Source organism: Pristiophorus japonicus, chromosome 8 (genome assembly GCF_044704955.1).
Source record: "Pristiophorus japonicus isolate sPriJap1 chromosome 8, sPriJap1.hap1, whole genome shotgun sequence".
Classification (NCBI taxonomy): domain Eukaryota; kingdom Metazoa; phylum Chordata; class Chondrichthyes; family Pristiophoridae; genus Pristiophorus; species Pristiophorus japonicus.
The window spans coordinates 109,702,607-109,846,785 of record NC_091984.1 but is presented as its reverse complement, the minus strand read 5'-3'; the positions used below and the strand labels follow the sequence as shown (position 1 = coordinate 109,846,785).

General features: G+C 43.0%; 1 long non-coding RNA gene across 3 annotated transcripts; it reads right to left on the bottom strand.

Annotated features, from left to right (window-relative positions):
* Nucleotides 1-69,029: 69,029 nt before the first annotated feature.
* Nucleotides 69,030-134,788, bottom strand: LOC139268145 (uncharacterized). Of its 3 annotated transcripts, none has more exons than XR_011593975.1 (5): nucleotides 134,585-134,788; nucleotides 120,659-120,748; nucleotides 93,527-93,637; nucleotides 77,351-77,506; nucleotides 69,030-69,460 (listed from the first exon to the last, which is right to left on the bottom strand). It is a non-coding gene; the product is annotated as an uncharacterized lncRNA (long non-coding RNA). The 3 variants fall into 3 exon arrangements; XR_011593974.1 differs by lacking the exon at nucleotides 69,030-69,460 and adding an exon at nucleotides 70,539-70,689; XR_011593976.1 differs by lacking the exon at nucleotides 69,030-69,460 and adding an exon at nucleotides 72,993-73,106.
* Nucleotides 134,789-144,179: the final 9,391 nt, after the last annotated feature.

Genomic DNA, 144,179 nt, shown 5'->3' with positions numbered 1-144,179 from the left:
GTAGCAGGGAGGTTATGCTTGAGCTGTATAAAACATTAGTTAGACCACAGCAAGAGTACTGCATGCAGTTCTGATCACCACATTACAGAAACAATGTGATTGCACTAGAGAACATATGAACATAAGAAAATAAGAAATAGGAACAGGAGTAGTCCATACAGCCTCTCGAGCCTGCTCCACCATTCAATAAGATCATGGCTGATCTGATCATGAACTCAGCTCCACTTCCCTGCCCGCTCCCCATAACCCTTTATTCCCTTATCGTTCAAAAATCTGTCTATCTCCGCCTTACATATATTCAATGACCCAACCTCCACAGCTCTCTGGGGCAGAGAATTTCACAGATTTACAACCCTCAGAGAAAATAAATTCCTCCTCATCTCAGTTTTAAATGGGCAGACCCTTATTCTGAGACTATGCCCCCAAGTTTTAGTTTTCCCTATGAATGGAAATATCCTCTCTGCACCCACCTTGTAAAGGCCCCTCATTATCTTATATGTTATCTTAGAGGGAACAGAGGAGATTTACAAGAATGTTGCCACGACTGGAGAATTTTAGCTATGAGGAAAGATTGGATCGGCTGTGTTTGTTTTCTTTGGAACAGAGGAGGCTGAGGGGAGACCTTATTGTAGTGTATAAAATTGAGGGGCCGAGATAAAGTGGATAGAATGATTCTATTTCCCTCAGCAGAGGGTCAACAACCAGGGGGCATAGATTTAAAGTGATTGATAGGAGGTTTAGAGGGGATTTGTGGGGAATTTCTTTCACCTAGAGGATGGTGAGGGTCTGGAACTCACTGCCTGAAAGGGTGGTAGAGGCAGAAACCCTCACCACATTTAAAAAGTATCTCGATATGCACTTTAAGTGCCGTAACCTATAAGGCTACAGACCAAGAGCTGGAAAGTGGGATTAGGCTAGATCGCTCTTTGTCAGCCAGCGCGGACACGATTGGCCGAAATGGCCTCCTTCCATGAAGTAAATTTCTATGATTCTATAATAACTAGGGGGCATAGTCTCAGGATAAGGAGTCGGCCATTTAAGAATAAGATGAGGAAGGATTTCTTCACTTAGAGGGTTGTGAATTTTTGGAATTGTCCAGCTTAGCTGTGGATGCTAAGTCGTTGAGTACATTCAAGGCTGAGATCGATAGATTTTTGGACTCGAGGAGAATCAAGGAATATGGGGATTGGGCAGGAAAGTGGAGTTAAGGTCGAAGATCAGCCATGATCTTATTGAATGGCTCGAAGGGCCACATGGCCTACTCCTATTCCTAATCCTTATGTTCTTAATATCAGGGGCAAATACATTGTGCAAGTCAGAAAATACCAATAATGTGGTCCTTGCCAGGTTGTCCATGCAGCACTCCAAGCTCATGAGAACAAACACTTACAGTGCAATTAGTAGGGAAGGTAGCCTATGTGTCACTCAGATGCTGTCAGAGGCTTCTCTTGAAATGAGCCATTCCTTGTCCTTGTGTTTTGTGCAGGTTTGCTCATTAAACATAAAAGTGGTGTTGATAAAGAATAGCTGATTGCCACCTCACAGCGCATTATTCATTTGAATGTGTGAGTATTGTTTCTATTTCTTTATGCTGAAGAAATGCGAGTTTTAAAGCATCTTCTCTACATAAAGAGAGAAATTGATATGGAGCCTGTTAGAGCTGTCCGAACACCTTTGAAATTCTCCTCCCTGAACAAATCAACTGCAGCCTTCTCCTATGCCATTGCCTAGTTGTGCTATGGTTTTGCCTTTAGATGGTGATTCACAAGTGATAATTATGGCATAGGGAAGTATGTTAGTATGTCCTTACTATACAGTATAAATGCACACGAGGTCCACACTTGAGAGAAGGTCACTCTGTGACCAGCAACCTTTATTAGCCAGCACTGAAGTAATGAAGGTGGGTGGAGCTTCCCCTTTTATACCTGAAAGTCCAGGTTAGGAGTGTCTCCCACAAGTTCACCACCTAGTGGTCAATGTTCTCAGTGTACAAATTAGGTCAGTTTATACATGGGTTACAATGACTATTAAATACAGGACATCACCTCCCTCCCAAAGTCTTATTGGGATCATATAGAAACATAGAAAATAGGTGCAGGAGTAGGCCATCCGGCTCTTCGAGCCTGCACCACCATTCAATAAGATCATGGCTGATCATTCCTTCAGTACCCCGTTCCTGCTTTCTCGCCATACCCCATGATCCCCCTAGTAGTAAGGACTACATCTAACTCCCTCTTGAATATATCCAATGAACTGGCATCAACAACTCTCTGCGGTAGGGAATTTCACAGGTTAACAACTCTCTGAGTGAAGAAGTTCCTCCTCATCTCAGTCCTAAATGGCTTACCCGTTATCCATAGACTATGTCCTCTGGTTCTGGACTTCCCCAAAATCGGGATCATTCTTCCTGCATCTAACCTGTCCAGTCCCGTCAGAATTTTATATGTTTCTATGAGATCCCCTCTCATCCTTCTAAACTCCAGTGAATACAGGCCCAGTCGATCCAGTCTCTCCTTATATGTCAGTCCAGCCATCCCGGGAATCAGTCTGGTGAACCTTCGCTGCACTCTCTCAATAGCAAGAACGTCCTTCCTCAGATTAGGAGACCAAATCTTAACACAATATTCCAGGTGGGCCTCACCAAGGCCCTGTATAACTGCAGTAAGACTTCCCTGCTCCTATACTCAAATCCCCTTGCTATGAAGGCCAACATACCATTTGCCTTCTTCACCGCCTGCTGTACCTGCATGCCAACCTTCAATGGCTGATGAACCATGACACCCAGGTCTCGCTGCACCTCCCCTTTTCCTAATCTGCCGCCATTCAGATAATATTATGCCTTCATGTTTTTGCCCCCAAAGTGGATAACCTCACATTTATCCACATTATACTGCATCTGCCATGCATTTGCCCACTCGCCTAACCTGTCCAAATCACCCTGCAGCCTCTTAGCGTCCTCCTCACAGCTCACACCGCCACCCAGTTTAGTGTCATCTGCAAACTTGGAGATATTATACTCAATTCCATCATCTAAATCATTAATATATATTGTAAAGAGCTGGGGTCCCAGCACTGAGCCCTGCGGCACTCCACTAGTCACTGCCTGCCATTCTGAAAAGGACCCGTTAGTCCCGACTCTCTGCTTCCTGTCTGCCAACTAGTTTTCTATCCACATCAGTACATTACCCCCAATACCATGTGCTTTGATTTTGCACACCAATCTCTTGTGTGGGACCTTGTCAAAAGCCTTTTGAAAGTCCAAATACACCACATCCACTGATTCTCCCCTGTCCACTCTACTGGTTACATCCTCAAAAAATTCCAGAAGATTTGTCAAGTATGCTTTCCCCTTCACAAATCCATGCTGACTTGGACCAATCCTGTCACTGCTTTCCAAATGTGCTGCTATTTCATCCTTAATGATTGATTCCAACATTTTCCCCACTACTGATGTCAGGCTAACTGGTCTATAATCACCTGTTTTCTCTCTCCCTCCTTTTTTAAAAAGTGGTGTTAGATTAGCAACCCTCCAGTCCATAGGAACTGATCCAGAGTCGATAGACTGTTGGAAAATTATCACTAATGCATCCACTATTTCTAGGGCCACTTCCTTAAGTACTCTGGGACGTAGACTATCAGGCCCTGAGGATTTATCGGCCTTCGATCCCGTCAATTTCCCGAACACAATTTCCCGCCTAACAAGGATATCCTTCAGTTCCTCCTTCTCACTAGACCTTCAGACCTCTAGTACATCCGGAAGGTTATTTGTGTCTTCCTTTGTGAAGACAGAACCAAAGTACTTGTTCAATTGGTCTGCCATTTCTTTGTTCCCCATTATAAATTCACCCGAATCTGACTGCAAGGGATCTACATTTGTCTTCACTAATCTTTTTCTCTTCGCATATCTATAGAAGCTTTTGCAGTCATTTTTTATGTTTCCGGCAAGCATCCTCTCGTACTCTATTTTCCCCCTCTTAATTAAACCCTTTGTCCTCCTCTGCTGTATTCTAAATTTCTCCCAGTCCTCCGGCTTGCTACTTTTTCTGGCTAATTTGTATGCCTCTTCCTTGGATTTAACACTATCCTTAATTTCCCTTGTTAGCCACGGTTGAGCCACCTTCCCCGTTTTATTTTTACTCCGGACAGGGATGTACAATTGTTGAAGTTCGTCCATATGATCTTTAAATGTTTGCCATTGCCTATCCACTGTCAACCCTTTAAGTATCATTTGCCAGTCTAATCTAGCCAATTCGCGCCTCATACCTTCAAAGTTACCTTTCCTTAAGTTCAGGACCCTAGTTTCTGAACTAACTTTGTCACTCTCCATCTTAATAAAGAATTCTACCATATTATGGTCACTCTTCCCCAAGGGGCCTCGCACAACAAGATTGCTAATTAGTCCCTTCTCATTACACATCACCCAGTCTAGGATGGCCAGCTCTCTGGTTGGTTCCTCGACATATTGGTCTAGAAAATCATCCCTAATACACTCCAGGAAATCCTCCTCCACCGCATTGCTACCTGTTAGGTTAGCTCAATCAATATGTAGATTAAAGTCAGCCATAATAACTGCTGTACCTTTATTGCACACATCCCTTATTTCTTGTTTGATGCTGTCCCCAACCTCACTACTACTATTTGGTGGCCTGTACACAACTCCCACTAGCGTTTTCTGCCCTTTGGTATTCCGTAGCTCTACCCATACTGATTCCACATCATCCAAGCTAATGTCCTTCCTTACAATTGCATTAATTTCCTCTTTAACCAGCAACGCCTCCTTTTCCTTTCTGTCTATCCTTCCTAAATGTTGAATACCCTTGGATGTTGAGTTGAGTTCCCAGCCTTGGTCACTCTGAAGCCATGGCTCCGTGATGCCAATCACATCGTATCCGTTAACTGCTATCTGCGCAGTTAATTTGTCCACCTTATTCCGAATACTCCTCGCATTGAGGCACAGAGCCTTCAGGCTTGTCTTTTTATCACACTTTGACCCTTTAGAATTCTGCTGTGAAGTGGCCCTTTTGTTTTTTGCCTTCGGTTTCTCTGCCCTCCACTTTTACTATTCTCCTTTCTATCTTTTGCTTCTGTCTCCATTTTATTCCCCTCCGTCTCCCTGCATAGGTTCCCATCCCCCTGCCATATTAGTTTAACTCCTCCCAAACAGCACTAGCAAACACTCCCCCTAGGACATTGGTTCCGGTGCTGCCCAGGTGCAGACCGTCCGGTTTGTATTGGACCCACCTCCCCCAGAACTGGTTCCAATGTCCCAGGAATTTGAATCCCTCCCTTCTGCACCACTGCTCAAGCCATGTATTCATCTGAGCTATCCTGCGATTCCTACTCTGATTAGCACGTGGCACTGGTAGCAATCCTGAGATTACTACTTTTGAGGTCCTACTTTTTAATTTAAATCTGAGCTCCCTAAATTCATCTCGTAGGACCTCATCCCATGTTTTACCTATGTCGTTGGTACCTATATGCAGCATGACAACTGGCTGTTCACCCTCCCTTTTCAGAATGTCCTGCACCCGCTCCAAGACATCCTTGACCCTTGCACCAGGGAGGCAACATACCATGGAGACTTGGTTGAGGCCGCAGAAACGCCTATCTATTCCCCTTACAATTGAATCCCCTATCACTATTGCTCTCCCACTCTTTTTCCTGCCTTCCTGTGCAGCAGAGCCAGCCATGGTGCCATGAACCTGGCTGCTGCTGCTCTCCCCTGATGAGTCAGCCCCCTCAACAGTACCCAAAGCGGTGTATCTGTTTTGCAGGGGGATGACCGCAGGGGATCTCTGCACTACCTTCCTTGCACTGCTCCTCCTGTTGGTCTTCCATTCCCTATCTGGCTGTGGACCCTTTGCCTGCGGTAAGACCAACTCACTAAATGTGCTATTCACATCATTCTCAGCATCGTGCATGCTCCAGAGTGAATCCACCCGCAGCTCCAGTTCCGCAACGTGGTCCGGCAGGAGCTGGAGGTGGATACACTTCCCGCACACGTAGTCGTCAGGGACACCGGAGGCATCCCTGACTTCCCACATAGTACAGGAGGAGCATAACACATGTCCCAGCTGTCCAGCCATGATTTAACCCCTAGATAGACTTAATTTGGCAACAGCAATGCTAAAGGTTACTTACTGATAAAGAAAAAAGAAAAGCTACTTACCAATCACTAGCCAATCACTTACTCCCTTTGCTGTGATGTCACCTTTCAATTTCTTTCTACTTTTTTTTTGCCCTCCCTGCTGCAGCTGCACCAACTGCTTCTCCGACGCTGCTGCTGGGCCTTTTTATAGGCCTCTGACGCTGCCCCGGACTCCCGCCTCCTCGGCTGACTCTCGATGCTGCTGCTGAGCCTCTTTATAGGCCTCGGACTCCCGCTTCCTCGACAGGTTAAGTCTCTCTGGTGGTTTACGCTCCCTTGTAGAGCGCCTGAGTTGGGTCTCCAGTTGTTGGGCACTGGTCTGAATGTCTGCTGTTTGCGGTGCCTCAGGCCTGTCCGGACTGCTCACAGTGACTGGGCTCTCCCCTGCTTGGTTTCGGTGTTCAGTCACCTGTGGAGAAGTGAACTCTACATTGTGTTCTTCCTCTGCTTCTTCTATGGGGTAGCTGAACCTCCTTTTTGTTTGAGCCACGTGTTTGCGGCAGATTTGTCCATTGGTCAGTTTAACTACCAGAATCCTATTCCCCTCTTTGGCAATCACAGTATCAGCGAGCCATTTAGGTCCTGCAGCGTAGTTGAGGACAAAGACAGCGTCATTGACATCAATACACCGCGCCCTCGCATTCCCATCATGGTAGTCACATTGTGACTGGCGCCTGCTCTCGAGAATTTCTTTCATGATGGGGTGTATAAGGGATAACCTGGTTTTGAGCGTCCTTTTCATTAACAGCTCTGCGGGTGGAACCTCTGTGAGCGAGTGTGGTCGGGATCTATTGGCCAACAAAAGGCGTGATAAGTGGCTTTGTAGAGAACCCCCTTGGATTCTGAGCATCCCCTGTTTGATTATCTGCACTGCTCGTTCCGCCTGGCCGTTTGAGGCCGGTTTGAACGGTGCCGTTCTGACATGGTTGATACCATTTCCTGCCATGAAGTCCTGAAATTCAATGCTTGTAAAGCATGGGCCATTGTCACTGAACAAGACATCCGGTAGACCATGGGCGGCAAACATTGCCCGTAGACTTTGTACCGTGGCAGAGGATGTGCTTGAATTGAAAATGTCACACTCGATCCATTTGGAGTAGGCGTCTACTACAACCAAAAACATTTTTCCCATGAAAGGACCTGTGTAGTCCACATGGATGCGTGAGCAGGACCAGGGGCGAAGTGGGGCTTCCCTGCGAACACAAAGTTCCAGGTCTGCATCTATCCCTAGCCATCAAACGTATGACCTGGCAATTGCCTTCATCATGACAATGCCCGGGTGCTCATTGTGGTGTTCTCTGATGAACATCTCTCTGCCCATCTGAGGCATGACTACTCAGTTTCCCCATAGTAGGCAATCGGCCTGAATCGAGAATTCATCCTTGCGCCTGTGAAATGGTTTGAATTCCTCAGGTCATGCCCTGTACGTGGCTTCCCAGTCCCCATTCAGGACACATTTCTTGACTAAAGACAGTAGCGGGTCTCTATTTGTCCAGATTTTAATCTGACGGGCTGTCACGGGTGAGTCTTTGCTTTCGAAAGCTTCAACAGCCATGAACATCTCAGCAGCATGCTCGGTTGCCCCCTCAGTGGTGGCTAGTAGGAACCTGCTGAGTGCATCGGCGCAGTTTTCAATGCCCGGTCTGTGCCGAATTGTATAGTCATAGGCGGCTAACGTGAGTGCCCACCTCTGTATGCGGGCCGATGCATTTGCATTTATGGCCTTGTTGTCAGCCAAGAGAGACGTTAAGGGTTTGTGATCTGTCTCCAGCTCAAATTTCCTGCCAAACAGGTACTGGTGCATTTTTTTTTACAGCATATACACATGCTAGCACTTCCTTTTCTACCATCCCGTAGCCCCGTTCTGCCTGGGACAGACTTCTGGAGGCATAAGCTACCGGCTATAACTGACCCTTGGCATTAACATGCTGCAACACACACCCGACCTCATAGAATGACGTGTTGCACGTTAAAACGAGTTTCTTACATGGGTCATATAGCGTTAACAGATTGTTGGAGCATAACAAATTTCGTGTTCCATCAAAAGCCCTTTCCTGGCAGCCCCCCAGACCCATTTGCGACCTTTGCGTAGGAGCATGTGTAGTGTGCTCAATTTGGGAAGAAAGTTACCAAAGTAGTTCAGGAGCCCCAGGAACGAACGCAGCTCTGTCGTGTTACGTGGTCTGGGTGCTCTCTGGATCGCTTCTGTTTTGGACGCAGTAGGTCTGATCCCGTCTGCTGCTACCCACATCCCCAGGAATTCTACCTCTGGAGCTAGGAAGACAAACTTCGCCTTTTTCAGTCGCAGACCTACCCGGTCCAGTCTGCGTAGCACCTCCTCCAGGTTGTGGAGGTGTTCTTCAGTATCACAACCTGTGATGAGGATGTCATCTTGAAAAACCACTGTCCTTGGAATCGACTTGTGAAGACTTTCCATATTTCGTTGAAAGATCGTGGCGGCCGAGCGAATCCCAAATGGACATCTGTTGTACTCAAACAACCCTTTGTGTGTCGTGATGGTGGTCAGCTTCTTCGACTCACTCGCCAGCTCCTGGGTCATGTAAGCTGAGGTCAGGTCCAATTTTGAAAAAAGTTTGCCACTGGATAGCGTCGCAAAGAGGTCCTCCGCTCTTGGTAGCGGGTACTTGTCTTGGAGTGACAACCGATTGATAGTAGCCTTGTAATCACCACATATCCTGACCGACCCACCCGCCTTGAGCACTGGCACAATCGGGCTCGCCCAGTCACTGAATTCGACTGGCGAGATGATGCCTTCCCTCAGCAGGCGGTCCAATTCGCCTTCTATCTTTTCCCGCATCACTTACGGCACCGCTCTGGCCTTGTGGTGTACTGGCCTGCCGTCCGGGTTTATGTGAATCACTACCTTGGTCCCCATGAAAGTGCCAATGCCGGTTTGGAATCGTGAGTCAAATTTGTCCAGGACCTGTGAGCATGATATTCGCTCCACAGAAGAAATTGCATTGACATCGCCCCATTTCCAGTTCATGACAGCAAGCCAACTCCTCCCCAGCAGTGCGGGACTGTTCCCCAGGACAAACCAGAGTGGCAACCTGTTCTCCGAATCTTTGTGGGTCACGACTACCGTGGCGCTGCCTAGCACCGGAATGATCTCCTTTGAATATGTCCGTAGCAGTGTGTCGATCGGCAACAATTTTGGCCTCCTGGCCTTGGACACCCACAACTTGTCGAACTGTTTGATACTCATCAGGGACTGGCTGGCCCCTATGTCTAGCTCCATTGATACTGGGATGCCATTGAGGAGCACTTTCATCATTATCGGTGGCGTCCTAGTGCTTGAACTGTATATGTGCTCCACATGAACTCGCTGAACTTCAGCTTGCAGCGATTTCCCCCGGTGTCCATTTGGCCTCGTAGGGCTTACATCGGGCCTGTCCTCCTCGTACATCAACTTGGCTGCAGGCTTTCTGTACATACACGCCAAGTGACCGCTGATGTTGCAGTTTCTACAGGTATATTACTGATACCTGCAAGCTCTGGCTGTATGTTTGCCTCCACACCTCCAACATGAGCCATTGTTGGAAACAATAGGTCCATTGCCAGTCGATCATCTCTGACTGTCTCTGAAACTGTCCTTAAGCGCAGCATTGACAGGTGTTGATGGCCCCATTACTGGCCTCATTGTCCCTTGCAATGGCATGAATCGCTGTTCAGCTAGCCATTGTCTCTGTTGAATTCTCCCATTGGGTTCGACTACATGCTCGGGCATGTCCAATTGCCCCTGTCTGCCTGGAGAACTGTGTGCCGCATTAACAATGTTGACTCCCTGTCCATTTGCTGCATTTAAACCAAGATTTCTGTCAAACATCATTCTGGTCTCTTCCTCCCCTGAGATAAATGTCTGGGCCATCAAAGCCACCGTTTCCAGGGTCAAGTCTTTGGACTCAATAAGTTTCCTGAAAACCCCAGCATGCCCGATGCCCTCAATAAAAAAGTCTCACAGCATTTCCGCTCTGCATGCATCTGGGAACTTACATAGGCTCACCAGTCGCCGGAGGTCTGCCACGAAGTCTGGAACGCTTTGCCCTTCTCGCCGGAGGTGCGTGTGGAACCAGTTCTGGGGGAGGTGGGACCAGTACAAACCGGACGGTCTGCACCTGGGCAGGACCGGAACCAATGTCCTAGGGGGAGTGTTTGCTAGTGCTGTTGGGGAGGAGTTAAACTAATATGGCAGGGGGATGGGAACCAATGCAGGGAGACAGAGGGAAACAAAAAGGAGGCAAAAGCAAAAGACAGAAAGGAGATGAGGAAAAGTGAATGGCAGAGAAACCCAAGGCAAAGAACAAAAAGGGCCACTATACAGCAAAATTCTAAAAGGACAAAGGGTGTTAAAAAAACAAGCCTGAAGGCTTTGTGTCTTAATACAAGGAGTATCCGCAATAAGGTGGATGAATTAACTGTGCAAATAGATGTTAACAAATATGATGTGATTGGGATTACGGAGACGTGGCTCCAGGATGATCAGGGCTGGGAACTCAACATCCAGGGGTATTCAACATTCAGGAAGGATAGAATAAAAGGAAAAGGAGGTGGGGTAGCATTGCTGGTTAAAGAGGAGATTAATGCAATAGTTAGGAAGGACATTAACTTGGATGATGTGGAATCTCTATGGGTAGAGCTGCAGAACACCAAAGGGCAAAAAACGTTAGTGGGAGTTGTGTACAGACCTCCAAACAGTAGTAGTGATGTTGGGGAGGGCATCAAACAGGAAATTAGGGGTGCATGCAATAAGGGTGCAGCAGTTATAATGGGTGACTTTAATATGCACATAGATTGGGCTAGCCAAACTGGAAGCAATACGGTGGAGAAGGATTTCCTGGAGTGCATAAGGGATGGTTTTCCAGACCAATATGTCGAGGAACCAACTAGGGGGAGGCCATCTTAGACTGGGTGTTGTGTAATGAGAGAGGATTAATTAGCAATCTCGTTGTGCGGGGCCCCTTGGGGAAGAGTGACCATAATATGGTGGAATTCTGCATTAGGATGGAGAATGAAACAGTTAATTCAGAGACCATGGTCCAGAACTTAAAGAAGGGTAACTTTGAAGGTTTGAGGCGTGAATTGGCTAGGATAGATTGGCGAATGATACTTAAGGGGTTGACTGTGGATGGGCAAGAGCAGACATTTAGAGACCGCATGGATGAACTACAACAATTGTACATTCCTGTCTGGTGTAAAAATAAAAAAGGGAAGGTGGCTCAACCGTGGCTATCAAGGGAAATCAGGGATAATATTAAAGCCAAGGAAGTGGCATACAAATTGGCCAGAAATAGCAGCAAACCCGGGGACTGGGAGAAAGTTAGAACTCAGCAGAGGGGGACAAAGGGTTTGATTAGGATAGGGAAAATGGAGTACGAGAAGAAGCTTGCAGGAAACATTAAGACGGATTGCAAAAGTTTGCATAGATATGTAAAGAGAAAAAGGTTAGTAAAGACAAACGTAGGTCCCCTGCAGTCAGAATCAGGGGAAGTCATAACGGGGAACAAAGAAATGGCGGACCAATTGAACAAGTACTTTGGTTCGGTATTCACTAAGGAGGACACTAACAACCTTCCGGATATAAAAGGGGTCAGAAGGTCTAGTAAGGAGGAGGAACTGAGGGAAATCCTTATTAATCGGGAAATTGTGTTGGGGAAATTGATGGGATTGAAGGCCGATAAATCCCCAGGGCCTGATGGACTGCATCCCAGAGTACTTAAGGAGGTGGCCTTGGAAATAGCGGATGCATTGACAGTCATTTTCCAACATTCCATTGACTCTGGATCAGTTCCTATCGAGTGGAGGGTAGCCAATGTAACCCCACTTTTTAAAAAAAGGAGGGAGAGAGAAAACAGGGAATTATAGACCGGTCAGCCTGACCTCAGTAGTGGGTAAAATGATGGAATCAATTATTAAGGATGTCATAGCAGCACATTTGGAAAGAGGTGACATGATAGGTCCAAGTCAGCATGGATTTGTGAAAGGGAAATCATGCTTGACAAATCTTCTGGAATTTTTTTGAGGATGTTTCCAGGAGAGTGGACAAGGGAGAACCAGTTGATGTGGTATATTTGGACTTTCAGAAGGCTTTCGACAAGGTCCCACACAAGAGATTAATGTGCAAAGTTAAAGCACATGGCATTGGGAGTAGTGTGCTGACATGGATTGAGAACTGGTTGTCAGACAGGAAGCAAAGAGTAGGAGTAAATGGGTACTTTTCAGAATGGCAGGCGGTGACTAGTGGGGTACCGCAAGGTTCTGTGCTGGGGCCCCAGCTGTTTACACTGTACATTAATGATTTAGACGAGGGGATTAAATGTAGTATCTCCAAATTTGCGGATGACACTAAGTTGGGTGGCAGTGTGAGCTGCGAGGAGGATGCTATGAGGCTGCAGAGCGACTTGGATAGGTTAGGTGAGTGGACAAATGCATGGCAGATGAAGTATAATGTGGATAAATGTGACGTTATCCACTTTGGTGGTAAAAACAGAGAGACAGACTATTATCTGAATGGTGACAGATTAGGAAAAGGGGAGGTGCAACGAGACCTGGGTGTCATGGTACGTCAGTCATTGAAGGTTGGCATGCAGGTACTGCAGGCGGTTAAGAAAGCAAATGGCACGTTGGCCTTCATAGCGAGGGGATTTGAGTACAGGGGCAGGGAGGTGTTACTACAGTTGTACAGGGCCTTGGTGAGGCCACACCTGGAGTATTGTGTACAGTTTTGGTCTCCTAACCTGAAGAAGGACATTCTTGCTATTGAGGGAGTGCAGCGAAGGTTCACCAGACTGATTCCCGAGATGGCGGGACTGACCTATCAAGAAAGACTGGATCAACTGGGCTTGTATTCACTAGAGTTCAGAAGAATGAGAGGGGACCTCATAGAAACGTTTAAAATTCTGATGGGTTTAGACAGGTTAGATGCAGGAAGAATGCTCCCAATGTTGGGGAAGTCCAGAACCAGGGGTCACAGTCTCAGGGTAAGGGGTAAGCCATTTAGGACCGAGATGAGGAGAAACTTCTTCACCCAGAGAGTGGTGAACCTGTGGAATTCTCTACCACAGAAAGTTGTTGAGGCCAATTCACTAAATATATTCAAAAAGGAGTTAGATGTAGTCCTTACTACTAGGGGGATCATGGGGTATGGCGAGAAAGCAGGAATGTGGTACTGAAGTTGCATGTTCAGCCATGAACTCATTGAATGGCGGTGCAGGCTAGAAGGGCCGAATGGCCTACTCCTGCACCTATTTTCTATGTTTCTATGTTTCTATGTATACCTGAAAGTCCAGGTTAGGAGTGTCTCCCACAAGTTCACCACCTAGTGGTCAATGTTCTCACAGTGTACAACTTAGGTCAGTTTATACATGGGTTACAATGACAGTTAAATACATGACATATGTAGTGCTTTTAATACTTTTAAAGCCAGGCACAATTAGTTAATGGTCACTCACTGTTGTCTATCAGTCAATGGGCTCAATTTTCCAGGGTCATTTGCGCCTTTTTTTTGGCGCTCGCTGTTTTTTCTGGTGTAATTATTTAATTCAAAGTTTCCCCCTGGAATCTGCACCGCGTAATTGCTTTAGTTATGATTTATCTACATTAGGTTTTTTTTAACTTCAGAATCAGCCCCACGTCCGAACACAGGGGCTCGGGGCTCGGTTGGAAAAAAAGCCTGGTGGGGGGCGGGGGAGATGAAGGTGGCGATCAGAAGGCTTCTGCACTAGGTACCAGACTGCAATGAGTTTTGGGGAGGGGGGGAGAAGGGGAGAAGTCACAAGATTGCAATGAGTTTGGGGGAGGGGGGGAGAAGGGGAGAAGTCACAAGGCTGCAATTAGTTCGGGGGTGGGGGGGTGAGGAGAGGGAAGAGAAGTCACAAGACCTGGGTGTGGTCCATCCATACAGACCTTGGGGAAAGAGAACAAAGAACCTGTCCTATTTGCCTTCCAGCCTTTTTGAGCTTCTTGCAAAGGTAAAGTATACTGACAATGCTATACCTTGTGTGAGCCTTCTGCATGATGGTGCTACGTAGGAGACAAGTGATTCGACGTCATCGCATGAGGAACATCAGAACTCATACGGTGCTGGGCAGGAGGCCTTACCCACGTCGGGTATATCGAGACAGGTGTTTGTACTTGCACCTGAGTGATGCAGACTGTGTCAGAAGGCTGCGTTTCTGCAAAGAAATTGTAACTGAGATCATTGAGTTGGTGAAAGCAGACCTGCAACGTAGAAGCATCAGGAGGACTATTGCTTTGTCAGTTGAAGTGAAGGTTACAGCTGCACTTTCATTCTATGCCTCCAGATCGTTTCAAACTACAACTGGGGATGTGTACGCCATCTCTCAACATGCAACACATGAGAGGGGGCCCAGTAGTCGGAGAAGCAGTGTAGGTTGGAGCGGAGCAGGTCGGGAGCAGCGAGGCCCATAAAAGGAGGTCCAACCGTCGGAGGAGCCAGCGAGTGCGGGGATAGAAGGTAAACAAAGAAGTAAAAAGAAATCGAGTGTGACGCCATAGCCAAGCGGGTAAGTGGATCGATGAGTATTTAATCGTTTTCTTTTTCTCTTCTTATCAGTAAGAAACCTTTGATATGGTTACCAATTAGGTTAATTTAAGGGTTAAATCATGGCAGGAGAGCCCAGACCCATGTCATGCTTCCAGTGTCCCTGACAACTACATGTGCAGGAAGTATATCCAGCTGCAGCTCCTGACAGACCGCATTGTGGCATTGGAGCTGCGGATGGATTCTCTGTGGAGCATCCGCTATGCTGAGGATGTCGTGAATAGCACGTTTAGTGAGTTGGTCACACACAGGTAAAGGATACACAGCCAGATAGGGAATGGGTGAACATCAGGCAGAGCAGTGGAAGGAAGGTAGTGCAGGGGTCACCTGCAGTCATCTCCCTCCAAAACAGATACACCACCTTGGGTACTATTGGGGGAGTTGGCTCATCAGGGGAAGGCACCAGCAGCTAAGTCCATGGTACCAGGGGTGCTTCTGCTGCACAGGAGGGCAGAAAAAGAGTGGGAGAGCTGTAGTGATAGGGGATTCTATTGTAAGGGGAATAGATAGGCGTTTCTGCGGCCACAAATGAGACTCCAGGATGGTATGTAGCCTCCCTGGTGCAAGGGTCAAGGATGTCTCGGAGCAACTGCAGGGCATTCTGGAGGGAGAGGGTGAACAGCCAGCTGTTGTGGTACATATAGGTACCAACAATATAGGTAAAAAATGGGATGAGGTCCTACAAGCTGAATTTAGAGAGCTCGGAGTTAAATTAAAAATTAGGACCTCAAAGGTAGTAATCTCAGGATTGCTACCAGTGCCACGTACTAGTCAGAGTAGGGGGTACAGAGTACAGGGCCTTAGTGAGGCCTCATCTGGAATATTGTGTTCAGTTTTGGTCTCCTAGTCTGAGGAAGGACGTTCTTGCTATTGAGGGAGTGCAGTGAAGGTTCACCAGATTGATTCCAGGGATGGCTGGGCTGTCATATGAGGAGAGACTGGATCAACTGGGCCTTTATTCACTGGAGTTTAGAAGGATGAGAGGGGATCTCATAGAAACATATAAGATTCTGACGGGACTGGACAGGTTAGAGGCGGGAAGAATGTTTCCGATGTTGGAGAAGTCCAGAACCAGGGGACATAGTCTTAGGATAAGGGGTAGGCCATTTAGGACTAAGATGAGGAGAAACTTCTTCACTCAGAGAGTTGTTAACCTGTGGAATTCCCTGTCACAGAGAGTTGTTGATGCCAGTTCACTAGATATATTCAAGAGGGAGTTAGATATGGCTCTTACGGTTAAGGGGATCAAGGGGTATGGAGAGAAAGCAGGAAAGGGGTACTGAAGGAATGATCAGCCATGATCTTATTGAATGGCGGTGCAGGCTAGAAGGGCCGAATGGCCTACTCCTGCACCTATTTTTCTATGTTTCTATGTTTCTATGAATTGCAGGATAGCTCAGATGAATACGTGGCTTGATGAATGGTGCAAGGGGGAGGGATTCAAATTCCTGGATCTTTGGAACTGGTTCTGGGGGAGGTGGGACCAGTACAAACCAGATGATCTGCACCTGGGCAGAACCGGAATCGATGTCCTAGGCAGAGTGTTTGCTAGTGCTGTTGGGGAGGGTTTAAACTAAAATAGCAGGGGGATGGGAATCTGTGCAGGGAGGCAGAGGGAAGTAAAAAGGAGGCAGAAGCAAAAGGTAGAAAGGAGAAAAGCAAGAGTGGAGGGCAGAGAAACCAAGGGCAAAAATCAAAAAGGGCCACATTACAACATAATTCTAAAAGGACAAAGAGTTTTAAAAAAACAAGCCTGAAGGCTCTGAGTCTCAAGGCAAGGAGCATTCGTAATAAGGTAGATGAATTGACTGCGCAGATAGCTGTTAACGGATATAATGTAATTGAGATTATGGAGACATGGCTCCAGGGTGACCAAGGCTGGGAACTCAATATCCAGGGGTATTCAATATTCAGGAAGGACAGACAGGAAGGAAAAGGAGGTGGGGTAGCATTACTGGTTAAAGAGGAGATTAACGCAATAGTAAGGAAGGACATTAGCGTGGATGATGTGCAATCTATATGGGTCGAGCTGCGAAACACCAAAGGGCATAAAACGTTAGTGGGAGTTGTGTATAGACCATCAAACAATAGTAGGGAGGTTGGGGATAGCATCATTCAGGAAATTAGGGACGTGTGCAATAAGGGTACAGCAGTTATCATGAGTGACTTTAATCTACATATTGATTGGGCTAACCAAACTGGTAGCAATCCTGTGGAGGAGGATTTCCTGGAGTGTATAAGGGATGGTTTTTTAGACCAATATGTCGAGGAACCAACTAGAGAGCAAGCCATCCTAGACTGGGTCTTGTGTAATGAGAGAGAATTAATCAGCAATCTGGTCATGCGGGGCCCCTTGGGGAAGAGTGACCATAATATGGTTGAATTCTTCATTAAGGTGAAAAGTGACACAGTTAATTCAGGGACTAGGGTCCTGAACTTAAAGAAAGGAAACTTCAACGGTATGAGACGTGAATTGGCTAGGATAAACTGGAGAATGATACTTAAAGGGTTGACGGTGGATAGACAATGGCAGACATTTAAAGATCACATGGATGAACTCAACAATTGTACATACCTGTCTGGCATAAAAATAAAAAAGGGAAGGTGGCTCAACCGTGGCTAACAAGGGAATTTAGGGAAAATGTTAAATCCAAGGAAGAGGAATATAAATTGGCCAGAAAAAGCAGCAAACCTAAGGACTGGGAGAAATTTAGAATTCAGCAGAGGAGGACTAAGGGTTTAATTAGGAGGAGGAAAATAGAGTATGAAAGTAAGCTTGCAGGGAATATAAAAACTGACTGCAGAAGCTTCTATAGATATGTGTAGAGAAAAAGATTCGTGAAGACTAATGTAGGTCCTTGCAGTCAGAATCAGGTGAATTCATAATGGGGAACAAGGAAATGGCAGACCAATTGAACAAGTACTTTGGTTCTGTCTTCACTAAGGAAAACACGAATAACCTCCCGAAAATACTAGGGGACCGAGGGTCTAGTGAGAAGGGGGAACTGAGCGAAATCCTTATTAGTCATGAAATGGTGTTAGGAAAATTGAAGGGACTGAAGGCCGATAAATCCCCAGAGCCTGATAGTCTGTATCCCAGAGTACTTAAGGAAGTGGCCCTAGAAATAGTAGATGCATTGGTGGTCATTTTCCAACATTCCATGGACTCTGGATCAGTTCCTATGGATTGGAGGGTAGCTAATGTAACACCACTTTTTTAAAAAAGGAGGGAGAGAGAAAACGGGTAATTATAGACCGGTTAGCCTGACATCAGTAGTGGGGAAAATGCTGGAATCAGTTATTAAAGATGTAATAGCAGCGCATTTGGAAAGCAGTGACAGGATCTGTCCAAGTCAGCATGAATTTAGGAAAGGAAAATCATGCTTGACAAATCTTCTAGAGTTTTTTGAGGATGAAACTAGTAGAATGGATAAGGGAGAACCAGTGGATGTGGTGTATTTGGACTTTCAAAAGGCTTTTGACAAGGTCCCACACAAGAGATTAGTGTGCAAAATTAAGGCACGTGGTATTGGGGGTAATGTATTGACATGGATAGAGAACTGGTTGGCAGACAGGAAGCAAAGAGTGGGAATAAACAGGTCCTTTTCAGAATGGCAGGCAGTGACTAGTGTGGCGCCGCAGGGTTCATTGCTGGGACCCCAGCTATTTACAATATACATTAATGATTTAGACGAAGGAATTGAACGTAATATCTCCAAGTTTGCAGATGACACTAAGCTGGGTGGCAGTGCGAGCTGCGAGGAGGATGCTAGGAGGCTGCAGGGGGACTTGGACAGGCTAGGTGAATGGGCAAATGCATGGCAGTTGCAGTATAATATGGATAAGTGTGAGGTTATCCACTTTGGTGGCAAAAACACAAAGGCAGACTATTATCTGAATGGTGACAGATTAGTAAAAGGGGAGGTGCAACGAGACCTGGGTGTCATGGTACATCAGTCATTGAAGGTAGGCATGCAGGTACAGCAGGCAGTAAAGAAAGCAAATGGAATGCTGGCCTTCATAGCGAGAGGATTTGAGTATAGGAGCAGGGAGGTCTTGCTGCAGTTGTACAGGGCCTTGGTGAGACCACACCTTGAGTACGGTGTGCAGTTTTGGTCACCTAATGTGAGGAAGGACATTCTTGCTATTGAGGGAGTGCAGCGAAGGTTCACCAGACTGATTCCCGGGATGGCAGGACTGACATATGAAGAAAGACTGGATTGACTAGGCTTATATTCACTGGAATTTAGAAGAATGAGAGGGGATCTCATAGAAACATATTAAATTCTGACGGGATTGGACAGGTTTGATGCAGGAAGAGTGTTCCCAATGTTGGAGAAGTCCAGAACCAGGTGTCGCAGTCTAAGGATAAGGGGTAAACCATTTAGGATCGAGATGAGCAGAAACTTCTTCACTCAGAGAATTGTGAACCTGTGGAATTCTCTATCACAGAAAGTTGTTGAGGCCAGTTCGTTAGATATATTCGAAAGCGAGTTAGATGCGGCCCTTACAGCTAAAGGGATCAAGGGGTATGGAGAGAGAGCAGGAATGGAGTACTGAAGTTGCATGATCAGCCATGATCATATTGAATGGTGGTGCAGGCTCGAAGGGCTGAATGGCCAATTCCTGCACTTATTTTCTATGTTTCTATGTAAGAATTAGCCCTTTCCTGCCCAGCAGGAAGCTATGATGCAATTTTGAGTTTTAATATTCAATAGTCCAATTTTTACCGTTGGGGGCGGGAGGAACGGATCCTACACATCTTGTAGGTTTTATTTATGTGTTTTGATGGAGTTTGCGATGCACATTTAAATTGCCTTTGCCCTGACCTCAGGCTGTCTTGTTAAAATTGAAGAGTTAATCTGAAGCCATCAGACAGACAGGCCAGAGAGAGACTGCAAAAATGGTCTGCAACAAATCAGCAAGTAAAGGTTAATATGCAGGGTGTGGTGCCTGATTCTGTTTACATTACAATTTAGTGTCGCTGACTTGACTGTGTTATTTCCTAGCTTCTGCAGAGGAAGTCATCATTAATGTAAATCTACAGTGTGTCATTGCAACTCTTCACTTTATCCATTTGTTGTTTAATAACTTTACTTTCAGTTTTTAGCTAGTGAAGTGTTTGTCCTGCCAGCTAAAAGATGATTTGAGATTACACAATAGAACTTGTCGTCAAAACAAAGTGAAAGAGAATTTGCTGCTAGCCCCCTGTGCTTGCTAAAAAGTGACCTAGATATTGGGCAGCCAAAGGCACACTCCAGGCAATGAATAAGGACTTGTTTACACTCTCATTCTCAGATACTGCAGCTGAGAAAAATATCTAGGGGCCGAAATTGGCCACCGCTGAAAACGGGGCACACCTCCTGTTTTCAATGTGTGCCTGGCCACTCCATGGCTTGGTACGGCTTAACAGTCGACATTCAGCACTTCGGGGATTTTTTCCATGCGAGGCGGAAGTGGCATCATCATGGGGGCGGAGCTGGGGGCAGGGCGGAGTGGCCGTCAATAGCGGGGCGGAAGTGGGGATGGGGCGGAGCAACCGAGACTGTCAGTCAGCATCGCGCTGGCATGTCATAACGTCTCTTCCCTTCCGTTAAAGGGGAGAGCCGCTGCGAACTCTGCAGCCACTTTAGTGGCAAACACTGGGCCAGCAGGGAGGGTTTCGGCCGGGCCAGTGGCCTGGCACCTAAGAGGGGATGCCCGCGGCCATAATTGTCAGACCGACCTGGCAGTCAGCCGGCAAAAAAAATAACATGGCGGTCGCGGCAGTGCGCCCTCCCTTTTAAGGGCCGCCATGACGCAGAGAGTGTACCAACAACAAAAGCTTTCGGGGGCACCGATTGGACACGGAGCAATACCAGGAAAAGGGAAATTTCGCGAGGGGGTTCCCACCAGTTGGTAAGGGGTCAGTACATGCACGCCGCAGCGGGAAAACGGGCGGAGCGGTCCCGGGCACCGTTCCAAAACTCACGAAAGGCAATTTTCAAAATGGCGGCCTCTCTGCGGTGAATAGGTGGCCATTCCGCCACGCCCGATGGCTGCAGCTTTCAGGCGGCCAGAGACCTTATCGGAAGGGGCAATTTCGGCCCCTAGCTAGAGTCAAGACCCAAAAATGTAATGGCCGTCTCTAAGAACTTTGTGAATTTGGACAGCATATTGCTTGCAAAAACAAAAATAACTTTATGGCCTTTATGCCTCTCAGGTGAACATTGATAGCACCCATTGATATTTTCCCTGCATGGATCTTTGACGAGCTTATGTTTATGCCTTGGATGATGTCACTCCATCGTATGAAGATCAAGATTATATTAGCTATCCATCACTCCTTGAGTTCACCCTCTGTGTGGTTAAGCTAATATTAATTGCACCCTCATCTTATTTCTTTATATGTTTCCTTAAGATTTTATGGAGCACTTCATCATCACTGACTCTAGTACCCTGTAGATATTTATCACCTTTGAGTTTCTTCTCAGCAAATGCTTTAGTGATCTTTACTTGTGTTGTGGCTATCTTAGTCAGTTTCACTGGACGTACAGTTTGGCCTAAAGCATAACTTGAGGACATGCTGTCATTCCTGACTGTTCTATCCCCTTGTTCAATAATGCCTGTGTCCAACAATATATGTGCACATTGGCCAGTGGTGCTTTTGGCTATTCTTTGATACCTAATTACTTTCTTTTGACATAGAATAACATAGAAATTAAATAGAAACAGGCTGTTTGGCCCAAACCAGTCTTTGCTGCTGGTTATCCCCCACAGGACCAGGAATCCTAGTTTTCTTTTCGCTGAATCACAATCGAGTATTGACTGTGAGATTACTGTGAAGATCGAAATGTAATTTATGTCTTGATTCTGGACCTTACATTACACCTTATTCGTATGCTTACATCACAAAATATATTATTTTTAACTAAAAACTTCAATTACAGTAAATGAGATAGCAGACCGAATAAGTCAAACTCAGAAACATATCAAACCAAATCAGCCAAACTGAAACACATCGGTTTATCTCCGTCAACCGTGAACAATGGAACTTGAAGCAGAAAACTGTGTGGGCAGCAGTGGAACGTGGTTTCCCCCTCGTGGGTCAGTAACATTTATTGAAGGTCAAAAGTCATGAATTACTAAAGTGCGGTTTCTACAAAAGCCATTTCAATGAGAAGGTAGTTGAACATGCCTCTCTTCAGAGGTTTCGGTTTTAAAGTCAACGTTTAATTTACAAGGGACAAAAGTTGGGTGATCTTTCACTTGGAAGAAAGACTTTACGACCATTCTCTCAAGGGCAGTAAAAGAAATTAGCTCGTACCACAAATGGAGGGTGAAATTGATAGTATTTTAAATAACTAATTTGATGCATTTAATTCAAAAATCAATAACGAGAAAAATAATGGCTTAGTAAATTGTCAGGAGCAGCATTGGAACTGAAAGGGTATTTATAATCAAATGTTCTAACAGTGCAATACAAGAGTTGCCATTTCTAGCAGTTATTTAATATACTTAAATTCTATTTTTTATATTCCTTTTGCAACCCAGTTAATTCCCTGCCTCTCCTGCAAGTGCTGGTGCATGCTGGGGGATACACTCGCTGGAACCTTGCCCAAGTGGCTAATCTTCACGTGCAAATTAAGAGAGTGGGTTTCAGCTGGTATTTGAATTCCAATGCTCCAACCATTAGTCCCATGTACAGTGTTAACTATTTCTTCCTTGCAAGCAAAGAAAGCCATGTTTGTACACCACCAAGCCTGATGATGTCCTCAGGTCATGTGGTGATTCTGCCCAGATTGTTGGCTGTTTGTGAACAAAGGTGAACAGGAACTGAACAGCAGCAGCACAGGATAAAGACTAGGGGCTGGATTTTCGACTCAGTTGCATCTCAATTTGCACTCCGGAGGGACGGTAAATGGTGTTTCTAGGCGTAACACCGGGTGTCCAGCTTTTACTGCCCGGTCGGCAAATTCAGCTCATGGTTTGCGGTGTAAAAACTTACTGTCCCGCCTTCTAGTTTCACTGAGATCATGACGTCAATTCCGTGCAACGCTCCGTGACCACCCCGGATGCAAAATTCAGCCCTAATGCCTCGTTTAATGCCCGCCCCAAGAAATTTCTGAAAAAGCAGGCATTCCCAGGGTGCAGCAGGCGGTATTGACAGCGTATTTAAATCGAGGGATGAGGCTCCTACATCGCAAATCACATTGATTGCTACAGTTGCGCACATCACACTGCGTGAAACTCCGTCTTGCAAACAGCACTTTTATCTGCCATTAAAACTTCTGTGAGCGAATTTAATAGGAGCATTACTAGTTCGACAGCATATCATGCTCCATGCTATTGCCAGGCAGTGTCAAGCTAGAAGGAGGGCTCTTGGCCATGTCGGCCCACGGATGAGGAGATGCCAAACACATCTGGGGAGGAGGACTTAACCCCTATGGGTTTACAGGTACCAACACTCAGACCTCCAGCTCTCTGAGGAGCAGTGTGTCAGAAGATTGCGCTTCCGATAGGAAGTGTTGACAGAGGTATGCCATCTTCTACAGGCAGACCAATGCCTGAGTCGCTCTGGAGGCAGTCTTCAACACTCTCCTCAACAGGTATCCGAGTTCATTGTGGTGTGCTGCATGTTGCACAACTTGGCCACCATGACGGGGCCAGGCATTGCCAGTAGGGATTGCATGCCCACCTCAGGAGGAGCAGGACAATGAAGGGGAGCCTAGCGAGGCCCCCATTGAATTGCCACACCATCCACGGGGGAGGCAGCGTGGAGATGCAACCAGACCAAGAGTCACATGTCACCAGCTCATAAGGGACCGGTTTTCCTAAATGGAGGAAACTGAAGGATGGAGCTAAAACTGTACTCGCTATGTGCCCCCATAAAGGCACATCTTCGGTGAACATTGGCATGATGCACAAGACACCATTGGCAAAGGATGAATCATAAATTTTACTGCACCAAAGTAATAAACACTGCCCTCAATAAAATAAAACCATACAATAGACAACGTTATGTTCCAGGGCACTGAGCAGAAGTTCCTTAAATCAAACAAACTTTTTTACCACAATTTTTGGTTGGGCACAAAAACTTCATTGTGTAATGCCTGATTTTGCACCCCTGATCATGGAACCTCAATTTTTGCCGAATTTTGCAGATGAGGACGCAAACCTTTTCCAGGCGGTATCAGTGCCGCCATTACCGCCCCGAAATCTCAAAAGCTAACAATCCAGTCCTTGGATTCAAGTGAGTCCATTTATAGAGCTTACAATACTAGAAAGTTGAAAGAAGATTGAATTTATTCAGCAAAATACATACATTAACTATATTTAGCATTATTTCAAACATGCACAGTTATTCAGTCTGCATGAATTTATAGACAACAAATTCTTAAGGGAGTTAAACTAATGCAAAATTGAATTTGGGGGAAAATCTCAACAATATTTTTTATTATGCATCCCTTCATGGGTTTTCTGAATTAGTGTGTCAAGACCACATTATTCGATGTAGGTTTGGGTATGTTGTCTATAAATCGAGGGACTTTGAGTCCTCCATTAAAACCAGAGCATGTAAAGCTGTGATTAAAGGGGCTTTGCATTCAATTGCTTTCTAATGGTGTGTTCAAGATTGGCACAAATCATTGATTGTTGGAAGAGCATTTCATAAAATATAACCTCGTGTTTTTGTCTATTATAGGGGTAGTTTTGATGCATTAAATATTACATTAAATTAGCTGCAACTACTTCATAGTTGAAAAAGAGTCAGAATACTGTGTGAAAATAATTTGTTGTGTATGTAGGCATCTTTGGTAATGACTCCATGAGGCAGGGTATGGTACTTAAACTGTGTAGACTGTAGTCCTTTATTTGCAGCTCCTCGAGTGAGGACATCAAGCTGTGAGCTTCCTTTTATACTGGGTTATCTGCAGTGTGCAGGTAACCCTTAGGTCTCCAGCAGCAGCACCCTCTGGTGTACAGGTAAGGTGTGTACAGTGTAAAGGTACATTCAGTGTTACGGACATCCAACAACAATACAAGCATGCATAAAAAACATAATTAATGCTATAAAATATCTAAGTGTGAAATGATGTCAATTAGAGTGGGTGAATTCAATGTCAAATCAGGTGCAGAAAGAGAAATAAAGAGAGGGATCAAAAGATTGGATTAAGAGAGAGAGAAAAAAAGAATGAGGAGAGGCAATATAAACTAAATGGTACAATTTTAAATGGAGTGCAAGAACAGAGAGACCTGGGAGTTCACATATACAAAAGCATACAGGATCCTGGGCTTTATAAATAGAGGCATAGAGTACAAAAGCAAGGAAGTTATGCTGAAACTTTATAAATCACTGGTTAGACCTCAGCTGGTGTATTATGTCCAATTCTGGGCAACACACTTCAGGAAGGATGTTAAGGCCTTGGAGAGGTTGCAGAGGAGATTTACTAGAATCGTACCAGGAATGAGGGACTTCAGTTAGGTGGAGAGACTCAAGAAGCTGGGATTGTTCCCCTTAGAACAGAAAAGCTTAAGGGGAGATTTAATAAAGGTGTTCAAAATTATGAGGGGTTTTGTTAAAGTAAATAAGGAGAAACTGTTTCCACTGGCAGGAGAGTCGGTAACCAAAGGACACAGACTTAGAATAATTGGCAAAAGAACTAAAAGGGAAAAGAGGAGAATTTATTTTTTAACGCATCGAGTGAGGAATGCACTGCCTGAAAGTGTGGTGAATACTGATTACAGATTCAGTGGTATCTTTCAAAAGGGAATTGGACATATACTTGAAAATTTAAAAAAATTATAGGGTTTTGAAGAAAGAAACATAGAAACATAGAAAATAGGTGCAGTAGTAGGCCATTCGGCCCTTCGACCCTGCACCACCATTCAATATGACCATGGCTGATCATACACTTCAGTACCCCGTTCCTGCTTTCTCTTGATTCCTTTAGCCGTAAGGGCCACATCTAACTCCCTTTTGAATATATCCAATGAACTGGAAAGAGCAGGGGAATGGGACTAATTGGGTAGCTCTTTTCAAGAAGATGCTGAGAATGACATAAGTGGCACATGTAGTGAGTTGGTCTTACCGCATGAGAAGGATCCACAGCCAGCTAGGGAATGGAAGACCAGCAGGAAGAATAGTACAAAGAAGGTAGTGCAGGGGTCCCATCTGGTCATCCCCCTGCAAAACAGATACACTGTTTTGAGTGCTGTTGAGGGAGATGACTCATTAGGGGAGAGCAACAGCAGCCAAGTTCATGGCACCGTGGCTGGTTCTGTTGTACAGGAGGGCATAAAAAAGAGTGGGAGAGCAATAGTGATAGGGGATTCAATCATAAGGGGAATAGATAGGCGTTTCTGCGGCCGCAATCGAGACTCCAGAATGGTATGTTGCCTTCCTGGTGCAAGGGTCAAGGATGTCTCTGAGCAAGTGCAGGACATTCTGAAAAGGGAGGGAGAACAGCCAGTTGTCGTGGTGCACATTGGTACCAACGACATAGGTAAAAAAAGGGATAAGGTCCTACGAGACGAATTTAAGGAACTAGGAGTTAAATTAAAAAGTAGGACCTCAAAAGTAGTCATCTCGGGATTGCTACCAGTGCCACGTGCTAGTCAGAGTAGGAATCGCAGGATAGCACAGATGAATACGTGGCTTGAGCAGTGGTGCAGCAGGGAGGGAGTCAAATTCGTGGGGCATTGGAACAGGTTCTGGGGGAGGTGGAACCAGTACAAACCGGACGGTCTGCACTTGGGCAGGAACAGAACCAATGTCCGAGGGGGAGTGTTTGCTAGTGCTGTTGGTGAGGAGTTAAACTAATATGGCAGGGGGATGGGAACCAATACAGGGAGACAGAGGGAAACAAAAAGGAGACAAAAACAAAAGACAGAAAAGAGATGAGTAAAAGTGGAGGGCAGAGAAACCAAAGGCAAGAAACAAAAAGGGCCACTGAATATAAAAGGGCTGCAGGAGGGGTAAAAACTAAAAATCATGGTTTAAAAACTAGGATGAAAACACTCTACCTAAATGCTCGCAGCATTCGAAATGAGTTAACGGCACAAATCATTACAAATGGGTATGATTTGGTGGCCATTACAGAAACATGGTTGCAAGGTGGCCAAGACTGGGAATTAAACATACAGGGGTATTTGACGATTCAGAAAGATAGGCAAGAAGGGAAAGGAGGTGGGGTAGTTCTGTTAATAAAGGATGATATCAGGGCAGTTGTGAGGGATGATATTGGCTCCAATGAACAAAATGTTGAATCATTGTGGGTGGAGATTAGAGATAGTAAGGGGAAAAAGTCACTGGTTGGCATAGTTTATAGGCCCTCAAATAATAACTTCATGGTGGGCCGGGCAATAATCAAGGGAATAATGGAGGCATGTGAAAAAGGAACGGCAGTAGTTATGGGGGATTTTAACCTACATATCGATTGGTCAAATCAAATCGCAGGGGGTAGCCTGGAGGAGGAATTCATAGAATGCATACGGGATTGTTTCTTAGAACAGTATGTAACAGAGCCTACAAGGGAGCAAGCCATTTTGGATCTGGTCCTGTGTAACGAGATAGGAAAAATAAACGATCTCCTCGTAAAAGATCCTCTCGGAATGAGTGATCACAATATGGTTGAATTTGTAATACAGATTGAGGATGAGGAAGTTGTGTCAGAAACGAGCGTACTATGCTTAAACAAAGGGGACTACAGTGGGATGAGGGCAGAGTTGGCTAAAGTAGACTGGAAACAAGGACTAAACGGTGGCACAATTGAGGAACTTTTAAGGAGCTCTTTCATAATGCGCAACAAAAATATATTCCAGTGAAAAAGAAGGGCGGCAAGAGAAGAGATAACCAGCCATGGATAACCAAGGAAATAAAGGAAAGTATCAAATCAAAGACCAATGCGTATAAGGTGGCCAAGGTTAGTGGGAAACTAGAGGATTGGGAAAATTTTAAGCAACAGCAAAGAATGACTAAAAAAGCAATAAAAAAAGGGAAGATAGATTTCGAAGGTAAACTTGCGCAAAACATAAAAACAGATAGTAAAAGCTTTTACAGATATATAAAATGGAAAAGAGTGACTAAAGTAAATGTTGGTCCCTTAGAAGATGAAAAGGGGGATTTAATAATGGGAAATGTGGAAATGGCTGAGACCTTAAACAATTATTTTGCTTCCGTCTTCACAGTGGAAGACACAAAAACCATGCCAAAAATTGCTGGTCATAGGAATGTGGGAAGGGAGGACCTTGAGATGATCACTATCACTAGGGAGGTAGTGCTGGACAGACTAATGGGACTGAAGGTAGACAAGTCCCCTGGTCCTGATGAAATGCATCCCAGGGTATTAAAAGAGATGGCGGAAGTTATAGCAGATGCATTTGTTATAATCTACCAAAATTCTCTGGACTCTGGGGAGGTACCAGCGGATTGGAGGGCATCTAATGTAACACTTCTGTTTAAAAAAGGGGGCAGACAAAAGGCAGGTAACTATAGGCCAGTTAGTTTAACATCTGTAGTGGGGAAAATGCTTGAAACTATCATTACGGAAGAAATAGCGGGACATCTGGAGAGGAATAGTGCAATCAAGCAGATGCAGCATGGATTCATGAAAGGGAAATCATGTTTAACTAACTTACTGGAATTCTTTGAGGATATAATGAGCATGGTGGATTAAGATGTACCGATGGATGTGGTGTATTTAGATTTCCAAAAGGCATTCGATAAGGTGCCACACAAAAGGTTACTGCAGAAGATAAAGGTACGCGGAGTCAGAGGAAATGTATTAGCATGGATAGAGAATTGGCTGGCGAACAGAAAGCAGAGAGTCGGGATAAATGGGTCCTTTTCTGGTTGGAAATCAGTGGTTAGTGGTGTGCCACAGGGATCAGTACTGGGACCACAACTGTTTACAATATACATAGATGACCTAGAAGAGGGGACAGAGTGTAGTGCAACAAAATTTGCAGATGACACTAAGATTAGTGGGAAAGCGGGTTGTGTAGAGGACTCAGAGAGGCTGCAAGGAGATTTGGATAGGTTAAGCAAATGGGCTAAGGTTTGGCAGATGGAATACAATGTCGGAAAGTGTGAGGTCATCTACCTTGGGAAAAAAAACAGTAAAAGGGAATATTATTTGAATGGGGAGAAATTACAACATGCTGTGGTGCAGAGGGACCTGGGGGTCCTTGTGCATGAATCCCAAAAGGTTAGTTTGCAGGTGCAGCAGGTAATCAGGAAGGCGAATGGAATGTTGGCCTTCATTGCGAAAGGGATGGAGTACAAAAGCAGGGAGGTGTTGCTGCAACTGTATAAGGTATTGGTAAGGCCGCACCTGGAGTACTGCGTGCAGTTTTGGTCACCTTACTTAAGGAAGGATATACTAGCTTTGGAAGGGGTACAGAGACGATTCACTAGGCTGATTCGAGAAATGACGGGGTTACCTTATGATGATAGATTGAGTAGACTGGGTCTTTAGTCCTTAGAGTTCAGAAGGATGAGGGGTGATCTTATAGAAACATTTAAAATCATGAAAGGGATAGACAAGATAGAGGCAGAGAGGTTGTTTCCATTGGACTAGAACTAGGGGGCACAGCCTCAAAATACGGAGGAGCCAATTTAAAACCGAGTTGAGAAAGAATTTCTTCTCCAGAGGGTTTTGAATCTGTGGAATTCTCTGCCCAAGGAAGCAGTTGAGGCTGGCTCATTGAATGTTTTCAAGTCAAAGATAAATAGATTTTTAAGCAATAAGGGAATTAAGGGTTACGGGGAGAGGGCGGGTAAGTGGAGCTGAGTCCACGACCAGATCAGCCATGATCTTATTGAATGGCGGAGCAGGCTCGAAGGGCTAGATGGCCTACTCCTGTTCCTAATTCTTATGTTCTTATGTTCTAAGAACCGACACAGGCACGATGGGTCGAATGGCCTCCTTCTGTGCTGTACAATTCTTATGATTCTATAATACATTGACATGTGAAATAGATTTTCAAATGATTAATATGACTAACAAATGACTGGGGGCTTTAGTATAGATACAGACATGCATAGTGCATGGCAATGATGGTCGCACCACTGAAATGAGGCAGTTAAGGGCATATTTCCCTCTGTGTAAAATTCATAAAAATAGATGTGGGGAAGTAGTGGCACTGTGGCACCAGAAAGCAGGAACTGACTTTTATTTAATTTTTACCATTATGCAATGTTCTCTTTAATTTTTCGGGGGTATCAAAATACCATGCAACTGTGCTTTCTCCTATTTAAAAGCCGGTGAGCCAGCTGCAGAGCACTGTCCGTCCGGCCGGCCTCACAGCTCAAAGGGAACATTGCCGTCATGCATGTTAAAATTCTGACTATTTTTGTCGATTTATGGGTTTTGTTTCTGTGCTGCTGTTTATTAATTTAAAAGTAGGTTATTTCAAGAAATATACCAACCTCAAAATGACTTCTGTGCTGCCTGCTGGCAAACTGCTTTGCATAAATTATGTCTGAAAGAAAGCAGTCAAGCTTGTTGTTTTTCCAGATACATGCATCAATCAGTAATCACCAATCCCCACACCCTGGTGCTAGAAACCATCATAAGTGCATAACTGGCCTGTTGAGCAACAATAGGCCGTGATTTTCTATAGGCGTGAATTTAATGACGTCTGCAGTTAGTTAGACTTGTCCTTGTCCGTTTAGGTTTTTCAATTTTTTACATGGCACCTTGCTATAAGTGCGAATGGTGTGCCACCCTCCTGGGCATCTGGGACCTGTATGAACAGGGCAAGAAAGACTTGCATTTATATAGCACCGGACGTCTCAAAGCGCTTTACAGCCAATGAACTATGTATCTCCTTGCTTAATCCAATTAAAAATTGTGTGATTAACAGCGCAAGGACTGAGAAGGAAGAGTAAATTAGAGTGGGTGAATTCAGGTACAGTAAGAGAAATAGAGAGGGAAAGAAAGATTGGATTAAGAGAGAGAGAAAAGAGACAAAGGAAAAGTGAAACAATTTTTTAGTTTAAAATTTTAACATTCAAGAAATCATTTCGAACAACAATTAAAACCTGAAAGAATGAGATTCCATATTATAATTGTTAATTTTCAGTGTCAGAGGGGTGAACTGGCAGTTATTAATACTTGTCATGTCGTTTGAAGGGTACTTAGACTAAAATGAACAAAACTTAACTTTCTGTGGTGAGTTTAGTTTGTATCTACCACGCAGATACAACAACTTAATGCCATTCAGTGCATTTCAATGGTGAGGCAGACATCGAGACGCCATTTTCATGAAGCTAACGACGAGTGACTCATCTCAGGCGGCAACTTTTGGATTTCCGCTTTTAATCTTGCACCTGCTTCTCGCCTGATGTTGCTGTAGCATTTACGCATAAATAACGGCGAGCGCTAATAGTCTTGCTGTTATTTTGAGAGCAAATTATGGCCCAATATAATTGCATCAGGATCGTCCTTGCATAAGCAGCGCTTATTAGATATCCCGAGTATCCAGCCTGTTAAGAACTGTGAAGAATTGCCACAGTTTGAATATAGAGCGCAGCAGCAATGATGCTAAACTTTACTTCATTTAAAGAGGTGAAACTGAGATTCCCCAACAGTTAGGATTTCATGACCGTATACTGCTGTGAAATGTAGTGTCGTTCATTGGCTTTTGTGTGAGTTGCAGTGCCAGGTTATGCTCTGTAACTTAGCTGTTTTCAGTTTGTTTATGTGCAAATGATTGAGGTTCCTTTATTCCTGTGGAGTAACGAAAGAAAGCAAACCACGTCACCTAGATTAGAGCACTCAACATCCACAGCAAGATATGAGGAGTGACATTAATAACCAATCGGAATGTAATAGCCATCCCCGGGCTGGAGGCAATTAGTCAGATGCATCTGTGAGCAGTAAGTTCAGTTCCTTATGCCTGTTCTGGAAACCACATTTTGTGCACTTTTTTTATGATTGCATAATGATTTTTATTTTTGTAGAAGGAATTAAGCCTTCTTGACAGGCTCAAAACAGCAAATTACTGTTGGCGATAACAGCAAACCAATACTTCATATATTCGTTTGACATTCAGTAAGTCAAAATAAATCAGATAACACCATCTGTTGTTTTAACTATTGGAGTCAGATAATTTATTTTGACATTTAAAATATCTCTATCCCTTCCAGGAGATTTTTTTTTGGCTCGAGGACAGAATTACAGTAGACTCCAAACTAATAATGGAAAATCAGAACATTCTGGGGATATGTTCTAGGCTCCATTAGAAAATAAATGTTTCACCATCAACCCTCATGTTCTACTTCATATGTAGGAGAAATGCCCTTAGAATTGCTTTTAAACTGTCCTCACAATGGAGCGGGTGGATGGACTGAATGCTACAACAACAACAATAACTTGTATTTATATAACACCTTTAACGTAGCAAAATGTCTCAAGATGCATCACAGGAGCTTTATAGAACAAAATTTAACACCGAGTCACATAAGGAGATATCGGGGCAGATGAAGAGATAGGTTTTAAGGAGCGTCTTAAAGGAGGAAAGAGAGGCAGAGTTGCAGAGAGGTTTATGGAGGGAATTCCAGAGCTTTGGGCCTTGGCAGCTGAAAACACAGCCACTGATGGTGGAATGATTAAAATCGCAGATGCCAAAGAGGCCAGAATTAAAGGAGCGCAGATATCTCGGAGGATTGTGAGGCTGGAGGAAATTACAGAGATAGGGAGGAATGAGGCCATGGAGGGGTTTGAAAACAAGGATGAACATTTTTTAATCGAGTCGTTGCTTAACCGGGAGCCAATGCAGGTCAGCGAGCACAGGGGTGATGGGTGAGCGGGACTAATGCTCATTAAACCATGGAAGCCTAGACAAATAATACATTCCTTAGCAAGGTAGAAGACAGCCCATCAAAACCAGAGGCCTAGAGACAGCTCGTTGAGGTGGACGTAAATACGTCCTGCCTTACTTGATCCTGATGGATACTCCTTTCTTAGCACAGACCTGAGAAGCTGAGGAGTAAATGAATGATGGGCATGTCTAGGTGCCAGCACTTCATTGATTTAGAGGACATCAGGGTACCAACAGGACTGTGAAGTGATTGACACCAGAAGGGCTGAACTGTAACACATGAGTCACTCAGATTGGTCTTTAGAATTGAGGAGGTTTCTGATTCAGCAGGTTGTGTGTTCCAAGTCCCATTACAGATAATTGAGCAGATAATCCAGGCTGACATTCCAGTGCAGCACTGAAGGTGCTGTCTTTTGGATAAGACGTTAAGTTGAGGCCCCGTCTACCCTCTCAGGTAGATGTAAAAGATCCCATGGCACAATTTCGAAGAAGAGCAGAGGAGTACTCCCCAGTGTCCTGGCCAATATTTATCCCTCAACCAACATCACTAAAACAGATTATCTGGTCATTATCACATTGCTGTTTGTGGAAACTTGCAGTGCATAAATAGGCTACTTTGCTTCCCTAGATTGCAACACTGACTACACTCCAAAAGTACTTCATTGGCTGTAAAGTGCTTCGGGACATCCCGAGGTTGTGAAAGGCGCTATATAAATGCAAGTTCATTCTTTCTTCAGATGTTTAGTTCGTCAATGTGGGGTAAAATAAAGATTGAGGTGAAAATAGGCAGTCACACTGAAAGCAATCACACTTCTTTTACATTGGTACCATACAAAGAGTTTTCTCCTCTCCTCAACTGGAATTGCAACATGTTTCATATATGTTCTGATAGTCCATGCATCAGGGAAAAGAATGTTGAGATTCATCGCTATTGAGCTGTTGAATGTATTTTGATTTCATGCTATTAAAATCAAAGGCATCTGTGACACCTTGTCAATGTTAATTGATTATTTTGACAGCAAAGTAACATGCAGGCTTCATTTGATGTCATGATTCATTCAGCCATATTGCTGAAAGAGACATGCACAGGGTTTATAAAAAAGGCAGCGATATTTGTGTGTGTGTGGGGCCGGGGGCGGGGGGGTTGGGGCGTGAAGAGCAAAATAATTTTATTCTTTCTCATCAACTTGAGACGTATCCATGCTGGCGATCGAAGGGGTTAATTTTAACCCCCAAAAATGAGTAGGTTGGGGTTGGGTAATTTGTAAAATATTTTTAAGTCTCAAACTGGACTCCAATCCGCCTCCAATCTGCCCACTTCTGAGTTTAAATATTATAATGTGGCTGGCAGCCTCAGATTTAATCTGTTTTCCAGGTTTAACCCGTTGTCGGCTAGACTTGTTTCCCAGACTTCGGGAAACCTGGCAGCTTAAGGGAGGTCAGGACAGCTTCGTGAAAGAGGCAAGTGCCCTTACAGCACTGCTTATGTGCCATTCCCCTGACCGCCCCCCCCCCCCCCCCAAAGTTTACCTGCTTCCTTGGCATCGCCACTCCCCCACCCCCGCCCAATATCGGGGCTGAGATTTCAGTGTTATGTCCACATCAAGTACTTCCTAGTCTTACAGCACAGTTTGAATGCTGGGCAAAGCTCCTTCGACTCTTGCCCTAATGGTGCACCAACTCAAAAGTCAGAGGAATAGTCTGTACCGCACTCACATGACATTTCCATTTGTGATGTTGCCCCCTCCTTGTAACTTCCCTGAGGCGAATTGGCACCGGTTGCTGCTTTACTACACTCAGTAATACAAGGACAGATGTTGAACCAGATGTGAAATCCAATAATATGTTTCAATCCACTGGTGAAAATAGTTTGGGTTCAATTTGCATTGTTTTGGGGTTGCTACCACTTCCCTCTTTTAAAATGAAATGGTCGTACATATGTATTTAAAAAAAAGACAAGACTTTTTCAGTGGCTGGAGTCTCAGCAACAAAGGGGAAGTTTTAAAATGTGTTTTCTTTGTATTTTGGTTGAGGACGGATTCGCTTTTGAAGCTTGGTGGTTTGCTGTGGATATCGGCATTTACACTAAATAGCCAGGGCAGTGAGCTTTTGTGTGAACTCTGTTGGTGCAGTGGAGATGGAGGGACCAGCTCGTGTTCTTTGCTGATTTAATAGCAGGCATGCACATAACCACTGGAGAGTTCACTCAATCCTTGGTGCTCCATGAGGTCATCATCATCATCATAGGCAGTCCCTCGGAATCGAGGAAGACTTGCTTCCACTCTTAACATGAGTTCTTAGGTGGCTGTACAGTCCAATACGAGAACCACAGTCTCTGTCACAGGTGGGACAGATAGTCGTTGAGGGAAGGGGAGGCTGGGACTGGTTTGCCGCACGATCTTTCCAATGCCTGCGCTTGATTTCTGCATGCTCTTGGTGACGAGACTCGAGGAGCTCAGCCCTCTCCCGGAGGTACCGAGAGAGAGAATGTTAAATCCTGGGTGGGAAAACAGTCCGGCAAGTGGCCGGCCCATCCAGGAGCAGCAGCGGAAGGCCAGTCAATTTTAATCAGAAATCAATTTGCCTGGAGGGATCTCTCCTGCTGATCCTCAGCCCACTAGATTCAGCCTGTCGCAGCTTCCCCACTCAGACCATCATGGAAATGGCAATCGAGTCCTGATCTTCCTATTTAAAGAAGGATCCCACTGGCTTCAGGCAGGTGTCCTTGTTGCCTGCAATTTGGTGGGAGGCCTCCTGTCAGAGGGAGCTAAAATTACCCCCAATGTACTTCTGGCAGTCAAGGAAAGCTTATACACGTGAGTTGGGCTTTTGTACAGTGATTTTTGGCTTTGTGGATATCTAATGTTTAAAGGGCACGAATATGAGTCTGTTTTGTGTTAACCATGACACAAAATGTTCTGTGTAACAGCAGCCAAACCAGTATGAATTCAAGATTTGGCTTTGCATTAGAAACCACCTCTTAAGAGTTTGTCTTCTATCACTTCAGCTTCACCCTGGCTGCAGTATATAAAAGGAAGCATATTTTTTAATCTTCAAAGTTTAAAAGTTTTCAGGTGATCATTGAGATTGCCCTAAACATTTGAGTGTTAGTAATGAAATGAAGGGGTAGTTAATACATATTTCACTGGCATTCCAGTTAGTCATTTGGAAAGAAGGAACTTGCACTTATGTAACACCTTATCATGTTCTCGAGACATCCCAAAACACTTTATATCCAATGAATTACTATTGAAAGGCAACGATTGTTACATAGGTGAATTCAGCAGCCAATTTACGCACAAAATCCCACAAAGAAAAAATGAGATGACTGTACAGTTAGTTTGTTCATGGTGCTGTTGGTCAAGTGAGAAATGTTGGCCAGAGCATGAGAAGATCTCCTTGCTCCAATTCAAAAATTCAAATCATGCCATGGCAAACATTGGCATAACATCTCATCCAAAAGGCAGCATTTTCAACAATGCAACATTCCTTCAGAACATTCAAGGAGCTCTGCGCAGGAGTTGCTGTATGCATTTGCAGTACTCAGTTTTTCTCTTGCATCGTTTGGATGAGATGTTAAACCAATTGGACGTAATAGGTCCCATGGCACTATCTCAAAAGCAGACCAGGGCAGCTCTCCCTGGTGTCCTGGAGAGTATTTATCCTCCAATCAACATCACTAAAACAGATTATCTGGTCATTATTACATTGCTGTTTGCGTGACCTTGCTGTGTGCAAATTGGCTGCCACATTTCCCACATTACAATAGTGACTATACTTTAAAGTATAGCTGTAAAGCACTTTGGGGAAGTATTGCGGTTGTGAAAGGTGCTATATAAATGCAAGACTTTGTTTCTCTAATTTGAAAGTAGTACAGAGCCAGTGCTGCCACTCTCAATACAGTACTTGCAATACAACTGTAGCAATAAAATTTCTAAAGTCGAAGTCTGAACCTTCTCATCTATAGTTCAATATTAAGACTTGCATCCTCTGGGTTGAGACTGTCCATCCCATGTTGACTGAAATCTTCAACAGCAATCAGAGAGGTTTCATTGCACTGCCCAATTCACTTTAAAGGATGAGTAGAATTGGCACTTAAAATAAAATGGCCTGCATTTTCATTTTATTTGTGGAATTCATTGGTAAGTTTAAACTTTTTTTCTAATAGTTTTGTTTTAAAAGAGAGCAGGGCATGCTTGTAAAATGAAAGTGGTTCGGTTTTACTTTGCTCTGGATAATGGAGATCGGTATTAACTAGGACTTGGGGAAGGCACTGCTCATTGCATATATTTTAGTAAGTGCTGATTTGAAATGTGAATATATTGTTTGTTGTTGATGGCCTTAATGGTGTTAGCTGTGGCTCAGTGGTAACACTCTCGGTTTAAGAACATAAGAACATGAGAAATAGGAGCAGGTTTAGGCCATCTGGCCCCTCCAGCCTGCTTCCCCATTCAATAAGATCATGGCTGATCTGATCCTGGCCTCAACTCCACTTCCCTTCCTGCTTCCCATAATCCCTTGACTCCCTTCATTCAAAAATCTGTCTATCCCCACCTTAAATATATTCAATGACCCAGCCTCCACAGCTCTCTGGGGAAGAGAATTCTAAAGATTTACGACCCCCTGACAGAAGAAATTCCTCCTCATTTCCGGTTTTAAATGGGCGACCCCTTATTCTGAAATTATGCCCCCTAGTTCTAGATTCATCCCATGAGGGGCAACATCCTCTCTGCATCTACCCTGTCAAACCCCTTCAAAACCTTGTATGTTTCAATAAGATCCACTTTCATTCTTCTAAACTCCAATGAGTATAGGCCCAACCTGTTCAACCTTTCTTCATAAGGTAACCCCTTCATCTCAAGAATCAACCTAGTGAATGTTCTCTGAACTGCCTCCAATACAAGTATATCCTTTCTTAAATAAGGAGACCAAAGCTGTACACAATACTCCAGGTGTGGTCTCACCAATGCCCTGTAAAGTTGTAGCAGGACTTCCCTACTTTTATAATCTATCCCCCTTGCAATAAAGTCAACATTCCATTTGCCTTCCTTATTACTTACTGTACCTGCATGCTAACTTTTTGTGTTTCATGTACAAGGACCCCTGCATCCCGCTGTACCTCAGCATTTTGTAATCGCTCCCCATTTAAATAATTTGCTTTTTTATTTTGCCTAGCAAAGTGGATAACCTCACATTTTCCCACATTATACTCCATCTGCCAGATTTTTGCCCACTCACTTAGCCTATCTATATCCTTTTGTAGATTCTTTGCATTCTCCACACAATTTGCATTCCCACCTTTCTTTGTATCATCAGCAAATTTAGCTACATTACACTCGGTCGATTCATCCATGTCATTAATATAGATAGTAAATAGTTGAGGCCCCAGCACTGATCTCTGTGACATCCCACTAGTTACTGTTTGCCAACCGGAAAATGACCCATTTATCCCGACTCTCTGTTTTCTGTTAGTTAGCCAATCCTCTATCCATGCTAATATATTACTCCCAACCCCGTGAGCTCTTATCTTGTGCAGTAACCTTTTATGTGGCACCTTATCGAATGCCTTCTGGAAATCCAAATACACCACATCCATTGGTTCCCCTTTATCCACCCTGCTTGTTACATCCTCAAAGAAATCCAGCAAATTTGTCAAACGTGATTTCCCTTTCATAAAACCACGCTGACTCTGCTTGACGGTATTATGATTTTCTAAATGTCCTGCTACCACTTCCTTAATAATGGACTCCAGCATTTTCCCAAAGACAGATGTTAGGCTAACTGGTCTATAGTTGCCTGCTTTCTGTCGCCCTCCTTTCTTACATAGGGGCATTACATTTGCGGTTTTCCAGTCTATTGGGACCTTTTCAGAATCCAGGGAATTTTGGTAGATTATAATAATAACTTTTATTTATATAGCTCCTTTAACATAGTAAAATGTCCCAAGGCGCTTCACAGCAGTGTTACAAGACAAAACAGATAAATTTGACATCGAACCACAAAAGAAGAAATTGAGCAAATGACTAAAAGCTTGGTTAAAGAGGTAGGTTTTAAAGAGCGTCTGAAAAGAGGAAAGAGACAGAGGCCGAGAGGTTTATGGAGGGAGTTCCAGAGCTTAGGACTCAAACAGCTGAAGGCACGGCCACTGATGGTTGAGCAGTTATAATGAGGGATGTTCAAGAGGGCAGAATTTGAGGAGTGCAGACATTTTGTGGAGTTGTGAGGCTGAAAAGGATTACAGAGATAGGAAGGGGCAAGGCCATGGAGTGATTTGTAAACAAGGATGAGAATTTTGAAACTGAGCCATTATTTAACCGGGAGCCAATGTCGGTCAGAAAGCACAATGGTGACGGGTGATCATGACTTGGTGCGAGTTAGGATACGGGCTGCTGAGTTTTGGATGACCTCAAGTTTACGTAGTGTAGAATGTAGGAGGCCAGCCAGGAATAAGTTGGAGTAGTCAAGTCTAGAGATAACAAAGGCACGAATGAGGGTTTCAGCAGCAGAAGAGCTGAGACAGAGGTGGAGGTAGGCAATATTATGGAGGTGGAAAAAGGCAGTTTTAGTTATGCTGTGGATGTGTGGCTGGAAACTCATTTCAGGGTCAAATATGACACCTAGGTTGCGAATAGTCTTGTTCACCCTCAGATAGATGCTTGGGAGAGGGATGGAGTCAGTGATTAGGGAACGCTGGTTGTGGCAGGGACCAAAGATAATGGCTTCGGTCTTCCCAATATTTAATTGGAGAAAATTTCTGCTCATCCAGTACTGGATGTCGGACAAGCAGTCTGAAAATTTAGATACCAAGCAGGGGGTCAAGAGAAATGGTGGAGAGGTAGAGCAGGGTATCGTCAGCATACATGTGGAAACAGACTCTGTGTTTTCGGATGATATCGCCAAGGAGCAGCATATAGATGAGAAATAAGGGGGGGGGGCCAAGAATAGATCCTTGGAGGACACCAGAGGTAATGATGCGGGAGTGGGCAGAGAAGCCATTGCAGGAAATTTTCTGGCTACGATGAGATAGATAAGAATGGAGCCAGGTGAGTGCAGTCCCACCCAGCTGAACAATGGTTGAGAGGCGTTGGAGCAGGATGGAGTGGTCAACTGTGTCAAAGGCTGCAGACAGGTCCAGAAGGATGAGGAGGGATGGTTTACCTTTGTCACACTCTCAAAGGATGTCATTTGTGACTTTGATGAGAGCCGTTTTGGTACTGTGGCAGGGGCGAAAACCAAGGGATTCAAACATTGATTTTATGGAAAGATGGTCACGGATTTGGGAGGCAACAACAGGTTCAAATACTTTGGACAGGAAAGGGAGGTTGGAGATGGGGCAATAGCTAGCAAGCAAAGTGGGTCAAGGGTTGTTTTTTTGAGGAGAGGGGTGTTGACGGCAGATTTGAAGGAGAGGGGGACAGTACCTGAGGAGAGCGAACCGTTAACAATATCGGCTAACATGGGAGCCAAAAAAAGAAGTTGGGTGGTCAGCAGTTTAGTGGGCATAGGGTTAAGGGAGTGGGTCTCATGGACAAGATGAGCTTGGAGAGATCAAGAGCGGAGATCAAAGAGAAACTAGAGAAAGATGTGAGTTTAGGGCTAGGGCAGGTGGGAGCCTCAGCTGAAGTTTGGTCCTGTGGGCTGGGTCGCAAAGGCAGCTGATCGGATGGTCTCAATCTTTGAGACAAAGAAGTAAGATTAAGATTTTCAAAGACAAAGATTACAGCCAATGCGTCCACTATTTTTTCAGCCACTTCTTTTAAGACCCTAGGATTCAGCGGACTTGTCCACCTTTAGTCCCATTAGTTTGCCTAGTACTTTTTCTCTAGTGATAGTGATTGTTTTAAGCACCCCCTCTCAATAGCCCCTTGATTATCAATTATTGGGATGCTTTTAGTGTCTTCTACTATCAAGACCGATACAAAATATTTGTTCAAAGTCTGCCATTTCCCTGTTTCCCATTATTAATTCCCAAGTTTCATCCTCTAAGGGACCAACGTTTACTTTGGCTATTCTCTTCCTTTTTATATACCTGCAGAAGCTCTTACTGTCTGTTTTTATATTTCTTGCTAATTTACTCTCATAAACTATCTTCTCTTTCTTTATTATTTTTTTAGTCGTCCTTTGCTGCTTTCTAAAAAATTCCCAATCCTCTGGTCTTCCACTATTCTTCGCAACATTGTATGCCTTTGTTGTCAATTTGATACCATCCTTTACTTCCTTAGTTAGCCATGGATGGGTTCATCCTTCCCTTAGAGTCTTTCTTTCTCACTGGAATATATCTTTGTTGAGAGTTATGAAATAACTCCTTAAATATTTGCCACTGCTCATGTACCATCTTACCCTTTAATCTATTTTCCCAGTCCACTTTAGCCAACTCTGCCTTCATACCTTTGTAATTGCCTTTATTTAAGTTCAGGACACTAGTTTGAGACAAAGCTTTCTCATCCTCAAACTGAATTTGAAATTCTACTATGCTATGGTCACTCTTCCCAAGAGGATCCTTTACTATGAGATCATTAGTTAATTCAATCTCATTACACATTACCAGATCTAAAATAGTCTGCTCCCTGGTTGGTTCCACAACGTATTGTTCTAAGAAACAATCTCGAATACACTCTATGAACTCTTCCTCAAGGCTACCTTTTCCAATTTGATTTGTCCAATAAATATGAAGATTAAAATCACCCATGATTATTGCCTTGAGTCAGAATGTTGAGAGTCCATGTCTACTGCCAGGATGAGTACATAATCTAGGTTGACACTCCAGTACAGTACTGAGGGAGTCCTGCACTGTCGGAGGTGCCGTCTTTTAGATGAGACATTAAGCCGAGGTTCCCGTCTGCAATCTAAGGTGAATGTAAACGATCCCATGGCACTATTTTTCAGGAAAAGGTATCCTGTCAGTATGTTTAGTAGCACAACAATGCACATCATAATGTTACACCTGGTGAACGTATGAAGTGGTTTATGTGTTCGAGCGGTAGTTTGTGATCCTGCAGGATACAATGTTTGGGTCATTGAATAAACATTGAATAGTCAGAGTTTTATTTAATCAATGACTGTGGTTTAACTTCTCTATCGAGAAGCACGCTGGATGACTGATTTAAGACCAGTCCAAACACGACTAAATTTGAACATAAGTAATTGTAGTAGCGTTCTCTGCGAACGAATGGGGCCAATTGTTCTTCTGACACTGAGCTATAGGGCCTCTGGTCCAATGTTACCGAGCTGGTTGTGGTGGCGTTGATGGGGCAATCCTGGATATGAAACGAAATGCTGTAACCAGTGCTGGAATTTTGCTTTAATGGGGATTTTTCTTTCGCTGACTGTCCTGCTGCTAGAGTGCCTAGCATTGGCATCACTGTTAAGGGGTAGTGACTAATACCAACTTATTTTGTGCTGTCTCTATTTGGTGCGAAGTCTATTATGCAGTGCCATAGAATTCTGTCATCATACTTATTGTATATGTAGGCACTCTGTTAATGACTCTACATGGCAGGGGTATGGTACTTAAACTGTGAAGACTGTAGTTCTTTATTGCAGCTCCTAGAGTGAGGACACCAAGAGGTGAGCTCCATTTTATACTGGGTTACCTGCAGTGTGCAGGTAACCCTTAGCTCTTCAGCAGCAGCACCCTCTGGTGTACAGGTAAGCTGTGTACAGTGTAAGGATACATTCAGTGTTACAGTACACCATAACCATTGTAGGCATGCATACATAACAACACTCCTCCCTACGCATTTTTCAAGTCCTTATTGCCATGACTTGGGGAGGTGATCAGTAGTGGGCTGTGGGAGGTTGTGGTGAGGGTTGTGTGGGTGCCAGGTATGATCCCTGTGCTTGAGGCTGGCATACATTTCCCCCCCTTCACACACAGACCATGTGGGTGTCACTGTTGTGGGGTCCCTCAGTGGAGGAGCCAATGCAGTGGGTAGGGTACATACACTGTAGAGTGGGTAAGTGGTGGTGTGTGGTGCTGGGCAGGGCCACAGGACTGTGTGGGCTCCTTGTCCCCCATTGGTGATGAAAGTCAGGTCATCCCAGGGTCTGCCAGGAAAGCTGGGGGGTACTGGCCTCTCGCTCCTGGTGTTGGCCCTGGTGCCCAGGGAGTGTAAGGCTAATCTGGGGCAGGTTGCCAGTGGTGGTGGCTGAGTTGCCCATTGACCGCTGTCCCTGCAGTGGGTCTGCTCCTACTGGGTGTGTGTGAGCCCTTCCTGGGGCATCACATTTGTCCCAAAAGTCCAGGCTACATGGTCAGGTAGCCCACTGGACCTGGGGGTCTCCCATGGGGGATTCCTCTGGCATTTACATTGTCCCTGTAGAACCCTGGTGTCCTTTAACAGTTTACTTCCTGTATACATGACACATTGGTTCCAATCATACATAGTCAAATCTACACTGTCATCTCTCTTTACATTGTTACTTACAGCATTTACATCACTTTCTTGTATCTCAGTCTCTCCATACATGGTTACATTTGTCATTTTAAAATTTCTATCATCATCATTAAGTATTACAAACTTGTTCTTAACATCACTTACACAAGCATTCAGTTACTCCGACATCACAATTCAACGTTACATTATCATACCTGCATTCGCTAACTGCATTTTTAACTTTAAAGTCCTTGTCATCTTTAGAGTGAAACTGTCCCTTTAAATTCTTTGGGTTACTGGTCTCCTTTAAGGGGGCCTTCCAATCCAGTTCGCCGCTCGGTGCCACGTGTCGCTCCTCCAACGCTGCCCCTCGTGGTCTGGTCGCGGCCATTTTGATTTTAGGTTCTTCGCCTCGTGGTGCGGCCGCCATCTTCCCGCTCTCCTCCAGGTAGGCTGTGGTGATCTTTTCCTTCTCAGGTTCAGCCACAGACGTCGGGAATCCACTTTTTTCGATGATATTCTTCCCTTGGAGTCCTGCCACGGCCCGGAAGGTGGAGTCTGGACTTTCGGTTTTGGTAATCTCGCCACGCTGTTGTGAATCCGTCACCGTGCAGTTGAGCTGGATGGTAGGATTTCTAGGTACAGCGATGGATCCAAGTTCGGGACTGCATGGGATATCGATTGCTGGAGCTCGGAGGCCGTCGTCTCTTCGACCGACTTGGACCTGCTTCATCCAACTTCTTCCCAGCAGCGTTGAACCATCGCTGGCAATGATCCACAGGGTTCATCATGCCGCCCTGGGAGACCTGGACGTCCACGCTGCCATTAACTGAGATTTTGCCTTTGGTGTAGGTGAGCAGCTTCGCCTGGACAGAAGACAATTTTGGTCGTTTGGCAGGATTAATCCAAAGTTTTTCAACGGTCGTCTGGCTCATCAAAGACTAACTCGCCCCTGTGTCGATCTCTATCGAAACTGGAACTCCGTTGATGTCTACTTCCATCTTTTACGGGGAACTTTTGGTGGAGCAGGTATAAATTCCATACTCTTCTTCCAGGGGTTGAGCAGCTTCGTCTTCATCTGTGTCGGAGCCCCAGTGATCAGCCAACTCTTCAGCGACGCAGTGAGTAAAGCTTTTTCTGCACGTTCTCTGAAGGTGACCTTTCACATTGCAGCCTTTGCAGGTATAGTCTTTGTAACGGCACTGGTGGGCCCTGTGGTTTCCTCCACAGTACCAGCACGGGGCTAGCCGATGGCCCCATGTGGCAGACTCAGGGTTGTGGGACTCGGGGCAGCATTTCTGCCTTTAGAAGTCACCATTCGGTTCACTGCACTCGTCAATTTAGAGTCCTGAGTGTGGGTCATCATTCGTTTGGAGTTGCCGACCGAAATCATGTAGGTCTGGCTCACTTTAATTGCCTTCTGCAGGGTGACTGTGATGTCCGCAGAGAGCAGTTTGTGGAGGAGGCCCTCGTGGCCGATTCCGATAACAAATATGTCCCTTAGTGCTTCGTTAAGGTGGTCGTCAAGATCACACGGTGCAGCCAATCTTCTTAAATCTGCAACATACTTAGCAATTTCTTGGCCTTCGGGTCGCGGTGAGTGTAGAACCGGTGCCTGGCTGTGAGGATGCTTTCTTTGGGTTTTAGTTGCTCTTGTAGTCAGGTTACAAGTTCCCCATAGCTCTTGGTTGTTGTCTTCACTGGACCTAGCAAGTCCCTGACGAGGCCATGGATAGTGGGCCCACAACTATTAAGCAGGATGGCTCTGCGCTTGTTCGGTAGTGTGGCCGGTGTGTCCCCATCCAGATCGTTGGCTATGAAGAAGTGTTCTAACCTTTCCACGAAGGCGACCCAATCTTCCCCATTGGTGAATTGTTGAAAGTTGCTGAGATTCGACATGTTGTGCGTGTAGTTCTTGATCTCATCGGCAGTTATTGTATATGTAGGCACTCTGTTAATGACTCCACGAGGCAGGGTATGGTACTTAAACTGTGAAGATTGTAGTACTTTATTGAAGCTCCTAGAGTGAGGACACCAAGAGGTGAGCTCCCTTTTATACTGGGTTACCTGCAGTGTGCAGGTGACCCTTAGGTCTCCAGCAGCACAGGTAAGGTAAGGTATGTACAGGGTGAAGGTACATTCAGTGTTACAGTACATCATAACATTGTAGGCATGCATACATAGCAATACTTTTGACCTATTGTAAGACGCTAAACGGGCAAGTGCGCAATGTCACTTTGGATTATTTGATGTATTAATTTAGAATCTTGTCCTATGAGGGTGTATACCGCTATATTCTGTGCCCTTTCTGTCTTCTTTTGACCTTTTGACCTATTTTTCACCTGAACTTTGGTTAGCCTTTTGTTTATAATCACTTTCTTGGTTGAGTTAGATGATATCACCAATGGTGCTGAGGTTGTAACAAGGTCAAATGGACAAAAAGAGCTAATCGAATGTCGACAACTGATGTAAGTTATGCTGTTAATGGTTAACGAATGACAGCATTTAAGACCACTAGCCTGTGGACAAGGAAAGCGGATTCTGTCCATCGAGGCAATTGATTGTTTACTGGAGCTTGAAATCACAAGTTGGATAAATGGTGTATTTTTTTATGTTTTTGATAGTTTATAACTCGGGATTTTATAGCGGGCCTGTATCCCTTATATGTTTTTTAAAAAGAAAACTATACATTCAGCCGCGCAGCTCCCATTTTTCACGCGCTAACTAGCCTACTAAGCCCCCAATATGGCGGGCAGGAAGCCCACACACATTTTTGGCCAGAAGTACGCCATCTGCATTACTGAGATTTTTTTGAAAGGCATCCTTTACCAACACATGCAGCAGGTGTTGGGCCCTTTGCATATGTAAATAAGGGGCTAACTTCTATTCGAGGCCCCACTTCAAGATTGGTTTGCTCTGAGGAAACCAGTGCCAGGACAGGCTGCAATCAGGGAAACCAGATCTGGGGATCACCTACGACCAATAAGGTAAGCTTTTCACATTTATTTACCTGAATGTGGAGCTTGGAGGAGCAAGAGTGCTCCTCCCGACAGCACAATTGATGAAAGCTCACCGCCCCCTCTGAAACCCCCTCCCTCCAATTGCTGCTGATCCCGGCCCTTGAGCTCCGCTCCTATCCCGTTCGGACCCCAATCCCGGATCCGACCCTCAGACCCACTTACATGAGGGCCGTTGTGACAATAGCAGTGGCTCGATCTTGCACTCCTCTTAGCCAGCTGATTGTTGTGCCTAGCCGGCTCCATTATAATGAGGCCCGAGGGCCAATATTGGGGATCTCCCTGAGCCTCACCAGTCGAACACAGGGCATGAACCCTGTGCCTTCCACGCAGCTAAAAATGCACGTGCACTAGGCTTCAGTTTCCAAGGACAAGTATATTCTACCGAATTGTCCCATAATCATACATCTTTAAAAAAAAGACTTGAATTTATATAGTGCCTTTCATGACCACCAAACGTCTTAAAGCGCTTTACAGCCAATTAAGTATTTTGTGGACTGTAGTCACTGTTGTAATGTGGGAAACACGGCAACCAATTTGCGCTCAGCAAACTCCCACAAACAGCAATGTAATAATGACAAGATAATCTGATTTTTTGTTACGTTGATTGAGGGATAAATATTGGCCAGGACACCGGGGATAACTCCCCTGCACTTCTTTGAAATAGTGTCATGTGATCTTTTAAGTCCACTTGAGAGAGCAGACGGGGCCTCGGTTTAACGAGTTATCCGAAAGACGGCATCTCGGACAGTGCAGCACTCCCTCAGCACTGCACTGGAGTGTCAGCCTAAATTTTTTGTGCTCAAGTCCCTGGAGTGGGCCTTGAACCTGTCATGTATGCAAACTCTTTGTATTCACTATGTAACTATGTACGATGTACCACCTGAGGGCGCTGCTGTTGGAGGTCCCAGGTGTTACCTACCCAGGTGTGCAGGGGCATATAAAAGGTGGTCAGCCATGCTGCCCCTCACTTTACAGTCGTATTAAATGGACTGAAGTCACACAGCTTACTCACAGTACAAGGCCTCGTGGAGTTATTCAATGGTAATTGCAGACATAACAACTGGCGACGAGTTACAGATCACAAACTTTTACGCAGTCATGGCTGCCGTTGGTGTTTTAGAACAGTATGCAGAGGGTGAAGATTGGGAAGCCATTATCGAGTGGTTTGACCAGCACTTCATGGCCAACGACCTGGACAGTGAGGCACTGAAAGGAAAACGCAGGGCGATTCTTTTGACCATCTGCAGGTCCATGGTCTATGGCCTCATCAGAGATCTGCTTGCACCAGTGAAACCAATGGAGAAGTCATACGCAGAGCTGCACACGCTGATTCGGGAACACCTCAAACCAATGGATGGCATCACTTTGGTCAGATTAATGGTCAGGTATCACTTCTACACCTGGCCGCCTGGAGGGCCAGGACGTGGCGAAGTATGTTGCCAACTTAAGACGGCTCGTGGAACCGTCTTAATTCGCGGGGTTTTTGAATGATGCATTGCGAGACGCTTTTGTGATGGGCATAGGCCACGAGGATATCCTTCGCAAGCTACTGGCTGCCGAAACCTTTGACCTCAAGAAGGACATCACCATAAGCCAGGCATTCATGTCCTCGAGTCGCGATACCATACAGATGACTTCCGACCAGAATTGGAGCTCACTGGCAAGTACTATATGTAAAATAACGCTGATTGCAGCCAGAACTGTTGACCTAATAAGAACGGTGCAGAGCAGAGCCTACATACCTGCTGCTGCTAGGCCGCCAAGGGGTGTAAATGTGAAATCATTAATACAATGCTGGCATTGTGGGGGTAATCATGGGGCCCATCAATGTCAATTTAAAGACTATGTGTGCAAAAGCTGCAGAAAAAGGGGCCACTTCCAGCGAATGTGCAAACGTACTGAGACTCAGCATGTGGCAGTGGAGTCGGCAGAAGAGTTGTGATCCAGCATGGATCACAAAGGACAAGCTAGAGAGGCAACTCAGCCTGAGGGAGCAGTGTGCGGGGTGCACACTTTCTCCACAAAAAGTCCTCCCATGATGATAAAAGTCAAATGAAATGGCGTTCCTGTATCCATGGAACTGGACACGGAGGCGAGTCAGTCACTTATGAGCCAGAAGGCATTTGAAAGGCTGTGGGGCAACAACAAAGCACAAAACCCAAGCACAAAGCTGAGCCCGATTCAGATAAAGCTGCGCACTTACACCAAGGAACTGATACCAGTTATTGGCAGTGCGAATGTAAAAGTATCCTATGATGGAGTGGCACACTAGCTGCCACTGTGGATTGTACCAGGTGATGGGCCAACGCTGCTTGGCAGACGCTGGATGGGGAAGATTCGGTGGAACTGAGAAGATGTCAAAGTATTATCGTCAGTGGACAATGCTTCCTGTGCTCAAGTGCTGAGCAAGTTCCCATCTTTATTTGAACCAGGCATTGGCAACTTCACAGGCGCCAAAGTACAGATCCACTTGGACCCCGAGGCACAGCCCGTTCGTCACAAGGCTCGAGCAGTCCCCTACATGATGAGGGAGAAAGTGGAGATCGAATTGGACAGACTTCAATGTGAGGGAATCACATCGCCAGTCGAGTTCAACGAGTGGGCCAGCCCGATTGTTCCGATACTAAAGAGCGATGGCTCGGTCAGAATCTACGGTGACTACTAAGTAACAATCAACTGAGTCTCGTTACAGGACCAGTACCCACTACCCAAAGCCGATTACCTTTTTGCGACATTAGCAGGGGGAAAGGTGTTCACCAAGCTGGATTTAACCTCCGCTTACATGACCCAGGAGCTGGTTGAGTCGTCGAAAAAATGAACATGCATTAACATGCACAAAGGACTGTTTGTGAACCACAGGTGCCCGTTCGGGATTCGCTCAGCTGCAGCCATATTCCAAAGAAACATGAAGAGCCTGTTGAAATCGGTTCCATGCACCATTGTATTTCAGGACGACTTCCTCATCACGGGCCGTGACACCTCCAAACACCTGCACAACCTGGAAGAAGTTTTAAGTCGACTAAACAGAGTTGGACTCCAGTTGAAACGATCCAAATGTGTCTTTCTTACACCAGAGGTAGAATTCCTGGGGAGGAAGATTGCGGCAGACGGCATCAGACCCACAGACGTGAAGTTAGAGGCCATCAAGAATGTACCAACACCACGAAATGTGACGGAGCTGCGCTTGTTCCTGGGACTCCTCAACTATTTCGGTAATTTTCTTCCAGGGTTGAGCACCTTGCTGGAACAATTGCACAAGCTGTTGCACAAGGGAGACGACTGGGCTTGGGGTAAAAATCAAGAGGCCGCCTTTGAGAAGGCCAGAAACCTGCTGTGTTCGAATAAGTTGCTGGTGTTATATGACTCATGTAATTGTCTAGTTTTAGCAAGTGATGCGTCGTCGTACGGTGTCGGGTGGGTTTTGCAGCAAGCCAATGCAGTGGGCAAGCTCCAATTGGCTGCATATGCGTCCAGAAGCCTATCAAAGGCCGAAGGAGGCTACCAGCATGGTCGAAAATGAGGCTTTAACCTGTGTTTATGGGGTAAAAAGATGCACCAATATTTGTTCGGACTCAGGTTCGAGTTAGAGATGGAACACAAACCCCTAATCTCACTGTTTTCGGAAAGCAAAGGCATAAACACCAATGATTTGTCTCGAATCCAAAGATGGGCACTAATACTATCTGCCTACGACTATGTGATCCGCCACAGGCCAGGCACTGAAAACTGCGCCGATGCCCTCAGCCGATTACCGTTGCCCACCACCGGGGTGGAGACGGTGCAGCCCGCAGACCTGCTATTGGCCATGGATACCTTTGATAGCGAAAGCTCACTTTTAATGGCCCATGGGGAAATGTTGGAATCAATTATTAAAGATGATATAACAGAGCATTTGGAAAGTAGTGACAGGATCGGTCCAAGTCAGCATGGATTTATGAAAGGGAAATCGTGCTTGACAAATCTTCTAGAATTTTTTGAGGATGTAACTAAGGGAGAGGACAGGGGAGAACCAGTGGATGTGGTGTATTTGGACTTTCAAAAGGCTTTTGACAGGGTTCCACACAAGAGATTGGTGTGCAAAATTAAAGCACATGGTATTGGGAGTAATGTATTGACGTGGATAGAGAACTGGTTGGCAGTCAGGAAGCAGAGAGTCGGGGTAAACGGTTCTTTTTCAGAATGGCAGGCAGTGACTAGTGGGATGCCGCAGGGCTCAGTGCAGGGACGCCAGCTATTTACAATATATATCAATGATTTAGATGAAGGAATTGAGTGTAATATCTCCAAGTTTGCAGATGACACTAAGCTGGGTGGCGGTGTGAACTGCGAGGAGGACGCTAAGAAGCTGCAGGGTGACTTGGACAGGTTAGGTGAGTGGGCAAATGAATGGCAGATGCAGTATAATGTGGATAAATGTGAGGTTATCCACTTTGGTGGCAAAAACACGAAGGCAGAATATTATCTGAATGGCGGCAGATTAGGAAAAGGGGAGGTGCAACGAGACCTGGCTGTCATGGTACATCAGTCATTGAAAGTTGGCATGCAGGTACAGCAGGCGGTGAAGAAGGCAAATGGCATGTTGGCCTTCATAGCTAGGGGATTTGAGTATAGGAGCAGGGAGGCCTTACTGCAGTTGTACAGCGCCTTGGTGAGGCCTCACCTGGAATATTGTGTTCAGTTTTGGTCTCCTAATCTGAGGAAGGACATTCTTGCTATTGAGGGAGTGCAGCGAAGGTTCACCAGACTGATTCCAGGGATGGCAGGACTGACATATGAGAACTGACTGGATCAACTGGGCCTTTATTCACTGGAGTTTAGAAGGAGGAGAAGGGATCTCATAGAAACATATAAAATGCTAATGGGACTGGACAGGTTAGATGCAGGAAGAATGTTCCCGATGTTGGGGAAGTTCAGAACCAGGGGACACAGTCCAAGGATAAAGGGTAAGCTATTGAGGACTGAGATGAAGAGAAGCTTCTTCACTCAGAGAGTTGTTAACCTGTGAAATTCTCTGCCGCAGAGAGTTGTTGATGCCAGTCCGTTGGATATATTCAAGGGAGAGTTAGATATGGCCCTTACGGCTAAAGGGATCAAGGGGTATGGAGAGAAAGCAGGGAAGGGGTACTGAGATGATGATCAGCCATGATCTTATTGAATGGCGGTGCAGGCCCGAAGAGCCGAATGGCCTACTCCTGCACCTATTTTCTATGTTTCTATGTTAAGACCTGGACCAGCCAGGATCCTCTGCTATCCCTTGTAAAAAGTTGCGTCCTCAATGGGAGCTGATCAGCTGTCCCTAGAAACATGCAAGACGAGATCAAGCTATTGCACTGTCGTAAAGACGAAATGTCGATCCATTCAGATTGCCTCTTATAGGGCAACCACGTTATCTTGCCAAAGAAAGGCAGGGAAACCTTCATATGTGACCTACACAGCACCCACCCTGGCATAGTCATGATGAAGGCTATCGCCAGGTCCCACGTCTGGTGGCCCGGCATTGACTCGGACCTGGAGTCATGCATGCACCAGTGTAACACATGCTCACAACTGAGCAATGCTCCCAGGTAGGCTCCACTTTGTCTCTGGTCCTGGCCCTGAAAACCTTGGCCCAGGATCCATGTGGATTATGCAGGCCCCTTTCTGGGAAAGATGTTCCTGGTTGTTGTGGATGCCTACTCCAAATAGATTGAATGTGTAATAATGGCATCCAGCACGTCCGCAACCACCATTGAAAGCCTCAGGGCCATGTTTGCCACCCGTGGCTTACCCGACATTCATGTCAGCGACAATGGTCCGTGCTTCACCAGTTCGGAATTCAATGAATTCATGACCCGTAATGGCATCAAGCATGTCAGATCTGCCCCATTCAAGCCCGCATTCAAAGGCCAAACGGAGTGGGCAGTCCAAGCATAAAGCAGAGTTTGAAACATGTCACAAAAGGCTCCTTACAAACCCGCCTGTCCTGGGTACTGCTCAGCTACAGGACACGACTCCACTCACTTACCAGGGTTCCCCCTGCAGAATTACTAATGAAACCCGCACTCAAAACGAGGCTCTCCTTAGTACATCCTGACCTTGTTGATCAGGTGGAAACCAGGCGTTATCAGCACAACACGTACCATGATTGTACGGCTGTATCACACGACATCACTGTAAATGACCCTGTATTTGTGCTGAATTACGGTCAGGGCACTGTATTAGCCAAGGAGGGGAATAGAGTGTTTGTTGTCAAACTGCTTAATGGTCAAATGTGCAGAAAACATTTGGACCAAACCAAATTACGATTCACAGATAACCAGATAACCAGGAACCACCGGAAGAGGACCTCATCTTCAGTGACCCACCGACACACGCCCAATCAACAACAGACCTCGGTGCCAACCACGAGGATGATCCCACCATCCCCAACAGTTCAGCCCAACTAGTTGGGTTGCAAGACAGCAGTGACCCAACCAACTCACCCAGGCCAGAAGCAACACTCAGACGGTTAACCAGGGAGCGCAGGGCTCTGGGTCACCTTAACCTGTAATTAACTCGCACCAAAGACTTTGTGGGGGGGGGGGGGGGGAATGATGTCATGTATGCAAACTCTTTGTATTCACTATGTACGATGTACCACCTGAGGGCGCTGCTATTGGAGGCCCCAGGGGTTACCTGCCCAGGTGTGCAGGGGCATATAAAAGGTGGTCAGCCATGCTGCCCCTCACTTTACTGGCGTATTAAATAGACAGAAGTCACACAGCTCTTACTCACAGAACAAGGCCTCGTGGAGTTATTCGATGGTAATTGCAGACATAACAGAACCCACAACCTTCTGACTCGAAGACGAGTGTGCTACCCATCGAGACACAGCCCTTTTAAAAGGTGGTGTCTGTGCAGTTACCAAGGCAGCTGTCATGCCTCATTTCCCTGCTTTTGTTTGTGCCTTGGAGCAGACATTTTTGTGCCACCGTCCCCTTGTGTGACACCATGAATCGCAGTTTTAGTGGTGTAATTAATGAGGACAGGTGATTGTGCATTTCTTCCGAATTCATTATTACTAATCCCGCTTAAATCCGCTGTGAGGTCCTATCACGCACCATGGTAGCTCACCTAGGAAGGTCCATGGGGGTAAAATCTGCCTTGGGTGGCAGCGCAAATTGAGCGATAACAAATTGGCAGCCCGTTTAGCGAGCACCCAATTTTCTATTCCAGTTGCTTCAATGTGTGTAACCTGCTTATCCTTCTCCCTTTGCAGCTGTCGTTCCAACGTTACCTCATAAAATGTCAGTGCTGTGCTGAAATTGTAGGAGCTTGTGCGCTACAGGCTGAGAAATCTTATCAACCAGAACTTGTCTGCGCTTTGTTTGGGGCGGGCTGGCAGGCTGAATCTGAACCTGTTTATTAAGTTCAAAGTCTCGACAGATAATCAGTCTACTTCCAAATACGGTGGAGCATAAAAGTATCAGCTGTCTCCACAAGAGAAAATAAAGCCAAAACTCCTAAGCTCAACTCCGCTGAAGGATTCGCGTGCACCAGCACCCTATGAAATGCTGCTACACCGTGTCATTCAAAAACTCCTTCCCAAGTAATGCTACTTTAGCTGTGGGCTGGACTCAACAATCCTGAGCTTTGGAAGGGGGGGGGGGGGGGGGGGGAAGGGAAGAAATCACCAAGGGTTCCCTTTCCTGATTGCTGGAGTGTGCACTTCAGTGAATATTGGGAGGAGAACAGATTCAGATGTGGCTGTGAGGTCTCTCATACAAGTAGCCCACCATCGTTCACTGCCTATCTTGTGTACGGGAAGGATGGCCACTTTGTGAGGGGACGAGGGGCAGTCGATACCTATAGAACCACACACCAGCAGGGGTCACGACCTCCAGGGCAGGATGGAAGAGGATTACTGATGCTCAAATTAATCTGGGCACGAATTGCGTGCAGCTGTGGCAGATTCCTCAGTGCACCATCTCTGCAACATACACATCACAATCGCTCCTCTTGTTTTACGGCTACAAAAGACAGTTTTATAGAGAGGTAGTTTTTCAGTATTGCAAATATGGACATTGGTTTAAGCTCTGTGCCAGTTTCAATGGGTTTCAGTGAGTTCATATCAAGCTCAGAACCACTAAAGCTACAACACTGGCGCTGATTTAATCTTATACAAAGGGGTTGTACACTTTAAAGAGTTCCTCTTGAAAGGTCAGAGTATGTTTGGTTTTGAATTGGCCCAGACCTAAGTTCAGCTTTAGGCCCAAATCCATGAAGACCCTGGCAAACTATTTCTTCAGCAGGAAACCATATTAATAATTTATTTTGTAAAAAATAAAAGCCCTCTTGTGTTTTACACCTAAGGCATAGCTTTGTGAGTTTTTTTTTAAAAAGCTTTAATAATCAAAACTCTTGTTTGTAGTTGTGTAGCACTTTATATGAATTTATGACCAAAACAAATAGGGGCCGAAATTGCTGTCCGCCCGAAACGAGTTGCACCAACTGTTCTTGAAGTGTTCCGTCTGCCCCAATGCAGGGGGCGGACAATCCGGAGAAATTCACGCTTTGTGTTTATTTTTGGAATGGGGCGGAAGTGACCTCACCATTTGGACGGAAAAAGGGGCGGGTCGGAGTGGCCGATACTCCAAGGCATCAGCGCCACGCTGATGACGTCATCGCGCTGGTGCATCACAACGTCCCTCCTCTTCAATTAAAACGGAGGGCCGCTGCGAACTCTGCAGCCACTTTAGTGGAAAACACTGGACCACCAGGGAGGGTTTCAGCCAGGCTAGTGATCTGGCATCCAAAAGGGTGTGGCCCGGCCGAACCCAAGGCCATAATTGTCGGCTCGACCTGGCAGTCAGCCGACAAAAAACCAAAATATGGAGTCACCGGCAGGGCCACCTCCCACAGAAAGGGCACCGACCAGCGATGGCGCTGCTCCCGTGGGGCAATTTTCCATGGAGCAATTTTGGGAAGGGGTCGCCGCCGGTTGCTAATGGGTCGGCACGTGCACGCCGCGGCGGGACTCAGGCGGAGCAGTCCCCTACACCACTCCAAAAGTAAAGTTGGGCAATATTTAAAATGGCAGCCCCTCCGCAGAGATTCGGCATTAAGTTCGCACCAACCTGTGGCCACGGGCCTTATAGAAAGGTGCAATTTCGGCCCCATAATGTGTAATTTTGCATTGGAATGGAAGCAGGATTGTAGGAAGGGTGTAAAGGCTCACGGCAAAACGTTGATCAAAATGGGACTTATTACATCAAATTTTCTGCTACTGTGAACTTTATGCAGCCCCTTCCCAATATAGATGGGTGGAAAGTGCAGCCATGCAATTTTTATTTGGTTCTAAGTTTGAGCTTCCTTTGGTTTTTTAAACTTTATTCCTTTCCATTTGCTGAACTCTTTGATACTGGAATGCGTTTTTGAGAAAACTCTGCTGATAACTAAGCTTGCGTTGGAGATGCTTCACATGGTTTCTTTGAGAATGGCCAACTGGTTGGCTAAGTGAGTTAAAACGCTGCCCTGAATGCTACCCAGATTGATGCGATGGAAAATTCCTCTTCCTATTGGCTGTGAGGGTCTTATGTGAAATGTATTGCGGTCATCTCAAGACAGTTCCTATAGTCAGGAGTCCACAGAATAATTATTTTTTATATATTTGATTGTGTGCATCAAAATGAGACATGTTACTACTGGGGACATTTTCCATTTCAGCTACTCAGTGTCAGCATCAAGCACTCCCAGGCAACGTTCCCATTAAGCTGTGTGGCCATGCAGCTGTTTCAAGTCCATGCTGCCAATGGCTTCCCAATGCAAAAAAAACATGCATGCGTGGAAGTTTGAATGGGCCAGGTAGCCCATTAAAAAAATTAGGGGGAGCATTGCTCCCAGGTCAGGTATAGCAGCGTAAGGCTGCTTCTCCTCTGCTCCAACAATGCTTTTCAGCTCAAACCACAACAGGCCACCCCACTATCGTACCAGTGTTGTCATTGTACTATTTCCCACACCAGCTACCCAATGGCCTTTCCCAATGAAATTCTACCCTGCATTTTCACCGGGTGTAAATCCGCAATGCAACAATGTTTGTATGCGCATCACAGGGGGGCGTCTGTTACTTGGAATCTAGGAGGTAGCCATTTCCTTCCTTTGCCATCAGTTGCCCATTCCCGTCCCACCTTGCACTGGAGCAGTATTCCTGATTTTAGTTTTTATGTGGCAAGATCTTGCGTATCCAGTAACACTGAATTTCACAACTTCTTAACAATCAGATTGGCCAGAGAATTCTGGCTAAAAGACACTCTGATCTGGACTGCAAAGGCCTGTGGTCGTAGAGTAATGATGATTATTATAATGCTGTTCTTTGAAACATTTATTTCAATCAGAAATACATATAGAAATGCTGGCTGGTGTGTAACAGGCCTGAAGGTATTTAACCTATATTTAGAATACTTTGTTGTTTCAGTAATTATATTTGCACAGAAGAAAAAGCCCTCAGATTTTTTTTCAAAGATCCCCACCAAGTTAATTTGAAGCTATTTTCTTGGTTTGACTGTATTTGTGCAGCTGGGTGGCAATGCTTTGAAGTAGAGCGTACAGGACCTACAGTAGGTTTTGATGTTCCTTGTGAGCACTGTACTTTGGCCACTAGGCTGCACTGTGCTATTTCTAAATGTTCCCCATTCAAGCAGCTGGGACAACTGCTACAGGATGTCTGAATCGATTGGGTAAAGTTAGAATGGATGGGATTGAAGAAACGCATCATTGTGCTTCACTTTTGAAAGTCAGGCTGAAGGAATGCTATGTTTAGTGAAGACGTTAGTCATTCTTGAGCGCCGCAACCATATGGCCATTATATGCGTTAGTCCAAGGCTGCAATGAGTGGCAGGTTGTTAATTTAAGATACTAAGGAAATCTGATCATCTACACTTAATACATTACACTGGAATAGGGCTTAGGTTTGCCAGTTATACCATTTATTTCAAAGAACAACAGAAAAGGGGTTGGGGAAAGAGAAACAAAGGAAGCATTGGCTTCATGAAGAATGGAAACAAGCTTGATATTTTAAATGTGGCAGAGGGATATTTCAAAATCTTTGGAATGACAGCCAAATAGAAATATACTTTTATAATGCTTTGTTTCTTTAGAGACTGACATAACATTATTTTTACACGTCTATTAATCTCCAACTCAATAGTCCTGAGAAATATACACCCAAAATGCTTTGACAGGAGACAGAGTGAAATAACAGCAGCATTTTATTGCAAAGCACAACTTCAAAAATTGGTTCATAAACATGAGCAGTAAGCTAATAAATCAGGATGAAGGTCGATTTTCTTTTAACTCTTGTATAGTATAAACTGAAAGACAACTGTATTCCATTCTCAGTTAGCCATGAATCAAGATCTGGGCAGAAGAACTGAGCTAGTCGTAACTTGGCTTGGCGACGCAGGACTGGGATAAATGTTTGTTTAAAAAGCACAGTTCTGGCCTTCAGCAGAATTGATGATTCTTCAAATAAAGCTTCATGTATATGGAACAGTGATGACCTCATTACCCATGGATAAAAGTCACTGAGTTCATTCTCATGAGTATGATATCTGTCATATCTAATTGCTCAGCATGTAGTCATTGACTTGTACCAGAAAGCTACATTTTATTTTGAATACTTTGACACTATTGAACTGGACTGCACAACACAACGTGTGTTTTCTGTGCAGTATTCCATTCAAGAACAGCAGTGCAAATTCCTGTAACCCATCAATCAATGTGATGCAGCAACTGGGCCAAGGATCACATGCTGCTGTAGTGTCAGCAATGACATTCTTGTCAGTAAGGACTTCACTGATGAAACATTCCTTGCTGTATAAATAACTGAATCGCATAAGCATTTCCAATTGGAACAAAATGGTGACTTAACTATGCATAAATATGTTGAATGTTTGCCAGGTTATAGCTTTCAAGTGTCCACTGCGGAAAAAATTAGCACCATCGCAGAAAGCTGGGGACAGCAGAAGCTTCGCTATGGAGAAGCCTAGTCTATCCCTATCCCTATAGTGCCTTACTGTAGGAAGTTGGGAGCATTGAAAGTTTAACTGTGTCGGGAAGTTCGAAGCCGTAGCCATAGGGGCAGTCTAGAGAAGCCGGAACACAGGAAGCCTATAGCACCAATTATGGGGAAATCTGAGAGTTGGTCTAGGATTTTACAACAACCATTACTGAGGGATGGTTACAATTACTCCGAGAAGCTTGGAGCAACCATCACAGGGAGATGCACTTGGTGCCTCTAAGAAATCGAGAGCTTCAGTTTCAAGAAAATTCTAATACCCTTTTGTAGGACTTTATATTAAAAGGGCCCTGAGCTGCAAACTATTAGAGCAGTACCGAGCCGGAATCGCTCATCTGGAGAATCGGGAACGTTGTTTAAAGGTCAGTGTTGAGGATAGATACTTTCATTTGAGAGGCAAGGGGAATAATTTTAGGTATTTAGTGATACAGTTTTTTGCCCACCTCAGGGTACAGATTAGTCTGAGCCCATTTTCAGGCCCAGACTCAGAGCAGTGTGAGCAATGAGCCCTGAGCACTGCTCGCAATTGAGCCTTGGGCCTCATCTAAATGTTCCGGGCAAGCTGCCCCCACCTGCCGCACCTCCACAGGCAGCTCGCCGTTCTCCAGGGTTGACTTTTGGACCACTTGTCTCGCGAGCAAGGGCCCTCGAGTAAGTTCAGGGCAGGGGGGTGGGTGGGGAGGGGCTACTCCTGCTCCTCTTGGCTCCATAGTGAGCTGTTACTCTTGTTGTAGTGATTTAAAAAAAAAAAGAATAAACATACCTGTATTTGGCGGCCGGAGGGGCAGCTGGAGAATCCCGAGGGGGCAGGCGACTAATTTTGTAAAAGGATCTTTTAGGTGTCCACCCAGGACCCCAGCTCCTCCTGGCATCACGGAAATAATTTAGGGTCACAGAATCATAACAGCATAGAAGGAGGCCATTCAGCCCGTCGAGCTCTTGCTGGCTCGCTGCAAGAGCACTTTAGCGAGTCCCACTCCCCTGCCCTGTCCCCGTAGCCCTGCAATTTTTTTTTCTTCAAGTACTTATCCAATTTCCTTTTGAAGGCCACAACTGAATCTGCCTCCACCACCCTTTCAAGCAGTGAATTCCAGATCCCGACCACTTGCTATGTAAAAATTGTTGTTCCTCTGTCGCCTCTGGTTCTTCTGACAATCACCTTAAATCTGTGCCCTCTGGTTCTCAACCCTTCTGCCAATGGGAACAGTTTCTCTCTACTTACTCTGTTCAGACCCATCATGAATTTGAACACCACTGAGCCTAGTGCAGGGCCTCTTCAGCTCTGTCGCCAGTGCAATGGTCAGAATGTGCATGACCAGTTCTATCCTAAAGTGGCAGTAGGGATCATATGTCGTATTAAAAAGGGACCTACCGCCTGAAACAGGCTGGCACTTTGGCTGCCCAGCGGTAGGCCCGTGAAAGCTGCAGGGGCCCGATCGTCAGGGTAACTGGGGTAGTGAGGCTGCCAAGCCCACATCTGAGGCCGTTACTGCCCTGATGTCGCCTATTTCGACAGATGAAAAACAACGCCACTGTAACTTAAACTGGTGGCTGTAGAAGATTTACATTGTTGATAAATCATACAAATTCACATGAAGGCATAAACAGTCCAACAGCTGTGTTCAACTGCTTTTAAAATCCAGCAGCAAAGTGTAAGTGGAAGAATATGTGTGTGTGTGTGTGTGTATTGCATTCTTTTGGCAAATGCATTTCAACACTTGGTGCCAGTTTTGCTGGCTGATTTGTTCTGTCACAATCGACATGAAAAATGTGTTCAGACCTTGTTGGGATAGTAAGGAAAAGTGCACGGTCTTTTGCACTGAAAGTGGAAGGCTTGATTCACCAAGTTTGTCAAAGGTAGAAGTATTTATAAACCACGCCAGTCAAATTGGTGAAAACAGTGCCGGGTTTTCAACTGACGGAGGCCCTGTTCACATCCTGACTGACAGTATCAGCCCAGCCGAGCGGTGACCATTTTAAAGAGACCCTATCCTGTTGTGAAACATTGGCAAATGAAAGGCTTTATAATGTTTAAGAATGCATCAGTATGAAGGGATTGTGACAGGCGGACGTGAATGCCGGAGCAGGCTCGAGGGGCCAAATGGCCTACTCCTGCTCCTATTTCTTATGTTCTCATGACAGTGAGACAATTTCATCGGCTCTGTAAACCGTGTACGAGGTATTGGTGTTAAGGGACGGGCTGAATGGCCTACTCGTGTTCCTGGGATACAGTTAATGAGTTGAGTGAACAATTCGGTTTCAACACCGACCCGTTCCTTTTTTCCCCCTCCATAAAAGTCGATCCTTTTGAGCTGATCTCTTTGTCTTACGATTGCCGGCAGAAATGAGGGTGTCTGTTGCAGTGCAATCACTTCCCCGGAATGTACAGCAACTCCTTACTTGCGGCAATACCGTGGACAATCTGTCAGCAACAGCCCTCCAAACAATGAATATTTAACAGCAATGCTGCAACAGGATCACATCTCCACAGCCATTCTGGGGAGGGAGAGAGCCGTGGCTTTAGCGCAGTCACTGCTTGCTTCCTCCAGCTTATCTCAATGAATATGTCTTTTTTTTTAATGGAGACTGGGTGAAAGAGGCATGACTGCCATGTAGGCTTTGAGGTCGGACCTTTTTTTTTAAAACAATGCGCAACCTATGCGGGCACACAAAGGGGCTCTGTCTCTTTAACTCTGTTTTGCTCAATCTGCTCTTTGTCTAACGAATGGTTCGCCGCTCACTCTGCAGGTGTCGAACACTTCCTTTGACCGTTACTTCTGCGCCCTCTCGGAAGCACAGCTTTTAGCAGGCTGCTGCCTCTCGCCGCCGACTGCTGACTCGACTGACCGGCTCCCAGAGAGTAAACACTTGCCTGGACCATTACAGAGCGGATGGAGGAGGGCACGTTTCTGCAGGGCCGTGTAATCTTGTGCAAAAGAGAAGGGAAGGGGGGTGGGGGGAATGCTGACAGATAAAGGGAAATGCGAAGAAGCAGGCGTCTCCCAGATGTGCTTGTGCTCGGGCTGTCTGTATTACTTGGGCAGACACACGCCTCGGGGCACAACCAGACACAGATCGGTTCCATCCGTTGCGTGGCTGGTGCTTATCGTTCATTAAGGTCCAACTGTATGCATTAGCAAAGCATTTCCTCCCAGTGACTATATTCTGCAAAGGCCAAGAGCAGTGCATTGGTGCTGTGAGTGAGCCCATTTTCAGGCAGCAACCGAGAGCCGCACTTGCCCTAGATTACTGTCAGTCTTTTAAAACCGCCCCGACAGATCGCTGTCGCCTATCTGCAGGAGAATTCCTCAATGGCAGACGCATGCAAAGTTCAATCAAGAAACGGCACAACGATGAAACGTGACCCTTTGCCGCCTTGTCTGGAGTGTTTCAGTGGGAGTTCGGGTCACATTCCAGCAGTAAGTGCTGAAGCAAATCCAGCACATTGAGAATCTGCACGGTTACATTCCTTCTGTAGGCGTAAAAACCTTTACAAAGGATTATAGGGGTTAGCCTGTTTTCAGTGAAACGCTGCTTTTTGTACCATTATAAAACCTGCACAGAATTCAGTTTAATCGCTTACAGGAATAGGAGTTGCCTAATCCAGTCTCAGCCATTCCGAACCTTAACTCCGCATCATTCCGTTGCCTGAACATGTTTAACAATGAGTTGCTGAGATGAATTATTTCAAGCTGGCAACTCAGCCGTAAGTATTTGACTCCCAGATATAACGCCGGGAGTTCAAGTCCTTGGGCCGCCTTGCACTTGAACCTGGGTGTGTTTTGTCTGGCCTCAGACCAGCGCCTCTAGATCAAATAACACACAGAAGTAAGCGTTCCGTGTAGTTGGGGGGAGGGAGAGTCTGATTGCAGTCTGTCTGCCTTCTTTAGTTTGAATTATAGCCCCTGTCAGCCAGCCCTTAATGACCAGGAGAAGCCCTTCGCTTGAAGTAACAGAGCAGTTTGCCCTCCTGTCTGAAGGAGTGACCGCTTCGAACTGGGCTGGAAGATGATAAACTTGGGGAACCCGAATGTAAAGACAAATGAAAAGATAATCTTGATCACATTTCTGATTTGAATTGCAGTTGGAATTGCTGTATTATTTAATACTTTAAGCCATAACACGTTAAATCTTTTTTAAACAGGCTTGGCTGCTCGAATTTGCCTTTCAAATGGGATCCAGTTGGGCAAATATTTATTTTTGCAGCTGCGATCGATAGCGAGTAGTGTGCACTTTGCCTACCTCGGCTCCTCGCCTCGCCTCTGAAGGGCCAAGAACCTGTGGTCCAAGGGTGGCGGGAGCTCAGCGCCTCAGTCGAGGGAAGCCTTGTCTGCCGGGAGCTCACATCACAAATGTGGTGTACGATTATTGACCAGTTCAATTCGTGGCTGGACAATCGTGCGCAGCATTCGCCCGTGCTTTCGGTTTTCATGCTAGTCGGCAGGGCAGATGGAGAAAATGACCCCTTACGTAAGGACAACAACAACCAGTTGCACTTAGAGAGCATCTCTAACATCGAAAAATATCCCAAAGCGCTTCGCAGAGACGCAAGGAAAATTTGGATCTCTGATGTAGAAAATACTCAACGCTAAATGGCCCTGGAAAGGAGAATTTGCATTTCCATGGTGCCTTTCATGACCTCAGGACATGCCAAAGCGTTTTACAGTCAAAGAAGTACCCTTTGAAGTGTAGGCACTGTTGTAATATAGGAAACACAGCAGCCAATTTGGACACAGCAAGCTAACAACAATTTGATGATGACCAGATAAGATGTTTTTTAAAGAAATTTTTGAAGGATAAATATTTTTCGAAATATGCCCCAGCAACATCCCAGCTGTCCAGCTGAAGACTTGTGCTCCAGCCCCAAGTATGTCCTGTCCACAAAAAGCAGGACAAATCCAATCCGGGCAATTACCGACCCATCAGTCTACTCTCAATCATCAGCAAAGTGATGGAAGATATTGTCGACAGTGCTATCAAGCAACACTTGCGCATCAATAATTTACTCACCGATGCCCAGTTTGGGTTCTGCCAGTACCATTCAGCTCCAGACCTCATTACAGCATGGACAAATGAGCTGAATTCCAGAGGTGAGGTGACTTGAGTGTGGCATCAAGGAGCCCTAGTCAAATGAGGTCAATGGGAATCAGGGGGAAAACTCTCCATTGGCTGGAGTAATACCTACCATAAAGGACGATGATTATGATTGCTACAGGCCAAACATCTTAGCCCTGGGACATCGCTGCAGGAGTTCCTCAGGGCAGTGTCTGAGGCCTAACCATCTTCAGCTGCTTCATTAATGACCTTCCCTCCATAGGGTCAGAAGTGGGGTTGTTTGCTGATGATTGCATAGTGTTCCGTTCCATTCACAACTTCTTAGATAATGGAGCAGTCCATGCTCGCATGCAGTAAGACCTGGACGACATTCAGGCTTGGGCTGATAAGTAGCAAGTGGTATTTATGCCACACAAGTGCCAGGCAATGACTATCTCCAACAAGAGTCTAATCACTGCCCCTTGACATTCAACAGCATTACATAAGAACATAAGAAATATGAGCAGGAGTAGGCCATATGGCCCCTCGAGCCTGCTCCGCCATTCAATAAGATCATGGTTGATCTGATCATGGACACAGCTTCACTTCCCTGCCCGTTCCCCATAACCCCTTATCATTTAAGAAACTGTCTATTTCGGTCTTAAATTTATTTAATGTCTCAGCTTCCACAGCTCTCTGAGGCAGCGAATTACATAAGATTCACAACCCTCTCTGAGAGAAGAAATTTCTCCTCATCTCAGTTCTAAATGTGCGGCCCCTTATTCTAAGATTATGCCCTCTAGTTCTAGTCTCCCCCACCAATGGAAACATCCTCTCTGCATCCACCTTGTCAAGCCCCCTCATAATCTTATACATTTCGATAAGATCACCTCGCACTCTTCTGAATTCCAATGAGTAAAGGCCCAATCTACTCAACCTTTCCTCATAAGTCAAACCCCTCATCCCCAGAAACAACCTAGTGAACCTTCTCTGAACTGCCTCCAAAGCAAGCATAGCCTTTCATAAATATGGAAACCAAAACTGCACGCAGTATTCCAGGTGTGGCCTCACCAATCCCTGTATAGCTGTAACAAGGCTTCCCTGCTTTTATACTCCATCCCCTTTGCAATAAAGGCCAAGATTCCTTTGGCCTTCCTAATCACTTGCTGTACCTGCATACTCTCCTACTGTGTTTCATGCACAAGTACCCCCAGGTCCCGCTGTACTGCAGCACTTGGCAATCTTTCTCCATTTAAATAATAACTTGCTCTTTGATTTTTTTTCTGCCAAAGTGCATGACTTCACACTTTCCAACATTATACTCCATCTGCCAAATTTTTGCCCACTCACTTAGCCTGTCTATGTCCTTTTGCAGCTTTTTAATGTCCTCCTCATACATTGCTTTTCCTCCCACTTTTGTATCATCAGCAAACTTGGCTATGTTACACTCAGTCCCTTCTTCCAAGTCGTTAATATAGATTGTAAATAGTTGGGGTCTCAGCACTGATCCCTGCGGCATCCTACTCGTTACTGATTACCAACCAGAGAATGAACCATTTATCCCGACTCTCTGTTTTCTGTTTACCATTGCCGAATCACCCACCATTAATATCCTGGGGGTCACCATTGACTAGAAACTTAACTGGACCAACCATATAAACACTGTAGCAACAATAACTGGTCAGAGTCTCAGTATTCTGCGGCGAGTGTCTCACCTGCTGATTCCCCAAAGCCTTTCCACCATCTACAAGGCACAAGTCAGGAATGTGATAGAATACTCTTCACTTGCCTGGATGAGTGCAGCTCCAACAACACAAGATGCTCGACACCATCCAGGACAAAACTGCCCACTTGATTGGCACCATATCCACCACCATAAACATTCACTCACTGCACCACCAATGCACCATGGCTGCAGTGTGCACCATCTACAAGATGCACTGCAGCAACTTACCAAGGCTTCTTCGACAGCACCTCCTAAACTCACGACCTCTACCACCTAGAAGAACAAGAGCAGCAGACGCATGGGATCACCACCACCTCTAAGTTCCCCTCCAAGTAACACACCATTATTACTTGGGCATATATTGCCATTCCTTCATCGTCGCTGGGTCAAAATCCTGAAACTCCCTCCCTAATAGCCCTATGGGAATACCTTCACCATAAGGACTGCAGCAGTTCAAGAAGGCAGCCCACCACCACCTTCTCAAGGGCAATTAGGGATAAGCAATAAATGCTGGCCTTGCAGCGATGCTCACATCCCAGGAACTAATTAAAATTAATTGGGAATTATCGTTTAAATATTTCAAGCCTTGGTATACAGCAATATTTGTTTTGATATAATAATGCTATTGTAATTTACAGTAAACAGTGTCAGTTACATTAATTATGCACTGGTTCATTGAAGTGCTTGCTTTGTGACCAGTTTCAATTTCTTACATAAAACCCCTGTAGTATCCAATCACCTCTCCACTGGGCATGCCTCTTATTCTTTGCAATGATACGTTATATGCATTAAATATGTACTTTTGATGAGCAATAAGTAGAATAAATAGTTCAATAAAGTGTCATCAAAACGTCTTGTTTAAGACAAATCCTTTTAGCTCTTATTTTGTTCTGCAGAAAGGCTGTTTTCTGTACATGTGACTGTTGGGTTAAGCTGATTGTGCTGTCTTGTGTGATTTACTGCATTTTCAAGCTTAATGCCTCCAGTGTAAAGTAAGCAGAATGAAACTGTCTGTGATCCACGATGGAATCTCTGATCTGGAGGAAACGTTTCTAATTAAGCAACAACTTACAACCTGAAGCAGTTACCTAGCAGAAACCAAACGTGCAGCTCGTTCATCAGACTCTCTCGGACAACCGCCCACAGTAAAGGGAGTGCGGTTTTCTTATATAGGCTCTCTTTGTCCCTAAATATGTGGTTTTAAATGTATTGTGGAAAAGAATTGGACTGAATTGCAAGGAAAGCATGTTTTTTGCATCAATAATTCTGTACATATGCCATCTGTCACTGCTGAGGAGGACTGTGCAATACTGTGGTAAGATGGTGGGTAAGAATCAACAATTCTGGCAATAATTAGACCTGGAGCTCAGAGCTTTAACGCACTACACAACACACCCTATTCAATTCATCAGTATACTTTATCAAATATTAAACAGCTATAATTATACACTAGCAGATCTCCTTGATGCACTGCTTGTGTAGCTAAAGAATGTCACACCATGTAACCAGTAGTGTATTATTCTGCTGCTAATCTAGAGTTACTTTTAAGCTAGTTGTCCTTTAAAGCCACAGATTCTGCTTCTTAGTCAATTCTGAAGCCAATTAGTGTTTAAATTGTTGGTGAGGAAGCTTGCAGATGGGGAAGGGAATGTAAAATTCCTGCACCACGTCAGAAAAAAATCCAGCATAAAATGACTGCCTTCATTTCCTGATATTTTTCACATTTGAACTGTGATGCCTGAAGTGTGACAAGATGCATTAGATGCTATTGTGATATTCAGAAAGTTTCTTTGTGTATAAGATTTGTACTTGCTGTTTTAACATTGAACAGTATATGATGTGCTGCTGAATACTGCAAGCTTGTCAACATTTTTTCGCTTTGCTCACATTGAATTTTGAGTACACTGCAAAAAATTGAAGTAAATGAGTCCGCTAGTAGGACAAATAACTTTGCTGTTCCATTTGAATTTAATCAAGAGTGTTGGGTCGTTGCAATCTTGTTATTCTAACCTTTCAATTACTTTCATAATACTGGAAAATGGGATGGATTCAGTTAATATTTCACATTTTGCCACTTTTTTTACATCACAAACTAGCTTCAGTGGAGCATGGCGATAATGGGTTGCCAGACTAGGTTTTAGCAGTACACGTACATTAGATCCAATCACCTGGTAACTCATGACAGCTGGTCTACTTCTGTATATCTTTATTGCTCTTCAGTAACATAAATATTCTTAAAATTGTAATAGAGATTCTTATTTAATGAAGTGTTCTCTCTTCTAATGCTTCAAGCTTTATCATACCATACCATACATGTGGCAACTAGTTGTACCACTCCCAACTTTGTTTGCCAAGTACTCCTTCTGAAGACTGGATGGGCTGCCTTTAGATAATTTAAGGCAATAAAAGGCAGTTTACCTGTGTAACACATCAATTGTATCCAAAAGCTGTTTCATTTTGTTTTATTGTTCTTGTCCTGGGTTATTTTTCTACTAATGGAGAAGACAACTGTCCACTATCACTGTTCCTAATTGTCAGTTGTTAAATCTTTACATTAGTTTCAATATTAATAAATGGAATTATAACCTATTCAACGGTTAGTTTTTAAAAAATCCACATCTCTCAAACACAAAAGTATAATTGATTGAAAATTATTTGTGAAAACTGAAATATTTTATTGCATAATGAAGGGTGCAAAAGAATGTGGTGAGCAAATAATTTTCATTTTAGGAAATAAAGGATCTAAATCTTATTGATCAAACGTTTAAAAGCCAGCGAATGTAGTTTGTGTTGTGACGCTGATTTTAAATGGTTTGCATTCTATATCATATGTCCCAAGTATAGCCTTTGAACCATATTCCCATTCAATCCCCAGTCTAAGGCAGAGGTATTGGGCCTCGACCAGCATAGTGGTTGAAACACTGTACTTGGCGGAAGCATCCCTCGGTTTGGGAATTGAAAATTGGCCAGCATTCCCACTTCCCAACTGGAAACGCATGGGTCCGGGCAAGTGTCTGGGCAAGGATCTGGACAAATGTCTGGGCAAGTATCTGAGCTGGCCTGCGAGGTTCTCCACAATTGGAAAGGCCACTGACAGCCACCTAGATTTTTCAATTGCATCATCGATGGCAACCCATTCATTTTAAATGCATTACTCTTGCCGTTAAAATCAGAAAATCTAAGTCAAGGCATTATTAATGGCCACTTGCGTGAGATACTGAACATTGAGTGCTGCCTGTGGAACTGTACCCCAGCTGAGTGAGACAAATACCTTCAGAACACAGAATATGGAAGAAAGAGGAAAAAGAGAAAACAAACATTGCACTCAGTAGCTGGTGTGATTCTTAGTGTGAAACAACTAATTTAAATAGAATCTCTTTTGTTGCTAAAATGACATGAATTTCATAATTTGTTTCAATCGTGGGAATTCTGACTGAAGATACAAAGTCTTGGAAAAAAAAATCAAAACTAGGATTTAAATGAAAGACTCTGACAGTTAATATACAATTTAGCATTCTTTTTCAGTGCGTGCTTTACAAAAAGAACGATCACAAAAGCAGTTCTTGCAGAAAATGAGGAGAGAAAACCCAAGTGTGAATAAAGTCAGGGAAAGCGATTAAATCTTTACTCCATTGCTCTCTATTTTGCACATAACTGCCTCTGGTTCTATATATTTCTTGCTATAAAGGGGACGTAATTTTTGCTTCACAGTTTTGTAAATGGCACAGAAAGTTATACAACAAACTGTAACAACTTCTTTCTGCTAAAAGTGAAATTATGATCTCTTGATTTCCATCTGTGCAAGGCCCCAGATCTCAGAAGTCTGCAGGCACCTGAGGGGCCATACTGTACTAACAAGCAAAAGACTGGCATTTATAAAGCACCTCTCACAACTTTAGGATGTCCCAAAGCCCTTTACAGCCAATACTAAGAGTAACAATCTTCAGGAAAGAAGTGGGAAAAGTAAGATAGACAGTATTTTATGGAATTTATTTCAGTCAGTCATCACGCATTAAAGAAAAACAAAATAATATGATTCCAGATTGAGAAAGATTGTCCGACTGTATCTCGGATCTAATAGCCCAGAGTAAGCTCAGCTGAATGTGCTATCATACAGTTTGACACTTTAAATATTTGTTTTGGCAGCCAGACCTTAAAACTATTCCAAAGACCAGCGATGCACATTTTCTTTATCAGTATGCCTATTTAAAAAGGTTACTGCAAGTCACCACAAACATTTCATTATCATCTGACATGTATGACAGTGCCATCTGGCACATGAATAGAATAAGGGAGGCTGGAGAGTTTTCTTTCAGACAAATCCAAAGTTTATTTTCCATTACATTTTTATCATACAAAAATGTATAGCTCGGTGAAAGAAAACATTCAGTTAAAGATGTGGCACATTCTGCAAAGTGAGCTGGAATTCCTGGAGACATCGGTGATGGCCGTCCGATACGATATGCGACATTACTGGGGAGGTGTGGAAAACCAAAGAGGTTGCACTCTGAGTTGGGAGCAAGCCAGACACAGCAGCTGAACTCAGCGCCAACCATGAGGGCCAGAGACCAAGTGTGCGAAAAGCTGATGTCAACGGCTCCGATCAGAAAGGATTGTGATCAACTAGTTAGATACTTCATTTCGTTCAATTTCTTGAATGAACCTTTGTTTGCTTTAGGCCGCTTCGGCTATTTCCACACAGTCACCTGGCAAATAGCCGTCCCAATTTGTGACATCTGTTTCATAACATAGAGGAGTTATTATCTTTTCAACGGTGAAGTATTTGGAAAGACTGTTAAGTTGGCCATTTTCACAGTGGTGTGTATATACTTCTGGTTGTGTCCTTAACACTCTTTTGCAATCACCACTTCTTAACTGAACATACTATCTCAGTTGCACAGACTTTAAGGAAGTACACTTAAAAAATAAACAGGTTTCAATGTTAAAGCTACAATACACAGAAAATATTCTATCAATTCCAGACAGAGCTTTGATCATCACATGATTCATAGGTTGATTTTGATGTCTTATCCACACATTACAGAATGTAAAGTCTAAATAAAGCTAATTTCTTTGTACAAGCCCATCCTTGGATCACTGGCTCGCAGTTCTGCCTTGTCCAATGTCGACTCTATTGGTGCCGTTGCTAAAATCTGGGCCACAGTTGCATTCATTGTTCAGCGAGCTTTACCACATAGTTAAACCCACCGACAGCAATGAATGTTGATTGTGACCTTTGCTGGGACTTGTTTTTCTGAAATTATCTATAATGATCGTGTTAGCGTCTGTCAAAACAAATAGGGTTTGGACCAATCTGCATGGCCTGAACTAGCCCAAAGGCAGGTGGAGGAGGTTGGCTATAAGGTACAATCAACGGTCGATGGTTTCTCCAATAGCATCAAACTCACCGACAGCGTTGAATGTTCCCTGAAGCCACCATTAAATGAAATAGAATTTAAAATGGAAAAATTCCCGGATTGCTGAAACTTTTAGCAAAAAGTCCAATTAATTCTTAGTCTGTGTAGTGCAGTTCCTTTGCAGTTTTCTGACCTAACAGTGTCTAATCAGTTAACGTCAGCAAAAACAGTGAGAATTCAGAGCCAGGAACATACAGAACCTTTGTCGATTTCTTCTGCAGTTGAATAACTTGGTTTAGGAATTTTTGAAATCTGTTTCAGTGCAAAAAAATCACTTGCTATTATAATCTTTAAAGTGTTAACAATGTCCTTGCAGCTGTGAGGAGGCAATGATTGATTGTGTTCACTGAAAGACATTTTTCACCCCCCCCCCCCCCCCACCACCCCCAACAAAAAAATCCAACCATTGAGAATGGAAAGTTTGGTAGAAAAGGCAATTAAATGTACAATGATGACAGCAAAAAAAAGCATTTACAAAGAAATTCCTTTTCAAATGGCATGCTTTTTTGAATAATACACTGCATTGCCTGTGGATAAAAGTCTGGAATCTGCACAAAGGAAAGAGATGATTAATCATACAAACATTGAAAGGATGTATTTAAAATATACATACAAAGGCAGAATCCATATAGAATATTTAACACAATGCAGTTTTCATCAACTTGGCTCTCTGCAGTTAGATGGCATACAGGGTAACCACAGCACATGTGAATGATGCTGTTTTGCATGATTACAGCCTGTTTATGGTAAAGTAGGTTAGCGTGACCGATTCTGGTTCTGGGTTTTACGTTACGACTTGGCATCTGTTTAAATAGTTGTAAATTCCCTGTGTATGCAGCAAGTAAATAAAAGGGACATTGTCTTTTCAGTTAAATACAGTGGAGCTAAATACAGAAAAACCTCCGACAGGTTTTAAGTGCAAAATAAGCAGAAGAAAATCGCTTTACTTGTCTGGGGATTGGAATGAAGTTTAAAGAGAAAACATAGAAACATAGAAAATAGGTGCAGGAGTAGGCCATTCGGCCCTTCTAGCCTGCACCGCCATTCAATGAGATCATGGCTGAACATGCAACTTCAGTACCCCATTCCTGCTTTCTCACCATACCCCTTGATTCCCCTAGTAGTAAGGACTTTATCTAACTCCTTTTTGAATATATTTAGTGAATTGGCCTCAACAACTTTCTGTGGTAGAGAATTCCACAGGTTCACCACTCTCTGGGTGAAGAAATTCCTCCTCATCTTGGTCCTAAATGGCTTCCCCCTTATCCTTAGACTGTGTCCCCTGGTTCTGGACTTCCCCAACATTGGGAACATTCTTCCTGCATCTAACCTGTCTAACCCCGTCAGAATTTTAAACGTTTCTATGAGGTCCCTTCTCATTCTTCTGAACTCCAGTGAATACAAGCCCAGTTGATCCAGTCTTTCTTGATATGTCAGTCCCGCCATCCCGGGAATCTGTCTGGTGAACCTTCGCTGCACTCCCTCAATAGCAAGAATGTCCTTCCTCAGGTTAGGAGACCAAAACTGTACACAATACTCCAGGTGTGGCCTCACCACGGCCCTGTACAATTGTAGCAACACCTCCCTGCCCCTGTACTCAAATCCCCTCGCTATGAAGGCCAACATGCCATTTGCTTTCTTAACCGCCTGCTGTACCTGCATGCAAACCTTCAATGACTGATGTACCATGACACCCAGGTCTCGCTGCACCTCCCCTTTTCCTAATCTATCACCATTCAGATAATAGTCTGTCTCTCTGTTTTTACCACCAAAGTGGATAACCTCACATTTATCCACATTATACTTCATCTACCATGCATTTGCCCACTCACCTAACCTATCCAAGTCGCTCTGCAGCCTCATAGCATCCTCCTCGCAGCTCACACTGCCACCCAACTTAGTGTCATCCGCAAATTTGGAGATACTACATTTAATCCCCTCGTCTAAAAGAATGGCTTCCGAGCTGGATTTGTGACATAGATGGCAGCTAACTGACCAGTGTGGTGACTTTGTGTAATGTACCATCAGTGTTCAATGAAATGCCACAACTGCACCTCTCTCCCATTGTACAGTGTAAAAGTGTGTGTGTGCGTGTGCAGATCATTGTATACGACCCATAAGAGGCAGTATAGGAAAAGCACAGCATAGCATTGAAGCAGTGGGTTGTTTACATCCATTTTGGTTATAAGGGATGATCTAAAATTTCCACTTATCGAGTTTGTGCTCAGTATACAATTATAAAGGAATTGCTGGACTGTAGCTTCCGCAACATGGACTTTAAGGTTAGGGTGACCTGGACACATGAAATGTTATAGTGATTACTTCAAGGCTCAAATCATCATCATCATAATAAAACAGTATGTTAAAAGCATCTCTGTTTTGTTAAGTGTTGCCACAAAGTCTCAAATATTTGTTTGCTTGTTTCATGTTATTTTATTTAGAATTTCTGAAGGTAGGAAGGTGTTCAATTTAATTTGAAAAGTAAAACAAAACAAAAACTGAAATGAGGTTTATTTTTCCTTACTATTATCTACAGCATTCTCTGAACAATAATAGAACAGGGTTGGGCAGGCAGAGCTCTGGAGTTCTTTGAAAACTACTAATTGCAACTGATAATGCCAACTCAATAAAACATGTTTCACTAGGGAGATGATGTCATGGAATACAGAAGGCAGTAAGAGAGGCAAGAATTCAGTGATAGTCCCAAGATCCTTTCTGCAATCCAACATATCAGCACACTTTGTGCTTAAAATTAGATGTAAATAAAATGTAGACCTACTACATAAGAGGATCCGTGGGATATAAACTGTCTTCTTATTAGTGACGCTGACTACTGTATTGCCACCCATCTATTATTGGGTCAGTCCACTTACGGTATATCAATTTTCTCCTTGCACTTCCTCAGTATATATGCCAACTTAGAACCTTGAAGATGGGCACTTTTCCTGAATACGTGACATCAATCCTTTTAAAAATGAACTCCACATTAATAAAAATATAGATGGCTAGAACTTGCGATTGAAGATATCCCAAAGCACTTCATATCTCCATGAATTACTTCTGATGCTTAAGTACTGTTGTTCTGTAGACACATAGATCAGACAACTGCCAGGCAGCAGTTCCCTCAAACAAATTAGATTATTTGGTCAGTTAATCAGTTTTTAGTGGTGATATTTAGGGAGGAATGTTGGCCAGGATACAGCAAAAACACCCTGCCATGCGATCTTTTACACTCCACCCCCCACCCCCACCCCTCCATTGGGCAGGCGACACCTCTGAGTGCAACTCTCCCACGGCATTACACTGGAGTGATCACCTAGGCTTTGTGCTCAAGGTCTCTAGAGAAGGGCCTGAGCCCACAACCTTCTGACTTGACAAGTGTTATCGACTGAACAAGTTGACATAATTAATATATACCTAAATGTTTACTGAAAAATAAGCAAAACTGATTTACACTTATCAACATGCTTTTGTATATGGCATGCTTTCTTCAAGGGTGGCATTTTTTAAAATAAAAAATTTGACCATTTTAAAGGTGTTGGGTTGACCCACCATTGGCAAGAGGCTTTCTTGGATCACTGGAATTGCCTAGCACAGTCTTTCCAATAGTAACTTGCCTTTGACAATGTTCCAAACCTAATGTTCATGCTTAGAGGATAATAGAAGATGTCAGTGCTCAGTGGTTATGTCATCACAGTAGGATTTGATTTGTCTGCTTCCTTCCAGCCAACACAATGGCTTTAAATCCACCAAACACAGGGAATACTCTCTTCGCAACTATCCAGTTCAAACATAACTTTTAAGCAGCTTAGATGTTGCTTTCCATGTGGGAGAGAGAGACAGAGCTGCTGCTCGCACCCAAGGGTTCATGTCTGGCAAGGGTACACAGCTGCCAGGATAATGATTTAAAGAATCAATTTCCCTTTCTTGCTTTTCTAGGAAGATTTAGGTACAATGCATCAGTGGCTGACTTTCAAATCAATTAAAACCTATCCAAAATTCCTCAGACTCCGAGCGTTCCTTAAAAGATATGTTGAAAGCAGTAAGTAACTCTGTCAAAATTGAATTATTGCCCTTGCCAGCCAGAGTAAGAATTAAAGTATTTATGGGGGTAAAGGAGGGAGCGATGTTACAGTTGTGGAAATTTGTTGAAAGGTATTGTGAACAACCAATTTGGAATGCGTTCAATTAATCTGTTTTCATGTTAAAACTTGTAAGCTCTTATTAGATTTGGCAAATTGTTGCAGTGGAAGTTGGATTTTTAAAACAATTCCCTGAACAGAAGGATTGGTTTATCATATTTTAAATAATGTATAAGTAGAGTTGCCCTCATATTGAAATTATAGGGTAGTGAATCTGGATAGAATCACAGAATGATTACAGCACAGAAGGCGGCCATTTAGCCCATCAAGCCCGTAGCCGGCTCTCTGCAAGAGCACTTCAGCTAGTCCCACTCCCCCGCCCTTTCCCCGTGGCCCTGCAATTTTTTTCCTTCAGTCACTTATCCAACTCTTATTTTGAAAGACAAACTTGTGTCTGCTTCCACCACCCTTTCAGGCGGCGCATTCCAGATCTTAACTGCTCACTGCGTAAATGTTTTTTTTCCTTTCGATCTTTTGCCAATCACCTTAAATCTGTGTCCTCTGGTTCTCGACCCTTCCACCAATGGGAACAGTTTCTCTCTATCTAGACCTCTCATTATTTTGAACACCTCTATCAAATCTCTTCTCAACCTTCTCTGCTTTGTGGAGAACAACTCCAGCTTCTCTAGTCTATCCACGTAACTGAAGTCTCTCATTCCTGCACCTGCGCCCAATCTTTTCTGCGCCCTCTCTAAGGCCTTCACATCCTTCCTAAAGTGCGGTCCCCAGAATTGGACACAATACTCCAGTTGAAGCCGAAACAGTGTTTTATAAAGGTTCATCATAACTTCCTTGCTTTTATACTATAGGCCTCTATTTATGAAGCCCAGTATTCGTATGGTTTTTTAACCACTTTCTCAACTTGCCCTGCCACCTTCAACGATTTGTGCACATATACCCCCAGGTCTCGCTGTTTCTGCACTCCATTTAGGATTGTACCATTTAGTTTATATTGCCTCTCCTTGTTCTTCCTACCAAAGTGTATCACGTCACACTTTTCTACGTTACATTTCATCTGCCATGTGTCTGCCAATTTCACCAGCTTGTCTATGGCCCAGACTTTCCCTAAAGGCCCTCAACGCCAGATTGCCTGCTGAGAAGCACCGCTAACATTCGGCGAAAAAAGCTGGCGAGAATTTCCATTATAAAGTTTAAAGTAAGTAAAACTAATCGCCCGGCGAGAAAATGGGCGTTGCACACTGTCAGCGTTTTCTCGGCAGGTAAATGGAAAGTTAGCAACATGGGCGGTCGTTACCGGAATGGACGGCATGTACAAAAATTTAGTCCGAGGCTGCGGTTGGGCCTAGGGAGGGGGGGAAACCTTTTTTAAAATTTTCATTAAAAAAAATAAAAATGTACAAAGCATTCCGAAGACAATTTTAACCTTAATCGCCATTTTAACATTTTAAAAAAGTAATGAAAGAACCTTTAACTTACCTTTTTTTTCCCCCCAGAGTCCCCCCTTACCGCCCTATAAAAGCAACTTTTACAAGGCGGGTCTCTCGGCGATCTGGACATCGGCAGTTAAGGCCAAACTTACACCCTGGCGGTTGTTCTCGGTGTTACATGTGGGCAGTTTAGTCCCGGCGGGCGACTTCAGATGTGGGCGATGTTAAAAAACTTACATGGAAACTCTCGCTGGGCGGAAAACCAGCTCTAACGCCGAGAAAATCGCCGACAATGAAGCCAAAAGTCTGGCCCTATGTCTTCTTGAAGTCTATCACTATCCATCTCACTATTCACTATACTTCCAAGTTTTGTGTCAACTACAAATTTTGAAATAATGCCCTGTACACCCAAGTCCAAGTCATTAATATATATCAAGAAAAGCAGTGGTCCTGGTACCGATCCCTGGGGAACACCACTGTATACCTTCCTCCAGTCTGAAAAACAACTGTGCACCACTACTCTCTGTTTCCTGTCACTTAGCCAATTTCAGATCCATGCTGCCACTGTCCCTTTTATTCCATGGGCTTCAACTTTGTTGGCAAGCCTATTATGTGGCACTTTATCAGATGCCTTTTGGAAATCCATGTACACATGAACCGCATTGCCCTCATCAACCCTCTGTTATCTCATCAAAAAACTCAATCAAATTAGTTAAACATGAATTGCCTTTAACAAATCTGTGCTGGTTTTCCTTAATTAATCCACACTTGTTCAAGTAACTATTAAGTATGTCCCTGATTATCGTTTCTAAAAGCTCCCCACTACCAAGGTCAAATTGACTAGCCTATAGTTGCTGGGTTTATCTTTACACCTTTTTTTGAACAAGAGTGAAACATTTACAATTCTCCGGTCCTCTGGCACCACCCCTGTATCGAAGGAGGATTGGAAGGTTATGGCCAACACCTCTGCGATTTCTTTCTTAACCTCCCTCAGCATCCTAGGATACATCCCATCTAGTTCTGGTGACTTACCAATTTTAAGTACAGACAGCTATTCTTGTACCTCTTTATCAATTTTTATCTCCTACAGTATCTTCACTACCTCCTCTTTCACTGTGATCTTGGCAGCATTTGCTTCCTTGGCAGAGTACTCATTTAGTACCTCAGGCATGAGGTCTCCTTTTTGGTCCCTAATTGGCCCCACCCCTCTTCTCACCACCCGTTTATTATTTATTCACCTATAGTTTGAACTCCCTTTTATGCTAGCTACCAATCTATTTTCATACTCTCTCATTGCCCCTTTTATTTTATTTTTCACTTCCCCTCTGAACTTTTTATATTCAGCCGGATTCTCATTTGTATTCTCAACCTGACATCTGCCATACATGCTCTTTTTCTGCTTCATCTTGCTCTCTATCTCTTTCATTATCCAGGGAGCCCTGACTTTAGTTGCCCCATCTTTCTCCCTCGTGGGAATGTAACTTGACTGTACCCAAACCATCTCCTCTTTAAAGGCAGCCCATTGTTCGATTATAGTTTTGCCTGCCAATCTTTAATTCCAATTTACCCGTACATATGTATGAGTGGCATGATGTCTAATGTAGGCTCAAGCTCCAGAGCAACAAAAGTCCTCCGTAGGCGTGTGGAATGTCAAGTACCGAATGCATAGAGCGACTTACTTTTAAACAGATTCCTTGGTGAAAGTCTGCTTCCAGTCGGCAGAAGTGCACCACCTGCTGGCCAGTCACAGGACAGCATTGATCATGGCCACGAAGAAGTCCACTCCCAACAGCTGTCCACCCTATGTGGCAGAGGATAAGGGTTGCCGCAGAAATCTGAGGAGAAAAAGAAATGGTACCGGAGTGGGTCAATCTGGCAGTAAAAGACATTTTGAAAGCCAAAAAAACCCAAACAGGAAACCCTTGAAAACCACAGCAGCCCAGCCAGCATCTTTGGAGAGCCTGACCCGTTTTGAGGAAGGGTCTGCACCAGAAACGTACTTGTCTCTTTCTCTCCACACGTGCTGACTTGCCGGCATTTTCTGCTGGTGTTTCAGAATTCTCACATCTGCAGTATTTTGCTTTTAACATATTTGGAAATTACAACATGGATGTTGTACAGGGTTACCAACGCACCAGGATTGTCCAGGTGTTTCCAGCAATTTAAGATTAATCTCCTGGACACTGCTGCAAGCAAACCAGTAAAAAAAAAAATCATAGTGGGTGCGGGGCATTTAAAAAAAAAAATCTTTTAAAAACAATTTCCTTTATTAGTTATAAAAATATTGTTGAGGGGATAAAAGGCTGACTGGGCAGGTGGTTGGAGGAGGGAGGTCATGTAATGAAACCTTCAGATTATGTCCAACCAGAGTTGGTAACCCGAATGCTGGGTTGGATCAGGTTAGATCTGTTGCTATAGCAATATCAAGTTAACTGTGGGCTGTGATAATGGGTGATGGTGGCCTCCATGACGATTGATCCCTGGGATGACAGGGATGTCCTATGAGGAGAGACGGAGTAGATTGGGCCTATACTCTCTGGAGTTTAGAAGAAGAGGTGATCTCATTGAAACAAATAAGATTCTGAGGGGGACTGATAAGGGTAGATGTTGAGAGGTTGTTTCTTCTGGCTGTAGAGTCTAGAATTAGGGGCATAGTCTCAGGATAAGGGTCGGCCATTTAAAACTGAAATGAAGAGGAATTTCTTCACTCGAGGGCTGTGAGTCTTTGTCATTCTCTACCCCAAAGAGCTGTGGATGCTCAGTCATTGAGTATATTCAAGAAGGAGAGAGATAGATTTTGGACTCTAGGGGAATCAAGGGATATGCAGATTGGGCGGGAAAGTGGCGTTGAGTTCGAAGATTAGCCATGATCTTATTGAATGGCGGAGCAGGCTCGAAGCGCCGTATGGCCTATTCCTGCTTCTAATTCTTATGTTTGTATGAAGGCATTTTTATTGGATAAAGACAGTTTGCTTGCAGGCAAATGACAAGATTAAAAATTTGCAGTAGCATGTTAATCAAGATACTGTGCTCCTCCAAACTATTTTTCAACTTTAAAAAAACCTCTTGCAAGACATCTCGGTGAACAACGATCTTCTTGTGGCCCTCAAGTGCTAAAAGCTTGCTTCTTTTAGTCTTGCGGAGCAGATTTCAGATCAAGCCTGGGAGGAAGTTAAAAGTTTAAACAGCTAATGATTTGGTTTTTTTTGATCAGTGGAATCAATTGCAGCAAAGCCAATGATTCATTCCCATAGCTCACCGCTGAAGCTCCCACTGAACTCTATCTCTTGCGAGTGCCGTCAACTGTGGCTTCTGTGGCAGGTCAAGTTTCAGTCCCTGTTTGAATCAGCTCAACTGACCTTCAGACATTTGCTTGGAGGCCAGATGATTGGAAAACTTGCACCGCATCAAAGCCTCAGAAAACATGCTGCGTCATTCCTATTACAAATAATTATGCATATTCTTAAGTATGAAATGAATCTTGAAGTCAATGGATGGAAGAAGTGGGTATAAGGTAGTCTTTGAGTGTGCTCAGAAGTTGCATTTTGATCTATTATGCAGATTTGTTCTGACAATTGAATATACAAGGACAGAGTTAAAAGTTCAAAAAACAAAGAAATCTATAACCATAGTCTTTGTGAAATCAGTAGTATAATTAGCAATGTGAATAACTACAGTCATCAAGTGATTAACTGTGGGATGATATATTATAAAATGGGAAATACTAACCTGTCTTTAAATATTTTGGGGTAGTTCAATTTTTTTTAAATTTTTTTTTAAAAACAGTAAATAGGCTTCATTTTTGTGGAATCAAATATGATGCAAAAACACATCAGATTTATACTCCAATCACACACTGTAAGTTTGTATTTATGTCCTGTTTACAAAGAGATGAAGGATTGGGACTTTCTCTCTACAAAGCAAATGGTCCAAATGTTAACTATTCAATTTTGTATTCTAATTTGAAATTCGTTAGACACAAAAAAATATTGAATTGTTATATTACAGAAACACATTCAATGCAAAATTTAAATCATTTTTTTTACAAAAATTTCTTTCAACCTGTCTCTGCCTGATAAGATTCGGTAAGTGGGTCATTCATAAATTAGAGCTTTCCTAGCTCTCAGCAACTGCCCAGGCAAATTCCTGCACTGTGCAAACAACCCCCCCCTCCCCACCCTTGCTTAAAATCTGACATCAAACTAGAAGTGACAGAAGTGAATCTGGGATCAGTTTGTTTGTGTCACGGGGGCCTTGAAGTGCTAACGGCACCTGTCATGGGAATGGTCAGCGACCTGTGCCAAATTGAAGTAACTGTCTTAACCAGTCAGTCTAGAGGGCGAGTGTGTGAAATAGAGCATCTCTTCCCGGATCGTGTGGCATGGCACAGCTCAGATATTTTGACCCAAATTTGCTGCTCTGACAGAACAGAAAATGAGATTTATTCCCAAGGGGAAAAAAATCATCTTTATTTCTATCCCTGATTGCATCTGTGTACCTGCACGGACCAACATGATCTCTTTTACTCTTTAATTATTAAGAGCTTAGGTCATTTCTTTAGTTAATCCTCTGAGTCACAACCACAGCTGCAGTAACTACAACAGGATTAACATTTTGTTCCTTCCAGATCAATGATGTGTTTATTAAAAAAATAATTTTATTTCTTACATTTTCCTCCTTTTTTGCTGGGAGGACAAGATAGATTTGAGTACGGGCCTCTCCGGGCCTGCCAGCAGGAATGTTCTGGAAACAAGACGAGGAACAATATGCCGCTGTGAGAAACAGGTGGTCCTGCTAGTTGTTTTCCTTCTCCCCACTCCTCAGCTTGGTCTGGCTACGAACTCGGAAAACCCACCCAGTGAAGCACAAGGAATTCAAATATCTATGAGTCAGTGACTCCAGCGATGGGAACTTTCTGGTTGGAAGTCAATTCTCTCCTATGGAGCTCCTGGCCAAGCCTAATGTTAAATGTTTTTAATTTTGAAAGTGCCAACATTTAATTCTTGTCACATTCCTTTGGGAGCATCTTGATTGATGTATTGCCATGAGAACACCCCACATAAAAGCTCGAAGTTGCTTTAACAAGACACATTCCACCCACACTCAAGAAAGCTAGGTTTGTACTTCTTAATGTGGTTATGCTATTTTAGGATTATACAGTCCAACAGGCAGGAGGGTCGTTTGAGTTAATATGTTCCATATTGCAATGTGATTATTTTTAAACGCTCTACCCAGATTCAAGCAACTTTGCTTCACTATAGCATTGCGAATGGTCTGATTGAGGTGGGAACGTTTTGTTACTACTGGGGGAAAAAATCCAATGTTCCCAGGCTGCTGCATACTTACTGTAACAGTGCAGCCAAAAGGACATGTGCTAATCATTTGCCAGCAATACAGATGTGAACTCAGTTAGCCCCATGGACGGTTATCTCGGGTTACTGTTTTTTTTATCCTTTCGTTTCTGATAATTGAATTAAAATCTGTTTTCTGGTCAATACAGACTTAAATCAATACACAAGGAGTTCTGATTGGATCATGTTCCCGACACAACTAAAATCTTTACCAAACTCATGTTGATTTAACACAAACTCACCTTCAGCAGGGCTCTAATTCAGGAATAGGATTTTTTGTGTGTGTATTTCTTCAAAATCTCTTATAGAATGAATATTAAAACCTACACAATCATTTCTGTGAATGTTGTGACAGCTGACATGCCTGTCATTTCAAAGCCTTAACTGAAAAGTGTTAATTTATCATTTGCTGTGTGTCTTGATGTACAAGCCATGCACTTAATTTCTCCCCCCACCCCAATTTTTTTCCCCCAACCCTTTCCTCTCTCAGAGGCTTTGGCCCTAGCTGCTGTATTGATTCCTTTCTTTGTGTGTCAGCTTATCAGGCGAGTATTGAGCTATTGAACTGCAGCAGGCATTGTAGCCCAGCCCGATCCTATCTCTGCCAGATGTCCAGCAGGAGGCGGAGGCCAATTGTAGATGTCCTACTGCCATCCCAGCTGAGATTAGCCAATTCAGCTCAACGTCACAGGTTCAATTCCCGACTCGGACCGTTCCATTTTCTGATGAAGGGGGGTGAGGCTCTGCGTCTTGTTACACAAGTCCACTAAGTAATCTGTAGATGGCTCGTTGGGAGAAGGGACTGATTTGGCCCCTTCACGGTTAACTATTAAATGAAAATGTGCAGCTGGTAATAGAACTACTTCAAAGAAAAATGAGATCTGTATGGAACGACACCTACCAGTGTTCCAATCTTTTAAAGAGAACACCACAAGGCTTCACTCCCTGTTTTGCGATGCTGTAACACAGTAACACTATATGTAAATGTGGCCAATTCCAATAAAGTAACTGCCCATGATATTAAATTGAAAAATTGGCTCCTTTTTCCTTCTCATTCTTAATATTCCTTAACTAGTCATTTTTCCTATTCCTTAACTAGTCATTTTTCCTATTCCTTAACTAGTCATTTTCTCCCTTAACAGGTTAGGTGAATGTTTCCCTACTCAGGCGCCACATTCGACCACAGCCACCGCCCAAAGGGCTCCACACCCATCTCCTGCAGAACATATCGCATTACTTCATTCAGTCACTTCAACAATCTTATCAAGTTTCAGCAAGTTCATAACACAAAACTCTTTAGATGTTGGAAAAGCTTTCATTCGGATTTTAAAAATGTGAAAAAAGGTACCAATAGAAAATGCTTAGCAATTACAAGTCAGCTTCAGCTAATTAAATACCCAACGAGTTAACATTTAAACAAAGTCACTTGTATCTCACTGGGATCCATCCATTAGCTGCTGAACAGAAATAAGTTCTATCAACCGGATGGTGTACAGGATCCAAGTAAAGGTGCAGCAATATATTTTAAGGAAAGCTGAACAAACCTCCGTTACATGCCCGTCCTTGCTGTCGATGATCCTGCTGTGATGGCATTAAACACTTTAGTGTGCAAGCAGGAGGCTTGGCTGAGATACTGTGCTGTAAAGGAAGCACACTGGGGACTTTAAATGGGCTTCAAATATGCCTGAATTATGGTACAGTGAAGTCGGTAACTTTTATATACTGGCTGTGTAGGTGAATCATAAAGGGCTGGTTTAAGATGAGCTGGTTTCCATGTGGGGCATTAGTGGGCTCAGTAACAACCCACACAAAAAAAAAGTCTGTTGATATTCGCAACAGAAAGACTTGCATTTATATATCGCCTTTTATGACCACTGGGTGTCTCAAAGCGCTTTACAGCCAATGAAGTACTTTTGAAGTATCGTCACTGTTGTTATGTAGGAAATGCGGCAGCCAACTTGCATACAGCAAGCTCCCTCAACAGCAATGTGATAATAACCAGGTAATCTGTTTTTAGTTTGTTATGATGATTGAGGATAAATATTGGCCAGGACACCGTGGATAACTCCCCTGCTCTTTTTCGAAATAGTGCCATGGGATATTTTGAAAGGGTTAACATCTCATCCGAAAGACGACAACTTTGACAGTGCAGCACTCCCTCAGCACTGCACTGGATTGTCAGCCTAGATTTATGTGCTTAAGTTCATGGAGTAGGGCTTGAACCCACAACCTTAACATAAGAACATAAGAAATAGGAACAGGAGTAGGCCATACGGCCCTTCAAGCCTGCTCTGCCATTCAGTAAGATCATGGCTGATCTGATCATGGACTCAGCTCCACTTCCCTGCCCGCTCCCCCTAACCCCTTATCCCCTTATTAAGAAACCGTCTATTTCTGTCTTAAATTTATTCTATGTCCCAGCTCCCACAGCTCTCTGAGGCAGCAAATTCCACAGATTCACAACCCTCTGAAAAAAGAAATTTCTCGTCATCTATGTTTTAAATGGGCGGCCCCTTATTCTAAGATCGTGCCCTCTAGTTCTAGTCTCCCCCATCAGTGGAAACATTCTCTCTGCATTCACCTTGTCAAGCCCCCTCATAATCTTATGCGTCTCGATAAGATCACCTCTCATTCTTCTGAATTCCAATGAGTAGAGGCCCAACCTACTCAACCTTTCCTCATAAGTCAACCCCCTCATTTCCGGAATCAACCTAGTGAACATTCTCTGAACTGCCTCCAAAGCAAGTATATCCTTTCTTAAATATGGAAACCAAAACTGCATCCAGTATTCCAGGTGTGGCCTCACCAATATCCTGTATAGCTGTAGCAAGACTTCCCTGCTTTTATACTCCATCCCCTTTGCAATGAAGGCCAAGATACCATTGGCCTTCCTGATCACTTGCTGTACCTGCATACTATTCTTTTGTGTTTCATGCACCAGTACCCCCAGGTCCCACTGTACTGCAGCACTTTGCAATCTTTCCATTTAAATAATAACTTGCTCTTTGATTTTTTTTCTGCCAAAGTGCATGACCTCACACTTTCCAACATTATGCTCCATCTGCCAAGTTTTTGCCCACTCACTTAGCCTGTCTATGTCCTTTTGCAGATTTTGTGTGTCCTCCTCACTCAAGCGAGTGTGCTGCCCACTGAGCCACAGCAGGAAAAATATTGCTCGGTCCTTGCTTTAAAAAAAAACCTTGATTTTATTTTGTGTACTTTTTAGTATTTTTCTTTTGTACGAAGGAATGTGCCCAAAGAGCTGAAACATTACCTGAAAGGTTGGTGGAAGCAGATTCAATAGTAACTTCAAAAGGGAACTAGATAAATACTTGAAAAGAAAAAAAATGCAGGGCTATGGTGAAAGAGCAGTGGATAATTCTTTCAAAGAGCCGGCACAGGCCCAATGGGCCAAATGGCCTGCTTCTGCGCTGTAAGATTCTGTCATTTGTCCAAGTTTCTGGGAAAGTACTAGTGCGCTGAGTATTGAATTTGAAAAATAACGGTGACCAGGTTATGCTATCAAATGCTAGCACTTTTTGATATTTTTGTAGCTACTTTGCATGCAGAAGTGGCAAAGTAGTTTTGAAAATGTGAAAACTAGCGGAGAACAGAAACTACCCTGATTTGGAGGGTTTTATTTTGAATCTGAATTATTGGTAAAGGTAAAGTAACATTAATGCTTTCACATCAGCAAGCTTCTTGCTTTTAGCAGGAAAATCGTAACCGGATGTTACAAACATATTTACCATGCATAACTTCATAGTACCTGTGCTCGACTCTGCAGTGATACATTAGTTGCCCTTCAGTAAGATTCCTCTACTCCCAAACCTTTTCTCAATGAAGATACACTGGGTGGGAGCTGGGATGGGCGGGATGGTAACAATATTACAGGGAATGAATTAAGCACATGGTTGTACAATGGATAAATATGGTTTAATACTTGATTTTTAATGTTCCCTACAAAATTACAGTTTCCCCGCTCAAAAAAAAAGAAATTAATGCATTAAAGAGACAGCTTTAAGCCAAACGCCATCTTCTCCCCCCCCCACCCCCCCCGCAGTCAGGAACATTTTGGAATTGACACCACCTGCACTTGAGCTAAAGTAATCATACATCAAGAGGTTTAAAAAAAATGCTGGACTAAAAGGGACAATTTTTTTTTACTGAAATAGCAACACTGATCAAAAGCCTGTACCTTAACCAACCTTAAAATGACTCGTTCAACTCCAAGCAGATGTGAAGAAAATGTTCATCAATATTCTTTAAGTGGTAGAAATTGCCCACTTAATTCAGAATCTTGGAGAATGGCACTGAAACACTTCAATGGCATAAAATGAGATGTACTGACCAATTTTGCAAAGAAACATGACTTCAAAGCACAAAGAATTAGTTTCTGACGGGAGAGTAATTTCTGAAGTGGATTTACTGCCCATCATTAATTGCACCCTGGGTTTTCTCGCTCTCCAGCCGTCTGCTTCCTTTGATCTGAGAGATTAGACTAATTGCTACTGTAAGATGTTGCAGAGCACGCTCAACGCCTGAACATGGAAATCTGTACTGAAATTAAACCTGTCAAGCTGCATGATGAAACTGGAACAAACTCAAACTGAAGAGTGAGGCAGCAGTTGTACCTTCTAATTGGGCACCATTGAAATGTTAAATGATGCAAGTATCTGACCTTGTGTGAATCAGTGTTTTCTTTTGAATATAATGCTTACTATCTAATGGATCAAAAGAGTACTATTGAGGAGAGCAATATAAATCATGATACTACTACTTCATCCCGGTGATAATGAATCCTTAAGTGTTTATTTGTTCATCTTTCAAAAGTGCTTTGCATATTATTCACCAAGTTTGTTTCAACTGACCAGTCATAACGCATGGATCATTTCGCGCAATAATATTCTAAGAATAATGGGAAGATGTGTTGTGTAATGAAATTATAAACACGTTCATCTTTAATGCCAATTAAATCTTCCTTGTTGCTTTTGAAATTCTCTTGATGTATCTTTTCTCCTATCCTTTACAAAGAATACTGGTACAGTTCATAAAATCTTGTGTGGCTATGTGAGGAGAAGGATGGATAAAAGACTCGATGACTATCTTCTTCACTGTAAAACAAGAACACGACCACCATCACCTCTTGCACTGGGTGCACGTTTGCCTTGTAATCCTTTGTGTGACATCAGGAAAAAAAAAGGCTGCTTTGATAACCTAAATTCCCCTGCAGCCTACAAGATGAGGGCAGGCCTTAAAAATAGCAGTAGAAAAGTCTAATTGCATTTGTCGATTATGTAGGTTTGTAACAACATCCTGACTGCACAGCATTCGGTTTGAAATGAGAGTTACAAATATTTGTATGTGTATTTAAAATATTAACTGCAGCAAAGGTAATAAAATGAGAGATATTTCTACTTTAGCATTGTATGATGTATTGTGAAGCCTGGGTTAGTTACAGTGCAGAGCTTCTGCTGGCTTTCCTGTGCCCCCTCCCCCTACAATGTGTCTAAATCTCAGCCTCCCAAAGGCTCCACACGACACCACAGCAAGGGGACTTTCTTTGCATTCCCCACACTGACTATCCTTATGGCCTTGGAAGTGAAAGCACAAAGCTCCTGCCAACTGTGCCGAGTCTGAGGGTGGTCTGAGTACGGACCATGCTCATTTGGGGCCTGGTTTTAAGCTGGCCAAACCTCATTTCAGCCATTGAAAGAGAACACGATCATCCCAGCTGTCAGTCGGAATTAGTTTCCAATAAATGAGCAGTGCTGGTAAACTCCACCCACCCTGTTGAAATATTATTGTATAAAAAATGTCCAGAGTAATACAGTGTTTTACCTGCAGAGTGACATTAAGATCAAGTAATATCAGCAATGGTGCTGATTTCACTTCCTTGTCTGCTGTGAAGCAAAGGCAATACTCTTGATTGCGAATCGTTCACTATTCTGACAGTGTCTGGTACAATGGTTTGTACACCCATTATTTTCTTGCTCTTGAACTATCAGGTGGAAAGGCCCACAAAGCACCAAATGAGGCTGAATCCAGAGTTTCAGCCTCCAGTTCCTCAGAGAAGTAGTGAACCAAAACATGGAACTGATTTGGACCAAAGCAACCCAATCCATGTAGCTTGTTCCTCAATGCATTAGTTGCCACGTCAGTTTCTACAACAACTCACACATGAAGCATGTGCTGGCACTGGCTCTTTATAAATGATGCACATAATACTGGAGAATGAATGGAAATGGAACTGAAACTGAACCGAATGCGTAACAGAAGGCAGATCAGCAACACCACCCTCTTTAACGTAATAAAGCATTACAAAGCACCTTACAGAGGCATAATCCAAAAATAAATATATCAGCGAAAGGAATAGAAGAATACGTTGTTCGGGTGAGATGAAGCAAGGTAGGAGAAGGCTTATGTGGAGTATAAACACTGGCGCAGTTGGGCCAAATAGCCTGTTTCTGTGCTGTAAATGCTATGTAACACTCAAATAGAGAAACTGCTTGGATTGTCAAGTGGGAAATTCAGTCCATCAGAGGCAAAACAGGCTGCGCCCTCCGCACGACAAAATGAAAATTTGAAACATTTAAAAATACTTTTTTGAAATAATATAATCAATTTTTTGGACTACAATCTAAAGCCTACTCTGAAGATGTCGGGAGTAGAGCTCTAGTCGTTGTATAATATCAGAGACTGCATTGTTTTCCCCTCTTCCTTCCTCAGCCTGCAATAAATAAAAGATACAGAAGCCGTAAGCAACACTGGCTGATTAGTATCTGTGATACTGTATTCTAAGTGAGGCCATCTGGACTGATTCAAGCTTTCTATCAGGTTTGAGGTTGCCAGTCATCCGTTCCTCCGGTTGGGAGAGTGGGCCGATCCAGCCCACAGCAGTCAGGTGGACACAATCCGAGCTGCTCCTTCGTCTACCCACAGTGAGGTGCGTTTGATGCCTGATGAGACTCTTCCGCCACCAGCTTCTCCTTCCTCCTCCAAATGACCCAGGCGTGTGATGTTCATCCCCTAGCAGAAGCCCAGGAGCTAAATTTAATGAATTTTTAACACAATACAAAAGGCAAGTGTATTTTTGCCACTGTGCACGATTCGATTCTATTCTTCCCAATTTTGCTGTGTGATGTTTTATTTTGCTCTGTAGCACTATTGCAGAAGGGTCAGTATGGTATCAGTGTAAAGTTTACTTATTTCCACCCCACTCGGGTTTTCCAGTAGTTTTTGCACCCATTATTTTCTTGCTCCTCTCCCTTCAGCCGGAAAGGCCTCTTTAGGCTCCACTGCACCAAATTCAGCTGTTTCTGGCCCAATGATCTGATAAAGCTCTAGCATGGATGCACAGCAAAAAGAGATTAAAATGACCTATTTAATACCGACTGGGTGGCAGAAAAATTGATTCAGTGCTTCATTCTGTAATGTGTACTGCGTGTGTGCAAGTCCCAACTATAATTCTAACTACACTACTATCTAAAGCTCTGTAACTTCAATTTCAAATCACATTCACATACACAGACCCAAAGTGGTGTGATCAATATCTTCAAAGCTTTTGCTTATGTGTCCTTGCTCTTTGGATCATTGCTGTTGCAGCTTTACCGGCTGTTATGCAGGATGATGCATTAGTGTGGCATTTTTTCAGATTTGGAATATAAAAACAACGGATGATTTGTGATAGGATTGATGCCGCTTTCGCTTTGCACCCACCTTTGTTCTAATGGCCAGCTCTGCTGTCAGGCTGATGTACCATGGCTTGTCAAATTGTGTGGTTACATTACGTAGAATTACTTAGCAATTACAGCACAGAAACAGGCTGCCAGCATTTATGCTCCACATGAGCCTCCTTCCACCCTACTTCATCTCACCCCATCAGCATGTCCTTCTATACTTTTCTCCCTCATAGCTAGCTGCCCCTTAAATGCATCTATGCCATTTGCCTGAACTACTCCAATGTGGTAGCGAGTTCCACCTTTTTACGACTTTCTGGGTAAACAGGTTTCTGCCAAATTCCTTATTCAATTTATTAGTGACTATCTTATATTTATACCCCTAGTTTTAGATACCCCTTAATCCGGGGCACTAATTATGGCAAGTATCTCACTGTGACCCATGGAATGCTTGGTTCCCAAGGGACATGTGATAATTGAGGTGGGATGCACTTTCCTGCAGTAGGCATCTGAATAGACACAAACAACTGTCCGCACATTTATGAAAGCTGAATTTAGAAAGAAAATATCGAAATTCTTGCATTTATATCACTCTTTTCACGATCTTAGGACATCCCGAAGTGCTTTACAGCCGAAGTGCTTTACAGTACAATGATGTACTTTTGAAGTGCAGTCACTGTCCATATTGTGCAGAGCAAGCTCCCACAAACAGCAATGTGATACTGACCAGATAATCTATTTTTTTTAGTGATGTTGATTGAGGGATAAATATTGGTCAGGACACCGGGGGGGGAACTCCCTTGTTCTTCTTTGAAATAGTGCCATGGGATCTTTTACATCCACGAGACAGCCCCTCTGTTTAACATCTCATCCGAAAGACAATGGTTGTACACTATGTACTGAGAAGTGATTTGAAGTACAAAAATGCATTGAACAGTGTAAGTTAGTAGTTTAAGGTTAGATGCAGCACTGGTTCCAGGTGAAGGGGTGTTTTAAGTGCAACCTGTGGTAAGCACAGGTATGTTATGCTAATTCTGTAATGCAGATTGATTTTGAAATGCGTGCAAAGGAGGTTTTGTCTATGAGCAACTCACCACTGACTCATATTTTCTCTTGTAGGACGCCTATTGTAGGCTCAAGTACAGTGGATGAACATTTCCATTGTCTGTAGGAGGATCATTACAAATTCTGCTGTATAACCAGTTGGCTGCTTGCCTCAGCCTTTCTTTAAAAAATACATTCAATTTCAGGCTATTGGAGACAAAGTGTCATGTCTATGCACTTAAACAATACACACAGTGCAGCAATGAAATGTCCAAGCCGACGCATCTTGTACAGTTAATTTCCATTTTAAATAAAAGCATTCATAAAAGATTGTCATCCGTTCCAACTGTAACACTGAACTTTTTTGACATTTTGCTGCAAGTAGATTTTGGAGAGTTTAAAACCTAAGGGGTAAAGATTCTGATGGGCTTCTCCTTCGTGCATGCCAGGAGCCCATATTGCACTCCTAGCTTGTGGTTTTCTGCCCAGTCATTTTAGTGGACAGAATATAGTGGGCCAAGAGTTTTGCAATGCGGTTTCCCGGTTTGTGCCAAGGAGCAGTACATCGGAATTTTCATCCTTAAATTTCAAACCTCAACATAATTTTTTTTTAAAGTGATTACCAAGCACAGATTTCTCTTTCTTCTCCGCCCCAACTGCATTTAAAGGTCGCAGTATTAGGGGGATTTGAAGCAAATCAAGTACATAAGCAAGCGAGAATAGCTCATCAGTAAACTCTGGTGAACGCTCATGTTGGTGCCCTGGGTTTTGTTGTTTTCTCAAAAGAAGTGCTGCCTATCCTCATCTGACTGCCAACAAAAAGAAAGATGCAAGAGCTGCATTGATATAGTGCCTCGTCATAACTCAAATGCTTAATATACAATGAATTTCTTCAAAGTGCAGGGATGGTTTGTTCTGTAGGCAAATATGGAAAGGTGTTTTGTGCATGGCATGATCTGTAAAAACTGCATTCGGAATAATGATCAATTAATGTGAATATTTTGGTAGTGTTAGTTGAGTGAGGAATGTGTTAAGACAGTGGAATAAGTCCCTGATCTTCAAATAGTGCCTTGGGATCTTTAATGTCCATGTCAACCAATAGCAGAGGCTGATGGGGCTGAAGCATAGATGAGTGCAACAGTGAATTGTTTTGGGAGGGAGTTGTTGATTTGTAAATGTTACTACAAATTATATGTTGGCCTGTTATACAATGTCTTACTTTTTACAGTTACTAAATGGTCTTTAGTGAGCTTAGACAAATTAGAGGTGATGGATCCATTATTGATACTGTATCAGCATTAGAAAGGGGACGTTGTGGTTCAGTTTGTTGTATGCAAGAACCCCTTTTATGTCAGTAAGAATCCATATAAAATCTTTCAAAGGAACCAGACCCAACCTGGTCCCATATTACTTGCTGTATCCTATTTCCAAAATTAGTCACGTAACGATTTAATCCTTTCATTATGCTGGTTTTTGCATTGATCAATTCACATCATTGGGGTGGAGGTAATTACACTGTATAGATTATTCTTATATTTTTTGCAATGCAAACACACAGATTGCTACTGAAAGGATCAACAATTGAACTATAAAGTAAAATATTAGATGTATAGCAAACAAAGCAAGTTCTTTATGGAACTGTTTGTACAGAATGATGTCTAGAATATACTTTGCTCTCAACACACCATAGTTAACAATACCTCCTGAAGAACTGTCTCGCACAATAGCCCGAAGTCTTTTCTTTCAATGTATTCCAGCAAAAAACAATGTCTTATTGTTTCCAGTGATGAATGCCTGCTTTGTCTCATTTTCAAGCGCTTGCTCTTTTAAATTCAGATGCTCAACATGTTTTGGTTTCTTAAGACAATAAATTTCAATCCGCACATTAGTTTAAGTGGTAACTGTATTCGAGATTTGTAATACATTTCACTGAAACATTCATGTGATGCTGTAATGAGAAGTGGTATGCTGATGAAATATTTGTAACTGAAATTTATTTCTGTTCTTTCATGTTACCACAATTAATATGGTGGTATGCTGGACAGGAATTACACAGTGTCACTACTTAGTCATATTTCCCATGCAAAGATCACTATATCTGGGGAAGGGTTGTGGGAGGAGATGAAAGTGGGAAATCTCACAGAAGCTGCTAATAATTTATTTATTTTGCCAATTTTTCTTTCTCCTCTCTTCTTTTGGCAAGGTGTAAGATGTGAACATCTGCTGAGGTCTGGTTTTGTGATATCTGACTCAAGTACCCAGTCTACATGTGTGGATTGACTCATTGAGTGTTTCTGGCCATTCAACCATATAGGGAATGACATTCATGCATTATCCAGCATGATTCATCAGGTAGCGATCAGGAGTGGACAACCCTGGTTAATTCCCCTTCCCTAGCCTAAAGAAACTGAGACCAACTGTAACTGTTACTAACTAATGCCATTCTGGTCCCAAACTCCATTGATGGGGATTTTTCCTCCATCTCCATCTCTCCATCATGCTCCAAAACTATTGGTTGGAGGGGATTCAAATGAACATTCAACATTCATGCCTCATGCCATTCCACTAAACCTATTCAGTTGTTCACAATTCTACTTACTAAATATTGGTCTATTCAATTACTACAACATCAGCCTTGCAAAGCTTATCGTTGGCTTAAAACTGATTGAAGAAATGGGGAGAACTTTTGTCACAAGGGTTAGGGCCAAAAGCAAGCTCTGTCTGTAAATAATAGTCTTGTATCCTCGATACAAAAAAAGCTATTTTAACATAAGAAATATGTTTTTGTTGCCCGGATTTAATTATTACATTTAAAAAAGATATGGGGCTGATCAATGTGAAAACAGGCACTTAAAAACTGACGATTAATCTCGCCAATGGCTTTTTTGCTTAAACGAAGATTTAATAAGAGGATGAACCACCTGTTTTGTGAGCAACTGCGTGTGTATTAGATGTGGTAAATTGTATATGCTCAATTCAGGAAAAAAAAGCAGAAATAGTATCAAGAAAGTACTCTCTAATGATGCTTCAAAAGGTTTTTAAAAATGTATTCCTTGTTAGTAACATGATGAAAACCAGAATACCAGATCAATGACAAAACTCAAGGAGTATATTTTAGTAAGTATACAGTGTGTCGAATTATACAATTTATAAACTGATGGCATCATAATTTCTGCATGTTCTAGTTTCTCTCTTATTTTCCTCATCTATTGCTGTTCTGTGTTCGGGGACAGAACGAACATCATGATCTGAACTGTGGATAATTCTGTGGCTGTCAAGGGTATCTCTATTTTTTTCCGCCTCCCCCAGTTCTTTCTTTCTTGCTCTTTTTCCTCTCGCTCTCTCATTCTCTGCCCATACCACCTCCTCTCCACCGTCAAAAGATTTCACCAAAATTGACCTGTTTAATTCATCGTTTCTCTCGCTCTTCCTGCTCAGGTGCCCTATTAAAGACCTTGGGTCATTTTGTTACATGCGCGGCGCTATTAAAGTGCAATTTGTTCCACAAATGATCTGGTTGAGATTGGTGAAGCCAAGTGTTCAAGTGAGAGCTGAATGAAGAATTCAATGATCCAGTTTTACACCCCCGAGGCATTCTGTTCACTTCTTTTCCAATTTGCTGGATGTGATTACTTTCCCCGCCAGCATTGTATCAAATAGGTGGGGATGGAAACAAAAACACTGATTTAAAAAGATTTACAATGGGAACCAAAGCAGTCTTATCAGGTCTTTATTCAATTTACTTTGAAAAGCCAACTAATAATGAAGAGTAAAAACTTACATTTAAAAAAATACTCTCTTTTTCAGTTATTTTTACAGTTGCTGAGGCTTATGTCAGGCTGTTCCATTATCCAGTCTCAGTTCACGTGCAGCCAATCTTTTCCTTTGATCTCTGAAAGGAAAATGTAAAGAGAAATTTAGTACAGGAATCAATGTTTCAGTGATTAACATCTTTCAGCATTTTTTGCTAACAGCATATCTGCCATTAATTTGTTATAAACTGGGCGCACTCTATTCATCAGTGCTAGTGTTCCAAGTAATGCATATGCTGTTAGTCACTGAGAAAACAACTCCATGTATCCCTTCGAGAAGCAGCAGTGTCACATTTATCATGCACTTGTTTTTAAGTCTTTCTTATCCTTATGCCAGATATTCAATATATGATATGATTATTCTGGCACGTAGCAAATAAAGCTTAAGAATATTGTCCTGAAGTACTCTGAATCCAACCAGAAATTGTCCCACTATGTTGTATATTTATACGGTGGCATGGGAGAAGAGGGGCAGAGAATTAACCATCTCTGCTTGTTGGAGAAATCTTCCCAATATTCAATTTCCCTAATAAGTTAGGAATTCTAGACTTTTTAATTCATCCATCTAGATATGTATTTTAAAATGAGTAGCATTTTTTCTCTTTGTACCGATGTGAAAACTTTTCAGAATTCCTTCAGAAAATACTCTCAATTACCATGAGACTTCCGGCTGCAAATATTACATTACAGTAAATGCTTCAGTAGGTAATTTAATGGGGTGATGAGTTCTTTTATTGTTCCTTGTTGGCAGATTGTTTGAAATTAGGTTTTTCAGTGCAATAGTCATCAGAATTAAAAAGTAGCAAACACCCAATGAGAATCTTCTATGTTGCTCAGTCACAAGTATCACCTTTTTCATAGGCTCAGTAAGAAACCAGCTGCATAATGGTGCTTAAAATTGATTGGTTTGTCTGTCAGCATTGAACCAATGATGAGTAGCATCATGTGATTAGTTATTGGGATAGTCAACATAAATTTCACTTGTAGAGCTTGGATATGGAAGATGTGCTTCTTCCACTCTTGACAATTGGTTGCTTATTACAGGTATCAGTTCCCAATCATGTAAAGGCAAGTAATAATTTGATGGGTTGCCTGTGTGAGTTTTGTTACACATTGATTCATTTTGAGAAGCATAAGAAATTAATTCAAATAATCCTATGCAGTATATAAAAGCAAAATAGGCCTAAAGCTAGTACTGCAGTCTGTGACACACTGCAAATCACTTGCACTGCATTGTACAGAGGGTATTATTCCTATCTCTCCCTTTATCCAGTAAGGAAACAAATAGATAACTTGTATTTATATAGCACCTTTAACATAGTGAAATGTCCCAAGGCACTTCACAGGAGTATTATGAGACAAAAAATGTGACACCATAATTGTATAGATGAATTTGCTGCAAATAGGTTTAAAGTCTTTTTGAGGTTCAATAAGCCAAACCATAACATGGTAGCTATCAGGTATTCTGATTTACGTTCATGTAAACCTAACCACAAAACTATTGTCCTGAACATCCTAAGTATGTTAAGATCCTGTGACTTAAATGCTACGATAATGAATTAATGTTAGTTTGAATCCACCAGAACATATTGTCACATCAATGAAACATCAGTATCTTGGTTTTATTTCACAAATGCCACAATATGCAGTGAAGGATAATTTCTTTCCTCAGTGTTTTTATGGAAAACACAGAGATGGCTAATGTTAGGGCTCAGGAATTTTGTACTGTAGTCAATCAATGTTGGACCTTGGTGCTACAGACATGAGTGAATACCTGAACAGAGCTGGTTGATATCCAAAATCCAAGTTTATGCGATGGATTTTAACTTGGTGCGGGATTCCAACGGGAAACTGCACCAGTGAGTTGATTTCTCACCCGGCAAAGGAAGCAGAAAGCCACAGAGATTTTAAGTGTCAGCCAGTGGCTCAGTTGATAGCACCCTCGCCTCTAAGTCAAAGGGGTGTGGGTTCAAGTTCCTCTCCAGAGACTGACACTCCAGTGCAGTGCTGAGGGAGTGCTGCACTGTCGGAGGTTAAACCGAGATCCCGTCTGCTCTCTCAGGTGGATGTGAAAGATCCCATGGCATTATTTTCAAGAGCAGCAGGTGAGTTATCCCCTAGTGTCTTGGCGAATATTTATCCCTCAACCAACATTACTAAAGTAGATGACCTGGTCATTATCACGTTGCTGTTTGTGGGAGCTTGCTGTGTGCAAATTGGCTGCCGTGTTTCTCACATGACAACTGTGACTACATTTCAAAAAGTATGTCATTGACTGTAAAGTGCTTTGGGATGTCCGGTGGATGTGAAAGATGCTATATAGTCTTTCTTTTTTCTTTTAAACCACTGGGCCTCATTTAAATGGCGCAGTCCCCTTCCCACAGACTGCCTTGGCCACCCAACGGGTTCCAGGTAAGTGCTGGGTCTCGTGGGAGGGAAGGAGATGGAGTCTGGTGCTGAGGTGGCTGCAACTTTCGGAGTGGGTCCCAGTGGAAAGTTTTAGTCTTACCAGAAGATGACCTCTTCCATCTTTAGATCAGCTTCTGTCTCGTGAGAAAGCCACAGCTGCTTTCCTGCTTGGGCTCCGGATAAAAGTGCATTGGGATCCTGTTGACGGAAGAGTACCCAGATTTGCTTGGATTTCTGAGGCTCCGGCCTGCTTTTTAGGTGGCCGCCTCATCTGCCTGCAAGAATCTGCAGGTGAGCATTGCAAACAGTCGGGATTTGAACAGGTAAGATACCTGCTTGTTCGTAACTGCCCAGCAACCGGGTGAGTAGGAGTAAAATCGAACCCTGTACTTTACATTTCTTAACTGTGGATGTGGATCAAAGGTGCCAGTAACTCAACCCAATATGTTTGAAGTTGCAGTACTGCATGAGGTGCAAACAAGATCTGTCTGTAATGATAAATTACTAAACTAAGCCAGTGGTGACTCAGTTCAGTAAAGGCTGAACTAGCAGAAGGCACAGCAGATGTGCTTTCTGTAGACTCGTATACATGTGCCTGTTCCCAGAGACCTCTCTGCTCCTTTGGAAGTGTGACAGCGCTCAGGTGATGGGACTGACAGCCAAGTCAAACTGCATGGCCTCGGGGATGTACTGGCTCCACACCGGCAGCCCTCCAGAGGCACTTCAAGCAAACCCGAGACAGTGTGTCTGCAGCAAAATAAAAAACAGCAACAAGGGGCTCAGCTGCAGCCGATACCATCAAACACTGACTGTCTACAGCCCGGAGTCATTTACTAGGTGTGGGATTGCAGCAGACTGAAAATGGAGACTCGCGGAAGTTTCAAGTGTCTGTGGGTTGCTGCTTTTGATAATTTTAGACCCCCTTAGTTGATCCATTCTTAGCTAATGACATTAAACTTTTGATGGTTTCAGTTACCAACTGTGTCTTGTCCCACTTCCTCCACATTAAGACAGTTACTGGTTTCAGATAACCTAAGCCCAACTATGATGATGAGAACAGTTAAAATCATAGATTTAGGAGTGGAATTAATGCAAATAAATCCACAAAATTTACTGCTTTACAATGGAATTTCCATTGGGTGCTACATTCTAAAGTGGAGGACAGGGTGGAGAGGCTGAGAGTGCAACATAATCTTTCTAATGGTACAGACATAACTGCACTCTTTCCAATATTCCTTAGTTTTGATTTATGAGCCTTTCACAATACAGTGCGACTTAGGTTCGAAAAGTAATGGCACCAAAACAAAAAATACAAAGAAATGATCAAATAGTTCCATCACTCTCTTACACAGATTGTATAAGTTGCTTTGCTAAAGCAAACAAACTCCTTGAGAAAATGCATGTATGGACAATTGTTTTTATTTAAAGCAGCTCTCAAAAAAATTGGAAAGAATGATTTTAAAGTTGATTGAAAATAGTGGAAATATCTAAACATTTTGGACAGGAGATGGGTTAATAGTGAAGTTTGAGTTTCAGGGGACTCCACTTAAAAACAGGATCTATTTAAGATCAAGTTTGTTGTGTATCTGATCGTTGATTTTAATATTATTCCATTCTTACTGCAAGCTTGTTCCTTCCTCCTTTAGCAACAGTGCAAAATGAAGGTCCAAAATAATTTATCAACCGTTTCCCTACATGTTGCGTATGTAATTCAGTCGAGAGAGATTTTTGTTACAGAAGTATAACAGCCTGGTGCAGTAACTTTCAAGATTGTACTGTGCTTGTAAATGCATATGTGCACAGTGACTCAGGTGAGCTAATTATCCTATTGCCAACTGCAGCGACTGTTATCAGCATTTGAACCAAGAGAAAATATCAACATTGCAAAACATTGTACGGTAGTGGAGCTGAAATTTGCTTTTGTGTGTGCGCTGCACCTGACACCCGAGATCATGGCACTTCGCATGCAGACTGTTTCAGAAACTGAACTCTACCTCTAACACCATATTTCTTGTTGCCATGTCTTACTCTTGAGAGGAACTAAGTGTCTTTTCCATTGAATGGTAAAGATGATGAAGTGCAGCAGAGAATGAGAGTGCAGAAATGATCAATTCTGCTGTGACAGTTGGTGTTGCATTCAGTGCAATTGAGAAGATTAAGGGCTGATGTAATCGAAGTGCTCAAGACAATGAGCAGTGGAAGGTTATTTCCAGGAGTCAGTGAGTCAGTACGGAACGCTTATCAAATTAGGATTAGTATTGAAAGCAAAAGTAGGGAGGATAAAATGATTTTTTTTTTTCCATGTAAAGGCTTATTAGAATATGGAATGCATTACATGTAGGTATTGATGCTGAGATAATCAAAACATTTCAAGAAGGAATTAGATAGACACGAAGAAAATTCTTAGAGTTTATGATGAACGAGCAGGGAAATGGGTTTAGGGTAGTTAGCACCAGTATGGAGCTTGCACTGGCACATTGGGCTGAATGACATCCTTCTGTACTGTAATTTCTGATTCCTGTCTGAACACAGTCATGAATTTGTATCCCATTCCTTTGTCCACCGTTTCAATTGAGATACAAAAGGAAAATATGGCAGATACTAATAATCTAGAAACCGAAAATGCTGGAAATACTCAGCGGGTCAGGCAGCATCTGTGGAGAGAAAAACAGAGTTAACCTTTCAGGTCGATAACCTTTGAGTTCTGACGAAAGATCATCAACCTGAAACGTTAACTCTGTTTCTCTCTCCGCTGATGCTGCCTGACCTGCTGAATATTTCTAGCATTTTGTGTTTATATTTCAATTGAGATATGTTAAACTAGGGGGATGTATGAATCTCAGGATTCAATTTTAGCACAGTAATATTTTGATTCTGTAAGGGTAGCTCGTCCGGGTGAATGTATTTTGTGTTCACTGAAAGTGCGCAACTGTTTACCATTCAGGAAGGACTTCAATTTTTGGATATTAAGGGAATCAAGGGATCTGGGGATAATGCAGGAAAGTGGAGTTGAGGTAGAAGATTCGCCATGATCTTATTGAATGACGGAGCAGGCTCGAGGGGTCGAATAGCCTACTCCAGCCCCTATTTCTTATGTTCTTGAACAAAATTGTTGCAGGGAGCTGGATGTTGTAGTGGATTAGACATGAGCATTTTACCTAAAGGATCTGGATTCAAATTTATCCAAATTGAAAGGCTAAAAGTCTCCTCTCTTGGCCTGTTATAAGGGTCCTATGAGAAATAGGTTTGGCTAGTCTCAAACATTCCTAGTGGGCATGAGCCTACAAAATAAAGGTACCTCTAATTCAGCGCTAAGAGACATTGTCGTTCAGATAGGCTTAAGTATGGTTGGAAATGGGACACAAAAATGAGATGTTTGAACAACAGAGGTGTACTTCTGTGGTCGGGGCTGAGGGACCCTCTTGGAGCCAGGTAGAGGGAGCATTATTAGCTGTGTTATACCTAATCTGGGAGTGGAAATGGCTTGATGTAGACAATGAGTGCCTGAAGCAGGATCCCCCAGCCTCAGCAAAAACAAACAATGAAAAGTTCATATTTGTATAACCAGTTCTGGTGAGAAAGAGTGTGCAGTCAAGTTTTGTATTCAGCAGCTGAGGGAAGCTTATGATGTACAGGTTGAACCTCCCTTACCCGGAACCCTCGGGACCTGGCCTGTTCCAGATAAGGGATTTTTCTGGACAAGGGGTGGTCACGTTAAATTGGATGGCACAGGTACTGAGCAAGGGGATATCGGGGCTGGCTGGCTTGGGGCTTGCAGTGCGGCAGAGAGATCACGGGGGGCGGCGGAGTGGTGGATCACGGGGGGGCGGGCGGCGGAGTGGTGGATCGCGGGGGTCAGGCCAGTGATTGCGGGAATCGGCAGCGAGGAAGGACTTCAATTTGTTCATGGAGTTCTGCGCATGCGCCACCCAGTGGCCGGGAATGGTTCCAGACGAGGGGTGGCTCCGGAGAAGGGAGGTTCAACCTGTATAATGAAAAGGAGCAAGGCAGCAGATCGGTAGTTTACCAGACAGACAAAATTGTTTCTTAAAAAGCAAGGATTGGAATTTAAAAGTGGTTCTGGGACAATTATAATAGTTCAGGGTCATAATTGCCCTTGGTGTTAGCCATTTATGCCGATGGATTGGTAGTTACATTATGTAGACTTTTAAAGGAAATGTTGTGTGTGAGAATTTTTTTTGAAGTGCAGTGTGAAGCGAATATATTATGGCAAGCTGTAAAACATGACTTGTATTCCACTGTGAGGCCAACCATAACTCACCTGCGAAATATGTGTTATTTCATGGCTGAACTAATGGGCCTTCAACTACTGAAGCCAAGACAGCTTTCTAGAGCTTGTCTTATCTTACTTTCTCCCTTTTAGAGCCTCTCTACTGCTCTGGACACGAGTCACGAGAGTAAGTGGATACTTTCCGAGCCCTGACTAATGCTGCTTCATGGAATATCTAATGGGAACCATACAGCAGGCCAAAGTTTGAGGCAGACGCTTGTAATTGTTTTTTTGTTGTCTATTCAAAGGTTGGGATGGCCCCAGCGTAGCAGCCTAGCCTGAGAACTGGCAACTGTCCTCACACACATGCGTATGGTTGGATTGCTGCCACAAGCAGAAACCAAGCACCACGCACATGAATCAAATGCCTAACTACTGTGCTACTGGCACTTTGTAAAGGGATTGTCTCATTTTGTTGGGAGAATTGGTGGGTCGGCTTAACCAGAGACATCCAGAAATGGCCCATGCTCAAATTACCTCCTTCGCCACTGGTGGAGCATTGCTGCTGCATTGCTGCTATAGTTGATTCTTTCCAAAGTCTAAACATTTGTTTCATGAGTTCTCCCACGGGATAAGCCAAAGTGATTACGTCACCTCACATCGGTATCACCGCTGTATTCTCTTGTGTTCAGCGGCAGGGCATTTTGTCTTGTCAAACCAATCGGTTCAATAAATAATAACTGGTTGAACATTCCTTCTAAATATTACATGGTATTAAAATTAGAGAAACAGGCCATTTGGCCCAAAAGGTCTATACTTCATCTCACCCTATCGACACATTAGGAAAATATTTATTCCCAAACATTCACTTTCCCAATCAAGTAAAATTTTCTATGTGCACGCATAGACATACCATTCCAATAATTTTGTAAGTGCTTACTCTCATGTAATAAACAGATACAAGTTAAGTGTTGCTCCAACTCCTAATCTGAGGAAGGACATTCTTGCTATTGAGGGTGTGCAGCGAAGGTTCACCAGACTGATTCCAGGGATGGCTGGACTGTCATATGAGGAGAGACTTTTTCAACTGGGCCTTTATTCACTGGAGTTTAGAAGAATGAGAGGGGATCTCATAGAAACGTATAAGATTCTGACGGGACTGGACAGGTTAGATGCGGGAAGAATGTTCCCGATGTTGGGGAAGTCCAGAACCAAGGGACATAGTCTTAGGATAAGGGGTAGGCCATTTAGGACTGAGATGAGGAGAAACTTCTTCACTCAGAGTTGTTAACCTATGGAATTCCCTGCCGCAGAATTGTTGATGCCAGTTCATTGGATATATTCAAGAGGGAGTTAGATATGGCCCTTACGGCTAAGGGGATCAAGGGGTATGGAGAGAAAGCAGGAAAGGGGTACTGAGGGAATGATCAGCCATGGTCTTATTGAATGGTGGTGCAGGCTCAAAGGGCCGAATGGCCTATTCCTGCACCTATTTTCTATGTTTCTATATTTCTATGTTGCTTCACCCCGTGGGGGAATCTAGAACTAGGGGGCATAGTTTCAGAATAAGGGGTCGCACATTTAAAATGGAGATGAGGAGGAATTTCTTCCCTCAGAGGGTCATGAATTCCCTACCCCAGAGAGCTATGGAGGCTGGGTCATTGAATAAATTTAAAAGGTGGAGATAAGACAGATTTTTGAATGATAGGGGAGTCAAGGGTTAAGGGGAGCAGGCAGGGAAGTGGAGTTGAGGCCAAGATCAGATCTGCCATCATCTTATTGAATGGCGGACCAGGCTTGAGGGGCCAAATGGCCTACTGCTGTTCCTATTTCTTTCTTGTTCACCAGCCATAGCACTTACTGCAGCTTGGTGAGGATTTGTCTACTTGTATGGAATCTTGATTTGGATTTAGTTTTCTCTCTCTCTCGAGTTTGTATTTAGCCAGATAGGCAGTGTAAATCTCCTCAATCAACATGCTGTTGTAAGTTGGACTGACTATCTTGTGCATCCTATTTCAGGCTTGTTCAAATTTTCCAAACTATTTAATGAAGGGAGGCCTGGGCTGAGCTTCCTGTACTGTTGAAGGGATACTAGAACAAGAGCAAGGAATCTTGGGGGTAACTTGTTAATTTACATGCCAATGTTAGGAAAACCGTTTGTAATATCAATGCAGAATCTACTGGGGATCTGGTGAAGTTTCTAAATGGTGGAAGAATATGAAGGAGATTAAACCAAATTGATTCAGTCCAATTGTTCACGATGGCGAGAAACTCAGATCCCAGGGACACAAGTTACAGTTGGAATAAACAGGCGACTCGGGCAGAATGAATTGTTACATGTGACACCGTGGAATAAATGACCACAGAAAGCTGTTGAAACAAATGATATACATGAATTCAAGGGGCCTTTCGATCCGTATGCCTGGGAAAGGTAGGGACAGAAGGGTTTGATGCTAAGACAGGCAGATGAGGGATTTCGATTCTTCGGAAAAAGATGGGCTTGTTTGGTCCCAATTACCCTTTTCTGCTCCTGAAAGTTCTTGGGGGTTTATTTCTGCACAGGGGGTCCTCTCTCTGGTCCATCGTAACTTTGGCAGGAGAGCCACGCAGATCATTTGTACAATTTCTCCGGGGTTTCCATAGCTCTTCTGCTGAAGTTCCTGCGGGGAAGCGGGAGAACCCCCATACTAATTCATTCCCTTGTTTTAATGACTTCAATCCAGTTTTTGGTGGGAGAACGTGATGTTCAGTCTAATCTCCATCCTTACCTGGAAACACAATTAGGCTTTCTAAAAAGCAACGCCCTTACTCACCGTTCTTCCTACAAAAGTTGGGTGGTGGGGGGGAATGCTGAGAGAAGGGCAGTCTTCCCTGGAGTACCATTTGGATCTAGGCCAACAATGTGATGAGGTTTTCCTTGCTGAAAATTTACAAATTCACATCCTTTGTGTGCCTTGCACTCGGATGACACGGATGGAAGATTGGTAGCCGTGCATCGGGTTTTTTGTTTTTTGAGAATAGAGATAGCTGCACTGGTAAAAGGACCAATGCAACATCAAAAGACTGGTCGACTATAAAGGAATGGAAGTTCAAATGTTAACCTAACCAAGTTTCTGAAACTGAATACACACTGAGAAAAGATCTTCAGTCAGGCGGAGCAAAACCTCACATCATGCTTTATGGAGGTCGTTTTAAAATAATTTTGGGTTACCAGGAATACCGAGAAATGTAGACTTTGGCAGCTTTTACCAAAGACACTCTCATTAAGTATCGGAGGTGAAATGTGGTGGACAAAGGATATTCATTAAAATGGAATGTGATGCTCTGCATTCTTCCATTACTCTGCAATGTTGGTATGATTTTACATAAATAACAATGTTCATTGAAAAAAATAAAGAATAAAACTTTCTGTGTGCCAAGGTCACATTGTGTAATAGTCTTTTACAAGGCATTTGAACACTTTCCTTATAATCTTCTCCCTGGACTGTTTACCATCTGGTCCCAGGCTTCTACCAATGCTGCTCTAACATAGCTAGTAGAAAACATGCAAAAGCAGTTCAGGAATGATTCTTCTCCTGCCTCCCTCTCTCACATGGGAGGTACCTGGCCTCTAGCTTGACTCAGTGGGGCTCAGACTTGCATGCCATTGCTGTGCAGGAACTCCAATGTGACGCATCACTGCTCCATCTCTGCCCTTCAGGTTCTGAATCTTTTTAATCCTTTTCCACCCCCAGGAGTTAGCATTACTTGTGGTTGGGGCGGTCTCCAACCTCCTCCAGCCTTAAAACCCTCTAAGAACTTGGAGTTCCTTCAAATCTGGCTTCTTGTGCATCTGCCACTTCCTTCGTTCCACCATTGGTGGCCGTGCCTTCAGCCATCTAGGCTCCAAGCTCTGGAATTCCTTCCCTAAACCACTAGCTTCTCCCCTTTCTCCTTTTAAAACCGAGCTTTGTGTCACCTGTCCTAATATCTCCTAATCTGAGGAAGAACATTCTTGCTCTTGAGAGAGTGCAGCGAAGGTTCACCAGACTGATGCCGGGATGACAGGATTGGATCGACTAGGCTTATATTCACTGGAATTTAGAAGAATGAAAGGGGATCTCATAGCAACATATAAAATTCTGACAGGATTGGACAGGTTAGATGCAGGAAGAATGTTCCCGATGTTCGGGAGTTCTAGAACCAGGGGTCACAGTCTAAGGATAAGGGGTAAGCCATTTAGGACCGAGATGAGAAGAAACTTCAGAGAATTGTGAATCTGTGGAATTCGCTACCACAGAAAGTTGTTGAGGCCAGTTCGTTAGATATATTCAAAAGGCAGTTAGATGTGGCCTTTACGGCTAAAGGGATCAAGGGGTATGGAGAGAAAGCAGGAATGGGGTACTGAAGTTGTATGATCAGCCATGATCATATTGAATGGTGGTGCAGGCTCAAAGGGCCGAATGGCGTACTTCTGCACCTATTTTTTAATGTTTCTTTGGTTCAATATCAATTTTTGTCTGATTACACTCGTCATTCGCCTTGGTACATTTTACTCCATTAAAGGTGCTATATAAATGAAAGTTGTTGTTGGATGGTGCATAAATATTATGAGCATGAGTGTGATCGACGGGACGGTCTTTTCTCAAATTTTCTTTTTGGTCATAGTTTCTGAATGTAAGAGTGTTCCTCATAATGCCTTCTAGAAATCATTCATTATCACTTCGATAATCACAAACATTTCACTCCTTGGTTTTAAATGGTCTCAAATTTTAACATTACATTGCAGAATTGTCCAAGAGGCCAGAGCCCAATTTTCAATCGTGCCTCATCCAGATTATAGGAAGAAGTGCATCATGAAGAGAACATGTGTTTACAATGCAATTTGAGAAAAACGGAAACCCGACTCCTTAATGGAATATAAAGTGCAAGCAGAAAAGAGCAATGGGTAGACAAAGGGGAATTGATGTGTGCGATGGAGTTACAGTGTAAAAATACATGGTTAGCATGTATTAAAAAATATCCTAAATCATATTACTGGGTTTGTAGCTAGCCCAAAACATCAGCAACTTAAGAAAATAGGCTGATAACTTTTTAAAGATTTTATTTTTCAGGTGGAATCAATTTACTTCCCAACGGTTTTTTCTTTCTTTAGTTCTTCAACCAAAACATCTTTCTCCGGGATTTCTGTCAATCACCTGCCAAAGATACTTCAGGAGATCGGGCAAACCCTCCTCCATATGGAAATTCCAGGTGCCTTGATCCTTGCACAAACCACTTGGGGTGGTAAATAGGAGGGTGGCATTGACTACTAGACCTTGAGCTCTCTACAGCCATGTCGTGCCACTCCATCACTGTTCAGCATATGATGCTCACAGATTCGAACAGGTGGATTATAGTGGGCTTATTTCCCCTCTGGAAAAATCACTCACCACAGCCGAGCCTCATGAGAAACAGGCAGAAATAGCTCCAATGGGCTATGCAGCAAGGTTTATATCCATCTATTGGTAGTCAGGCCATCGGGTAGCCCAGTGTGTTTATACTGTCTTTTGAATGCAGCAAAATGTATTAATTACTCCGAGGGTAAATGCAGGCGAAGTGAAATTGGACATGAATGGGGCGCAAAACAGGCAGAATTGTTTTTGCCACCCGTGATAAGAGACGTCCGATATTCAGTTCTATTCAACGGCGATCAATGTGATACCGCCGGGTTGTGTCCCCACCCAAGTCAAATTTCACCTCCTAAGTTTTTGGGAAACTCATAATTGGATGTGCAAATACTCCATCCAATAAAGCTACTTCTCATTTGCCAGGATCCATCACAGAACCAAGGCGACTTTATTATTTAGTTACGTACTTATTTTAAAAAGATAGGACTCACCAACTGACAAGTTTAAATACCATCATGTTGCTGAAAACACATCTTTCAAACATGTTTTGAGCATAGAGTGGGGGTGAAGTTGTTCTTTAGCAGCAACGAAAACAAAGCGGCAGCCCACTTTCTACCTCACCGGTTTATCTTTTCTATTTTCTAAAGAGTTACATCACCCATCAGGGCAAGAGTCAAAATGACCAAGTTTAGGAAAGCCAATAATGAATCTTTGAAACTGGAGTTGTTGGTTCCTGTGTTTGTGTTTTTGTTTGATTTCCTCTGGTATCTCTACTCTCCTAGCTGATGCACATTTTGTATTTTGTGCTACGACAGCGAGGTTTGATGCCCACTTCTCGGAGAAGTCGGCTGGGTTCCGGGCATTGTCTTTCATTCCCAAGAATTTTTTTTTTTTTTTAATTCAGAAATAAAATGTGGTGATATCTTATTTCTTGGGTAGGAAGGAAAAATATAATACACCAGGTGTAAAATTGAAGTATTTCAGTGCACTCAATATTCTAAGTGAGGCAAGTTTGAAACATTGGTCTCTGACAAGATACAAAGAGGTGAAATGTTTTGGTGTCTATTGAGGAATGTTAATCACACAGTGATACCAGTAATAACATTGTGCACACAGTACTTCCAGAAAAATGCCTGAACTAGAACTAGTGCTGATATTAGCACAGACCCTAGCCATGTTCCACATGAAATGAAACAGGGCAGACATGTTTAGACTTTCATCGCTCTGGAATGGAATGATTCAGATGCAGTCATTGTAAGAAAAGGATGCATTATGACTAAATACAATGAGGTCTGACAGCAGGGAAGGCACTGAATTCTGCAGAATAGCCGTTGGCTGATGGTGGTGTTTGATAACTGGTTCCGATTGTGAGAGAATTTTACACATTTTGATTTCTCTCCATAGTACAGAAATGGTTTCAGACAGTTCAGAGAAAACAAGATTTTGAGAGTTCTTTATTATCATTCATGCAGTATACAGATAACTAGCAACTGGCATAACAGATCTTGTATCAGTCACAAAAGCAAGGCCCATTATAATCCAAAAGCCACTTTGTTTTTAGTTGTGGAGTATCATGAAGTCCTGTAATGTATAGCACAGAGCACTGTCTGCATACCACCACCAATTTATACAGTTTTGCTGCTTTTAGCTCATACTTCAATGATGGTTTCCAATCATAAGGGGTATGGCGAGAAAGCAGGAATGGGGTACTGAAGTTGCATGTTCAGCCATGAACTCACTGAATGGCGGTGCAGGCTAGAAGGGCCGAATGGCCTACTCCTGCAACTATTTTCTATGTTTCTATGTTTCTAACTGGGACACTGAATAAGCAACCAACAAATATCACTGAGTTTTCTTTGCCAAAAAGACAAAACTCGAGCTTCAGCACATGTGCACTCAAGCTGAAATGTGGTTTCTTGAGTTTCTTCCAGAAATTAATTTTCATGTTATTGTAACCAAAGTAAATCTTCAACTTGTTCCTCATTTATATGGTGGCCAGTAGGCCTCCATGGCCATATCCCTCATGCCTGCCCACCCCATTCAACTAGAAAATCCAATGCCTGTCCCATTTAGTGTGGGGGAAGGCGTCAGGCCCCTCCCCCTCTCAAGACTAATGGAGTTCCCACCCCTTGGTCCTCTGATTAAAGGGCCGATTCAATTTTATTTCTCAAAATTGACCAAACTTGTTCCGTTCTTCGGGGTTCAGGTCATATCCCCTGCTTGGCCTTTTAATGGGGAAATTCTGGAGGTCAAAGTATTGCTCTCTAGTATTACACCAGGTTCTTTCTGAACCATGAAAACAGGAACTCTCAACATACAGATTACCCACCCCTGGCTCTACCCACTTTAGTGTCAGTGGTTTTCAAAGGGCAGGCAGAGGTTACACCCCTAATGAGGCCCACTGGGAATTCCTGCAGTTGGTTAGAAACCAGCATAACCAGGCCCCTGTCTTTTTCCAGAAGATCCACTAGACTCCCACGCGAGTTACCAATGGAAGTCTCGTGGAACCCTGAAGGAAATTTGGGACTAGCAAATTTAATAGTTCAATCTACAATTTGACATTACATCAAAATCAACCTACTTTTACAAGGAATAAACACACTGATGAGAGTAATCCACCCATTACACTTTTTATATATCCCCTTGATTTTGAAACTAATCTGCCAGAGACAGGCAACTTGAATTCCTGGAGATTAATCACTTGCACAGTGATGACACATTGCGACCTGTTGAATACAGGTATATTTGAATTAAATCCAAGGTATTGAGTTAAGGCTAGGAACAAACATAAAAGGGCTACCATCCAGAATTTGCTGAGAAGCAAATTCATTTTTCAAAAAAAAATAGAACGTAGACCAAAGTTCTTCATGCTAAATTTGACCTGAATCCAAAGATTTCCCAAAAATTGTTGACTCAGTACTCAAACTGAAGATGGCATGGGTCACCTTCAGTCAGATTGGAAGCTGAAATAGGGTCCAAAATGATAAGTCTACATACCAACTTGATTAAATAGAGATGCAAGGTTCACCAGGAATATTCTGGCAAGCATTACCGTGCTGTGATTTCTCTAAAGTGCTTCCACTTCTGAAAAGAATTGTGGCTTTGTTGAAGGAAATCACTTCTCCCAGCAGGGGCTTGGAGGGAAACCAATTTATCAAGTTCAATGCAAAAGGAATTTTGAGTTGTTGATGTGACCAGCAACTCTCCACAGAAAGACAATACCAGAACTTCAATCCTCCTGCTTTTGCAGCATGGAGGAGAATTAAAAATTGATGAAGATCACTGCTCTGACAGCTGAAATGAAAGATGACCTTGGTTAATGGTTTTACATGGAGGCCATGGGACTGACTGCAAGTTGCCACTCCTGCAATGGAAATCATCATGTGTATATGCGTCATCCCCAAACCCTGCTAGAGACACAGTCTGTCCTAACAATCCCAAATCCAGCTTTCACAAAGCTATATAACTTTTAGGTTATAGTGACTGTAGAATCTTAAAAAAAGATAGTTTGTTGTGGCCATTGTCTTGCATCATAATAATTTAGCCTATCTGCCTAAATTTCCTTCCTTGCTGTATATTTTTAATCCCCTTTCTATTTGATTATTTTCCATTTTTGTCACTTTCATTGTTCGCCACTCATGTTGTGCCAAACAGTGAATTCCACCTAAAAAAAATAATTCTACACATTGTCTTTCTAGCTCTAAATGTTTATTCAATCACATAAAATAAATTCCCCAAGATACAGCCACCATGACAGTTCCTCACTCATCCTGGATAAAACATTTATCACATTGCAGATAAGCTGGATTCCAACAAGAATCTTCTCTTTTGGCAAAACTCACCATCCTTCCACAAGTAGAAGAGTGCACTTTACTGAGCCTTTGAACTTTTCAGACTCCAGGTAGTCCCTTCTTCTGGTAGACAACTGGGCTAAGTATGTATGAAGTTTGTTTGTCAGCATCCCAAGACTCAAATTCTGAGGAACCATCACAGCTTTAGCAGAGGAACTGGTCAGGAGTCACCATGCAACCATCTTACTTTCTTCTTCCTCCTCGTCTTCTCTCAATCTTGCACAGAAATCAATTTGCTGGAGTTTGTCTGCATTCCTTGGAGCATCCTTCCAATAAGATTTAACTATGGATTGATCATTCTTGAGCAACTTTTGCAACCCGCAGTTTCTCCTCACACAGGAGTGGAAAGTATGCAAGAAATGTGTTGGGGAAAGTGTTGCGGAAACAAACAAGAGAAAGAGTGGTGAAATGGAACAGCAAGAAGAAATAGAAAACAGGAAAGTGAAAAGTGGAAGAAACAGCAAGGAAAACTGATGTGCACAGGCATCTACCTCTGATGTACTAACTCCCAACACGTTACTTCAACAGCACTGTGACACGGGCAATGGGTAAAGATGCGTGAAAGAGATGCACACTGTTGGAGGGAGAGAGATCCTTTTTAAGATATATGAAGGTGGCAGTGTTGCATCCATTTGAAATGAAAGGAAAAGAGAGAGACAGCAGGCACCAACCAGATTTGGGGGAGGGAGGCAGCACCCACGAACCCTTGCGAGTGGAGTCAAGAAGAGACAGGAACTGATGCCCAGTTCTGGGCAAGGCGAAGGATTAAGGAGGCAGACTGTTAAGCAGAGACAATAGGTTCAGGAGAGGAGAGGGAGAGAGAGCGCAAAATCCTTTTGCTAGGCCATATCTCTGCTGGAAGTGGGACAAATCGCTTACTGGGCCCACATTATAAAACTATACCATGAGGGAGAATTCGCAAGCAATATTTTCGAATGCTGCTTTGGGTTCATTTTCATATTCCTCAAACCTCTTCAAAAGGAAATGTAAAAAAAATCTACTGAAATTGAAATAAGACTTGTACAGCGTTGTGATATTGGCCCAAAGAGAGATATAGAACTTTCTATTCTATGGATATACCTGGAGTACTTTATTCACTGAAGGCAGCTGAGGAGTATGAAAGGGAAGATGAGAGGGTTGTTGCTGCAAACAGACTGTAATGAGACTGGAGAATATGCTGAGGTTTTATTGTGACTGCAAAAGAACTACAAGTCTGTAATTTAAATACCATTATTAGGACAGCAAAGTAGAAGGACATAAGACTCGCACTGGTATGACAGAGCGTGCCTGTGATTTGACAGTGAATTAAATAGATATTGTTGTTGTCACAGACTCTGCTGTTCTGTCACTGAATAATTATGTCTGTCAGAGTTATTTTAAGCTAAGCTCATCATGTGCACTCTGTTTCTCCTTACACTAAATTATTTCTCATGACATCTCCCTGATTAGTTTAGATCATACTGACCAAACTAAGATATAAAGTAGGCGCAAATCATTTCTTTCTAATTTTAGATAAGCAATGCACGGTTTTGTCAACTATGGCTCCTTGTAGATATGTTAAACTACATGCTCATGAAAATTCAATCATACCATTTGCCAAATTTTCCGTTAAATGAAATGAATACCACTGTATACATTTTAACGGGTTATTTAAATTGTAATTTTTGCTCTTGTACCACCCTAGGCCATTTGTTTATTTTATACCATATATTAGCTACTCCTTCAATATTAGGATCATCGGAACAGGAGTAGGTCATTCAATCACTCAAGCCTGCTCAGCCATTCAATTCGATCATGGCGATCTGTATCTCAAGTCCATTTACCTGCCTAAGCTGCATATCCCTTGATAGCCTTTCCTAACAAACAAAATCAATCGATCTCAGTCTTAAATGCTCCAATTGTCCCGGTATCTAAAGCCTTTTGAGAAGAGAATTCCAGATTTCTACTACCATCTCTACTCATTAAAAAGGAAAAGAAATAACTTCCATATCCTCAGGCCATCTCGAAGCACTTCAGAGCCAATAAATTATGATTGAAATACAGTCAGTGTTATTATGCAGGCAAAGATGGCAGCCAATCTGTGCACAGCAAGGTCCCACAAACAACAAATGAATGAAGGACCAAAATCATAATTTTTTGCTGGTGTTGATTGAGAAGGGAATCTCACAGGGCATTGCGAGAAGTTCCTGCACTTCTTCCAGTAATCCAGTGGGATCTTTTACTTCCAGGTGGGCAGCAAGACAGGGCCACAGCTTAACGTCTTGTCTGAAAAACAGCAACTCTGACAATGCAGCACTCCTTTAGTATTGCATTCAAGTGTCAACCTTGATTATGTGCTCAAATCTGTAGTGGGGCATGAACTCAGGACTCGGAGGCAAGTGTGCTACCAATTTCTTTAGCCATGTCACCATTCCGGAGATTTTGGGCCTCCGATTGTGACTGTACAGAAAGTGTCTTTGGTTTAAAAAAAATATCCATTTATCTTACCCCAACACCTGGCATTCAGTATGTTTAAGGACAATGATGTGGCTTCTTGTAGGCAAACCTAATTCATTCTGTTAAGTGACAATGATGAATAAGCAATGTCTGAAGCGCTCTCTCGGAGAACTGTCTCTCAGTAAGCATTTTATAGCTGAGTGCAGTAGTAAAGAGTCATCAGTTTTTTTGTGCTGCTGTATCAGGGGAGCACTAGGTTCCACATGCATATTAGGTCATAACCACTTTTTTTTTTAAAATAGTAGATTCATTGTCTGTTCCAGTGCTGGTTGCTTATCTAAAATGTTCTCACAGAATAGAACAATGAAACATATATATTAGTTGGAGCAATATAACCTGCTTTACTTATTTAGTGTCTGCATGTTGAATTGAGCTTTTCTCTGTCAAATAGGCAATTTTGATTTAATTATTGCCTTTCACAAGACCAAGGCTAGCTTTTTAGTATAAATTTCCAATCAATTGTATATCATTACTACAGGTTAAAGTTTGCTGAGCTTCAGTTTTTTGTAACCCGAGTCATGGGGATGTTGCTGAGACAGGAGAATCCAAACAAAAAAAAAAGAGCATACTCAGCTTGAAAAGTTTGAGTCCAGGCTGTTCTGGGAATACCATTTGATAGCTTGTCAGAATGTGTCTCTAGTGCAAGATCTTTTGAGAGTGACCATGGAATTAGAACATTTAAAACCTTAGTCGAGTCCTGATGTTATCGTATCACATTTATTAGAGGTAATGTTGGTAATTACTGTACGCTGAACACATAAGGAGCTTTCTGGCAACCTTACGAGACTGTCTATGTAATTTAATCTTGCATTTGTGAGCCAGTGATGGATGCCAATAGGCTGCCCCGTGCCCACTAAGTACTCGCTGAAACTGTATTCTAAAGTCATTTACTTGCTATTATACACATTCAGTTGCAATGTTCCATGTGAACCGCTATCTAATTTTCTGGGGCAAGTTACACCACAGTTTGAAGTTTTGTTCTATTTCAAACAGTTGATGCAAACAAATAGTTAGTTACTCTGAACGCTATATTTGCTTAAAAGTGATCATTCTTGGTTCTTTTGTGGAGAAGTTAATAATAGGGTGGGAATTATGCCTTTTATTAAATGAATGGGAATGATGTCATAACTCATTCATGATAATATTCTCGGTGAATTATAGTTTATGTGCTGCTTTGATAAAAGTGGGATCTCGTGGTTTAACATCTAGGATTTGATTTAAAGAAGTTAATTGGCAATTTGCTCAAAATCAGTTGTTTATTTTTCTGAGATTCATATAGTGGATGAGCTGAGCTCTGATTTTAATGCTCAGCATTTGCCTCAGAAGAAACACATCTGTTAATATTAGAATACTCAAAGGATTGGCATTCCAGATCAGGAGATCCACACAGTCATAGTTTGTTGTGCCATCATTGATAACTGAAGCTACAAATCCTCTCTGTGGTGCCACTGATTATGTATTCTACAGGTGAACAGAATGTTCGTGATACTACATGATATGATACTAATGATGTCCAATGATCTATGTTTAAGGGACAGTCCTGGTACTATAATAATATAGGGTGATCTGGGCACTGGGAGATCCTGCTCTTCTTTCCATAATGCCATGGGATCTTTTACTTCTAACTGTGCATGGAAACATGGCCACGGTTTAGAGTATTATTCAGTACCGCATCAAAGTGTCATAATATATGCCTGAGGTTTAAAAGTACAATGTACCTGTATAGCACTGCTCCGAGAACCACTATTTGTAAAGAATTTTACAAAAGGTAGTATTTTATCTGGGTTATCCATGAAGGGAACTATGACTGAAGTGGATTTCTTCAGAGGGAGGTGAAGGTACAGTAGTTTAGACCACACACACGCTATTACAGTTCTAATACAGGAATGGCCAAACTGGTCACTGCTACTGTATTCATAACCCATGTCAGTATATATAGATGTTGCTTCAAAGAAATTTGCATGTCTTAAATACTCCCTTCACATCAGTCATAGGCTTCAATAGATCCTCTAGCATCTTTGAGTACACAACATTCCTTTGAAAATATTATTTTATAAACCACCATTTAAACCAGATACGAGGAGAAAATAAATTGTGCAGTGGTTGCTTGGCAACCCTTTTCACATGCAAATCACAAATAGTACCAGAGAGTAGAATCACTGAATTTTGAACAATTCCACATTTGGACTTTAGCTAAAAGAAATTGACAATTTGTGTTTGTATATTACCAGCAAACACCACCAGCTATTGGATGGAGTTAACTTCTTGCTTTCCTCCTCCAAAATACTGTCCGCTTCCAGCCATTATTATTTGAAGCCAATGTCCAGGTGAATGAGTGATCGTCATTACTGGGCCCTGATAAATAACATCCATTGACTTCTTTATTTAGCTCTATATTAGCAGTTAGTTGAAATATTTTAGTCTCAATAATGTTTTTTTAAATATAATGAACGTGTGTTAACAAAAAGAGCATGGGTATTTTGTTTTCACGTACAAATGATGACTTAATAATTACTGGGATGTGACATTAAAGTAAATGGTCATGACTATTTCCACTGCAAGGCTTACCAAAATTGGTTAATTTCTTCTTGACAATTTATTTAGAATTATGTTCCTGGTGCTTCTCTCTCTGGGATTTCTGCCCCTATTCAAAAGTACCAAATTAGAACAAAATGGAACTTTTAGCAGAACTACCCCCGCCGTCAAGGGTTTAAAATGAACTGGATACCCATGTGATACTGGTGGTGATTAAATTTATATAATCTGAAAAGAATCATTATTTCCATTCTTGTTCAATCTGAAACCACAATTCTCATCATTTAGGAACCTTTATAAATCCAAGGAATTGTTAACTTGGTTAATTCCTTTTGAGTTTTAAAAATATTTTGAGTTCCAATAGCAGCACTGGTGGAATGGATAGGAAAGATACTGAGCCCACAGTATGAATAAACTTAATTAACAAACAATATTGCAATCAGATTGTTGAAAACACTTTTAGGTTAATAACAGCATCTCGACTGATGTTAATTCAGTTCCATTCATCTCATCATGATGTTACTACTACGCACTGCCTAAATAAAAATAATCCACGAGCGAAAAGTTGTTTGTTTGATTGTAAACAGGGGTTCGGATGAAACACTTCCTCAGTTTCAAAGTCTATACTTTACCCACAACATGGCTGTGAAATAATTAGTACAGTATTCTCATTGGATTATTTCACTATTACAGCCAGTTACAAAAAAAGGGACTACATTATACTTTAATACTGTACAACAGACTACACTAGTTCTATTGTGCACAGTGTGAAAGATCCATATCTCGTGAGCACCGCAGGGGTGAATGAGTTCAGAAAGGCTCTCCGGAATGAAAAAAGAATGTGACTGCAGTGTCATTGAGTTCAATACAGTAACTACTTATTCTCTCAGCATTGATTGGTCAGGTTTCTATTAAATAAAAAGTTCTAAGTGATTTACATGACGTGACTAATTAAATGAAGAATCCCATTTTCTTTGGTATGCATTCTTACAAATCGGTGACTGTGAAGTTACTAACAATCACCAGAGAGTAACTTGTTCCTCTAAATTTTCTTTAATGGTCTAGGTATATGGCATTCTTTCAGGAGCCTTCCCGAGGGTGCTGAAGGCCAACAGCCATGGCTATACGGTCTGTGATGCCAATCTGGAATTTTAAAAAAGCAGAGCTTCATCACGTACACATAAGCACAGGCACGTAGCTTTGCTCCCCGACCTCCAACTGTGGGTGAAACTTTGAGAGAGTTATCTCCTTTCTATCATAATATATGCTGAAATGGTTCAGCAGACGGCCAGAGTCCTTTGTAATTCTACGGTTTAAAGACTCAGCTCTATGTTGCTTTCAGATTTCCTATGGCTATGGGAACAAAAAAAGAGAAGCTGCATTTCCATAGCACCTTGCACCACTTCATGACGTACCAAAGCACTTTACAGCCAATTAAGTACTTTTTTGAAGTGCAGTCACTGTTCTAATGTAAGGAGAAAGAGCAGCCATTTGAACACAGCAAGGTCACAGAAACAGCACTGTGATCAATGTCCAGATATGTATTTTCAGGATGCTGGTTGAGGGATAAATAAAATCGACCAGGACTCCGGGGATAACTCCCCTGCTGTTCTTTGAATAGTGTAATGGGAAATTTACATCCAAACGAGGGCAGACGGGGGACTTGGTTTAACGTTTCATCTGAAAGATGACATCTTCGGCAGTGCGGCCGTGTCGCTAGCAAGGCCATCTCTTCCAGGTGGTCCCACAACAGATGACGAGCCATCAGCAGCATCGATGTTATTTATTTGACAGTGTGGCACAAACGATTGAGCTGTACCAGCACTGGATGCATGTACCACGAGGTTTACTGCTAGCCAGCAGGTACCAAGTTAAAACCCTAACTAGAAAATCATTATCTAGTTAGACAGCACTGCATCATCTTTGCATTCACTTATTTTTGGCCCAAAAATGCTTGGTTTCCTGTCACTGCAGTAATTGGGAGTTTATACCCTACATACCCTATAATTTTAGGGGTATAAAGGACCTGCATGTTTATCCGCCTCAGGCTTGCTTTTCTTATTTTAATTCTCAGCAGCTGTAAAGCCTGCTGAAAGAGGGATTAGAGGGCGAGATCTGTGTCTGTCACAAGGATTTCTCAAAAACTATAATTCGCAGTTGAGTGAAATGTCCGGCATTAGAGAACCCTTTACTGGAGAGGGAAAATGTTCCAATCCAAAATTACCACCCCCGTGGCTTAGAAATGATTGCACTAGCTGACTATTGATTGTAAAAAACACAAAACATTACATGAAATATTGCATGGGTAAACAACAGTGGCAATAAACTGTTCCGATTCATGCTCATATCCGGTGCTGATTGATTTAAAAACTAATCCTTATAATCTATTGATGGAAGATAAGCAAATCTTGTCAGACTCACTCAAACAGAGTCCAATAGGAAGCCAAAAATTTTTTTTTTTTTTTTAAAAAGAGGGAATTGGTCAACCAGTATGAGGACCGCCTGGCTGAGCGAGTGTTGTGAATAAATGCAACTGACCATCAATACAAAATGGAGATTTGGAGCAAAGAAATGCAATCAAGTTGGGAACTACTGCAAGTTCTATTGGTGAACTCGCACTACATACTTGACTGCTCAAAAAATTTTAAGCTTTCTACACTGCTGCCAAGGTACTCAAGAGTACAGAATCTGTTGAACTACTATTGGCGAGTTGCTCATGCTGGATTATAGCTGATTGCAGTAGCCAAGTGAACATCCTAAATCACACCAGAATAATCATTAAACTCAAAAGACATTAGAAATTATATCTTGAGTGCAACCCTACAAGCCTTAATTCTGAAGTGCTTTTTTAAAAAAAAATCTGGAAAGGTCAGGTAACTTCCTCTCCACGGTAGGGCGAGGTGCAGTCCCTGTTTTGAGCAGTTATTATTTTAACACAGCTTCAAGTTAATCAGATTCTGAAGTTTTGCAAATGGTGTAACTTTACTGGAGATCCTACGCACACTGCAGGCTGGGACTCAGTGTTCAAAAATACTAAAAGATTTGGTTTCGTTGAGCATCTTGGTGATGAAGATTTAGGCCGTTACCCTCCTGTCTCTGTGGCCGCAGACTTGAGCTAGGACAACGGTTGACCTTTCAACATGCCAACCAGAAATGTGGTGAGTTTTGGTGATTCTCTGCTCCCTTCTGGTTGGTGTGGGCTGGGGGGGGGGGGGGGGGGGCGGGGGCGGGGGCGCAACATTCCGAATGGGGGAAAAAAACACTGATGGGTTTCCTAATTACCCATAACCACATTCACACAAACATATATACCTCCTACTGGCTGACTCATGTGAATAGAGTTGGCGTTGGAACTGGGTAGTTCCACTTACCTGCAGTGGAAGGTCATGTTCGAGAAGATTAGAAATTAATGAATTGACAAAATCAATAAAGCTAAACGGAAAGCTAACAGAACAAAACCATAGTGCCATAAAAGTTGACAGTACGAAAAGAGACCATTCAACCTATCATGTCTTGGCCACTTCTTTGCTTGGAGCAATCGAACACCAATTCCATCGCCCATTCTGCCTTCTGTAGCACCTTCAACTTAATGTTTATCTGCTCCCTACCTCAACTACTCCCTGTGGCAAAGCATTCTATGCCTTAACTCTCTGCATTACTACATTTCTCCTGACCTCTCTCCTCACTCAGTGACCGTTTTAAATTGACAACCCTTACTCACCAACTCCCCAAATAAAAGAAATAGCTTCACTCTTAATTCTAGTTAAAAAAAAACTTTAATAAGTTAAATCTCCTCTTGGTCTTCTCCGTTCCAGTGGAAATAGCCCAATTCTCAGGTCTTGCTTCTAAAAGGTTCTCATCCCTGGCATCATCCTGAAGCAGCTATATTGTCTGCTGTGTGTGGCCTTAATGTCCTTTCTTTAACTGGGCATCCAAAACTGCACACTACAATCTAACTGTAGCCAAACCAATGTTTGGTACAGATTCATCATTGCCACTTTACTCTTGTACTCCATTGCATCTGTTTATAAAATCCAAAATGCTATTGGTTGTTGTATGACTTTATCTGCACTCACACTTTCAAAGAATTATGCATTTGCACCCATACATCTTTCTGTGCCTCTAACTTGTAATAACCAGAACAAAAGTACTTGCTTACCACTTGTTCGCAAATGTCTTATCTTCGGGAAAGTTAAAATGTGAACAGGTGCACTTGAGAGAGGATGTACTGGTCTTGGATCAGATTTTTATTTTAATCCACTCTGAACAAACCCAAATCTCTTAACTTGCAGCTAGGAGTAAACTGCTAAATAGTCATTATCTGACACAAAATGTCAACGATGCTTCCAGTACGTAAAATGTCTAGCATTTAATGAGATGAATAACTCAAACCTTCTCCAGGGTGGAACCAAGCAAAGCTTATTTTTATCCCAATTTAATCAAACCAACCAGATTTGGATTAGCTCACACTTGATCTACTTGGCCCAGATTTGCACTCATCCTTAGTATTGCGGATCAGGAAGAACATTGGTCAATGAACAAACATTATACCGTCCCTCACCCTCATTTAAATATCTGACAGACAATTGTCATATTTAAAGCTACATCTGCTAAACAATCCAGTATTTGTGTGTTATAGCCAAATATACAAGAAACAAATTTATTTTCAGCCAATCACTATCAAGTACCTCCAGGGCAAATGTTAAGTTAATTTGACCAGCTTTCTAAAACAATAGATGAATACCAACAAAAAAAAACTGAACTGAACCTGAAGCAGTCTAAAATTATCGGCTTGTACACAGCCAGAGTTGCCTTTTGAGAGGAGCAATTGGGACACATTTTGATGAATGAAGGGCACATTATCTTAGTTTGCATTCTGTGAACCATGGAGAAGATTGGGTTCAGGAAAGGTTGAAAAGCTACTTGGTATGAAAAATTGTGAATCGGTGAAGAGGCCTCTCCTGATTAAACAAAGGTAGCTAGGGCTCAGGTTGAGCTAGGATGATTGATTTGAGCAGTGTGTTCCTGCTGAAACTGCCGTTATGAGGAAAGTTGTTTGAACATGCTTAGGAACCTGGACCAAAGTGGGCTCGCAATTGTAAAGTGGATGTCTACACATCCTCTTCCTTTCATGTTTTAAAACATCCTCTTTTGTTTGCTAAGGATTGGAAACTCCCAGCACGGAACAGTGGTCAAAGGCTGAGAATTACTGTTAAATCAGTAGGACAAAAAAAAAGCTGGGGGAATGGAATCTCCTTGTGAATGAGGAGAGGCAGGATGTAAAGCAGCTGGAGGGTGTGAAGCTTGTAAAAAAAAAAAAAAGGACCCTGAACACTTATTGCATCTTAAAATCGGACACACAGGATTTGCACACTGGCCTCAGTAATTCTCTGCTCCCAGATAGCAGACTAAGCAGCAGCATCTTTCACAGCTGCTTCAGCCGCAGAAAGGCTGTCATTAAAATGATAGCTTTCAGACTGCCAGCATCTCCTCTTCTCTGTACCTATAATCTTCAAGGTTCTATCTGTCTGGCCACTTTAACAGGCTGATTTTGCTTTTAATCATGATGACAACTTAAAATATCCAGCACGTTTACTGTAGGAGAGGCGAACATGAAAGCAAGTCTGAAGACACTTGATGAGACAAAGACCACCTTTTGAGTGAGGGGGACGGTGAACAAATGACAGAATACATAAAGGATAATGATCTCTTGTCTTTCAGTTTGTACAGTTTAGACATTGCTCATGGGTCTGATCAAAAACGGCTGTAAAAAAAAAAATTATTTAATAATGCAGCATAGATTGTGCTTCAGAAGAAAACAAGAGATCAAAAAGTTTAAACCAGACATTCTAATGAAAGGTTTGTTTTACGTGCTATAAATAGGAAGAACGTCACATGGGCAGGAGTCCAGGCAAGTGGAATTTTGTTTTCACTCTCTGGAATGCCAGACACCTCCAATGCCTTTTTGGAGGCGCCCATGATTCTCATCACCTGCTTTATGGTAGACAGTTTGAAGCTCCAGTAAATAGCAATTACAGCAGATGTACAGTAAATAAGAGGGTAGCAACATTCTACCTTCCATTTGCGTGCGGCTTTAGATTTAAATCAGAAAAATGGCTCGGCTCAATCATTTCCTACTTTTCCAACACAACACACTAATCTGTGTCTGCGCCTCCAGGGCAAGTATGCTGGATAATATGCCTCACCTACCTTGATGTGAAACTGACAGTGATGTCCTTGGTTACGTTGCTCTTGTGCTCGACTTAACTGCTGACCCAAATTCACAGAGACTTGAGTGGCCTGGAGGACAGACAAGTGGAATTATGTGTCAGAACACATTTCTGTAATATCTTCAGTATTAAAATGATGAAAAAAAATAGTTGTCACATAAATGTTACAAGTGGGCATTTTGTACTCTAAGTTTTTGAAGCTAAGCACCAAATTACACCTTGGCGCTACTAATTGGTATAATGTACCACCTTAAAATGTATAATATTCCAAGCAGTGAGCATGCCACTTAATTTTATAAAATGAGGAGCAAGGTCTTTCAGGAAAAAAAACTAACTCTTGCCTGAAGTGCTCACTCTGAACAAAACAGTAAAGTGGTTTTAATTTAGTTCTCAGCAGCCATTGTTGTTCAAAAAAAAAGTGTCCTGCTTTCCTCCTTCCTGTGGGATTTTGATGGCAGCAGTGCGCTCGTATTCATGGAAAAATTCAGTCTATTTGCTTTGGTCTCACTGTTAGCTCTCAGGCATGTCTTGACGAGAGCTCAGTATTGCTGAGATGGTGGAGGAGGGGGCAGGCAGCCATTTGTCAGGCTCTCTCAACCCTGAAATTTCTGTCAACTCAGCGCCATTCGAGGGGCGAGTAAAGGGAAATTGATGATGTCACCCCTGAATCATAATTTCCAGAAACTCTCGAGATCTGTTTAGATAGTAGGAGTAATAATGAGATTACTGGTCCAGAAATGTTATCTTGTGTAATTTAATTAAGACAGCCAGCACTGAAAACATCTGGAAACCCCTGAGAAAACTTGTAGGAGTCAGTCAGTCTTCAACAGTAAAGTAACAAGAATGAAGTAATAAAGTAGGAATAAATCCCAAGAACCAGCTTGGTTGTGATTGTTGCTTGCGGAGATATAAATCTTCCAGCCTGTGCCTCAGTCTGTATTGAAAGCTTTTACTTTAAATTTCTTTCCTGCTTTACTTCCACCCCACCACTACGTCACAAGCCAACATCTCACGGCCAAAGCAAAACGCCTGGAGCTTGCTGCCACAGTAAAAGGCACTTCCTTTAGGCTGCTTCAGTTTGGAGACTAGTGAGCTGTTAATTAATCAATGTGACAGATGAGGAAAGTGAAAGGTTATTTTCATATCCTGCCATTAGAAATTGAGACCCTTGGATTCACAGTACAGTAAGCGGGAAAATGATTTACTCCAAATAATTAGAAACTGATGGAAGTGACATCAGATATTTGGAATAACCAAGTTTCTCCGCCTTTCTCCTCCCTCCTCCCCCCTCCCCCCTTAAATTAAACATTTATGTTTACCACTCCACACTGATGAGCTCAATTGCTCCCTTCTGACTGACTCTAACCACTAGTGATGCAAATCCAACACATGGTCTTCAGGGCAGTTTAGAAAATGGAAGTGTATTGCGGTTTTCAAATGCAATTTTAAAACCAGAAAAGTTAAGCAATAGCCTGCTGAAAGCTTAGTTGAATAAAGAATACAAATCAGTGAATGGCAGGCCAACAAGAAGCATCTTTAAACTCATTCCTGACCAGTCACTCTACTCTGACGTAGACAACAACCTTCTATAGCTATCAGATTAATCAGCTACTTTCAGAACCTTCCAGATTGCTGATGTAACTTTTATGATTCTATGAATGAATTTTACAAAAGACACCCGTCTCCAAAAAGGTCGTTCGTGACACTCTTCAATCTGGTGGTAAATGATACCATGATATAAGCAAGTCTTATGATCAGGAGAATATGGACTTCAAAAGGTTCAGATGATAATTTGCATCATTCTTTTGCCAAAACTAAGAGATATCCTGTGGTTTCATCTATTTGAATGTTCTTTACAATAATCAGTAATATGCAGAAAACCGCTTTTGCAGATGTTATGCAATCTTTTGGACACTGCAAAGGAAACTCGGCACTCATCAGTTTGAAGAAACCCCAGGAGATCAAATTCCAATGGGATGGCCTTCATTTCACAGGCCTACTTGAGACAATGAAATTTCATTTTCAAAATTGAGTTATGTATGTTAAATGAATATTTTGTTGATACAAAATCATTTAAGTATATGTTGGCATTCCTTGAATCTAGCATTTTCCAAAGAAATTCCTTCTTTTAAAAAAAAACTTGGACAAAATGTCTTTGTTATGGTTGTTGTCTTCCTTGTGACCCTTTTGATTTTTCTCTGGCACCATGATTATACTGTGCAGCTACTTATTATGATGGAAGCATGCCTGTGGTTAGCAGGAGATTTTATTTGTTTGCATTGTATCATTTAACATATGTTCTATTTAAGGTCACATTTGATGACCGGATAACAGCTTTTTAAAAAATCTGTTAAACTGCTTGAATTCTTTTTCCTGTCCAGCCATATGTAACCAAATCAGTTGAGTATTTGATCCAATGTGAGGGGGCGGGAGGGGACACGAAAGATAATGAACAGCATTAAAAGTCATGAGACTATAAGAAACCCAATAAATGTGTAACCAGACAGAGTGGCTGTAATGGCAGTTGCTCGGAGAACTTGAGTTGCTTTGTATGGAGCTGTCTACAGGCCATGGCCCAATGGTATAGCTGGCCATTTAAATGGAGGATCATAAGCTGTACATTGAGACTGGCAATCTATGATGTACTGACTCCAGTCAGATGGCACCAGCTCAATTATAGCCTGTGTCCAACTGATTTTACTTGGAATTACATAAAAATTACAGCACAGTAACAGGCCAGACACCCTAATTGGTCCCTGCCAGTGTTTAGGCCTCACACAAGCCTCCTCCCACCCTATCAGCACATCTTTCTATTCCTTTCTCCCTCATGTGCTTGTGTAGCTTCCCCTTAGATTTGGAGTTAGTAGTTTGCATTAATATTGAAAGTAATATACCATCTCAAGCCAACTGTATGTCAGACAGAATTAAAACCCTGTAGATCTACATGGTACTCATGGACAGAATGTGTGCCACCTCATTACAGTGATAAATGAATTTTGACAGTCTATGGGCTGCCCAGTAGACTCAGTAACTGTAACAATATTTTAACCAGGTTTAAGCCAAGATAAGCTATAATATTTCACTATCTTTTTAAGACTATGATAATATATTTTACTTAACTGACTAAAATTGTACACAGTACAAATAACTGGACAGTACAAGGATTGCTTTATCTATTCACTTGTATAAAACATGCTGGAAAAAAAGTTTCTTCCCCCAATTAGATATACCCTGGGCAGAGTAGATTGTTCTGTGCGCTATTTTACTTATTTACCACAAGATGATTTATTGCATTTTCCTTGGACATTACTACACTACCAATTATTAGACATTATATTTGAGATAAAATTGAAATACTATGTTAAACTAGTAACAATATAGTGCAAATGTGCACATGACACAGTAACAAACATGAAGCATGGAAAACATGCAAGGGGGATTTGTCTTCATTACCAATGTAACCACCACCTAAGACCAACAACTGTCAAGAACAAAATCAACTTAAATTTACATAACATCTTTAACGTAGAAAAAATCCCAAGATAGTTCCGTAAGGCTCAAGAAAAATGTTAGTGGTTAGACATGGCATTACCTCACATACCAATTGGGAGTGTTAAATGCATAAAAAACCTGACATTTTAAGTAACACTTTAAAGAACACCAATATGGAGTAGAGCATGAAGTACCTTAACTAATATTGCTGTAACATACACCGTTGTTTGACACCAATGATGACACAGTTCTGGATTGTGCTGAATTCAGGAAGCCAGGAGAGACTCAGGAATGGAAAAATTGGAACTGTTTTATGTACCTATATTTACAACTGCTTGATGAAATTTAAAAACACACAAATGGAAGTCTAGCATGTAATTGCAGTAACTAGGTTTCTTCAAGCTTCCCCATTCTAAAATCTAAGTGAGCCCGCTGCTTAGGGTCACATTTGTGCTTGTCCCCAGTCAGATTGTATTGGCCTATTCAGCTCTGTTCTTACCAGATGTTCCTCACACATCAAGTAGGGCACAATAGACATTTAGCTATTGTCTGGCCAAACTAACTACAGACTCAATGGTTAAGGAAAAAGCCTGACGGTCAAGTCCATCAATCTTCAAGTCTAATTTTCTAGACAGTGCGCTCCAAGTCCATGCATTCGATTTAGTCACATGTAAAGATTTTAGCTATTCAGTGCCATGTGCTTTGGTACTTTGTACTTATTTGCCAAGTAGTGGGCATTTTCACAATATATCTTTAAAGTGTCATTAATCATGCTAACCATCAAGAACAGAAAATTGAGCATAACATTTAGCCACGCCAATCCATTCAAATAAAGGCATAATTAACTGTCATGATCAAGGGTAGTCAGCACTCCAATTAGTCAGTCAGACTAAACTAAAAACGTTACAATAGACCTTTTTAATGGACTACGTAGACACCAATCAGCATGTAATCATATGGATCTGAGAAAATGAGATCCACCCTAAAAAGATGTTACAGAACTGCAAGGCATTATGTACGTTGTCCATGTCAGGATTCACAACTTAATCTTTACTGGATATAAAAACAACTCTCACAAATCCATATTCACATTGATAGCACAGGAAAATCTTGAAGGATTTAAAATTAATGAATCACCATATAAAAGTTCCACAAGTGACCAAGAGTGAGTGATAATGCTCAAGTCAAAGGTTGGTTGGTTCTCTTGTGCCCCGAGGACACTGCTGTATCTCAAGACAATATTTTAGTTCTTGCATACATAAACTGCTCATTGGTGACCCCACCCTATTACTATCTCATCATGAAGACAAGCATTTTGTCATGAGTCAGATGCAAAGAACAACCACCAAATTGGTTGCTCGGATTTTCCTTGTACAGGTGGGAGGAGGCTCGAGTGGAGCATAAACACCAGCATGGAACTGCTGGGCCGAGAGGCTGGTTTCTGTTATGTAAAATTCTATGTAATATTCCAAACTTTCTACCGTCTATTTGCCTAGATTCTTTACACCTTTGTCTCATTTAGTTTCAGTCCTCTCCTTGTATCAAATAAACTTAATCCATCATGATCTTTATATTCGAATCTTGAATAAACTAATGTTGTATGATGCTAGTTTCTTCATTCCACACCCATTTTGATATGCGAACGTACTTGGTAATACGGTGCATATTCTGACCCCCCCCCCCCCAACCCACACACACACACACTTTTTTTCCAGATCAATTTAAATAAATAACCAGTCCATGCTCAGAAGGAAGTATGTTGCGTAACACTGGTTTACCTCATCGTGCTCAAGATTCTATTCTAAATACATTATTGATTTATCCTGAGCCTGTAATACTGGCGAAGATCAGTGGACCTATCCTAAGCAATCAAATACCAAACATGGACTAAGTATGACAATAATGAAAGCCTAGTGTGGCGGCACTTAGAATAAAGAAATGGCCTGTGAGTGCCATATAGCATGTCTATGAAATCTATTTCCAGGCTATATTCAGCAGGAACTATCCTCTTTACATCTAAACTAAATTTAACCAAGTTAGTGGTGATCATTGTCTCATTGATAATATGCAACAAATAATCATTTTAGAAGGGTAAATGTCATCGTGTTTAGTCCATCCTTGGATTAATTAAATGGATTTATTTTATTAGGATGTGTACATGCAGTACACAGGACTAGTGGGGACACTTTATATGTATCTGTATGTATTGGCTGAACACAGTAAAATTTAAAATTAAATGCTGCATTATAGCTCAAGTTTCTCACGTTTTTAGTTGGTCATAGGTCAAACATTGGAACAATTTTTATACAAATCCACAGCATTCTGCTTCATGAGAAAGCTGGCTGAGAAAGAAGAAGTTATTATACTGTGAATGTATATTTTTATTAACCTTTTGAGGACTACAGGGGGAAATCTTTTTTTAAAAACAATGTTTAGTTTCTTTGTAGAATACCACGGTTGAAAGGTTTCCTTTGGTTCCATACATTCTTCTGGTCCAACCTTGCAATATTCCACATTGAAAGTGTCGAGTCAAGTTTTGCAGATGTTGCATGATAGGAAACATGTGGCTGTTCTGAAACCGGTGAAGGACATTCTGTACTTTAAGGATTAAGAATGTGCATGTGTTTTCAAATAACTGCAAACTGTATGTGAAAGGGAAAGCAAAGTGGTGAAAAATCAAAATTCCTCAATGTTACTGTTCCCAATGAACTGTGTAAAAATTTATCCTTTCAGCTGTAAGCTGTTATGCAGAGAAAGCATGGGTTGTTTCAGGCATTATTGACAGCCTTCTTTCATTTTTCATTTCAGCAACTGTTCAAAACCAGTGAACGGTCGCTTTGTATGGTTATAGCTGGCTTTATGCTCCTAGGCTGAGGATTTTTTTTTAAACTTGCATTAACTAATGTAGTCAAAGCTATTAACCTGTTGTGTAGTTACGATCTCTCAACCCCTTCTTATATTGATACGGTACGTTTAATACGACCAAAGGCCCCAGTAAAAGACTCAGTCGGTTGCCTCTGGCTTAAGCAATGACTTGCATAATTGAAAATAACACTAAAATTATGAAATACATGAAGGGATGGAATCCAATTCTGATCTTTAAGTGTTGTACAAGGAAAATGTCACAATTCCAAAGACAAATCTAACAAATTTGCTGTATAAATTTATCTGAAAAGTCCTGGTAATGGCCTTGCACCTGCCATTGTAGTTAAATCAAAGTCTATTCTCGCACAACAAATGGAACAAGCCTTGATATACAGAAATCAATACTAATGCAGTGGTTTGACTATCGGATTTCCCACCCCCTCTTAAAACGCTGCTAAATCTTCCATAATCTGCTTTTCTTTAAAAACAAATTTATGTTTGTAAGATTGGCGGTGTCGGTAGCTATTGCACAGTGTAAGAGAAAGCAAGAGCGTGCAATTTATAATTTACAGTATTAAGGAGCTGCACTAACCAAGTTCATCTACATTTAATGAGAAGCAGGATGTGCCTTTATCTGTTAACTGATTTGTAAAGCATTGATTCTGCAATGGTCTGGCTTGGTTACTATAACCCATCGACCTGCACTCCTCCATTACGGTGCGAGGTGGCAGTGCATTTCCGCAGTGCCCTGTGTTTATGGCTGTCAACGAGGGTGAGAAAACTGTTGGCTGTAACCTTGCAGACATTTCATTTCAGACAAAACAACATGGTGTATTAAATCTACAAAGCAAAATTTGAAAGCAGTGTATATTGAAAAATAAACATCGCATTGGGCTCCAATGACCAAAAGGCTTTGTTATAAAATTATAACTGCTTTGTTATGGCAGTTTAGGATGTTTGGCAGATTGCAAAAAATCTCAGAGCCAAAGCCATGATCCAGCTCGGTCCCCAGTTGACATTCAATACTTTATTCTCACATTAATGTCTTGGGTAAGAAAACTGAGAATTCAACATATCATTTAAGCAATTTTCTTTAGACTATCTCCATAACATTAATTTATCAGATTCTCTTTAAAATCCAAAATCTCTTCATTTAGATTATTTTTCTTTTAAAGTTGCCTTCCTATGAAACAAACTCAGCAAAATCAAGTATTGTTTTATTTGTGCTTTTGGAAATGAAAACTGCTATGTCAGGGATTGGTAATTCTATACAGTTGCTTAAATTTCTTCTACAATTTTTAAAATGCGTGAATGGATTAACCGGTGTGAGATCCACACTGACTATGGGATACAATGCTTAGTCTCAATTTGTTAAACAAAAAGACACTGCTCGTCTTTAAAGTAATCCTGTGCAATGTGATGGATGATACAATTAAAACTTCTAATACTGTATGGTTTAAAATTATGATTTCTTAATCATAAAAGATGCTTAGATGGTAGAGTTTTGTTTAATTTTCCCACTTCCAGCCACCCATTTCCTGTTGTTTTTGATAAAACTGCTGTACAAAGAGGTCAGTTTGACTAATATGGTCTCTGTCATGCTTAATGGTGTTTTTACCTCTGCAATTTTTTTAACAAATTTTGGTGTCAAAGAGGGTGGAGTATAAGATAAGGAATGATTAAGTCTATTTCATGGGTCTTATTTTTTTTTCTTAACTGTTCACTCCTTTCTGCATCAGGATCTACTGTCAGTTATAAGATTATTTGACAATTTCCTCGCATTCCCAGTCTCTGTTTCCCATAGGAGTTCACCTGAACATTAGTCGACTGACGGCTAGTTTCCCTGGAGATTTAATTCATGTTCAAAGTTCCGGCATTCATTTACCCCTCCTCCCTCCTCCCTCCAAATGCAGATTTCAACAATTATATATTCTTTGAGAAAACATGGAACTGCTACAATACGTGTTGTTGATGCTCCACGAATAGCTCAGTGGAGGTAGACACTGCCTGTTGCAATACAGCCAAATAGAGCAGGAGGGTCACTGGCATAATCCTTGATCTCAGCTGGAGCAGTGGTGGAATGACCAGTTGGCCCCAATGCACATGGGTGAGGGAGTGGGGAAAGCAACAGTTGGTGTCCCTGCTCCCGATTAATATCTCACAGCAACCCCAGCTGGTAGCGTGAGCATGGTGTACAGAGAGGAGCTGGGTCAACTGTAATGCTCCCTTCATGAAATAACTCACCAACACCAAATGCCTATGCTACCTCCTGAAGAATGATTACTTGGGAAAAAAAACTTGGTGCTTTTCTGAATGTGTCAAATCATGCATAGTACATTCAGAAGACAAAGGGTGCAAAGGTTAAAAACATGTCCTGAATCTATACATCAACAGGTACTGGGTGCACTCTTCAGCTCTTTAGAAAACCCACAATTCCACTGCCTTCTTTTTCCTGCCTTAACACAAAATACTTCTGACTTTGTCTGTGCTTGCACAGACAGTTCTGGATCTTAAAAGCCAAAATATCTGTTGCTGGCCAAAAAAGCTTCAGGGTGCTTTTTAAAAAAAAAAAGTTGATTCTTGTAATGTACAAACTCATAAAATATAAATTATGATCCACAAAGAAGAAACTGAATACCCTGGTGAAAAGGCTGCGTGACCAAGAGTGGAACTAATGCACAGCAAATGAAATGGGTCGAGCTTTACAGGATGCCCCTTGGTCACAACCAAGCTATTCATTACCTTGCATTTCCACCCATGACATAAAACAGCAGAAGGAAAACTTCACATTGGGGGAAAACATTAAGTTCTGCTAGAGGGCACTTTTTTGTTTTCAAATTAATACTCGAAACTAGTTTTTTTTTTTTAAATCGCGTCAGGAATGAGTGTATTTTGTCTTACTGTTGGAAGTCTTACATTTGGTCTTATTAAAAGTCTAAACTCACTGAGCTAAATTGTTAACCAGGTGTTCTTAAAATGGAGCAATTGGGCACAAATTGCAGGTTGCTCAGTAGCTCAAATGTCTGACAAATGGGAAAACAACTGCGCTCTTGGTGCAACAATGCTCTGTGCCCACATATTCTGACCAAGAGAGAGATTCTGTCCCACTGATTCAGTTAAGCGTTTTGATTTGTAGCTGCCCATTTTTGTATGTATTTAAGTTTTCAGAATCAGCAACAGTGCAATAACACCCAGTTTCTGTTGAAAAAGGATGGAATTAATACACTAGATGGAGGAATTCTCAAATGTTGGGTTTAGGTTTAGATGGACTGATGGAGCTTTTCAGCAAAGCTCTCTCTAGACAGGTCCGCAATGTCTGCTGCAATCCAACCAGACAGTCAGGCTCACAGCATGTCTGAGCTTTTGATTTTAAATGCATCTCTTCACAGAATTCAATTGCTGGCTACTCAATTATTGATTGTCACGAGGTTTGGCTTTGTCTTTCAGACAGAGGGTGGCAAAATGGATTATAGGGAACACATTTCTTATGAAGAAATGCATCAGAAGATTTGCTGATGATCAAATCTGTGGTAATAATGTATTGACTAGAACCGTGCACATACATGGCCCGAATTAAATTACTATTGAGAATGGTTGGGGAGGGGGCGGCAGGGGGGCCTTGGTTGGAAATAGGAAGCAATGCAATAAATGACCAAGAAATACAGAGCAAGCGAATCAACTCTTCATGGTGAATATATTCCATGTTGTGTAACTTGCTTCGATTTTCCTTTCCAAATTCCCCAGGTCTATTTTTGTGCCATTGGATTAATGGGAAATAGTAAAAGGCCTGTTACAGACTGTTAAGAAGTCTATTTAATTGGAAACTTCTCCATAAATGTAGGATGTAGCGTAGAACTTCTTACATTATTGCACTCTTAAGGTTAGTTCTTACGACTATAAGCCAAAAAAACAGTGCGTTGTCTGAAAATTTCTGGACAGATGTTTGTTTACCAACATAGCCAGTCCGGGGTTGTAAAAAAAATAGCTTAAAATGCAATTCCTCCACAATTCTCACAACAAAGCTTCTTCTAGATACTGAAAACATGCATGGTAAAGTGATGACAACTCCCTCTTCCAACGCCATGTTTGATTTAACTGAACAGAACATTTGCCATGGTAACCGCGTTAGTGCTATTGAGCTACGTGTCGCCTCCCCTTCCCCGTGGGGGTGACTTGGTACCTTTAACCCTTTGAGAACTGTGTCTCGGGTTTTTTTTTAAATCAATTAAAAAACCCACCAAGTCGTTTGTAAAACTACTTTTAAAGCGTTGGGCTTTCACCGAAACAGAACGAGGCAAATAGTGAGGCCAACGAGCGTGTCGAGCTTTGGCGGAAAGAAAACAGGAGCTGGTTAAAATGGATTTGTGGTACACCAAAACTCCCGGGGTCCTCAACAAAACAAAAAAGATTTAAGCTAATTGGAAAAAAAATGATATTGGATCCGCCGGCTGCTGACGCTTCCCGGTGCAGATGTGACTGCAGCATCACTCACTCTCTGACACTCGGACTGGATGGTGCAGCTTGCTGCGGCCGGTCACACCGGAGATACCGAGCGAGCCCTGGCTTGGCCCGCGCCAGCACCTCACACTTGTGCACGCCACCCTGACATCATCGCAATCCGGCTCGGTTCGTGCACAGGCAGCCAGCAAGTGTCTGCACCTGGAACAGGGCGGAGCGTGTGAGGGGCGAAGGCTGACCCCTGGCGAGGGCACCGACTACACAGACTTCGCACTGTGTGAAAGGTCCAGACAACCCCTGCGGATTCATCATGCGACACTCGCCTTTCTTCTTTTCCAGACGTGGTAATCCAAAGAATATACTTAAGATCACCAGCAGCGTAATTATCCACCAGCTTCTCATTTCACCTCACCCCCCTCCCCCGGCGTTCAGCATTGGAAGAATTCCGAGCATTAATAGGCAATGCTGTATTTTTGTAAAGATTAGATTTCACAGGACCCCCTTGTTATGACTACCTCCTAATTCCATCAAACCGATCTAAATCCGCATTATTAGGAGCTGAAATCTGAAGAGATTGCAGACGCTCTTTAGCGCTTTGATAGCAGAACCAATAGTGAAAAAGCCACAGCTCTTCTTCGGGCGTGGTGCTGATTTATTTCAGCTGTCAAATACTTATCATTTAAAGCTGAGTCTTGCTGCAGGAGCGTGTGTGTGTACATATATATGTACACACGCGCCTAAATAGATATATCACCTTTTGTTTAATTTCCATCTTGGAAGAAGTAAAGATCGAGACTCTTCGTGTCTTCAGACACACCTGGTTGCTCGAAGGTGATGGAAACGGCAGCAACCTTGCTGACATTTGCCCTGTTACGTTCCAGAATGGATGAAGCACCTTCACCCGCCCCCGCGCCCCCCTTTAATCGAACTCGGCCTCTTGCCGGCAAATGACTTGTTTGTCTGACTTGCATTCAAATCCAGGTAGAGGAGGAAGGTGTAATAAAAAGGGAAAGTCCGGGTAATAGACACTTGTCAGCTTTTTAAAAAAAAACATAAGTCGTGCAAGCACCCTGTCCTTTGAAGACCAGATTGTCTGTGTGCACTTGAGCACAGCTGTAGCACGCCAGTTGAGCACCACCGAAAAAGTAAAATTCTTTCCTCGGCGTTAGTCATTTGCTTTCAAAGACCCAGTCACGCTGGCCAGTGAAGTGGGTATTTTGTCTGGAGATGATGGCGTGAAATGCCTGCTAAGTTAGCAAGGTAGCAGCAATTCTAAAGGCCTATTATTGAAACAGTGTCAACCATGCGCTTACTCCAGACAGCTTTAAAAATGCAAATAGTTGAGAAATCATCCCATGTATGACGGAGATCAGTTTGCATGGGAGTTGCATGGAAGGCACTGGGATCACACACTTCACTATTACTATTTGTGTTTAGCGCTAATTAAGTACTTCTCCGCCCATTCCCCTCCCCCTGGCTTTCACCCCTCCCTCCAAAAAAATTAAACGATGCGACAAAATTTTGAAGTGGGAAGCTTTCTGTCCCGAACACACAGCTTATTGTGCCAGAGGATTTTATTTTATTGCAGCGATGCTGAAACAAATGAATGGAAATGTCAGTTCAATGAGTTTGCTCCCCGGCAGCAGTCCGAGAGCTTTAATATAAACGAGTTGTCAGAAACGAGACAGCCCTGGAATAAAGCACGTCAGGGCTGCAAAAATATTTTTAAAATTTTGTACACTTTTTCCACTATTGCAAACGAGACAAAGACCAGATTGATCCCGTTAGTCTTACAATGGTCCCACTGATTGCCACACGGGCCCTTCCTCTGCATATGGTCAATTAGTATTGAAAATACTCAGCTGATCCCATTTGCTGGAAATTTTAAGCAGGGCCTTATGAGCAGGAAGAATGATGTTATTGAAAGGAAGAGTCTCATCTAAATAATAAAAGGGCACACGGCCATCTGGTCTGGTCAAACTCTGTACAAAGTTTATAGCAGTAGTTATATCGGGAAGGTTTGAGGGCGTTGCTCTGAATGTGGGCGCCTCAAAATAGCCTAATTTGTGGGTTTTTTTAAAGTAACAAAAAGGAAGAGATCACTCCCAGTTACTGCTTGCAGTTAGATTTCTGCAGCATATGGAAGCCCACTGTTGCCGATCTCCCGATGCAGCAGAACAGACTCGTGATGCATTGCGTGCAGGCTCCTTGATTGTAGGAAAAAGCTGGCTGCAGGCCAGACAGGCGAGAGCTCTGTTGATCATTATGTCTAGCCTTCAGGTGTCTCAGCTCACAGTGGGTGGTGGTGGTGAGGGGGAGGAGTCGTAGATGACATGATGGCAGACAAAGAAAGGGAGGGAGAGGGGGAAAAAAGGACTCGGCTCAGGAAAAAAATACCTAATATATTCCCTTGTTAAATGAATTTATGTACTCGATTTCATCTGAGCAGTCTCCCAAGAATGGGAGGCAGATTTATCTTGTCTGAATAAAGAAGTCCAGATTGCCTCAGGATTTATTAGCCACTGCTCAGTGCTGTAAGCAGAAATATGTAGGAAAGATTAATTAATGTAACCAAAAAAAAAATTCCCTCCCGCTTGCCCTTTGTTTGAATTTCAAAGCTCCGCAGCTGTGTCCCTGAAAGCTCCTGCCCTTTCAGCAACTCATTGTACGAGCTGAACTCTGAGTTGGCTGGATAGGGCCGTACCCCCTCGTCGTAGGGTCAGTCGAGTTTGTTCTACTTAGTGGTCGCAGTGGAACTGATTGGATACGGCGAATGTGTTATCACAAGCAGCATACTTCATCTCATCCTGCACCCTGAATAATGCAGCGGGCTGTCTCTGCTTAAAAAAAAGGAGTGTGTGCTGCAATCAGCAGACAGACAGCTCCCTCAGGCTGCCGACTTCCCCCCAAAAAGTGATCGAAGATTACTCTGCAGTATGCGAGCTGTTTTCATCAAACTTCAAATGTTCTTCCAATACATTTATTTGCAAGCGTGTGGCCGCTTAACAGAAATCATGCATATGCCGAATTGTTTTTGGATCTGTGCAGTGAAGCTATCTCACAAGGCAAGTGTATTAAAATAAATACTTACAGTTCAGTTGCCAGAATAGGACTCTGATCAATCTTCAAGCTGTAGTGCCTCGTTCAGTTTTAGTACAAGGTGGAAAGGGACCAGGAAGTTCCATTAATTATACAAAGAAACATGCTTCAGCTTAAAGTCACTTTCGTCAGACACTTGTGTGCAGACATCCCAGTGCTCTAGTATTGCTTCTATCTGCTGCACTGAATTGAACTATATAATACCCATGTGAAAGACAGGGGGAAATGTCGTCACGTGAAGCACATAGAGGCACACCATTGGCTCAGTTGATAATCTTCAAGCGAGATATTTTTTTCTTCCATTGGCCGCATTGGAAGATTGAAGGCATGCGGTTCCTCCCAATCCAAGCCTCTTTTTTAAAATCGCAGAAGAATGACTGTGTGGGAGTTAGACTGACAGGGGGATTAGCTGGGAAAAGGTCTGAAACCATCATTAGATAGAGGTCAGGGGAGGAGGAATGAGAAGCTTAACTGGTTCAACAGTGACTATCTTTTTATATCATTGTTGCTGGTTTGTGAAAGGCTAACCCGTGCTCAGGACAAAACGAAGGGAATAGTCAGCTCATAACTTTCAGATGGGAGAAATCTGTATTGCAATCTAGATTAATTCTGATGAGATCCAATAATGTATATAATCACTGTTATAGAATATTACTCTGCAAGTCAGGAGTCTTGTTTACATTGTTTTAAAATTAATGTTTTATGGGTTGAATATTTGTAAGGAAGCTGAAGTAAAACATTTTTTACAAAATAGTATTTTCATCTTTGAGGATCAAGGCCACGCTCCTATCCTTGGGCCCCCACAAGTGAGGCCCATGTCCACCCTTTGGCTGGCTAATAAATGCCAGCCTGAGGGACGGAGATGGGGCAACTCTTGGTGCAGAGGGGATGAAATTGGTCTTCAGCAATAGCACAAAACAGACAATGGTAAATCGGCAGCCTGTTTTATATGCTGCCCCATTTTCTGTTTTACCGGTGAAGTCAATGGATAAGAAAATCGAGCTGTGTATCACCCCCAGACAGTCCTTGGCTCTGCTCCATCTCATGCCGATGTCCTTTTTTGAGGAAGAAAGGAAGGAGCCTCTAACCCAATGGACCATTCCAGAAGCTCCTGTCCAAGGTTGGGACTTCCCAGCAGTGGTCAGAGGTAATGATCAGGGGCAGGAACCCTGGCTGTGTGTTTGGATTTGTTCTATCTCGCCCATGGCCAAATGTAATAATTCTTAATACCCTGGCTCAGATTAGCGAACTCAGCCCAAACCAGGGATCAAACATGGGAAAGAAAAGAAAGATTTGCAATTTTTGCAGTGTCTATCATGATTTCAGAACGTTCCAAAGCGCTTTACAGCCAATGAAGTACTTTTAAAGTGTGTCCACTGTTTTAACATTGGGAACACAACAGCCAATTTTGCCTACAGCAAGATCTTGCAAACAGCAATGAGTTAAATGATCCAAAAATCTGGTTCATCAATGTTGGTTGAAGGATAATATTGAACTGGACACTGGGGAGAACCCCCCTTCGAAATAGTGTCATGGGATTTTTTACATCCATCTGAGAAGGCAGACAAGGTCTCAGTTGCACATCTCATCCAAAAGACACTCGCTGTGAGTGGTCATGCTACTGCACTAGGAGGGTTAACCTAGATTTTGTGCTCAAGTCTCCGAAGAGGGACTTAGAACCTGCAACCTTCAGACTTAGAGGTGAGGCTGCTACCCACTGAGCTAAGGCTGACACTTTTGGTCATGATTGTGCCTTTAGTGATTGAGCCAATTGGGAAGATCTTTTTTACGCTATTCTAAATGACAGTGGACAACAACCCTTTCCCATGCAATTGTTATAATATCTGCATGAACCTGGCATAGGTGGTGGATCCTGACAGAAAACATTATTTTCTTGTGAAGATTACTGCATGTTTGGGGCAGGGACAGAAATAAACTCAAAACATCTCTTCAGTGGTTAGATGTGACTTCAATTATTGTTTAAATTTGTAATGCTAAGGTTGACAAGTTTTCCTCTCTGCTATTTGTGCTGCACTTTTAAAATCTCTGGTGTTCATGGGGATGAAGCAATGAGGCACAAAATGAGGTCATGCGCCATTATGTAATTATTCCATCATTACCATTAAAATCAGTTGCAGTCTTGCATACCTTCACATGTCAGCTCCATCTGCATCTGTGGTGCTTGCAGAGCTGGATGAAAACTTCCCCTTCATTAATTTGTATGTATTTCGGAATCATAGAATGCAATCGACCAATTGGATACAGGACTACATATGTTATATTCCAATATTTTGAGGAACAGAAAGTCAAAGGTGGTCAATTTACACGGTTTATGTGACGCAGTCAAATGATGTGCTGAGCAAGGTCAGGGAATGGAAAGAACACTTTCCCATTTCAGACACTGACTGACAACATTAAGCAACACCACATCGGGTTCACTTTGCTTAGATGCAGAGTGATGAAGCATCCTCTTCTTTGCCTTAACTATGTTTCAACTCGTACTGTGAAATATTTTCCATTCTCCACACCAAACTGAGTGAGAATGCCCGGTAGTGCCAAATCAGAGGTAGTTTTGTGGTATATGTTCACCAGAAGCTGAGTTCAAATTGGAGGAGATTAAACTCGTGAGGAGCAGATGGAAGGGAAAAATCTTAGATTATATAGGGAAAGAGTTCAAAAAATAAATATAGTGAAGGGGTATAGCAATCTAACATTTTAAGCTTAAGAAAGATACGCTACAGAGAGGTAGAAGAGAGGTACATGAGCAGAATAGTGAAGAAAATAATTTTTAAAAGTAGAAGCATTGAAGAACTTAAAATGATCAGGTTTGCAATGTTCATATTCAAATATACATATCACAGGAAATAAATTTTGGGCACCAGAAGCACTAATTAGAATGGAAAGATACAATAGTCTTCATGGATAGTTTTTTGCCGTGCTTTCATATCTTGAGCAAGTCATTCCCACTTATAGATGTCTATTTTGCATTGTTTCAGAGTCACTTTTAAGCAGTCTTTATATCTCTTTTGCCGATCACCATGAGTTTGGGAGTTCACGGTGTTGTGTATCTGTAAAGCATGCACTCCCATGTTCCGCCACCGGGGAGCTCATCCCCTGAAGTCCCAAGGGATCCCAGCATCCCTTGGGAGCACTGTATATAAGCCGGCCCCGAAAGCCTGTTTCTCACTCTGGAGTGCCTTCTTAAAGACTGAGGTCACTGTTACTTTAACCTCCCTGTGTGCAGCCTCATCTGTGTTAGGAACACAATAACTGGCGACGAGAATACGAATCCAATGCAAAGATGCAGCAAACTGTGGGCATGCAGGAGAAGTTCTCAGAGGGTGAGGACTAGGAAGCCTATGTCGAACGGCTAGACCAGTACTTTGTAGCCAACGAGCTGGATGGAGAAGGAAGCGCTGCAAAAAGGAGAGCGGGGCACCGACCTACAGCCTCATGAAGAATCTTCTGGCTCCTGTGAAACCCACAGATAAGTCGTATGAGGAGCTGTGTACACTGGTTCAGGAGCATCTTAACCCGAGGGAGAGCGTGCTGATGGCGAGGTATTGGTTTTACACGTGCCAGCGATCTGAAGGTCAGGAAGTGGTGAGCTACGTTGCCGAGCTAAGGCGACTTGCAGGACAATGTGAGTTTGATGGCTACTTGGAGCAGATGCTCAGACATTTTTGTACTGGGCATTGGCCACAAGACCATCCTACGAAAACTTTTGATGGTAGAGACACCGACCCTCAGTAAGGCCATTGCGATAGCACAGGCGTTTATGTCCACCAGTGATAACACCAAGCAAATCACTCAGCACACAAGTGCTAGCAATGTTCTTAAATTAACTGGAACTGTGTTTGCGAGCAGAAATGTACAGGGTAGAACCCATGAGTCTGCAACTGCCAGCAGGCCTCAGGTGACCCAGATGACTGAGTCCGCAACAAAGGATGAATGCAAGGCAGTTCATACCTTGTTGGCATTGTGGAGGCTTCCATTCAGCTTATTCATGCCGCTTCAAAGGGTATGTTTGTAAGAGCTGTGGAACAATGGGGCACCTCCAACATAGAAACATAGAAAATAGGTGCAGGAGTAGGCCATTCGGCCCTTTGAGCCTGCACCGCCATTCAATAAGATCATTCCCTCAGTACCCCTTTCCTGCTTTCTCTCCATACCCCTTGATCCCCTTAGCCGTAAGAGCCATATTTAACTCCCTCGTGAATATATCCAATGAGCTGCAAGCTTTACAAAACCTGCTAACCACCACGTAGCAGAGGAAGATCGGTCCATGGCGGATCAAAGCAAATTCGAGCCTCAGAGAGAGGAGGCAGATGCTGAAGTACATGGGGTGCACATATTTTTGATGAAATGTCCACCTATAATGCTAAATGTAAAATTGAATGGCTTACCCGTAGCCATGGAACTTGAGCTGGCGCTAGCCAATCCATCATGAGTAAAAATATGTTTGAGAGACTGTGGTGCAACAAGGCATTCAGACCAGCCCTGAGCCCCATCCACACGACACTGAGAACGTACACCAAAGAGCTTATCACTGTCCTGGGCAGTGCCATGGTCAAGGTCACCTACGAGGGCACGGTGCACGAACTGCCACTCTGGATTGTCCCGGGCGATGGCCCCACACTGCTTGGAAGGAGCTGGCTAGGCAAAATCCGCTGGAACTGGGATGCCATCCGAGCACTATCACATGTCGATGAGGCCTCATGTACCCAGGTTCTGAACAAATTTCCTTCCCTTTTTGAGCCAGGCATTGGAAACTTTTCCGGGGCGAAGGTGCAGATCCACTTGGTCCCAGAGGCACGACCCATTCACCACAAGGCGCGAGCAGTACCTCACGTGATGAGGGAGAGAGTGGAAATTGAGCTGGACAGGCTGCAATGCGAGGGCATCATCTCCCCAGTGGAATTCAGTGAGTCGGCCAGCCTGATTGTTCCAGTACTCAAAAGTGATGGCACGGTCAGGATTTGTAACTATTAATCGTTTCTTGCTACAGGACCAATACCCGCTACCTAAGGCAGATGGCCTATTTGCGACGCTGGCAGGAGGCAAGACATTCATCAAGCTCAACCTGACTTTGGCCTACATGACGCAGGAGCTGGAGGAGTCTTCGAAGGGCCTCACCTGCATCAACAGGCAGAAGGGACTGTTCATCTACAACAGATGCCCGTTTGGAATTCGGTCGGCTGCAGCGATCTTCCAGAGAAACATGGAGAGCCTACTCAAGTCGGTACCATACATGCTGATCTTTCAGGACGACATATTGGTCACGGGTCGGGACATCGCCGAGCACCTACAAAACCTGGAGGAGGCCCTCCAGTGACTGGATCACGTAGGGCTGCGGCTGAAGAGGTCGAAATGCGTCTTCATGGCAACAGAAGTGGAGTTTTTGGGGAGAAAGATCGCGGCGGATGACATTCGGCCCACAGACGCCAAGACAGAGACTATCAGGAACGCGCCCAGGCCACAGAACATCACGGAGCTGCAGTCGTTCCTGGGACTCCTCAACTATTTTGGTAACTTCCTACCGGGGTTAAGCACGCTTTTAGGGCCCCTACATGTGTTATTGCGCAAAGGTGAGAACTGGGTATTGGGGGAAAAAAACAAGTAATTGCTTTTGAGAAAGCCAGAAACATTTTATGCTCCAACAAACTGCTTGTATTGTATAACCCATGTAAAAGACTTGTGCTAGCATGTGACGCGTTGTCGTACGGAGTCGGGTGTGTATTACAACAAGCTAACGTTGCGGGGAAGTTGCAACCTGTCGCCTATGCTTCCAGGAGCTTGTCTAATGTTGAGAGGGCCTACAGCATGATTGAGAAAGAGGCATTAGAGTGTGTGTTCGGGGTAAAGAAAATGCATCAGTATCTGTTTGGCCTCAAATTTGAGCTGGAAACCGATCACAAGCTCCTCACATCCCTGTTCGCTGAAAACAAGGGGATAAATACTAATGCCTCAGCCCGCATACAAAGGTGGGCACTCGCGCTACCAGAGTAACTATACCATCCGCCACAGGCCAGGCACCAAGAACTGTGCGGATGCTCTCGGTCAGCTACCATTGCCCACCACAGCGGTGGAAATGGCGCAGCCTGCAAACTTGTTGATGGTGGTGCAGCCCGCAGATTTGTTGATGGTTATGGAAGTGTTTTAAAATGATAAATCACCTGTCACGGCCCGCCAGATTAGGACTTGGACCTGCCAAGATCCTCTGCTGTCCCTAGTAAAAAACTGTGTACTGCATGGGAGCTGGGCCAGCATCCCCGTTGAAATGCAAGATCTAATCAAGCTGTTCCAGCGGCAAAAGGATAAGCTGTCCATTCAGGCATACTGCCTGTTTGGGGTAACCGTGTAGTGCTACCCAAAAAGGGCAGGGAGACGTTCATCTCTGATCTCCACAGCACACACCCGGGTATAGTAATGATGAAAGCGATAGCAAGATCGCATGTGTGGTGGCCCGGTATCGACTCTGACTTGGAGTCCTGTGTACGGCAATGCAGCGTGTGTGCTCAGTTGAGCAACGCGCCCAGAGAGGTACCACTAAGTTTGTGGTCCTGGCCCTCCAGACCATGGTCGACGATCCATGTCGACTATGCGGGCCTGTTTCTCGGTAAAATGTTCCTGGTGGTGGTGGATGCTTTTTAAAATTGATTGAATGTGAAATAATATTAGGAAGCACCACCACCGCCACCATTGAAAGCCCGAGGGCCATGTTTGCCACACACGGCCTGTCTGACATACTGGTCAGTGACAATGGGCCATGTTTCACCAGTGCCTAATTTAAAGAATTTATGACCCGCAATGGGATCAAACATGTCACCTCGGCCCCGTTTAAACCAGCCTCCAATGGGCTGTTGGAGCGGGCAGTACAAACCATCAAACAGAGCTTTAAACGAGTCACAAAAGTCTCACTCCAAACCCTCCTGTCCCGAGTACTGCTCAACTACCGCACGAGACTCCACTCGCTCACAGGGGTACCTCCGGCTGAGCTACTCCTGAAAAGGACACTTAAAACCAGACTCTCACTGGTTCACCCCAACCTGCATGATCAGGTAGAGAGCAGATGACAGCAACAAAATGTAAACGATGGTCGCGCCACTGTGTCACGGGAAATTGATCTGAATGACCCTGTGTATGTGCTAAACTCTGGACATGGTCCCAAGTGGATCGCGGGCACGGTGATAGCTAAAGAAGGGAGTAGGGTGTTTGTAGTCAAACTAGACAATGGACAAATTTGCAGAAAGCACCTGGACCAAACGAGGCTGCGGTTCACAGACTGCCCTGAAGAACCCACAGCAGACACCACCTTTTTCGAGCCCACAACACACACCCAAAGAATCAATTACACCACCCCGGACCAGGAAATCGAACCCATCACGACCAACAGCCCAGCAAGGCCAGGCTCACCTAGCAGCCCTGCAGGGCCAACAACATGCCAGCCCAGCGAGGGCACAGCCAACACAACAGAACAGACATTTGTACCGAGGTGGTCCACCAGGGAAAGAAAGGCTCCCGACCGCCTCACCTTGTAAATAGTTTTCACTTTGACTTTGCAGGGGGGGGGGGAGTGATGTTGTGTACCTGTAACGCATGCACTCCCATATTCCGCCACCAGGGAGCTCATCCCCTGAAGTCCCAAGGGATCCCAGCATCCTTTGGGAGCACTGTATATAAGCCGGCCCCTAAGGAGTATAATCAGCCAAAGGAGTATAGAAGAAGACTAGTGACCAACTTAAAGGGAACCAGCAAGGGCTATTGGAGGCACATAATAATTAAAAGGATAAATTAAAAAGGTGTGCTCTACTTGGAGACAAAGAGAGCTCAATAAATATTTTGTGTCAGTTTTTAGAGAAAATGGGATGCTCTAGATAATCTGATGAGGATTATAGAAGAGCCACTACAGGTTGGACCTCTCTGGTCTGGGACTCTAGTCTGGAAACATCCATGGTTCGGCATTAGTCCCGGTATCCTGCGCTTCCTGGCTCTGTGTTCAGTGAGGTAACCTGCAGGGCAAGGAAAGGGAAGGGCAGGCGGCTGACTGAGGTGCCAAAGCTGGGCCTGAGAGAGAGGAGGGTTTATTTTTTTAAAAAGAGCAACAAACCTGCGCGTTAATTAATAAATGTGGTTGGAAGATTTCTACACGGAGAGAGAGAGAGCAAGGCCCGAGTTTCGCAGCAAGAGCTGGAGCGTGGCAGAGGCGTTCAGGAGCCCAAGAACTGTCTACAGGTATCGGTAAACCTCATCATCATAGGCGGTTCCTCGAACGAGGATGACCTGCTTCCACATGAGTTCACAGATGTTTCAATGAAGGACCCTGTTTGTGTATCTGTAAAGCATGCACTCCCATCTTCCACCACCAGGGAGCGCATCCCCTGAAGTCCCAAGGGATCCCAGCATCCCTTGGGAGCACTGTATATAAGCCGGCCCCTAAGGCCTGTTACTTTGGAGTGTCTCAATAAAGACTGAGGTCACTGTTACTTTAACCTCCCTGTGTGCAGTATCATCTGTGTTAGGAACACAACAGACCCAATGACGTCCTGAACTCGAGGGATGGAAGATGCTTGTGCATGGATTTTTTTAATGTGGTGACCGCTGCATGTCACCCACCACATGGGCTTGACAGAGCTAGACCTTTATCCAGTGACAAGAGTTAACCAGGATGACTGGAGACCTGCTCTGCTGCACGGACCTAATGCGCACACATATCGCCAGTGAGGGCTGGCCCGTGCTGCCCCTGGGCCCTGGGCTCTTCTGGGCCCCGTACCCTCATTCGTCGCACCTCCGCCACGATCTCTCGTCGCTCCTCCGCCACAAACATTCGATGCACTTCCACCACGATCTCCCGCCGCACCTCCGCCCCAAACATTCGCCGAACCTCCATCAAATCTCACCCATGATCCCTCATCGCTCCTCCGCCCCAATCACTCATTGTGAGTCTGCCACAACCTTCCCACTCCTCTGCTTTACCAGGTCCCCGCCGATGTTCCTGTCCATGCTCCAAATGGCGACCTGGGTCCTGATGACGTCACCCAGTGTGTGATTTAACCTTACTGGAGTTCACACAGCAGGCCAGGCATCACCTCCCATGGTTTGGAAAATTCTCTGTTTCGTCACTGGTCAGGTCCCGAGGGTGCCGGAACAGAGAGGTCCTACCTGTATTGAAAAAAAAATCATTCCAAATGAAACCATATTTAAAAAGTTAATGGGACTAAAAATAGAAAGGTCAAGCAGCCCAGATGGTAGGCATCATAGAATGTTGGAGAGAAGATAGGAGAAGTATTTACCATAATTTTCCAAAATTTTTTGGAAGCAGGTACTGTGCCAAAGGGCTACTTGTGGCAAATAGTTTATCCTGTTAAAGAAAAAGATAAGCCAGCAAATAATAGTTCACGTTATCTCGTCTTGGTTGTCCATAATACAAGATGAATTTAGTGAACATTTGGAAAGTTATGGGCTTATCAAATGCAGTTAACATGGATTTAATTAATTTAATTTAACTTTTTGAGGAATTACAATTAAAAAATAGAGAATGTCAGCCTAACTTTGGTGGTGGGAAAACTATTGGGAAAATTCCTGAG